Source organism: Arachis ipaensis, chromosome B3, assembly GCF_059453495.1.
Source record: "Arachis ipaensis isolate K30076 ecotype BB chromosome B3, ASM5945349v1, whole genome shotgun sequence".
In the NCBI taxonomy this organism is placed as follows: domain Eukaryota; kingdom Viridiplantae; phylum Streptophyta; class Magnoliopsida; order Fabales; family Fabaceae; genus Arachis; species Arachis ipaensis.
In genome coordinates this window covers 143,391,538-143,515,226 of record NC_142438.1, presented here as the reverse complement: position 1 = coordinate 143,515,226, position 123,689 = coordinate 143,391,538, and the positions used below count along the sequence as shown (strand labels likewise).

The 123,689-nt window shown below is 32.1% G+C and overlaps 16 protein-coding genes, 1 long non-coding RNA gene, 3 other non-coding genes and 1 pseudogene across 25 annotated transcripts; 7 read left to right on the top strand and 14 right to left on the bottom strand.

Moving 5' to 3' along the window:
- Positions 1–10,308: 10,308 nt before the first annotated feature.
- On the bottom strand, positions 10,309–13,451 carry LOC107634730 (bidirectional sugar transporter N3-like). Its single transcript, XM_016338152.3, has 6 exons — positions 13,238–13,451; positions 13,104–13,140; positions 12,090–12,300; positions 11,818–11,979; positions 11,586–11,705; positions 10,309–10,780 (listed from the first exon to the last, which is right to left on the bottom strand). Exons 1-6 carry the CDS (start codon positions 13,290–13,292, stop codon positions 10,484–10,486), a joined length of 882 nt encoding a protein of 293 aa, XP_016193638.1. The 5' UTR covers positions 13,293–13,451; the 3' UTR covers positions 10,309–10,483.
- Positions 13,452–33,891: 20,440 nt separating this feature from the next.
- Positions 33,892–41,304, top strand: LOC107631595 (uncharacterized). Of its 5 annotated transcripts, none has more exons than XM_088508223.1 (15): positions 33,892–34,800; positions 34,887–34,972; positions 35,671–35,825; positions 36,201–36,259; positions 36,420–36,614; positions 36,915–36,969; positions 37,095–37,289; positions 37,396–37,520; positions 37,887–38,070; positions 38,207–38,266; positions 38,356–38,598; positions 39,186–39,444; positions 39,556–39,761; positions 39,993–40,043; positions 40,515–41,304. In XM_088508223.1, the coding sequence occupies exons 1-15, from the start codon at positions 34,619–34,621 to the stop codon at positions 40,800–40,802; spliced, it is 2,343 nt and encodes a 780-aa protein (XP_088364349.1). In that variant the 5' UTR covers positions 33,892–34,618; the 3' UTR covers positions 40,803–41,304. The 5 variants fall into 5 exon arrangements, with proteins under 5 accessions (XP_088364349.1, XP_088364351.1, XP_088364350.1 ...); XM_088508225.1 differs by having other exon boundaries at positions 33,908–34,800; positions 38,356–38,457; XM_088508224.1 differs by having other exon boundaries at positions 33,908–34,800; positions 35,665–35,825; positions 38,356–38,457.
- An 845-nt stretch (positions 41,305–42,149) lies between these two features.
- Positions 42,150–44,428, bottom strand: LOC107631597 (protein BYPASS1-LIKE). The gene is made up of 2 exons (XR_015907188.1): positions 44,097–44,428; positions 42,150–43,638 (listed from the first exon to the last, which is right to left on the bottom strand). It is a non-coding gene; the product is annotated as a protein BYPASS1-LIKE (transcript).
- A 1,029-nt stretch (positions 44,429–45,457) lies between these two features.
- Positions 45,458–49,422, bottom strand: LOC107631596 (tubby-like F-box protein 8). Its single transcript, XM_016335087.3, has 7 exons — positions 49,295–49,422; positions 49,091–49,155; positions 48,846–48,894; positions 47,814–48,235; positions 47,593–47,680; positions 46,736–46,868; positions 45,458–46,435 (listed from the first exon to the last, which is right to left on the bottom strand). Exons 4-7 carry the CDS (start codon positions 48,159–48,161, stop codon positions 45,721–45,723), a joined length of 1,284 nt encoding a protein of 427 aa, XP_016190573.1. The 5' UTR covers positions 48,162–48,235; positions 48,846–48,894; positions 49,091–49,155; positions 49,295–49,422; the 3' UTR covers positions 45,458–45,720.
- A 1,801-nt stretch (positions 49,423–51,223) lies between these two features.
- Positions 51,224–51,297, bottom strand: TRNAV-CAC (transfer RNA valine (anticodon CAC)). Its single transcript has one exon. It is a non-coding gene; the product is annotated as a tRNA-Val (tRNA).
- Positions 51,298–51,813: 516 nt separating this feature from the next.
- LOC107634732 (WAT1-related protein At1g25270) lies at positions 51,814–53,809 on the bottom strand. The gene is made up of 5 exons (XM_021119892.2): positions 53,500–53,809; positions 53,112–53,228; positions 52,639–53,041; positions 52,393–52,544; positions 51,814–52,302 (listed from the first exon to the last, which is right to left on the bottom strand). Exons 1-5 carry the CDS (start codon positions 53,748–53,750, stop codon positions 52,107–52,109), a joined length of 1,119 nt encoding a protein of 372 aa, XP_020975551.2. The 5' UTR covers positions 53,751–53,809; the 3' UTR covers positions 51,814–52,106.
- Positions 53,810–57,512: 3,703 nt separating this feature from the next.
- LOC107631598 (WAT1-related protein At1g25270) lies at positions 57,513–60,316 on the bottom strand. The gene is made up of 7 exons (XM_016335090.3): positions 59,907–60,316; positions 59,708–59,824; positions 58,761–59,004; positions 58,530–58,691; positions 58,308–58,459; positions 57,757–58,223; positions 57,513–57,592 (listed from the first exon to the last, which is right to left on the bottom strand). The coding sequence occupies exons 1-6, from the start codon at positions 60,140–60,142 to the stop codon at positions 58,031–58,033; spliced, it is 1,104 nt and encodes a 367-aa protein (XP_016190576.1). The 5' UTR covers positions 60,143–60,316; the 3' UTR covers positions 57,513–57,592; positions 57,757–58,030.
- Positions 60,317–62,638: 2,322 nt separating this feature from the next.
- LOC107631600 (cytochrome b-c1 complex subunit 6-1, mitochondrial) lies at positions 62,639–63,710 on the bottom strand. Its single transcript, XM_016335092.3, has 4 exons — positions 63,565–63,710; positions 63,378–63,462; positions 63,001–63,090; positions 62,639–62,917 (listed from the first exon to the last, which is right to left on the bottom strand). Coding segments are annotated over exons 1-4 (210 nt in total). The 5' UTR covers positions 63,567–63,710; the 3' UTR covers positions 62,639–62,884.
- A 1,469-nt stretch (positions 63,711–65,179) lies between these two features.
- LOC107631599 (uncharacterized) lies at positions 65,180–66,272 on the top strand. The gene is made up of 2 exons (XM_016335091.3): positions 65,180–65,563; positions 65,796–66,272. Exons 1-2 carry the CDS (start codon positions 65,354–65,356, stop codon positions 65,925–65,927), a joined length of 342 nt encoding a protein of 113 aa, XP_016190577.1. The 5' UTR covers positions 65,180–65,353; the 3' UTR covers positions 65,928–66,272.
- Positions 66,273–70,303: 4,031 nt separating this feature from the next.
- Positions 70,304–72,200, bottom strand: LOC107631601 (serine decarboxylase). Its single transcript, XM_016335093.3, has 3 exons — positions 71,749–72,200; positions 71,106–71,668; positions 70,304–71,027 (listed from the first exon to the last, which is right to left on the bottom strand). Exons 1-3 carry the CDS (start codon positions 71,990–71,992, stop codon positions 70,461–70,463), a joined length of 1,374 nt encoding a protein of 457 aa, XP_016190579.1. The 5' UTR covers positions 71,993–72,200; the 3' UTR covers positions 70,304–70,460.
- An 8,713-nt stretch (positions 72,201–80,913) lies between these two features.
- On the top strand, positions 80,914–87,420 carry LOC107634733 (VIT-like transporter 1b). Of its 2 annotated transcripts, XM_021119887.2 has the most exons (3): positions 80,914–81,005; positions 85,762–85,884; positions 86,795–87,420. In XM_021119887.2, the coding sequence occupies exon 3, from the start codon at positions 86,818–86,820 to the stop codon at positions 87,418–87,420; it is 603 nt and encodes a 200-aa protein (XP_020975546.1). In that variant the 5' UTR covers positions 80,914–81,005; positions 85,762–85,884; positions 86,795–86,817. The 2 variants fall into 2 exon arrangements, with proteins under 2 accessions (XP_020975546.1, XP_016193640.1); XM_016338154.3 differs by lacking the exons at positions 80,914–81,005; positions 85,762–85,884 and having other exon boundaries at positions 86,755–87,420.
- LOC148572672 (uncharacterized) lies at positions 84,697–85,326 on the bottom strand. The gene has a single exon (XM_088507684.1). It carries the CDS (start codon positions 85,324–85,326, stop codon positions 84,697–84,699), a length of 630 nt encoding a protein of 209 aa, XP_088363810.1.
- A 578-nt stretch (positions 87,421–87,998) lies between the features above and the next one.
- LOC107631604 (vacuolar iron transporter homolog 4) lies at positions 87,999–88,897 on the bottom strand. The gene has a single exon (XM_016335096.3). The coding sequence runs from the start codon at positions 88,796–88,798 to the stop codon at positions 88,124–88,126; it is 675 nt and encodes a 224-aa protein (XP_016190582.3). The 5' UTR covers positions 88,799–88,897; the 3' UTR covers positions 87,999–88,123.
- A 2,734-nt stretch (positions 88,898–91,631) lies between these two features.
- LOC107631603 (vacuolar iron transporter homolog 4) lies at positions 91,632–92,711 on the top strand. Its single transcript, XM_016335095.3, has one exon. It carries the CDS (start codon positions 91,854–91,856, stop codon positions 92,547–92,549), a length of 696 nt encoding a protein of 231 aa, XP_016190581.1. The 5' UTR covers positions 91,632–91,853; the 3' UTR covers positions 92,550–92,711.
- A 1,011-nt stretch (positions 92,712–93,722) lies between these two features.
- Positions 93,723–96,470, bottom strand: ATRZ-1A (RNA-binding (RRM/RBD/RNP motifs) family protein with retrovirus zinc finger-like domain-containing protein). Its single transcript, XM_016335097.3, has 4 exons — positions 96,318–96,470; positions 95,209–95,320; positions 94,361–94,893; positions 93,723–94,282 (listed from the first exon to the last, which is right to left on the bottom strand). The coding sequence occupies exons 2-3, from the start codon at positions 95,317–95,319 to the stop codon at positions 94,384–94,386; spliced, it is 621 nt and encodes a 206-aa protein (XP_016190583.1). The 5' UTR covers position 95,320; positions 96,318–96,470; the 3' UTR covers positions 93,723–94,282; positions 94,361–94,383.
- An 882-nt stretch (positions 96,471–97,352) lies between these two features.
- TRM11 (tRNA modification 11 protein) lies at positions 97,353–100,266 on the top strand. The gene is made up of 6 exons (XM_016335094.3): positions 97,353–97,697; positions 97,810–98,021; positions 98,634–98,951; positions 99,080–99,154; positions 99,334–99,408; positions 99,570–100,266. Exons 1-6 carry the CDS (start codon positions 97,481–97,483, stop codon positions 100,122–100,124), a joined length of 1,452 nt encoding a protein of 483 aa, XP_016190580.1. The 5' UTR covers positions 97,353–97,480; the 3' UTR covers positions 100,125–100,266.
- Positions 100,267–102,276: 2,010 nt separating this feature from the next.
- Positions 102,277–104,231, bottom strand: LOC148572669 (uncharacterized). Its single transcript, XR_015907187.1, has 2 exons — positions 102,845–104,231; positions 102,277–102,563 (listed from the first exon to the last, which is right to left on the bottom strand). It is a non-coding gene; the product is annotated as an uncharacterized LOC148572669 (long non-coding RNA).
- On the bottom strand, positions 103,326–103,509 carry LOC148572671 (U2 spliceosomal RNA; annotated as a pseudogene).
- Positions 103,866–104,088, top strand: LOC148572670 (small nucleolar RNA U3). The gene has a single exon (XR_015880321.1). It is a non-coding gene; the product is annotated as a small nucleolar RNA U3 (small nucleolar RNA).
- Positions 104,232–110,554: 6,323 nt separating the features above from the next.
- Positions 110,555–112,641, top strand: LOC107633875 (putative clathrin assembly protein At1g03050). Its single transcript, XM_021119885.2, has 2 exons — positions 110,555–111,442; positions 111,527–112,641. Exons 1-2 carry the CDS (start codon positions 110,731–110,733, stop codon positions 112,639–112,641), a joined length of 1,827 nt encoding a protein of 608 aa, XP_020975544.1. The 5' UTR covers positions 110,555–110,730.
- Positions 112,642–113,263: 622 nt separating this feature from the next.
- On the bottom strand, positions 113,264–114,462 carry LOC107631609 (large ribosomal subunit protein eL42). Its single transcript, XM_016335098.3, has 4 exons — positions 114,256–114,462; positions 113,989–114,168; positions 113,614–113,688; positions 113,264–113,511 (listed from the first exon to the last, which is right to left on the bottom strand). The coding sequence occupies exons 1-4, from the start codon at positions 114,256–114,258 to the stop codon at positions 113,452–113,454; spliced, it is 318 nt and encodes a 105-aa protein (XP_016190584.1). The 5' UTR covers positions 114,259–114,462; the 3' UTR covers positions 113,264–113,451.
- Between the last annotated feature and the right edge of the window lie 9,227 nt (positions 114,463–123,689).

Genomic DNA, 123,689 nt, shown 5'->3' with positions numbered 1-123,689 from the left:
AAATATTTTCGCATGCTTATGTATCTTGCACATTAAATTTAAGCACATTTTGTATGGAGGATTCGAATCCCACCTTGTGCGTGCAGCAATTCATAAATCTTTGAATAGAGTTCAGTATTACGATAAATTAATCTTTATTATTGAATTGACAGATACCGTAAAAAATAAAAAATTTAAACACACTTGATAAAAATTAATCCTACATTAATTCATGACATGTATTAGTATTCACTTATTATTTTTTGGCCCCCACACATTTTTATCTACAAGTGTGCCTAATATATAATAAAATGTACCCTTTCGTTAGTCTTAAAAAAAGTATATAATATATATAATCATGTCCATTAGAAAAGGTCCAGCAGGACAGTCACTCGAATCTTAATATTACGGGGATCCATTTACATGAATTATTTACTAATTAAAAGTAGCACTATTAATTAAATACATAAAGTACTAAATTGGTCTTTTTATGTTTAAGCATAATTTTATTTTGGTCTTTAAAATTTAAAATGTTTTACTTAAATTTAAAAATTTTTATTTAATTTTAATATAATTCTACTGTAAAGTTAAAGTTAAATAATGAACGAAATGTCTTACGTGACAGCAGTACAAGAACAAGGTCGATAATCTGAAGAATAAGTACAAGTTTCAAAGACACAAAATCAACCATAGGAGCATCAATATATTTATTTATTATTTTTCTTACAATTTAAATAAAATATTTTTTTAGAACAAAGAAGAATGATAAATAAATGTATTGATTGATTCACAGTTAATTTTGTGTCTTTAGAACTTATATTTATTCTCTAAATTATTGACCTTGTTCTTGTATTGCTGTTATGTAGGACATTTTATTAATTATTTAGGTGAAACTATATTAAAGTTAAATAAAACTTTTTTGAATTCAAATAGAATGTTTTAAACTTTAAACAACGAAACAAAATTATAATCATACACGTAAGAACCAATTTAATACTTTATCCATATTAAATTGGTATCTCTCATCCAACCGAACATTACACTTGACAATTATATGTACCAGAGTAGTGAAAAAAGTGACAAAGGAGGTAGCAACAACATGCATTCACATATTTCTCTTTTGATATGTATTATTTTTGTTAGTATGAACCACTATAAATGAGGGTTACCGTTAGTTAAAAGAAATAAGGATAATACAAAAATTTGTATAAAATTAGAGAATAAAATAATAATTAAAAATTAAATATAATTTATTAAAATTATTTTAAAATATTATTTATTTATTAATTTATTAATTAATTTTAAAGAAATATTTTAATTTAAAATTAAAGATAATTTAATTATTTATTTTAGTTCATAAAATTAAACTACAAATTTTAATTTTTAAATTAAATTATCAAATCTTCATTATTTATTAATTATTAAAATTTATATGAATTCAAAATAATTTTAAATTCAAAGTATGATCAATTTGACTCAAATACTTTTAGTGAAATAATTTTTTAATATAAAATTTTAAATAAATATAATAAATTATAAATAACACATTATTTTAATTTTTAAAAATTCGGGATCTTACCTTTAGTATTTTGAAACAAAATTTCTTATTAATTACAAAAAATCACTACAAAAAAAATGTTGAATACCATCGGATTTATCATCAGATTCTTCAAATATATCCGACGGTAAATTGATTACTGCTAAAAAATATCAGCCGGTATAAATCTTGCTGGTAAACAGTTACTGTCAGATTTATTGCGTCTGACAGTAATTTTTTTTATGGAATATAGTAAAAACAAAAATGGATTCTTTGTCGATGTTACCGTCGCGCCACTTTGTACGATTTTTCGCCATATTACCGGAAGATTTATCCAACGCTAATACCAACGGAGATGTTATTTGAACTTTTTTTAAAAAATAATGGTACTGTCAAAATATTTTTTCTTAAGTTTAAATTATTTTTTCATGTCTTTCTAGTGTACCATGATAATTAACAATTAAAATAGTACTTTAAATCTGATGTGAAGTATGAAAAATTTAAATTATAAATACTGAATGATAGTAACTGTAATATCTGAAACAAAGCTAACTATATTACATTCACAGAACTATGTTTACATTCACTAAAATATATATTACAAATACACAAAGTTTCTTAAAGAAATACATATCACAAAACTATGTTTACATTTACTCTAATTAGATTCATCATCTTCTTCCTCTAGTTCACCATCCTCGTCTTCCGATGTAATTTTTTTTATTATTATCGAACTCGTCTTCCTTTTCTTCGTTGCCATCAATCCCGTCTTCTTCTTGAAGATCGTCGTCCTGTTGTAAGTGCGTCGGCATCTAGTCCAATGTCAATGATGTCATCATCCATAACAGTAGACCGAAGGGAGATCGACTAACCGGTATTAATCACCATTTTCGATTGCAATATTTATGAAGACTTATAAAATGCACATAAGGTAGGGTAAAACTTGGTCATAGTTAAGCAACACATGCGGATGTGTGGTATCGATCTCCTTCTGCTCTAACTAGTATTCACTGCACGTACCTATTGCGGCTCCTTCTGACAAAAAGATTGGGTATGTTATTCTACTTGACGAGGATTCTCCCTTCTCTTCATTCTTTGCAACCCTTGTTATGCGTGACTCAACATGAGACTGAAAATAGAAATAGCGAAATGCGAAATTTTTCTTAGCCAGAAATGCTTTACAGATGCTGTCCTCAATCTGAGCTCAGTTCTTCATGATGCGCTTAAATGAACTAATCATCCTCTCAAACGGGTACATCCATCAAAATTGGACTAGCCCACATAGTATTGCTTCGTATGGTAGGTGGACTGCTAAATGTTCTATGACGTCAAAAAAAGATGGAGGGAATATCCTCTCTAACTTACAAAGTATGATGGAAATTTTCTTGTCCGTCACTGTAAGGTCATTCATGCTCAGTTTCGTAGCACATAACTCCCTAAAGAACTTACTTATTTCTATAAGGGATTTCCAGATCTTGGTTAGAAGTTATCTGAACGTGACCGAAAGCAAAGACTCTATGAATACATGACAATCATGACTCTTCAACCCAACAAGCCTACTTTGTGACACGTTTGCACACCTGACCAAGTTAGAGGCGTAACCACCAGGAAACCTTAATTCTCTAATCCACTTACAAACGTTTTGCCTCTGCTCTTTCGTTAGAGAGAACACCGCCTTTGGTTTAGCCCATCGCCTGTTCTCAAGTCTTTTTAAGTTCAGATTTGGCCGCCTTCAAATATCTATCAAGTCAAATATAGCCTTATCGTTGTCCTTTGTTCACTCATCATCTATTAATGTGTGCATGACGTTATCAAACACGTTTTTTCAATGTGCATCACAACAAAACAATGTCGAACCAAGTTGTCTTTTCAATAAGGCAACTCCTAAAATATATTTTGTTTAGTTCAATTATGCTCCCTGCCATATCTCGGATGTCTCACCCCTACCCCGTTATCGACAATTTTTAGGATTCTTCTGACACACATGGGTGTTCATAAATCAGATTCGATTCGCATATCCGTGCAATTTATCCGAATCCGATTCAAAAATTGTAGATATAGTTCTATCCGCAAGGCTATCAGATTGGATCGGATCCGTACACTAATAAGATCGGATTGCAGATTTTGTGCAGGTATTCACATATCCGATCTGCATATCCGCGTATCCACAAAAATAAAGAAATAAATAAGTAAATGTTCTTTTATGTTTTATTTCAACTAATAATTATCATATATGTTGTATTATTTTAATTTATTATTTAAGAAAAGTATGTTCAATATTATTTTAGGAGTAAACATACTAAAAAAAATAGAAAAAATGAATTTTATTGATTTTTTATAATAAAAATAAACTTTTAAAAATATTTTTGTGTTTTGCAGATATATCCGATATCTGATCTGTTCCGCAAATGTGCGGATCGGATCAGATCAGATCCAAGATTAAGAACTGCAGATATTGGATCTGATCCGATGATTTTAATGTAGATCGAATCGAAATTTTGCCCATATCCGATCCGATCCTCGTTCATCCCTAGACACACTGCCAAACTTGCCTACCACCAAACCTCTCGGGTGCCTCTTTGTGTTCAACCTTACTCTTTTTAAATGAGTCCTCATTGCGCCAAAAAGGATGATCCATGTCGAGAAATCTTCGATGGCAATCAAACCATGAATTCTTACCACCATCTGTCAACCAAAATGCGTTTGTATCCTCCATACAAATGGGACATGCCATTCTGCTCTGCGTGAACCAACTGAACAACATGCTGTATGCAGGAAAGTCATTAAAGGACCACATTAACGTAGCCCGTAGTTGGAAGTTTGTCTTTGTCGAAATATCATACGTTTGTATACCATGGATCCATAACTCTTGGAACTCATCCACTAAAGGCTGCAAGAAGATATCTATTTTGGCTTTTGGATTGCTGGGACCAGATATAATGCAAGTTAGAAACATGTATGAGTCTTTCGTGCACATTTTGAGACTCATGTTATAAGATGTTACGACTACAGGCCAACAAGAGGGCATGTTAACGAAATTGGAATTGGGTGTGAACCCGTCAGAGCACAAAGCTAGTCTAACATTTCTGGTCTCGCTCGCAAATGTAGGATAGATCCGGTCAAAGTGCTTCCAAGCTAATCTGTGTGATGGATGCATCATGATCCCATTATCTCTCTTGTTGCTACTATGACATTTCATGTGAGGGGCCGAACTTATTGAGGCATACAATCGTTTCAACTTCGGAATTAAGGGCAAGTAGTGCATCTGTTTCACAGAAATTCTCTTTAACCAATGTTTAGCAATATGTTCTCTCTCGACTTAAAACATTGGTGATCTACAAAATCTGCATTCATTAAGGTCTGCATCCATCTTGTAGTACATCATACAACCATTTAAACAACAATCAATTTTCATAGACCCAATTTTGAAACTAGCTTCTTTACTTCATAGTGGTTTCAGGGGAAGCTAGATGACCCTATAGGTACCAGTTCACTGTAAAGGGTGGCCCACTTATCAAAAGACTCTTGGATATGATTTGACTCGGACTTAATACTCATCATATGCAGACAACTCCGAATGAACGGACCCATCGTACAAATGTTTCGCAAAAGCTTCTAACAGATAATAAAACCTTTTTGCTTCTGGGTTAGACTCTTCCAATTCATTAACACCTGTTGCATTACACACCATCTTGTTGTATTTCTCTTGGTTAGTCTCCCAAGTCATTTCATTCATATTTAGGTCTCTCACCATCCAAATCCTCGTTGTTTGACAACCGAACCTATTCAAATTAAAGGTAAACCAGTTTATTCCCTGCTTGTCCACTTCTTTTTGTTCTGTCCACATCTAATACCCATTCTTGAACCCGTTACGGTAGAGGTGAAGCATTATGTCTGCAGGTCCTAACCATTTAGTCAAAAGCCGACACTTTTGATACGGACATCTATAAACCTCTTTGGACATAAATGGTTCTACATGTTGAAAACATGCGTGACAAACGTGTCAACACCCTCAAAGAATTCGTGTTTTACACCCTCCTGGCCATCGTTATCCTTCTCAGACATCCGTAGATGATGGCTTGGAATCATATCGAGACATACACACTAAAATTCAATGAATAACAGTAGTTATTTAAGTTTCTAGAGAAATCAGTAGAGTAATCCCTGTAATTAGAAGCTCCCGCCGCATACAATAATTATTTTCTGACAAACCAAACATGTTTTAAACAATTTAAATGATAATTCGGCAAAACTTCTGTTTAATTCAACGACATCCATGAAATAAATACAACGGTTTTCATCATATAGGAAACAATTGCAGGCATAAATCATTAATATACAGGCATTCAATAAAACATTAAATCCTAACTGTTGAGTTAAGAAATTATCTAATATAATTAATGATGACAAACATTAGATTATTGGGCTAATTGCTCAATTAGTTGTTAATCATTTTGGTTGAGTGATGCAGGCCAAAACCAATATACAACAGCAGCCCAATTGGATAAAATTAAAACAAGGCTGGTGGGCTACAAATAAATAAGAAGCCCAAAGAAAATCAAAGCAAGGAATCAGACGGGCCAAGCAAATCAAGACCCGATCCAAGCCCGATAGCAAGTAATTCCATCTCATATGCTTTCACCAAAAGCAACGTTAACTTTTTTCCTCTTGGTCAGAAATCACATAAGTGAGAAAGAGTGCTTAGCTCCTAAACTATTCAAAGAAGAAGAAAGAAAGAGAAGGTTAAGCAAGAAAGGCTGAGGTCAAATAAACAAAACCAAACCAAATCAAGCTAAGGCAAAGGTCAAAGGTAACACATTTCCTATTGCATGCTTAGTGCTTTCTTCTCCTCTTCCCAACTCTCTGCCAGTCCGAAATAGGATACATGGAAAAGATAATTTCTATTCTTCACTGCGGTGCATCTACGGCCACAAGAGTGTCTTGGGGACCAAGTAGTTGTTCAATGGCCAAGATCTGGGCTTACCATTAAAAAAATATTTGTTTGCTGTCCTGTGGCTTTGGGTCAACAAGAGAAGGTTAGAACCAAAGTTTCTCTTTTGAGAATTAATGGGAAAAAGTGAGAAGCTGTGTGGGTGAAGCACAAAGCTCGAGAGTTGACCTATGGAGAGCAACTCAGCAACATGCAAGGAGATACAAAAGAAGTTTGTTCACCATTTAGAAGCAAAGGAGAGATAACCAGTGTTCTTGAGGTGTATGTTCTGAGAAGAGCTCTCTGAAGAAGTTCATCTACTTGGACAGTGCTTCCTAGTCAAAGGAGCATTCCGCCAAAATGAAGAACTGAATCAGAGGCTTGCAAATCTGGTTTATCACATAGCATAGAGGCTGTTGAAGAGTCAATCTCCTTCATGTTTTATAGATTGTAATTTTCTTTTTAATATTTATCTTTCTGTAATTTCTTGAGGTAAAAGGCTGAAATAAGAGAGTCATTGAAAAAGCCTAAGAGAGAAAAAGCAGGGAGATACACATGAGTGAAAAGCCTAGAGTTGTTTCAGATTTCTTTAGGTAAGTCTGTGTCTTGTATCTTTTACTTGTGAGGTACCCCTTTCTTAGTTGGGTTAGCACTAAGAGGAAGAGTTATGTATTAGCATAACCAAGTCAAGTTAGGTTAAAACTTGAGTGTGAAAGGGTTGTGTCAATCCTGTGGAATTGGTGTATGTAATACTTTAACTATAGTGAAAATTTCACCACTGTTGTGGTGGAGACTAGACGTAGGTTGTATTACACAAGGCAACCGAACCAGGATACATGATGGTGTCAGCTTCTCTCTTCCCTACTCTGTTCTGTTTTCTGATATTTATGAGAAAAAATAAAATTGTCTCATAAATTTTTCGCTGCTGAGTTCAAACAGATTCAGATTGCAAGTTAGTTTTAAAAGAGTGATTTCAGTAACTTAAAACAAGGTCATAGATTCAATCCCCCCTTCTCTAAGCCTTCTACAACCTTCACTAACTGTTCTAAAGCGCAACCCCTTATAACTCCACAAATTTTCAACAAACAAGGGTTTTGAGAAGGCGCCATCACGCGGCCTTCTCCCACTTTTGTCCTAAAAGTCTATCATAGGAAAAGTAAGTCCAATATAAAATTTAAACAATTCATCATATTCAGAAATAGAAAATCAACCTCAAATAGCATAGACAATAAAAGAAGGAAGCTCCAATTGAGCTTAGAGAAAATAACACTATCCTAATAAAAAAGATTACTTATTAAATTCACAAACTGAACCTAATTCGAAACTAACTTAAAAGAATAGGTAAAACTCATTACTCTAATTAATTAAATTATAATTCTTAATTCAACCAACCAAACAAGAGGTATCATAAATTTAATTTTTACTTATATTAAAGTAACACAACAATTCCTAATAGCATATTTCATTAAGCAAATTTAACCACTGATTAAGCAACAACTTTAACAAAATGTTAAACTCACAAGAAAAACTAATTTAAAAGAATAAGTAAAACCCATTACTCTAATTAATTAAAACTTAATTCTTAATTCAACCAAACTAACAAGATTTAATAACAACTCTAACAAAATATTGAACTCACAAAATAATATGACCAAACCAACAAACGAATTTGATGATAGTAGTAGTGGCTTGTGGTGACAGAGGCGGCGGTAATGACGACGTGAACAGAAATTGCAGCGGAAGATGCAACGGCGGCAGCAGCAGATTCGACGAGCACGTGCAGCGATGGTGACAGCGGATGCTCCAGGCACGGTGGTGACGTCGGCGGGAAGTTCCGGCGGCAGCTACGGTGACTGTGGCCGTCAGAGGAGTGACCAAACGTGGAGAGAGACAAAGAGCAGCAAGGAGAGAGAGAGAATGGCGTCGGATTTGTGAGGGGGGAAGGGCTTCGTGTTTGAATTTAGCCCAATTTTACCGTTGGATCCATCTGACGGTAACGACTTTGCATGCCCAAAACACCGTGTTTCACTAAATAACGGTACCATCGGATTACTCCGACTCTAAATTCGACGGTACTGAGCGCACCAAATTTTTTTTTTCCTCAAAATATTACCATCGTTGTCACTGTCGGAATTTGTGTTCTGGCAGTTATATTTTAGGGTTACGAATTTATTGTCTAATCTGACGGTAAATCCGACAAAATTCCACCACTATCTTCCGACGGTAACTTCAACGGTACTCAACGTTTTTTTTTATAGTACATTTCTGAATTTTATGACAAATAAATAACTTGTTATAAAAATATTGTATTTTATGAAAAAATAATTTTTTGTTACAAAATATTTTAAATTCTTACAACAATATAATCTTTTGTTATAAAATATTATAACATTTTGCAACAAAACAACAGTATAAAAGTCAATATAATTTATAATAATTTTTTTTATTGTACAAAATATTCTTATTCTGTAATAATAACTAATTATTGTTAAAAAAATTATAATTTATAATAATTTTAAATTTGATACAATTTTTTTGTTACAATTTTTTCATTTTCTTGTAGTGACGACCAGATATCAACTTCAATTTTTACCATAGTTATCAAATTCAGTCCAACTTAATCGGTAAATCCAATCATCAATTTAGATTGGGTCATTATTAGAACCAGTCAAATAATTAATCTGGTAAAATTTAATTAAACACAATAAAAATTTTGTCAAACTTAATTAAAACCGGTTAAAATTGATTCGGTCAAACTCGATCAAATTAAAAAATATTATTTTTTATACATGATACTTTTTATTGAATATATTACATAAATAAAATTAATTATATTTATAAATTTTTAAAAATAATATTTTATTAATTATAATATATTTTCTATTTTTATAATTATTATTTTATTATAAATATTCTAAGAGTATAATAAATATAAATTTTATCAATACTTGAAAAATATAATAAATATAAACTAGCTAATTGATAAATTATTAAAATTTAAAAATAATAATTAATTTAATATAAAATAAAATAAAATAAAATTTTATAAAATTATATATTTAATTATCACTAAATCAATCAATTTAACTTATAACTCTAGTTAAATCAATAACTCAATAAGCTAATAATTTAACCAGTTTAATTCTAATAACTGTGACTCTTATCACTCAACCATCAGATCAGTAGTATATCTAATGCAGCCACTACTTAATAATAACAATAATAATTAGAGATAAAGTATTTGTTATTATTATTATGAAATATATTATGATTTTTCATTAGGATGACTTTTATGATATCAATTTAAATTTTATATTATTATTTAATATTTTATTAGTATAAATTTATTAATGTTATTTTTTTACAGTAATATTATTCATAACATATATTTTTATATTTAGTATATTTTTTTATTAATTTAAATTTTCCATTATCGTTTAATATTTTATTATTATAAATTTATGATTTTTTTTTACAAGAATACTATTCATAAATTATCTTTTTATGTTTTGTTTTATTTTCACTTGATAAAATTTGATGCGTAAGGTTCCTAATTATTTGTATATAAATTATGTGGTAGGGTGTTAAGTGTTTACTTTTCTGTACATAAATCATGGAAGATTAGTAGTGTATTTTATATATGTACAATTTTAAAAGCTCATCACTACGAGGGTTAGGATTATATGTTAATGAACAATATTAAATTTTGAGTAAATCATGATAAGGGTATTATAACTCTCGACACTTATTTAAGCGAATTAGTGAAATAACCACTAGATCAACCTAATTTATTTATGATTTTATGTATTTGATTTAGGTTAAAAAGCCTAAAACTATAACAAGATAGATAAGAGGAGAGAAATTGAAAATCTAATTATTATTAAATTATAGCAAGAAAGTCGCATACTACAAGCAAGGATGATAAACACCAAGAAATCATCACTGGCCTTAGGAGAATTAGTATGTAAATAAACCCATGGCCTTGGACACTTGCTCCATGAAAACAATAATCACTCACCACATACTTTCATCCATCATCACACTATGGTTTCGATGTCACGCACATTTTTCTCATCATCATCTTCATGATTATTATTATTATTGTTATTCTTTTTCATGACTCTATGATCCTTTGTAATTGGTGATGGAATTGGAACTATAATCTCATTAGTCCCCTTTGGGCTCAATTCTATAACAACGTTTGTGACCAAATCTAATGCTTTATGCTCCTTCTTAGTATATCCCTTATTGTTACCACCATTATTATTATTCCTGTAAATTCCATATAACACCATCTGTACTACTCCCAGCGCAAAACCCACCACATTTGGTATCTGCACAAATTACATACATTAATTAACCAATAATAATAATAATAATAATAATAATAATAATAATAATAATAATAAAGCTAGCATTATTCATTATTGAAACATATATTTATTTATCTAATACACGCACTCAAATCATCATTATATGAAAAAAAAAAAAATCTTAAATTCTTATTGTAAGAATATATAATTAATCCACACACTACGTACACATTATGTTGTCATTTTTTGGTCAAAAAGACTTTAATTAATATATTATGTTAATATATGTGTATAAGTTGGCGGGTTCATAATAATAAATCAAACCTATATATATAAATCTAGGAATTTTTATATATATAATACACGCTACGATACTTGTTATTATGAAGATTATAATGATTATATAATTTTAATAATATTTTTTTTAAAAGATAGAAAGACTCCGTGACCTCTTAATGAGTATAGAAAAATTATATCATTTGAGATATAATTTTAATAATATTTAAAAATTATTGTTAAAATTAAAATAATATTTTTTTATTATTAACAGTGTTATTTAATTTAAAAAATAAAAATAAAAATACTACTAAAACATAAAAAAGAATATGATCTTAATTTTAAATATTGTTAAAATTGTATAATTTTATATAATCATTATAATCATAATTAAAAAATAATTTAAAACAAAAATTTTGCCAATGAGTTATAGCTCAAATGGCATAGTCTTCCCATACTCAATTAAAAGGTTGCGGGTTCGAGTCTCCTATCTTTGGTAAAAAAAAAAAAAATAGTTTTATTGAACAAGAGGATGTTAATAGATACTTACAGCAATGCATATGTCCTTAATAAATGCGCCATAACCAAACCACATAATAGCACTAAGTGTTAGGAACAATGAGAGATTGAAGGGCATAAACTCCACACTCTTTGTACGAATAACTTGTGCCTGCATATATATATATAGCAAGGAATTTAATTATATATATTAATATATATAGAAAACGAAGTAATTAGTTAATTAAACAAAGGAATGATTATATATTGTAATTTGGACTCACCATAATGCTTAGGGGTGCTGCAAATACAGACACTGAAATAGATACACATATCCATCCAAGCACTTTGACACGAAGGGAACCGTGTAGTGCAAAGTTGGTAACACAAAATATCAATGCAAACAAGCCCACATTCATTGCCATAAATAGTTTTATGGTCAACCACTGCAATCAGTAATCAACTTAATTAATTGGTGCTCTTTTCATAATTGATCAATAATTATTAGAAACTATATATATATATATATATATATATATATATGAATATATATTACCCTAGCATCCTTGTTTGCATAGATTATGTACATTAAAATGTAAATAATCTCTATGCCACATCCAAATGAGTTAATGGTGATGAGAAGAATAACATCCTTTTTAAGTGAGGCATAGTATAGCCATAAAACACAGCTGAATAATGCCACAAGGTAAGGCAGTGATTGGAACTCTTCCGTGGATTTCTTTTTGAATATTCTGTAAAATGTTGGCCTGAAATTTTCCCGAGAAAAAAAAAAACTTAATTTTCGTTAATAATAACAATGTATGTGTATATACGATTGAAAAAATATAGGTAGATCATGAAAATACTAAATAATGTGAATAATAGATATATTGAATATTCAATTCATTAGGTGTGCAGATGGTTATTCTAATATTAAGATTTAGAATTTATTATTCATATTGTTCACAAAAATTATTGTCTACCTAACAAAGTCCTATATGATTTTGCCACTTTCTAATTATTAACATTACTAATTTATTATATATTATTTTCAAATTAATAATGTTATATTATTAATAAATATTATATTTTCGACCAACGTTTAACGTTTAGTTAACAATAATTTACATACATATATTTTGGATCAGTATTTGATTAGTAATAATTTATAGTTTACACTTACATTATATTAATAAGGGTTTTTTTCGGTGATATAATTTTTTTGGTGACTATATTAATAAAGATTTACACATATTTATTAAAATTTATACATATAAATTAATAAAATTTATTTATTAAAAATAATTTAGTATTTGTGTTCGCTCAATTCTAACCAAAATTCTTAAAAGTTGATGGCCGCAAGATTTGATGGTCTCAAAATACTTTTAATAAAGATAATTTAATGAAAAGTAAAATAACAAAAATAAAAAATAATTTAAAAATCACACAAAAAAAAAAATAAGTGTCATTAATTATGAGAGGCAAAATCATTATCGTTTGTATATATGTTTAAAAGAGATGTCGAATTTATTGATATGTAGAAGAAGATAATAGATAGGTATATACTTACAGGGGTGCCAAAAACACCATGAAGGAAATTACGTTACCTAGCATCATCAAAATAACAAAGGAGGAAATGTTAATTCCTTTAATTTGCTTAATTAGCTTTATTATAGCCAATAAAAAGGGGGTAAATATATTTACCTAGTATGCCAAAAATAAGAGCCAAATTATCGTGGGTGGACACAGAAGAAGCCATGCTCTTATCTCTCTCTTTGAGAAAATTTTATAAACAAGGTGAGGGGTTGCTACAATAATAATTGCTAATAAGAAAACTTGAACGAGTAGTTTGGTTAGTACTTAGTAGCTAACTTCAATTCCTACTACTCAACCCCTCAACTAATGTATGTAGCCACTACTAATTAAAGCTGGTGAGAATTATTGAGCAAACCATGCCCTATATATACCCAAAGAAAATAGAGAGAATAATAATAATAACACTAACAAAGAAGAAGGAGCGATAAAGTGTTTGTTATTATTAAAATATATATTATTAATGATTAATGATGTAAGATGAGGATTGCATATAATGTGTAATGAGAAGTCATACATGTTTCATGAGGGGGTTGATAGATATGATCCTTTTAGTAGGTGGCGTCGCAGAAAAAGAGAACCATTTAATTCGCATAATATTGCCACCTTAGGAAATGTCCACGTGTGCCGCCTTATAGTATATATTAAGCAATACGTAATGCATTTAATTAATTTGCTAATAACAAGGCAAGAAAGCACTCAAATTGGTGTGATGATTTTTGTTACAAGGAACCAGACACGCGGCTAGAGTGAAAAACGTGACACAAGTAGCAACAGTCACGATTTCAATCATAGATATTTATTTGGAGCTTTTTTTACGTTACTTAAACATAGGGAAGGTGTCGTCTATTGCTTATTAAAAGGTCTAATTAATCTATCTTTCGTTAATTAATACATAATTCACGTGACACTTATTAGCTTCCCCTGAATAATGCCCTCTAATGTTGCATATATACATATCTATCTCTCACGTTTTGCCTCGTCATCAAATCAAATCAACTAATCATTCTTATTCTTATTCTCAAAATTCTTGTTACTTGACCTGGCTATCTATCTAGGTAGCTCTTTTTGTGTGATCGATTAATTAAGGTTACGTTTTTCGTCTATATTCTTCTTTCAGTTAGTGTGTTATGCAAAAGGAATAATATATATAACAATAATGCTAGGAACCAAGATGGTTCAGCCAAATATTTTTAGATGAATCTAAAATTTTTACATGGATGGTGTTTATACTAGACATTAGGATGTTTCTTTTCTTTGTAAATTGAATGGTTCTGAATTTATTTTTTTATTTATAATGTTTTAGGCATTTAGAGAGATAAAGAGGGTGAAGAGACAGAAACTAATTGAATCAGTTTCCGTAATTCACGTTGTAATGATACATTCCTCCTAATTTAAATGTTGTGAAACATTTAATAACCAATATTTTAAATTATAAATAAATAAAATTAATTACTATATTTATAATTAATTAAGTTGTTCCATTTTTGGCTGATTTAGAATTGGTTCCTATACTTTTCCTATATATAACAACCCCCATCAACTACTTTAATAATATTGTTTACTTTTTGCAATTTTGTTGCTTTTAGTTTGTGGTAATTACTTAGTTTCTTCCATCCTGAACGGTATCAGTGAACACAAGATGAAAATGATTCTTGATGTGTGAGTCTTTGAGCAGAGAAACTGAAAATGAATTGTATTGAGTTATGAAAATATTGTGTTACATCACACTCTTATATATAGGCACTACATTTATACACTGCTATAAGAAAGCAGTTATAATATATATATATATATATATTCTCATCATTTTTTGTTATATTAATTATTGAATTAATATACGAGAAAAACTAAAAGACTAACAGAACTTGTTGTTTTTGGTCCGTATTTATCTAATAATTCAATAATATATTTTTAAATATTAATAATTAATTACAGATAAAAATTATAAATTCTGTTGGTTCTCTAGTATTTTGTTAATGTATTATATATAAATTATATTTAGATATATTAGTTATTTTTGTATCTAAATAGTAAATGAATTAATTAAGAATAACTAAAAAATAACAATGACAACAAAAAAATAAAAGAAAAGGAAAGAGTAACATACATATAGCATTTGACTATCATTGTACATGTTTATAGCTTGGGTATGTAGTGTCCTCATATATTTCGTGCTGTTCAGCATGGTGCATTCACCTAGACTTGCGTACATTTTCATTTTTATTATCCAGCACAATTTTCAATACTTGGTAATATATTTAGGTCGGTTAATTAATTACTTGAGTTCGTATTATATACCTCCAATTTAATAAGTAAAATGTTCTAAACATTCAGAAGAGAAATATATACTATATATGAAGGGAAAATTTTTTTTCCCAATTATTATTAGCATGTAAGGTACTAGAGGTAAAACAGAAGAAAGGTAAAGAGTAGAATTAAGAGAAAAACTGAGAGTGAATGTTTTGTTGTTGATTGCAAAAAAGAAGATTAATTGTACAGTGTGTTTCAGGATTACAATTTATAGTGGCAAGTGAGGTGTGAGAAGTGTGACTATAATTGGTTAGAGAGAGTAATTAGTTAACTAACTTGTTGAACTGTTATAATATAATTGCTTGCTAATTTAGGAAGGTTCACATAATTAATAGTTTAATACTAACCTACATGTCCCCTCAAACCAGCGGTCATTTAAGGTTTTGTTTTGAAGACTCTGAGTAGATTTTTAAACTTGAAGAAGGATAAAAAGAGGTTTGGTCAGTGTATCTGCCAGTCCTAGGTTGGGATGTGTTGAACATAATTTTTTTTTGTTACATAATCTCTAACAAATGGCTGATCAAGGGAGAAATATTTTGATTTTGTTGTATAAAATCAGATTAGCTGCGAAAAGAATTGCACTTTGGTTGCCACAATAAACAATTGGTTTTGTTGCACAAAATACTTTAATTTCTGTCAGTAGATTTTGAAGCCAAATAATTTCAGTTATTGCATCAGAGATACCTCAAAACTCTTCTTTAGTGCTGCTCTTGGATACTGTAGCCTATTTGTGACTTGCCCAAGACACCAGATTCGGGCCAAGATAGATCCCATATCCATTGGTTGATTTTCTGTCATCAACGTCACTAACCCAATATGAGTCATAGAAGTCATAAATTTTGAAGTTTGTGAATTTGCTGAACCTTAAGCCATGATGTGTTGTGCCTGCTAGATACCAGAGGATCCATTTTATAGCTTTCAGTGAGAATTGAGGGAATTGTGAAGAAATGGTTTTACCTTGTTGATTGAGAAAGAGATTTCTAGTCGGGTAATAGTAGCATATTGCAATCCACCAACAACAGATATGTACAGTGTAGGATTGGAGAAGGCTTCATCACCTGAGGCAGAGAGTTTGAGAGAGGAGGTATGGGAGTGGGGACTGACTTTGCGTTGCTCATCTCAGCTTTCTTTAGCAAATCCTTGATGTATTTTATTTGTTTAAGAGTTATTGTGTCATTCAAGCTCTTTGCTACTTCAATGCCAAGAAAATAATTCATTTGAAGGTTTTGGTAGGCTTAGAGAAGGGGGGTTGAATCTATGCCTTTCTTTTAAGTTGCTGTTATGACCCTTTAAAACAAACTTTCAATTCTGATTCTGTTTGAACTCAGCAGCGGAAATTTATGAGACAATTTATTTTTGTCTCATGAATATCAGAAAACAGAACTGTGCAGAGAAGAGAAAAGCTAACACCAGCATATATCCTGGTTCGGTTGCCTTGTGTTATGCAACCTACATTCGGTCTCCTCCACAACAATGGAAGAATTTTCACTATAGTTAACAGTATTACATACACCAATTTCACAGGATTGACCCAATCCTTTCACACTCAAGTTCTAACCTAATTTGACATTGGCTGTGCTAATACCTAACTATTCACTCTTAGTGCTAACCCAACTAAGAAAGGGATACCTCACAGGTACAAGATACAAGACACTTAACCAACCTAAAGAAATCTGAAAATAACTCTAGGCTTTTCTCTCAAGTGTTTCTCTCAGCCTTTTTCCACTCATGGCTTTTTCTTAAGCTTTCTCACAATACCTTTTCTCACAAGAAATTACAGAAAGATAAACTTAGAAAAGTACATTACAATCAGTAAAACATGAAGGAGATTGATTTCATCAACAGCCTCTGTGCTATGCAAAAAACCAGATTAGCAAGCCTCTAATTCAGTTCTTCATACTGGCGGAATGCACCTTTTGATTAGGTTACACTGTCCAGTTAGTTGAACTTCTTCAAAGAGCTCTCTCAGAACAAAACCTCTATTCACTGATTTTCTCTCCTTGGTTTCTGAATGAACAACAAACCTCTTTTATCTCCTTGCATGTTGCTGGGTTCTTCTTCCAAGGTCAACACCTTGAGCCTTGAGCTTCACCAACCCACAGATTCACTTTTTCACCTTATTTCCCAGAGTAGAAACTCTTCTTCTGACTTCCTCACCTTGATCGAAAGCCATAAAACAGCAACCATAGAAATCTTCCAATGGTCAACTTGATCTGAGCCCTTGAAAACCAACTTGGTCCCCAAGTCATGTTTAAGATCGTGGATACACAGCAGAGAAGAATAGAAATCCTCTTTCCCTTGTATCCCATTTCGGATAGAACAGAGAGTTGGGAAGAAGAGAAGAAACTGATTTGCATGTATGAGGAAATGGTTTACCTTTGATCTCTTCTTAAGCTTGATTTGGCTTGAACTTGTTGATTTGACATTCTGTCTTGCAAGCTTAAAACTTCTCTCTCTTGCTTCTTTGGTTACTAGCTTAGGGAAGAAGTTCTTTCTCTCTTTCTTACTTTTCTGAGTTTCTGACTTGACTGAGATAGAGAAGAAAGGAACGTTGATTTGGTGAAAGCAAGTGAGAGGGAATTGAAATTCAATTCGGGCTTGGATCGGGTAGTGATATGCTTGGCCCGTTTTTTATTTCTTTGGCTTCTTTCTTTGCTTTTCCTTGGGCTCTTAATTTTGCTTTCAGCCCACCATCCTTGCTGATTGCTTTTCATTCCATTTGGGCTATGGAATTTTGGCCTGCAATAATAAACAATTAGTAATAAGTAAATATAATTAATCAACACTAATTATTTATTTTGCCCAAAAATAATGTTTGTCATCACTAATTAATTTGGTTAATTTCTTAACTCAACATCATTTCACCAAGTTCTTTTAATGAAAAGGTGTCATTTAGCTAGGCCATGAGACTCTTAATTTCTGCTTCTGAACTGCCAGTGACTAGTATGTCATCTACATACACTAGGAGTCTAGGATATAGATGGATGAGGCGTGAGTGAACCTGGTGAAGAGAGATACATCGGATTTGGTGCTAGAAAAATCAAATTGTTGAAGGGTAAGAGCTTAGTTTTGTGAACCAAGCACGAGGGGCTTGCTTGAGTCCATAGAGTGATTTTTGAAGCTTGCACACTTGTTGAGGGTTGGATGACACAAATCTCTCTAGCTACTACATGTAGACATTCTCAAAGAGATCCCCATTTAAAAATGCGTTGTTAAAATCGAATTGGTGAATTTTCCATCCTCTTGTAAGAGCCACATTGAGCATGATTCGATTTGTTGCAAGTCTGACTATAGGGCTGAAAATCTTATCGTAATCAACTCCTTGCCTCTGGTGGAAACCTTTTTCCATGAGCCTCGCTTTATACTTTTGAATGGTTCCATCAGAGTTATTTTTTACTCTAAAAATCCATCTATAGCCTATTGGCTCTGAATGAGCAGGTGGATCAACTAGCTTATAGGTTTGGTTCTTTATGAGGGCTAAGTATTCTTTATTCATTGCCTCCCTCCAGTTTGGAATTGCAAGTACCTGAGTAATTGAGTGTGGAAGGCTATGGCTGGTGTGTTCTTCAGTGACTAGAGTGGCAGCGAACACTTTGAATTTAAAAATTTCACTCTTGCTTTGAGTTTGCATAGTAGGAGTGTTTTGAGCAGTAAGGGAGGCACGATTGAGTTGATCATGCTGAATGTTTGGTCCAATGACAACCTGTAAAGGTACAATTTTGAAAAACTCTGCATTTTCATCAAGTACATTAGCAGAATTATTAGCAGACTCAGTATTAGTTACATAAACAGATGTTGTTGATAATGAATTAGATATGGAATTGGTAAAATTGGAAGGAGTATCATGAATGCCTATGCATTCTGGTTGAATTGTATAGGTAGATGGTGGTGTGGTTTCTTGTTTTTCAGGATTGGGTGTGGTGTGATATTCACTGAAAAGGGATGGAAAAGGAAATTCATGTTCACAAAATAGCACGTGGCGGGTGATATACACCCTGCTTGATAGATACAAACACTTGTAGCCTCTGTGGTCAGAGCTATAACCAATAAAAATGCATTTGGTGGACTTGTGATCAAACTTATATTTATTGTATGGTCTTAGCCACGGATAACAGGTGCAGCCAAAAAGCTTTAACGAACTGTTATCAGGTGAGGTGTGGAAGAGAGTTTCTAGTGGTGTCTTGAGATTAAGAACTTAGGTGGGTAGTCAATTAATGAGGTAGGTATAGGTCAATATGGCTTCATTCCAGAAAGAGATAAGAAAGGTTGCTTGGAACAGTAGTGTCAGTAAGGTCTCTGTTAGGTGTCTGCATTTCCTTTCTATATAACCATTTTGCTGGTGTATTTGGGGACATGTAAGTCAATGTTGGATTTTTTGTTCTCTAAGATATTGAGTGAACACTTTGGACAGGTACTCTCCACCGTTATCTGTTTGGAGTGCTTTGATTTTGTGGTTTGTTTTGGACTCTATCATAGTTTTGAACTGACAGAAAGTTACGAAGGTTTGTGATTTGGTTTGGAGGAGGTAGGTGAATGTGTATTTGCTGAGGCATCAATGAAGCAAACTTAATACCTGAAGCCTAACCTACTAATGGTTAGTGTAGGTCCCCAGAGATTAGAATACACAAGTTCTAAGGGTGTGTTGTATTTGTTTTTTGACTGTGAGAAAGGGAGTTGATGGATTTTGTTGGTGAGACATGGTTCACAGTGTGTGTTGGAGCTACTGTGACTTTGACAAAAAAGAAATTTGGTTCTTGATGAGAACAATTTTGATAATTTTGTGTGAGGGGTGGCCTAGTATGTGGTGCCAGAGGTCAAATGTGCTGGTGTTGTTGGATTTTGGCTCTTGATTGCGTAAGGCAGCTGATTTCAAGTGTGTTAGTGATAATAATATCATTAGTGCTAGCAGTATTAATAGTAATAGAAGGAACAGAAGAAACAATATTGGCGACAGCTTTATTTATACTGGAAATGACATGATGAATTTGAACATTGTTGTTTGCATTTCTCTTGGTGCTAGTACACTTATTTTTTCTATCTAAGCTAAAATTTTCATTATTTGAGCTAAAATTATAGTTGCAGTGCAAAGTTGCAGCAATTTCAGTTTCAGTTTTGTTCTAAACTATATTATTTTGACTACTACTATTACAGTTACTAATTTCTTTTTCTTTTTCTTTTGTTAAATTGTTGCTATTCTTTTTCTTTTCTTTTTCTTTTTCTTTTTTCAAACTATCAGCAACGATCATACTATCAGCAACATTAGCACAAAATTTCTTTTCCTTTTCAACAAAAAAATCTTGAACTTTATCAATTTTTCAGATTGGCCTTTGTATCTGGATATAATGAAACCAATATAATCCATTTCTAAGTCTGTCTTGTAGCAGAATCTTCTTGGATTCTTGGTATTTTACAGCACACAAGTAAGGCTAGAATTCAAAGAATATTCCATTATCAAGTGCAAATTTGGAGACACTCACTAAATTTTTTGAAATTGATGGGACATGAAGCAAATTCTGGAGTTTAAAAAACTTATTTGACATAGATGCATGCATGATAGACCTTCCAATGTTAATAATGCTCATACCTTTTTCATTACCTCCAAACACTTGCTCAGGTTCCTCGTATTCTGAACTATTGATCATGTTCATTTGGTCAAAAATGATGTGGTGAGATGCTCCAGAGTCAGGACACCATCCTGTGTCACTGCTGCTTGCTGGAACTATTAGCAATGCTTGAAGAGCTTGGTTAGGCTTGCTTGGTTGCTGAGTGTATTGGAAGTAGGGCTGAGTTTGGTTGTTCTGTTGATGAAAAGTACCATTTGGTGGTGGAAGCGCCTGATTGAAATGTTAAAGTTGTGGATTTGGGTAATTCTAGTTGAATTTATAGTAACATTGCCAGACAGTGTGGCCAATTCTTTCACAAAACTGACATTAAGGTCTATTCCTTTGCCACCACAATTTACCTCCTCTGAAGCTCCTTCCTTTACTTCTTCTGCTGTTTTGGCCTTTGTATGAGTCTCTTGTGTAGTTCTCATATGAGTCTGGTATTGTGTAGTCATTGAATTCTTTACCTGCATCTGATTTTTTGTGCACTCAATTTACATGAGCCATGGTCAGAACTACTTTTCTAAATCTGTCATTCACTTTCTCTTGTGCCAGAAACTGTAACTTGAACTTACTAATAATCATGTGATCCATTCTTCAATTAACCATGGTGATAAAAGCACTAAACTCTTCCTCCAATTCTCCTAAAGTACATTCAAAATGTTCCTCTTTTGAGAGAGGAGCTCAAAGAGCTGAAAGTGAGTTGATTACCTTGTTTATCTTGTTGATATATTTAAAAACCGTTGATCCATATCTCTTGATTGTCTTCAGCTACACTTTTATGACCTTATCCTTGATTTGAGTCTTGCTGCGAAGTAGTCTTCTAGAGCATTCCAGGTCTCATACGCATAGTCATATTCTACAATTTTATTAACAAAAATTTCGTTCATGGAAGAGAGCATCTAGCCACCAAGCACTTATTTCGTTGTTTCCATTCTTCAAATTTTGGAGAGATTCTATTTTCTGCTTGATCTTGATTAGTGTTGAATTTTCTTGGAATAGACGATATTGCTACGATGTGATTCTGCCACCTATTTGTCTTGAGGCACGCTAGTGCTTGCCGTTTTTATACCTTAAAGTTATCTTTATCTAATTTTATTATTGTTAGAAAGTTGGCAATCGAAGCCATTGTTGTTGTTGTTATTGTTGACGGAAGCTGTGAAGCTTAAACAATTGAGTGTTGATTTGTAGAAGGTGTGAAATCCTCCTTAAATCAGAATCGTAAAGCTCTGATATCATATAAAGTACTAGAGATAAAAGAAAAAAAATAAAGAGTAGAATTAAGAGAGAAACTGAGAGTGAATATATTATTGTTGATTGTAAAAAATAAAAATTAATTATACAATAAATTTTTTAATTACAATTTATAGTGGCAAGTGAGGTGTGAGAGGTGTGGCTGTAGTTAGTTAAAAAAAAAAGTAACTAACTTACTAAGCTGTTATAACAAAATAACTGCTTGCTAATTTAGAAAGGTTCACTTAACTAACACTAACAAACATAACTTTTAGTCTTTTATATATATTATGACGCTCAAAATTTATCTTCATAAATTAAGGTTTAACTTTTTAATTAAGACTTTCCTGGATTAATAAATTGGAAAAATGTTAGATGAATGATATTTTTTTAAAAGGTAAGAGTTAATTAGTTAATATCGATTCAAAATATAGAAAGAAAAATTTCAATAACCTAACATTTGAGTTAAATTTAAAATTAAGCAAGAGAAATGTGTGTTTGAACACGTAATATTGTGTATTTCATGTTGACATCTGGATTTTAGTGTAGTAGTAGCAATTTTAATAACTATAATATAATTTTATATTATGTATATCCACAATTAACTACTTAATGAATTATTATATATTTGTATATAAATATTTGTATTATTTAATTTATTTTTAATATATATTTTATATTAATAATTAATTTAATAATTAATTTTAATATACATCTAATAATATAATTAAAAGATTATAATGCATGATAACATTTCATGTGATATATCATATATGTTATGCACTGTGCAGTGCTAGCTTTATAGTAGAATAAATGATTAAATTCGTTTTTAAAAGAGAATTTATTTTTTAAATTAGTTTTTAAAATTTTTTTTAATTAAATTTATTTTTTAAAATTTTTAATTAATTGTGTTTGTTTTTTATTAATTTTTTATTGACAGTGTTAAAATTTATTAATGGGACATATTAAGTAATACTATAATACACACATAAAGTTTTAATTAACTATTAACATAATAAATTTATAAAATTAGATCAAGTCAAAATCTAATTGAGAAAAAAATTTGAGAGATTGAAAATTTTTAATTTAAAATTTATTTAATTTAATTTTATAAACTTATGATTTTTTATGGTGTCACTTAACGTATTATCACATACATCAACAAATTTTAACGCCGTTAATAACGTAAATTATGAAATAATTAAAATGACTAACTTAAAATTTTTAATAGACAAATTTAATTAAAAATAATATTTTAATAACTAATTTAAAAAATAAATAATATTTTATAAACTAATTTAATAATTTACTCCTTTATAGTATTTTGTGGTCGAAATATGGATGACCAGTCAAAACATGGTACTTTAGTTTAATGTATATAGAACAAAATATAAGATAAGATATAAGATACGGGGTTACCAATTAAAAGTTCTCTTAATTGTAAAGTGCCATAAAAAAATTGAAAAGCTTTAGCTTTCAGGAACGAATTTTGCATTGAGCACTGTCCATTGCGTCGCATTTGCTATTAATATATATACACATTCTTTTGTGTATAAGATAAGATGTTACATGATACGTATTCCTTCACCCCCAATTATATTTGGTTGCAATAAGAATTTTCGCACTAAATAAAGGTAGCTGATTGATATTGCTATAATTAATTAATTTTGGTATTTTGGGTTTAAAGCGTCTAGCAATAGCTACAAGTCTAGAACCATGTATATAATTATATATAGTACTAACAATCTGCGCAAGTTATGAAATTTGTATGCGTAAAAGAACATTTTATATTATTTATAATCTAATCATTTGATGAGAATGGAAACTCGGTGGGTTTATTGGTTCTTTGTTTTGATTAGATGGTGGTCTCTAATTGTTTTTTTATTTCATTTTTCTCTTCTCTTTTTTCTTTGCTTTATTCTCTCTGTAAATCTAATTTATTTTGGAAAATTACTCTAGAAGGCTATTATAGAGAATTAATTATTAAAAATGACAGTTTGGAATGAAATTATTTAAAGAGGTTGATTTATGTAATATTTTAAAAAATGACTAAATTTTATTTTCGTGTTAACAATAATACCTTTGATCATCTTCAATCTTAATGTAATTGAATATATCAGTTTATCTCTGCACTGCATTGGCTTGGGTTGCTGAAATTCTTATCCCTTTTATAAGTACAACAATGTTTATAGAGCAACAATGAAATTTTTTATCAGTGGACAACTTAAACGATACTCGAGAAATTTTGTTGACAAAAAAATATTTAGTTGGCTAATAGAAAAAATAATATGGCAAATTAAATTAAGAGTAAGATAATAATTAGGTTTTTAAAGATTTTGATTTTGGGTAAATTAGTCAATTAAAAAAAAGTATTAATTTGGTCTTTCAGGATAGTAAACGATAGACGCATGATCTTCTTCTATCAATTTATCAACTAAAATCTAACGGTGATACTTATATATACTATCAATTACTATGACATGTCTATCTATGAAACATAGTCATATAGATATAACAATTTTTGGAGCAAAATTTTACTTATTTTAACAGGATTTGTGATAATTAGAGAGTAATTGATAAATGATATATAAAAACTCAAAAGATAATAAATGCTTTACTGTCCAAAATTATATCATTTTTCTGCTCACATGATAGTAACGAAATATGCACCACGGTAAATAACGAAATACATGGACAATTCAATTTCGTTTCGCATTATTTATTGACAGATCACAGAAAGACATACATATCTATTGTTTGCTATCTTAGAGGACCTAATTGATTTTTTTTCTTCGAGGATAAATTATCACTTTACTCTTAAATTAAAAGATTATCTCGCATTATCTTTATTTTTAATTTTGAAAAATTCAAATTTAAATTTTTATACTATAATGCAAAATTATATTTTATATTAATTTTTTTAATATTAAAAATTTTAGTAGTAATTCTTTATTTGATGTTAATGAGCTAAAAAATATTTTAATGAATTTTTAAAAAAATTAATCGTTTTATTTTATCTTTATTTTTTAACTAAAGATAGAAAATTCGAACCCTTAACCTCTTAGGCGAGTATGAAAAAATTATGTCATTTGGGTTATAATTTATTAGTTTAATTATTTTATTTTAAATTCATAAATATGTAAAAATATAAATTTTATGAAATTTTAATTAAAATATAAAATTTTTATTTTTATTTTTATTTATATTTATTTTGATATTTTATTTTAATTTAAATAAAAATATGTTTTTATTAATATTTATATTTTAAAATTATGTCAGTAAGACGTTGAAAATAGTAAAAACTATATAGAGTAAGTAGCTGTTTTATTTTTTCGTTTTTAATTTCGTTGATAGTACTAGCTGAATTACATTATTAGCTATTTTTGCAACAAAGCCAACAAAATCGTATTGGCTACGAAATTGAGAAATACTATTTATAGAGGTAAATAATTTGATATTTGTGTAAAATGATAAATATGAATTTTTTAAATTAAAAAAAAAAACCAACAAGACCATTTGTTTGTGTTGATGATAATTAACTTTTAAAAAGTTACAAATGTTTAAAAATATCTAAAAAAATACTTTTTGATATTAGACTGTACTTATTAAAATTAAAATACTTCATATAATTTTATATATTAATAATTTAAAATTTTTTATATTTATTTTTATTATAATATTTTTTAATTTTAAATTTTATTTCATCAAACAAAATTATTATTATTTGTATTTATTAAAAATTATTTATAATTTAATTTATCAAATATATATACTATAATTTTAAAAAAAATTACTTTCAAAAATAAAAGTTTTACGAATGGACAAAGATAAAAATGTTATTGAATATTTGAATCTCTTCTCATAGTCATACGGTCATACCCGCTAGCAAGCATTATTACAGATGTTAGAAGCTGCAATAAACTAATAATTGATGAATAATTTAGCCGCTAAACTAAAAAATGTTAATAAAATTTGAAAATTAGATATATAACTAATATAAGTGGCTCTACTTACAATGAGACGTTATTATAAATGGATCGTTAAGAAAAAGATATGCATGGTTGAAGCTAAGGTAGCTAAAGGGTGAAATTGCTCTAGGGTTCATCGAGCACATGTGGTTGCCATAAGACAGCTGGGTTTGAAGCAAACATTCCTTTCATTTTGAATAAATAAAAATAATTGTGTCATTCTTTGTTTCATTATTAGCTACAACTTATCGTCATTTGTGAAATCTTCCTTTCATTAAAATATTTATATATTTTTTAATGGTGATTAATAAAACGAAAATGGAGACACACACGATTTACAATTAATATTCTTTAGGAAATTTTTTTATATATATGCTATAAAGAGCAATAATATATATAGGGGATTGTTTTCTGCATAAAACAATCTTCTCTTCAATATTCTTTTGGAGTGAGATATATACTTACATGAAAAAAGAAAAAATTTCTTTACCTATATTTTTGTGGTAGATTTAGTTATTATTAGAATTAGAATTATGGAATATTTTTTCTTTGAGCAATGGCAGTGAAGGTTGACATCTTGACAATGAGCTAAAAATTTATTTTTTTTCGGTGAGCAACCAAGAAAAGGAAAAAAAGACGGAACAAAAGAGCAAAAAAGAAAAATAAAAGAAAGAAGTAAAAGAAATAAGGTTCCTAACAGTAAAAGAGGACAAATTACTTCTGACGGTATCAAAGGTGAACCTCATCAGTACCGTTACTTCCACATTTCATCTTTACCAACCAATCTGCCACGATATTAGTTTTTTTTGGAATAAGTTCAAAACGAACATCCCAATCCCTTCTCAACTTCAATTATTCAAAGATCAGTTGTATCACTTCTTTATCAAGATGCCAAAGCAGAACTTGCCAATCACTCACCAGCTCAAAAGCTGCTGTGCAATCTATCTCACAGACAACAAGCTTAAGACCTGCCTCCCAAGTCCAAACCAATTCTTTCCATATACTCCACAATTCCATCCTGATGATACTAGATCCAAAGAAATTTTTTGAGCATCCCATTACCCATTGACTGGAGCTATTATGAATTACTCACGCAAAATCTGCACAATCATCTCTCAAGTTCACGCTCCCATCACAATTTAACTTCCAAGCACCAGGTTCTGCCAGAGACCAAGAAAGGAGTTTTAATTCCTAGACGCAACATACTCGATTCTGAGTTGTATATTTAAAATCAAACATCCACCTGTGAGTCTTGTAAGCAATTGACACAGAAGATCCAAAAATTCATTGAAAATTACCAATATTTATGTCTTGCCAAATCGACCATATTATAGCTGCATTTTTAATGTTATTTATTTATTTTTCCCCTTTTGATTCGAAACTAACTGCATTTTTGGACTAATTTTTTATATAAATTTTTTTTATTTAACACTTAATTATTAATTTTATAGTATTTTTTAAAACTTTCAAAAAAAAAAACTCCCGCATATTGTATATCTCAAAAAAAAAAAAAAAACTCATAAAATTCAATAACTAAGTGTTTGATAGAGAAAAGACCAAGTCAATAATCAAGATTGACCAAGATTTTAATTTGGCTGCCAAGTAAGTTAGCAAAATAGAATGCATTTACATAAGCTAGTCTAATAATATAGTGTTCCCTCTTGTATAAATACTGATTGAGCTTGTTTTAAAAAGCGGACTTTTAATGATCATTCATTCAATATAAACATATACATAGTTTTATGATTAATTAGGAACATAATTTCATATCTTCTTTTTTACTTTTTCTCATAGTATCAAAGCTCATTAAGATATATGGGAGAAATAGTTTCAATTTTCACCACTTTATTCAATGCGAAAAATTTTCTTTCTCAACCAATCCTTGATAAACTTGATAAATCTTCCTTCAAAATATGGGAGTAACTTGCTCTTTACACTATTGGTTCCAACAGTCTCGAAGATCATCTAATCAAAGAAAAAATTTCTCCAAAATTCTCCACTGTTTGCAAATTTTATAAAGCTATATATGGATTAAAAACAAGCACCTCGTACTTGGTACATTACATTATCTGCAGCTTTAGGCAAGTTTGGCTTCACTATAATAAGGTCAGACCCTTCTTTATTTATTAAAAGAACTTTTTTTTTCTATGATTTTTATTTTAGTTTATGTTAATGATATACTGGTGACTAGTAATAATCAAAATGAAATCATTGCATTGATGCAGAAATTACATGGCATGTTTGCTTTGAAATCTCTTGGCATTTTCAATTATTTTTTAGGAATTGAGGCCACTAAACTAAAATCTGGTGCATATCATTTATCTCAAACTAAATATATAAAAGATGTGTTACGCAAATCAGGCATGATTGATGCTAAGTCAGTCCCAACACTTATGATTACTTCAGAAAAGCTTTCTAAACATGATTCTGAACATTATTTTGATCCTATTTATTATCATTCTATAGTAGGGGATCTGCAATACTACACTCTCACTAGACCTAAGATAGCATTCTCAGTAAATAAGGTAAGCCAATTTATGCAAAGACCTTTGCTCAACCACTAGAAATCACTAAAAATGATCCTTCGATATCTAGCTGGTATAACTGAGCAAGGTCTTCTTTTTCATCCATCTACTAATCTTCGAATCTTTGGTTTTGCAGATGCTGATTGGGCCTCTGATGTTGATGATAGGAGATCCATTTCAGGCTATTGTATCTTCTTAGGCATTAATCTAGTCATACCCGCGGTACAGTCATCGACTTTCAACTTCATTATGTTTTTGAGCTAAAACTTTCCAATCCTATTGCCTACAAATCTTTCTATGATGATTTTTCTAAAGAGTCCTTTGATCGTCGTCGATATAATTCCCTCATGAACTACCTATTTTTCTGCAAGGATATTTACAAGCGTACTTTCTGCCCTTTCAAACTTGTAAATCTAGACAAATTCCGCAGGAAAGGTCTGAACTTTACACCCTTGTTTGCATGTCAGGAATGGATTCCAATCCTATCCATCCGTGAGAAAATCTATCCTGATCTAGTAAAACAGTTCTATAGCAACATGCCATATAAGGAAGGAAGGATTGCATCCTTTATCAAAGGTCGCACAATCATTCTCGGCAAATACCACTTAGGCAAAGCTCTAGATTACCAGGACAGGGGACTTGATGTGTTCACCTCTGGCAAGTGGGATGAAACTCTTAATGTGTCATATTTTGAAGCCCTAAGTATTGTGTGCGTCAACATTCCTCTCCTAGAAGATACCACTCCTACTCATCAGTCTCTTGGTCCAGTCCGTGCCCAGTTGCACAGGATTGTGAATCATATAATCCTGCCTCAGAGTGGCTCTTTTCAGCGAGTCTTCTTTTGTGACACACTGGTTCTGTTAGCCCTTCTCTCTAAAATTCCAATTTCTTTTACTTACTTGTTAGTGAGACACATACATATTTGTGTTAGTACTAAAAATGCTTTACCTTATACAATGCTACTCACAAAAAATTTTTAATATTATAATATTAATTTTGGAGTTGAGATTTCTAGAGACTGTAACTCATACATCAAAGGGGTGGTGCAGTAAAGAGAACAACACCTAGGCGCTGCAACACTGATGAAGGCACAGAAGCTCCATCTCATGATGAAGATCCACTGATTCCCACATCCAATTCCTCCAAAATCAGAGTTTTGATAGGTATAATGAAAAATGTGCTTCAAGAGTTCGTTAATCTCACCGACCTCCTAATCACTTATGGAGCCAAGCGCAAGAGGAATGAAGTTATGTAAGAGAATGCACTCAAGAAAACCAAAGGAATGATTAGGATTCTGAGGGATTTTGTGGAGGACATCGAGGCTGGCCTTACAACCACAGACAATGAGGATGATGATGATGAAGTCTCCGATGATTTTAACTCTGATGCCTAGAATATTTCATCTCTTCTGTGAATTGGACTATTTTACTTGAACTTTTTCTTCTTTTGGATGACTGTAACACCTAACTACTTTACTACTTAATGACTTTTTTGAATAGCCACTAACAATTTTTGCAGAGTCTTTTCCCATCTTAATGACAAAAGGGAGAGAAAAGAAAAGAAAAGTTAACATGTTAGCATTGGCTTAGGACATGAACAATGATGCTTAAACTTTTACTTTAATTGCTCTGTTTGGTGTTATTGTTATGAAAACTACTCTGTACTGGGTGTTATTGGTATTGTGATATATTGCTTGAAAAATGTTCTTGGTTGTGTTTTTTAGTTTCATCCATCTGAGGAGGAAAGCCATGATTAAAGGGGAGAAATGCTAACATTAAGGGGGATCACCACACATTCCAAATGTCATCAAAGGGAAGTGCTCTCAACTTACTTAAATTAATTCTAAATTACCCTCTTTTATCATGTTTGTCATCAAGAGAGAGATTGTTGAGCTAAGGCTGATTTTGGATTTTACAAATGATGACAAACATTTCTTGGGTTAAAGCCTAAATGTGTTTAATGTGTGTGCTAAGTGTTGCAGGCCCACTTGTATGATTGCTTCAGCCCAAGTTAGCTTTCCTTCAGAAGCTTAATATGCTAAAGCTCTAACACTTAAGTCCATAGTGCATCAACCCTCTTTATTTGAATGAGCAACCAAATGAGCCAAGGGAGAGAGCACCAAATACAAGTGGTTGGAACATAAAGAAAAGGAAGGACATCTGTCAACAATTTGGGATAGCTGTAACACCAAGACAAAAACAAGGACAGCTGGATCAGTAAAGCACAATTCTGATTATGGGAGAGAAAAACACAAACTTGCAAGAAGAGCAGAAGTAGTGTTATAGCTCCTCGGACAGCAGGGGTAATGGAGTAAAAGAAAAAAGGAATGCATGCCAAGGAAGAAAGCAAGTCCAAGGACAACAGAGGTGGTGGAATGGTTCCTCAACATGGCGTGTTGGTGGAGCAGTATGGAAAAGGTCTGCATGCCTTCATTGACAGCTCCAACGGGTAGCTGAGACAAGAAAACCGAAAAGGCAAATTGGAAAGCAAGCAGAAGACATATAAGAAGCCTCACTTCAACATTTAAAGGCAAGAAAAAGAGAGCACATTCAAGAGCATCATCTAAACTATTGAGCTGAATTCTTTTTCTTCTACTCAAGCTTCATTTCTGATTCTTTATTATGACTATCTTGAGTCATCTTTTGAATTGAGAAAAATGCTGAATATATGAGTGAAAAAATCATGAGAGAAAAGAACAAAGAAGCAAGAAAGAGCCACTGAATTTTTGTGTATTTGAGTTGTTGAACTAAGATTAGTTTCCCTTGTCAAATTGGGTTAGCACTTGGTGAGTTTGAATCTGTTTAGATTCCCCTTCCAAGTTGGAACAACACTTTGGGTAGCAGAGCTTTGGTTAAAAAAGCTTAGTAGTAGATACTAGTTGAATTAGGTTGTAATTCAATAATATTGGTGATTGTAATAAGTTGATTATAGTGAAAACTCCACCATGATTATGGTGGAGACTGGACGTATGATTCATGACACTTAGAATTCGAACCAGGATACATGTTGGTCTCCTTTCTTTTCTTTCCTTCTCTGTTTTTTTTTTCTATACATGAGACAAAACAAAAAAAATCTCTTGCATTTTTAGCTTCCACAAAAATAAAACTTAAAATATCAAATTTTGAGCTAACTTAATTCAACCTCCTTCAATTAGTACCATCACAGTGTTATACTAAAATTTTACCAATATCTACAAAAATAAGGAACACTTTTCATCTTATTTGCATGTACCATATAGTACTTTGAGAAGAAGTCAAATTCCACCTAACTGTTTGAATGCAATGGCAGATTGGAGTGAAGGCAGTAATTTTAAAGGGCACTATATTTTCTTAAACGAATTTTTATTAATTTGATGTCAAATCTTTTCGTGGTGGATATTAAAATGTCAAAACTACAATAGGGTATAGATAATAGGCCACATGAGCACATGTCAAATTTCAAGAAACCAGACATTGCTAATTGCTACTCTAGTATTGTTCACATTCTACTTTTATTACACAATATCATGTGCTGCATTCGTGCATTTCCCCTAAAGGATACATTCTTTTATGTGGATATTTTTTTTTTGGAAAATGTTAGGTGATAAATACTTAAATTTTGTTTTTATTTTATATTGGATTAATATTATTTTTTATACTAAAAATGTTGTCTCAATTTTTTATTCTCATTTTTTAAAGGTACTTTACATATAAAGATAAAATGATGAATTAAATGAGTGAAATACCCTTTAAATTCAACTACAATCCTCCTCTTTAATGGATACTTTCCCTTCCCATTTAATGAAACCACCCTTCCCTTTAATGGATACCACCAACTCATAAGTCATAACCACCAAGAGTGCAATAAACTTTACTCTCCTCATCTCCACACCACACACTAAAATATAAAAAAAAAAAATTACTAAACACATAAATATAATAAAATATAGAATAAAATATATTTTTTATCTTTAAAATTTGTCAAAAATTTTAAAAATATCTCTAAATTTTATTTTATTTCAATTTTGTTTCAAATTTTTTTTATTTACATCAAATATATATATGACAACTAAATTTAAAAAAAAAAAATTAGACTAATCCAATAATAATACATAACAACTATCTCTGGTTTGTTTGTGTTGATAATTATTCTTGTAAAAATATTGCTGAATTTGTCCTAAGTTTTTTGAAACATTAATTCTCAGGGATATATTTGATGCAGATCGAAAATTTTTTAAACAAAATTAAAATAAAATAAAATTTAGGTATATTTTTAAAATTTTTAACAAATTTTAAAAACAAAAAATATATTTTACTCTAAAATATCATTTTAAGGGATATTTACTAATTATAATATTACAATATATTCCCTCCACTATATAGAAAGATTTTACTAACAAGTGCTTTAAAAAAACTTTTATGAATATTATAATACAAAATATTAAATAATAAAAATTTGTACTTCTAATATATCAATTATTATTTTTAACTAAATTTATAATTTTGAGTTTAATTTAATGTACTAATAGTATAAAATATTTGTATAGAATTATCAAATTAAATTTATGTATTTAAATAATATTTTAAGTAATATATTTAAAAATTAATCTTTTTATTAATATAACAGAGGCTATTTTTTAATATTGGTAAAAAATATGTATTACACTAAATTATTTAGCTTCAGGTGAGTTTTACTCTATTATGAATATGATTTTTTCTTTTTTACTTTTCAAAAGACAGAAAATGTTATTTTGTCTAAATTTTTTTAATTTATTAAAAAAATGTCATTGACATTTTCATTAAAAATATATTTTTTTATTTTTTAAAAAATTTCGAAAACATGATGTTTTATTATTTAAAAAAAATAATAAAATTGTGACATCCTTATTCCTTACAGTTTAATATAACATACATAATGAATTATTTTGGGGATAGCACTTGTCTAAATCTAATATTAAAAAAAAAAGTCTATAACAAACACCATTGATTGTTTGTATAAAATTCTTTTATGGTAAAACTTAATCTTGATTAATTAATAGGATAAGATTTTGTAACAGAATCATATTTAAACTTTCTCTTGTTAATTTTTTTTTCTCTAAAAAGAATTCAAATAAATCCCACAATTTTCAACTTGCACAATTGGAAAAAAAAAGGGTATAGTAGACTAGACAAGTAGTCTAATAGAGTAGTGAAGGAAGCTTCAATCATTTTTTCCTCGGATCTAAACACTAAACAGAGACACTGCTACTACTCCTACCTTCTTTCTTCCTACTTTTCACGTTTTGCAGTGAAAGTGATACCACATTCAGCATAGCGTACTGGACCCATCATTTACGATCTACGCCTTTCACCGACGCCACCATAACCCCATTCTTTCTCTCAAACAAAGGTCTTTTTTTTTTTTTACTTTCATCTTTTTCTGCTCTGCAAAAGTTACAGCAAAACCCCCCCTTTGTTGAAAAAGGGTTGACAAAAAATTATTCTGTCCACTGAATAATGAATTTGTGAATTACCATCAATCATGGCATGACTAAAGTTTGTACTTTTGTTCTTACCTCTGATTCATTCATTCATTCATTCATTTACCTTTTACTACCTCTTTTGTTCTTTTCAATCTTGGTCCCCAATTTTTCCAACCTTCAACCAGCACATAAAGTTTTGACATTATTCAGATTGATGGGTAGCTCAAATGGGTGTGGGTTGGGTTGAAACCGAGGTGGGTGAGAGAAAGTTGGATCCTTTTTTGGGTTCTGTTGCAGTAGTGGGGTTTTGATCCAGTTCAATTGAAAGGTTAGAAGGATAACGGATGAATGATCATCGGTCTTGTAATTGAGCACATTACTGTATCTGTTGCTGTTGCTAGTGACTACATATGTTTCGGAGACTGAGATGGTTTGTGGGTCTGAATCAGAAGAATTTGTCAACAAAGAGGTTGGGCAATGTTGAGCACCAACCTGGACCTGAAAGGCCAAGCCAGCTCCCTGTGTTAGATGCTGTTCATGAAGTTGCTGTTTACATTCATAGGTTTCATAATCTTGACCTTTTTGAACAAGGGTAAGCTCCAATTTCTTGCAGCCTCATTATTTATTTATTCAGGTTTATGATGAATCTGACCTTTGATTCTTATTTCTATCATGCAGATGGTACAAAATCAAGGTTACCGTGAGATGGGAGGTGGGTGAAGATTCCTATCCTGGGATTCCAGCACGGGTTGTTCAATATGAAGGTGACATATGTTCCTAAGCTGTTTTTTGTAGTTTGTGATAATTCATCCAGTACTAGACTAACTTTATTGAAGCATAAGTTTCTGATTCACTGAGATCTTGTGGTTGTCTCATCAAGGTTGTGCGGTGTGTGTGTGTGATCCACGCACTCACATGTTCATATGTATAAATTTCGGTTTATTTCCCAGCGCAATCTGTCTTTCTTTTAATGCAGTAAGTTGTAATCAGAATGTAAATAAAATTTTCCAAAATCTGAAATGTTTAACATCCAATCCAAGCACAGACTATAGTCAACTTACGCGTGAGTTCTACATGAAACAAGTAGTTGTTGATAGTTTATATCCCACATAGATATTCAAAACAATGGGGTTCCATATATATTGAAATTCATATATGCTAACAGCCTGTATTAGAGATATAACCATTAATGTTGTCTTTTCCCATCGGCTTAAGCTTTTGGGATGAGTGGTTTCATAACATGGTATCAGAGCTCTATGTCCGAAAGGTCAAGAGTTTGATCCTTGGTGGACCCCAAAAGTGAAAAAATAGCATTCTGATTTAGATTTCTTAACATGCAAGCTGCTGACAAGAGCTATGCCGAGCAACTACTGTTTTTTGTTGAGTTATGTTGCTATGTTATATGATATTTGTTTTTAGCTAGAATAACAGTCTTAGAATCCAACTTTTCTTCAAGCTGCAGCTCCTGAAGTGGGTTCTGACAATTTATGTAGAGTTTGGATGATCGATGATGCTGACAACAGTTTTTCAACCCCACCATTCCGAATTAAATATGCTAGGCAGGATGTACTTCTTTCTATCATGGTTTCATTCTACCTATCTTTTGGTGCATGTGAGGTCAGTTTTTCTCTTTCATGATCTTTTTATATAACTATAATATATAGACAACAGCGGATAAAACTGTTTTGTTCAAATAAACAAATTAGGTGTATGATGCCAAAAGTTTAAGATATTAGACATGGTGTTCGCAGGTGTTAAGCCTGATCTTCTGTTATGTAGCAATATTGAACATTTTGTTGCATTTTTTAGTTATGATTCTTTCTTTCTACTCATTTTCCCTCTCGGATCATCGAAGTTCTTTTTTCTTTATGATGATATCTTTTGCTCTTTATGATAATAGCTTTTGCATAGTTGCACACATATTGATGTATAATTTTCATTTCTTCCCTTATCATAAATACCTTTACCTTGGCTAATATTGTTTATGTGCAGGATCAATCTTCTGTTATCTTGAAGTTTGAGCTCTTACATGCCCCTATGAGCGGAACAGGGTTAGTTCATAGGATTCTATTTCCCTTATCGAGTGTAATGGTGTATTAAACTAGCAAAAGCTGTATATAACTAAATTGATTCAGCATGAGTTTGATTTTGTTTTCATGGTTATATGAAGTTAGGGTTGCAAACATTGAAAATGCTTGCATAATTGTGTAGGTATGAGTTCCAAGGTTCACCAGATGCATTCTCTGCTTCAGTTCATGAATATAAAATACCCCCTAAAGGGCTTCTGGGATTGCATTCATATTGTCCTGTCAATTTTGATGCTTTCCATGCTGTCCTTGTTGATACAAGTGTTCACATCAGTCTACTAAAAGCTAGTCATCACACCTCTCGACCGAAGGTATCCAGGTTTGTCAACGTTCCAGTTTTTGAAGTTCAAATAGATACTCTCTTATAAATGTTGTATCACCAATATATCGATAGATTGTTTTCAGAATATCACAAATATATTTTAGGATCAACTAGTTCTCTAATTGATGAGAAATCTTAGTTGACTTGTTTCCTTATTTGATTCAGGTTATGAGTTTGTATGAGCAGGCTTAGGTTTGGATTAATTGTTCTTCACCAGTGCTTTCATTTTATGCATGTTAGTGCTTGACCTACATTTTCTTTTAACCTTTGAATGACCTGGATTTTGAATTGTATCAGTGATTCTAGAGGCTCAGAAGGCACTTATGTTGAAGATTATGTTGGGTCAAACAAGGTATATAGATATATTTTGTTGCTTTAAATTTTGTGCACTCATAAATGTAGTTGTTGTAATCTCTCTCTCTCTCATTTTTTTTTTTACCGTCGTAACTTATTTCCTTACTGATGATCAACAATCAGGTTACGCTTATCAAAGCATTGATGGCTGCCCATGATATCCTGCTTGAGGATTTGAAAAGAATAAGCACAGGCATTGACCAAGCTGTTGATTTGACTGAAATTACTTCTGCATCAGATGTTACGGAATGGTTTCGTTCTACTTCACCAGCAAATGTCAATGGTGATTCATCACCTCTACTGTCTGACAGGCCACACGTAAGTTCTGAGGTCCTCTATCATTACAAAGTGAGTGTTTTGTTATTTGTTTTGTTTCTGTCTCAGACAATTTGCTGATGCAATATGTTAATTTTTCTCTCGACAGAAAGCTGCTCATTCTATCAATAAACTTACCGACCCTTTCTCTTGGGACGACCATCTGTTGATCTCTCTCCAATCTCTAGGGAATCAGCTGCTAAGTCTTTGGAATATTTTTCTGAAATTCCACAGGTTTGTTCAGATAGATTCTACAAGTAATTTCTTATCAAAATTATTCTACTTTGGCAACTGCCTAGGTTTTGGCAACCCTTTTCTCAATAAAGTAATGCTACAATTGTGCATCCATTCTAATGGTTATGGCATCTAAAATATTATTTTGCTGCCCCCGTTATTTTTGGTTTTGGGTTTATATATTTTTTCAGTGTAGTTAGCCAAGCGTGAGCCTGAATGACAAGCTAACTGAACTGAGATTTGGAAAACTTTTTTTCTTTTTATATATATTTTTAATACATCTTGTTTAAGGCATATCTATTAGTATTTTAGCACCACATCAAGTTGATAATATAATCTCCTTTTTAATATTACCACTTCACACAGGGAAAACAAAACAAAGATAATGGAATTCTTACGTAATTCCTGGGCTAATGAACGGAGAACTGAATGGTCAATATGGATGGTGTACTCAAAGGTTGCAATGCCTCATCAACCTAAGATTAATGGAGTTGAAAGGACACTATTGCACCATGGTGCACGCGGAAATACAAGGAGGTTAACTGATGATGTAATTATCTTTATATGTTGTACAGGATTCAATAAGTTCACCATTGTCCACCATGTTTGAAATTAATTGTTACATTGTCTTCATATAGTTCACATAATCATTTTCTTCAAATACGTTACCTTTTTTTTCTGTTCAGCCTATTCAAATTGCAACAATGCGTGCAGAACTTCATAGGCGTGGTATAGCACAAATGAGGGTGAGTGATACTATTGTTTGACTGGAATGCTTTGTAATATCTTGTATTCCTGCTCACTGGAATTTATGAAATATATGAATTCCATGCAGATCAACAATCGGTCACTTCAAGACATGTATATATTTGGAGATCCTTTGCATATTCCAATTATTATTGTTGAACGCTTGACAAACATATACCATTCAACCAGTGTGAGTTCAGATTTCATTCCTCTGAAGGAAGAAGCAAGGCATAAACTAGAAAATGGATATAGAGCCACAAATAAGAGTGGGAATAGCCGGCGACAAAATGAACACGTTTTGAGAGTAGTAGTTTTTGTACATGGGTTTCAGGCATGTTTCATATTCTTGCAGTTGCTTTGATCTTCTTCATCTTTTTTGTTTTTCTCCCATTCTTCCTGTGATTTTGTGGCTTCAATTGTTTGAGTCTAAATAATACATGTGATTCGTTTGTTAGAGTACTATTATTCTAGTTATTTACTTTCCGTGATCTTGTTGTGGAGTTCACTTTGTGGTACCTTCTGTAATAGTGAATTACTGGATTAATAGTCTACAAGTGTTAAATAATCTAGTCTCATAGCTTGGTTGAAGGTTCTACCCATTATTAGAATGTGCCTACAATTGGATGTATCCATGATTCTTCCTTTAAGAAATTTCACTTGCCTTCGGTGACTGCCCTATAAAAGTTGTTCTAATAAAAGTTATATTTATCTTTGTATATGTATTACTTTTGTTAGTTCGTTGATTTTTGTTTTATTTTTGCATAATTTGGTTTATTTCTGATGATTTTGACATAAATTTCGTACATAAGTTATTGGGATTCTTGCTTTAATACATAGGTGTTTACTCAGCAGTTTATTGTTTTCCATCTTGTTCCATCATTGTGACTAAGCATGCACTTTGTTACTCAAATATTGCAGGGAAATCATTTGGATTTACGGCTTGTTCGGAACCAGTGGCTTTTAATAGATCCCAAAATACATTTTCTCATGTCAGAGGCAAATGAAGACAAAACATCTGGAGACTTCAGAGAAATGGGGTCAAGGCTTGCCCATGAAGTGATCACCTTCCTTAAAAAGAAGATGGATAAAGTTTCAAGAAATGCCATCTTAACTGATATCAAGCTTAGCTTTGTTGGTCATTCTATTGGAAACCTCATTATCCGAACTGCCCTCGCTGGTATTTATTGTCAATTTTAAAAGATACTACTAATGAAATTTAAAAGTGGTGAAACTGACTTCTTTCTTTCTCCCCCCCCCCCCCCCCCCCCCAAAAAAAAAAAAAAAACAGAAAGCATCATGGAGCCATATCTGATGTACTTACATACATATGTCTCCATATCCGGTCCACACTTGGGTTATATGTATAGTTCAAACTCTTTATTCAATTCAGGACTATGGCTATTGAAGAAGCTGAAGGGTACACAATGCATTCATCAACTAACTTTTACAGATGACCCTGATCTTGAGAATACTTTCATATACAATCTTTCCAAGGTATTAGGTGCCAAATTTACTCTTCTTATATGTTGTCCTACTCCTACACCTATCCCTCTATCCAGATCACCTTTCCCGCAGTCTTAGCATTTAGAAGTAACGATAACACGGTGTTTGCTATATGTTTTTGTTGAATGTCATTGATGTATTTTAATGAAGGGAACATAGGAAAGTAAGTTCTATGTTTTACCTTTGGCTGCAAATGTAAAATATTGTCATTCTTGTCTACAGGAGAAGACACTGGAAAACTTCCAGAATGTAATTCTTTTCTCCTCTCCTCAGGTAACCTCCCTTATAAGCTTATGATCAGAATTATCATATATGTTGACAGATCTTAACTTTCCTAACATTAGTTTGAATTACCTTGTATTAACAATTTACATACTGGGCTATCCCTGAAGAGTGAAGATATGGTTTAAGATTGTAAGTTTGTGTAACTTATTGTCATAGAAAAATGGATAAATAGAGATGTACTTGATGTAAAACATAAATTGTTTGGGATTCATTCTAATATTGATAACATGACTATTTTGCCGCTCCATCCGCTTTTCTGCATGAGCATGCTTTCTATTTTGGGTGTTTTTCTTGATTCATGTCCCATGGAAATGATAGGATTTGTTTGAGAGTTTAACGTTCAAAATTAAGTTTTCTACTCTGCATATCCTTAATGTTTAGTGTCTAGTATTATATCTACCTACTCTTTTCTTTTACCATTTCAAATGATATATAATTCCCATGCTCATTGCATTTCAGGATGGTTATGTTCCGTATCATTCTGCCAGAATTGAACCGAGTTCAGCGGCTTCCTTGGATTCCTCTAAAAGAGGGAAAATCTTCCATGAGATGCTAAATAATTTGTTGGGCCAAATCCAAAATGACTCTGACCATCGTGTGGTAATCCGATGTGATGTCAACTTCAACACGGCTTGCTATGGCAGAAACTTAAACACACTTATTGGACGCACTGCACATATTGAGTTCTTGGAGTCCGACATTTTCGCCAAGTTCATAATGTGGTCTTTCCCAGAGCTGTTCAGATAGTAAACAACTGAATTTCCATAATTCAGGCCATTTTGTCAGTTTAGCAAAACAGATAGGTCGACCGAAGGCTTTCGGAGCAGTGTAAAGAGAGATGCTGAATTCAAGTCCGTCAAATGTCAAAACTCCATGGCATCCGGCTTGATTCTCGCGGTCTGAATCGTAATCCTCCAAAAAATGTGCCCACATTTTGCTTACAAGGGGAATCTTGTGGCATATGTGGAGCAACAGGCCTTGCATGGAAGGGGAATATAGCCTTTTTTGCTAACTAGTGTTCCCTGTGTTCTGCTAAAGAACCTGAGCTTTTGCATTTATGCAAGGGCAGAATAATGTAAATTAACTCAGGCATGTACAATTACAAAGAACAAAAACAATGTGCATTGTATCATATCTGACAAGTATATATAATATTGTTAGATCTTCTGCAGGCTTAGAAAACTAGAGATAATGTTGTACACACAAAGTTTATTAACCCTTCCTTGTTAAGCAGTGTTATTTTTGTTAATTGTTCTGGTGGCAGTTGTTATGATCTTGTCTATGGTTTGGTTCTGTTGTCTCTTCTTTATACATGTATATCTGAAGCGGCTAATGCGTTTTGTTGCTTTGTGTACTGAGTTTTCCAATGAGCCAAATGAAGTTGTCTCCATTATTAGACAATGCTAGAAATCTAGTATTTCTGGCATAGTTGTAATAGTAACACAAACTTAATATAGAAATATACATAGTAACAAAAAATGTTCATGAGTCTAGACAAGATTAGAACAAATCATGAACACAAGCAATTTATTTAAATAATAAGAATTTAAAATTTAATGCACTGTGCATCTAATTATGTAACACCATATTACTAAAAATAATTATTTTTTATATTAACTACTTAAATGACCATCCAATAAAACAGACATGATTGGATGAATGTGTAAATGTACTAATACATCAAAATTAAACTCATAATAAATTGTCAGTTTGTTATACGTTTCAGGTGTTTGGACAAATGATAATAACATTTTGTTGAAAGAAATTTTCTTCTGAAAACAAATTATTAAATCTGAACACATTGCACAATGCACATGTGTCATGCCTCAATGGAACACAGAATAAATTCTATTTAATCTATCGGCTGTCTCCATTTTCACAAACACGAGCTGATGTTAGTTTAAGGCATCATACATTCTTCTTATGAATAAGCAACACATTCAGTTCATTGAGAATAGAAACATAACATGCAACTTACATAATACAGGCATTCAAATGAAAATTTTAAACTCTATTTAATAACTTCAACCTAAACCTTAGCAACAGGAAATCATTCAGACAGAACCTTCGGCATTAGAAATTTACTCACATAAGTGTCAGAAAATACTTGCTATATATAAATATATCTTTTAAGCCACGGAACCATAAAATATTTATGAAGTGATTATGTTTTCTTATATATAAATACAATGCAAAACAAGGAAGCTAAATGATTTATCAACTAAGCTCGTCTACTCATTCTTCCTCCTCCCCAAAAAGCTGGCAAGATGTAAAAATATACATGTTCCGCAAATTTGTACATCTGGTAAGCTCAACAATCCAACATTTTCATTGATCTGCATAGCTTGATGAGCCAAGGTAATCAAGACCCTCAGTTCGGCACGTCATAATCTTCCGGAATCCCTCCCTCACTTGGCGCTCCAGTGGATCCAGTCCAGCACTAAAAGCTTCACAAACATGAGTGAGCTCCTTCATGTCCTGTTCAATTTCCATTTCCTGATCCTCTGTCAAGGGAAACTGAGGTGAATCCACCAAGTCTGTCAAGTGACGGGTACATAGCTCAACTCGATATATCTCCTTCAACAATCCATTTGAGTTCCGGCGATCCCGCTTCTTTGACTCCTCCATGATCCGTTCATAGAGGGAGTTAACCGGCACACTCCAGGAAAATTGCCGCGAGACTGAAAAGTGAATGTTTAGACCCCTGTCCTGGCAGGGAATTGCCGCAACAAGGGTCCACAAAACAAACAAGAGAATACAATTCATTGTATAAACAGGAACTGCAAGTCCTCTTGTAGCAGAAATCTCATTCCCACGAGGTGGAACAAGGTTGCTTGCAATGGACTGGAGTTGCTTAGCAGCAGACCATGATCGAGAGACACTCCATGACTGCGATCGTGAATGCCCTGCCGAGTGTTGATCCTTGCTCGAGTTATGACGCCCAAAAGATCTATTACGTTGCGAAAAAACTGATCCAGAGTCTTTCTCCTCGAGCATTGCCAATGCTAAATCCATCAGTGCCTTTCTTGCCCTCCGGAACTGGCCTTCATTCAATGCTCTCTTATTCGAACCCAAGGCAGAAAGCACAATATCCAGATGCTTTTGCCATGTACGAATCTTCTCAACCCCATCACGGCTTGCATTACAAATATCAAGCGCCTTCACTGACTTCTCAAAGAATTCAGAAATCAAACGATCTAAGGGGGGTTTTGAAACCTGCTCTTTATTATTCAACAGAATAGTCCTGAATTCCTCATGGCAGCAGATGAATACACCCAATAGCTTCTGAACCCAATCAATTGAGAGCAATTCATCATTACTCGCCCCAGAGAGGTCCTGAAATCGATCTGTAACCCGCCTTTGGAATGATCCAAGCTCTAAATTACAGGAGTCGGATTCGTGGCCTGCATCAACAGAATGAACCTGTTCCTGCCTGACACCAAATATTGAGCGGCCAAACGAGGAGAATGACGATGAGGGGCTCTGATTATCTGTTGAAGGCATAGTTGCTGACTAGATTTCAGAGGGAAACCTCTGAAACACCTCAATACACTGGACCAGAACCAAAGAGATCACATATAACCTATCAAAAACAACTGCATTAACGTTTGTATCCCGAAAGGAACTAGACTCAAAGAATGTAAGTTGTTCAACAGTCTAACACAATTCTCCCTCAATCCAATCAAAATCGTTACACTTATCAAAACATCGATCCGAATAAACAGATCAACCAAATTCCAATCATGGAATTCAAACCCCAAAAAAGAAAAGACCTCAGCTTTCAATCACATGACACTAATCACCTCCAAACACCAACTCAAATTCAATAGCTACCAAAACCCAACTAGAAAAACAGACTTTTATATCTGACCCAGTGCCCAAAAAATCAAAATTTTTATATACCCACATAACCCATATTCAGACAATCTTCAATAAGAGAAAGATTTCATAGAATATCATCCAGTTAGGTTAAAAAGAAGAAAAGTGCATGAACTGCATGTAAGAAAGCTTTTCAAAAAACATGCGGAATAAAGGAAGTACCTTTGCAGTTGAAAAGCGTAGACCGGAAGCAAAGAAGATCATGGGAGGCTTGTGGATTGAAAAGGGTGATCATAGGAAGCGTAGAATTGCAGAAAAGGGAAAATGGCGAATTCCAAAACCCTAGCGAAGGACCAAAGCCCCTCGCTTTGGTTCAGTTCACGCCAGTTGAAGGGAAGAGAAGGACAGACAAGAGGGCAATGTAAAATCAGAATATTATTGGCGAGACAACTGACATGACAACATTTTTTTAAGGTATAATTTTTTTAAAAAAATGTGTGTAAGAAACTAAGAATAAAAGAGGATTTTTGTTTGGCAACGTGCTATTTATTTGTGTTTTTTCAGGTTACTTACGGCTGTGTTTTTTTATTTATTTTTATTTTGTTGGGTTATATACTTATGATATTTTGTTTATATTTTTATGCTTTGCAGAATTTTTGTACTCTGTTTGGAATTTTTTTAAATATTATTGTTGTATTTTTATTAAAAATAACCAATAATAAACTCAAGTACTTTTTTGGATATAAAAAATTTTAATTGAATGTTGTAGTTTGAAACTTTGAACGTTTTGTGTACTGGAAGTTCCAAGATTTTTAATTGGGTCATGTAACGTTTGACAATTTAGTTAATTCAGAAATTCAATTATTATTTAATTCTATTTTTTTTCTAACTTAATTAGTCCATGTTATTGTTCATAGCTTCTTGCCAACTATAGTTTCACATCACATTCATGAAATTTAATTTAAGTAAATGACGAATAACCCTAATTTATCATTCCAAAATATCAAATGTACGATGAGAATGAAATTTGCAAGCATTGATCAAATATCTCTTTTCCTTTAGTGTGGTAACTTTCCATCTAATTTATTCCGTGAAAAATTCATATGAATGAATTAATAGTTTTCTAAAGAGGCCATTAGAAAATAATAACACTTAATTGACACAGATCACTACTTGTTACCTTGAATATCACGTGAACCAAAATTAAAGGAGAAATGTTCATTGAATATCTAATAAAGAAAAGTGTAGATGGTGAAGTCCTTTGGTAATAAAGAAGTCCAGCCACAAATTTGTCACAAAATTTCAGCCTTATATATATATATTTTAAATAAATATAAATTATCAGCTGAACCTTTAATAAACTCAATATAAACATAAAATTATAATACCAACTGTGCTTAGAAAGGATTATATATGATTTCAGTTGATTAAATTTGAGAGCTGATAATAGCCACATATATCCACAACCTGTTCCAACTCATCTTAGCAGCAAATCATAATTGAATTGAATTGAATTGATAGCTGCAACTGCAACCAACATGGCCAGAAAATGACTCAGCAGAGTTCCGGTACTAATAATTTGCTTTGTGGGGTACTAATAAGTAATAACCTCTTAAAAAACACAATTGAGCACCTAAAATCTGTTACATGATACATTGCTGGAACTGAGTAAGGATACATAGAACAACATTAAAAGTTAAAAATGTTCTTAAACATTGTTACATCAAGGACTTGCTACAGTTAAAATGATTAATACAATAGTAATTGCCTATTCTGATGAAGCTGGTAACAAATGAAATTGACAAATACAAAGAGATGGTAGGATCACTGTTCTCTGCTCCAAGATTTATTCACAAGCCAATTTGGTGTCAAAGCTGCTCAAGCATATTGCAAAAGCCTGGAATGCAGATAGTGGATACCTATAATCCATTGTGAACATATCTTTTCCGACTTTGCCGAACTGCAGAATTACCTTGTCATGCTCCGGGGGAGCCGGCTGAGATGGCGTTGGCACACTGGCAGGTGGCGGCATTGCAGCAATGAGCTGAAAGTTTTTTACAGATGCAACTGTTACCCTTCCCCGGAAATTAAGACACCAACATTGTAATTGTTCATGCCATCTTGGAGGCTTGTTTTTCAGGACCAAGGGCCTTGTCTTGTCATCTAAGTCTTCGTTGGAGGATCCCCCAATCTCAGAGAATCGAGCACTGCTGAACTCGATAGAGCGATCTAGGGACTTCGAAAAGGAGATGCTTCGGAATGAGTCCTCTAAGGCGCGAGGAAGAAGCTCTGGTTGACCAGGAACGCTGCCACCCACATCAAGTGCTGACATTGGTATTGAATGCATAACACAATGCATCTTCCTGGGGCCTCTTGTGCCAAGCACATTCAATTCATATGTCACCTGAGCTATGTTGTAACTCCCAGATGGGACCTTGGGTGAAACCTTCTTGGAATAAAATCTCCGGCTTGTTCTCCCAACCCCTGGAGCTGCTACATGGGCACCAGTGTATGGAGGCTGTGTATCATATATGATGAATTTTGTGCCAAGAAAGTTCGATCTGGTGTTGCAAATTAAAAGAAGTGAGAATACAAAGTCATGAAATAGAACAGATATTTCTAGTGACATCTCCTTAAAAATAAAACAATGGGAGGCAAGAAGAGCCCAAAATGGTGATATTTGCTTATACATTATGATCAATTTAAGCTTACAGATTGTATGATCATGAATTTCAACTTATACTTCTGGGAGTTAGAAGTTGTCATGCTTCTCTTAAAGCATAGTACTTTTAATAGTTATAAACTTATAATATCGAAGATGATGGACAAGAATAATAAAGATTTTCAAGCAGTAAACCCACCTCAGCTTCCCAATGTAAGTGCTACTTGATCTAGATATGTTGCCAGCATCCATTGAAATGACATACTCTGTGTAAGTTGTTCTCCTCGTCCTCTTGGCAGAAAGGAGGAATTTCCCATTTTCAACTAGCAAAGCTGCAAAAATCATGGGACAAGGTTAGAAATATCACATTCTGATTTATTACCATATATTATGCAGTGACAGACAGATTGATGATAGCAACTAATGATAGAGAGAAACAATTTATACCATACTCTAACAGAATAATCTAACTCCACAAAGTATTTAATAACTTCAAAAAAGTTTCACATGCAATTTGTAGAAAAGATCGTTTTTATAATCCCAGCTGGTCAACAACCCAATGAAACTTGTAGTACTTCATAAAAAATAATATAGGCATAAAATAATGTAACTAATAGGTGCTATCAAACTAGCTAGCTGGTTATTAGAGATATAATCATTCATGTTGTCTCCTCCTATCAGCTTAAGCTCATGGGATGAGTGGTATCATGACAGCAAAATCATGACTATCGATACATGCATAAATTAGCATTTAACACCATTAATAAGCATTAACAAACACCTAATTCCTAGCTAAGTAGATAATAACATCCATAACTTGAAATTTGAATACATAACATAAAATTCCTAAGTTGCAAAATATCAACTGCACATACAATAGTATTACATACTTCCCCCTTTTATCGATGCAAAATATGAACATAGACAACGGGTATCAACATTTGCAGAGTCACATTTATATCAAGTAAGGATCATTCTTTAAGTTATATCTATATCAATCACATCAACTGTTTGACCTAAATAGTCATAGATAGCACTATACAGAAGAAGGCTTACCAGGGCTGAGACAAAGGAATAGGCGGTACGTTAAACTTGATTTATCTCTTTTGATAAAACATTGAACCATTCCATCACGTGGTCCTGGCTGAAAGATCAATGAAGAAGGGAAAACAAGAAAAATTATTATGGTGCTTCAAACAAATATATCATGGATGAGTGATAGATTAGTTCACCAAAGTGAGACAATCTGCTATAGAAAAACAAACAACAAAACTAACCTGCTTCAAGGACACAGGAAACGTGAGTTTGCCACAGAACTCTGGACTCTTCACAATTTCCTTGCACATACTCCTCCAGGACCTGCATACTGCAGCACATGCAACAACATGCTTTCGAGCAGGCCATGTGCTCTCGCTCTCCTCGAGTCTTTTAATGACATCATATAATAATTCCGGGGGCAAGCTAGCCCAGCAACTACTTTGAACAACAAAAGGCTGGTCATGCAAATCTTGTACAGACCCATGAGATTTTCCTCTATGATGGCCAGTGAGCCTAACATCAAAACTCCTCATAGACAAGCTCCCGAAACTACCCCTCACATCTCGAACTATGCTTCGGAACGACATTCTTCGCTCGTACCCCAAATATAGAATTATATATATATAGTGATGGACTATATCTGACCACTGTGAGCATATACCTGTCAAACCCATAAAAGGAAAGTTTCGGTTCAACAGTGACACTGCCATGTATCAACATTGTTGTTATTCTTCATCTTTTCCATATACCAATTACTCACTAAATACAAAGTCTTGTTCCACTGAGTGAGGTTGACTATATATTAAGCATCCACACAATCATAAGTTCATAATGATAAATCAAAACACACAGGTATCCAAAATTTGTGAAGTCGGTTTAGTTAACAAGGGAATCAAGGTTTGTTATTTGATGAGTAGCAGACATTGTAAAGGATAATCCAAGAGGGCATTATCATTAACAAGATGATAAAATGGCTGCACATAGAGCAACAAAAGTGCTACAAAACTTGTGCCATTTAGAAGTTTATTTATATATTCTAATTCAGTTCCGAAATGCATTTTACACAGGATAAAATACTAAGCAGAAAAGATCAATTATTCAGGAAAGGTCTAATGCAGGACTTTAAAATGTTAAAAATAAAAATTAATGAGAACCTTTCATCTTAATTTTCCTCTTCTCTACTTACCTAAGCTCAAAGCACAAGCAGTTTCTAAATCAGGAAGAGGCAGAAGAAAAGGGCATGTGAAACAAAGAAGGGAAAAGAGACTCACTTTCAAAACTTAACAACTAATCCAAGCTAGACCACAAGCCACCCTTTAACTGCAAAACCATAAGAAAATGTCAGAAATTGGGTACTTAAAATAGGGGGAAAACCTAAAAAAAACCACAATCTTGTTTAAGATTGTACCCATTTTCATGCCCTTCATTTTACTTCAAAACCCAAACCCAGCAAACTTGTACAAGATCAACAAAAACAAGATGACAAAACAAAGTTGCAACTCAAAGGAGAACATACCCAAATTGGAGAGATCTGGAGGAGCTGAAGCACAAGCACTACTTAACAAGAGATGAAATCTACAGCTGAATACAAATAAAGAAAAAAAAAAAAAAAGTGTCCCCTTTATGCATCAGAGAGATTCAATAAAGCAAAAAGACTCAACCTTTTATGTGTGTGTTTGGTGTTAAAAAGAAGGCTAAGATTAAATTAATAAGATGCTACAGCTAAAGTCTTCTTCTCAAGACTCTTTGCTCTGTGTCTCTGAGATACCCGGACTCCAAAGCTGCATTAAATCTACTTCACCAACCAAAAGGGTTTTCAATAATTTATGTTTAATCAAAACCTCTTCTCAATTTTCCTTTTCTTTCTTTTCCTAGATTTGCCTTTGTTAAAGTATGTAATGTAAAAAAATTTATTGAAAAATATATCTTTGGGCTTTACATTACATGAATTTATCATAAATTTTATTTTATGTAACTTTTTCTAGTGAGCATGAAATTTTATTTTTCCTTGAAATATAAAAATACATATTTATTTATGGATTACAACTGTGAACTGTAAAGAGAATATAGTAGAACATATTATTTTGGACATAACTAGTTGGTGTCCAGCATTAAATGCCATTTGACTTTTCTCTTGTCTTCCTTCGGATGAATCATCTGCAATTCTTTTTTAGAACAAATCATAGAACTGCTATGCATGATTGTCAACTAATCACTTATTTTCTTTTAATTGTGTATTCATCATAGTAGTGAGTGCAAATTTTCAATATTGTAGTAATCTAAAAATTTAAGTTCTAAAGTACATGCTTGCTTAGAGGGCAAGATGAGGTGTTCTCCAACGGGTTTTGGATTTGTTATTATTTTATTTCAGTGAAACTTTGCTTAATAGTTACATTTTTGAGTTGTGAACAATATAATATCGATCTGTAACAAAAAGAATATATAAATATAAACATGTATAATTATTTATTTAATTACTTGAAACTTACGCAATCTATCCAAAAAAGAGCAAATAAACCAGGATCCCTTGCTAAAATGGTCAAACTGATTACTGTTATTGCACCATTTTTTCAGTGCAATTAATTAGTCTAGAAAATATCCTGATAGTAAATAATGTATACAATTTTTTATGATTGATCTATATACTAAAATTAGTGGTACTTGTACACTAAAATTTATTGTTCATTATTATTCACAGATGACACCTAGTAAGCATGGAGAATTTAAGTGGGATATATGGTAGATACTGTTAATCTAAATTTACTATAAACTAGTAGTGAGGGAATGAAGCATAAATTGTAGAGAATAATTTTGTTGAATAATTAAAATAAATATGTGTATGTTAATATGTATGTGGTGTGGTGATGGGGAAAGGATCTTCTCCAATTTTTTTAATAATTGATAGAATACAGTGTAATTTCTCATCTTTGATTTTATGAGTGGACCAGAAATAAATAAGAGAGAGCAATAAATGATTAGATTGAACACTAGATACTATCCAATTTTTTTTTCATTGGAGAGGATCCACTCCTTTGGTGACACGAGGGTCATGATTTTTTTTTTCAAAGCCAAAGGGTCAAAGGGATGGTTTGTATTATGATTTATGAGTATTAGTTTTTTTTTTTTTTTATCAAAGATATGAGACTCGAACCCGCAACTTCTTAATTGAGTATGGAGAGACTATACTATTTGAACTATTACTCATTGAGACTATACTATTTGAGTTATTACTCATTCAGTACTTATGAGTATTAGTTAATTACCTGAGAGTCTGACTTTGACACCGCCCTATCCCGTATCTGTATTCGTATACGTATCGTATGTGCTGATTTCTGGTCATAACTCATTCACACCTTTCTTGAATCTTCCCAGAAACTGCACAACAATGTACGTACGTGTGTTCCTTTGGTCCCCTCCCTCATTCATATTATAATATGTGCTATACAATGTTATCTTTGTTCTTTCTTTCTTGTGCATATGCATTGACATGAAAGATGATGTTTGAAGATGGAGCATAGTAGATTAATTTCAATATTTTTATCTATACAACATGATTAAAGGCCACTCTTGTATACAAATGGTATATATTCATTTCAAACAAAAGAAACCTCCCAAGAAAAAGAGAAACAAAAATCTTCAACAAGAAAGATGTCTGAGCCCGGGTTCGAACCAGGGACCTCTAGTGTGTGAGACTAGCGTGATAACCAACTACACCACCCAGACTTTGTTATTGTTGCATTTTGTTTTAATATATTATAATCATATCTGTTTTAGTTATAAATACATGATTTCTCATATATTTTTACACAAGCTAGCTGATACAGAGTAACAGTGTACAATAATGTTCTCCTTACTAGTTACTATGACTCTATGAGTGAGAGTTGGATTAAACCCCCTACTTTGGTTTTTAAGATTAGCGAGTTGCATTAATTTAATTTTTTACTTTTTAATTGATAATTTGATTCCTCATATTTAAAAAAATGCACTAATATAGTTGTTCGTATATTTTCTATCACTATAACTCAATATTGTTAATGACGTAGTTTAAACCTTATCACATTGAATATATTAAAACAATATCTATGTATTTTGACGTTAAAAAAATGCATTAAACGACGTAATATGAGGATTTGAACAATCTTGTCATAATTAAGTTCTTTGTCATAACCCTCGACATCGTTCAATGGCTTTTTTAGTGTCAAAACACATACAACGTTGTTTTAATGTGTATAGCGTAGCAAGGTTTGAACCACGTCATCAATAGCGTTGAGCTTCGATAACAAAAAATACACGAGAGATTACATTAGTGCATTTTTTTAAATTTAAAATACCAAATTATAACCATTGAAAAGTCAATAATTAAATTAGTGGAACTGGCCAAAGAAATCAAAGTGGGATCATTAGTTGCAATATATTTGAAACACCAAAACCATGAACCAAAAAAAAAGTGTAAAAGGATTATCCAGTTAAAAGGGGAATACAAAAACACAACCTATACTACTAAAGAGTAACGCGTTTTATTTCCCCCATTATTATGAGGAGGGCAATTCTGAATTTGATGATGAGTTTTGTTGTTGTTTCTGCGGGGACATAACAATAACTTGAAGAGGATCTCTTGTGATTTCTTCTGATAACTGAGTGTGAATCTGAATCTTGTGTTTGGTTTCTCTGCTGTTCCCCCAAAGCACTGTGTATAGCCCAATCACTATCAACACTCCTCCAATCACACTATGAGTAAGTGTCAAAGTTACAATTAAATTAGTAAACTTAGGTAACAATAAAATCATGAAATAGCATATATTAATTCATAGTATGTACCTTCCTAAATATAAATTCTCATTCAACAAGAAGGAAGCAGCTATGGCCACAAGCACAAGCTGCAGAGGATTGAAAACAGAGCAAAATAGAGGGCCTCTCATATGCACGCACCATGCAATAATATTAACCACAATTCCAGACGTCACAATTCCCTGCAATTCCAGTACGAAACAAAAAGAATCAACAAAAAAAAAAAACAATTAATGAATTTTAAATAAGACAAATTTTGAGGAAGGCAGAAGGTACCGAATAAGCGACAGTGAGGAGCCTGATATTCCAAGCAAGCTTCCATTGGGAGGCCCAATCCCTATCAAGAGAGAGAGCAAAGAGAGTGGATTGTAATGCGGCCATAGTGCACATAAGAGCTGTGCCTGTGTGGTGCCTGGGGAATTCTTGATTCAACTTAGCCTGAATGTTGAGCCACAATGCAAAAGAGCAGCAGCTTGCAGTTGCATATGAAAAACCCAAGAATTTGTTACCATAATCACGGCCATGTACATGATGCAAGAGGTTGATACGGGAAGAAGAAGACCATGTATCAATTTGTTTGCCTTTGTAAAACGTCAACACCATTGCACCACTGATTCCGGTTATTGTTCCTATTACTTTGGCCTTCCCTGCTGCTGCTCCCAAATTCAACTTTTCCAAACTATGTATAAATAAAAATCAATAAGATGATGCATATTGCATGGAGTATATATAGTAGCTAGCGTACGTACCCTGAGGTTATGGCCATGATGAAGGTGACAGCTGGACAAAGATTAAGGATGGCCAACACAAACGTTGCTGGCATCAAAGCCAATGCCGCGAAGTAAAAGTTCAGAAATAAAGTTCCCCTGCGGCAAGCAACATTGTACGTTACATGTAAAATTGGCGTCTAATATGAGAACTGATAGGTAAACAATGAACATCTTGGACAACATGAATAACCACCAATCAAATAAAAATACACTACATCCTAATTTAATGCTACTAAATAAATTTAAGATTAATTTACTCTTTTAACCCTATTAATTCACATTGTTCACAAATTGTTCAAAAATATTGTTGGTTATATATACTTAAAGGTGAATGAAAAATGAGAGATGATAGGATGAAGATGCATACCCAAATAATCCACAAAGAAATTCCAAAAGAAGCACCCTTGGAGTAATCTTGGGTTTATTGTTGTTGTTGGTATCAAAAATGAGAGCAACGGGGAGAGTGAAGGCGGAAGCAAAGATGAGGCGATAAGCAGTAGCAACTCTCATGCTCATTCCATCATTAATGGCCATCTTGTACAACACATTCACCACCACAAATGTTATCTGCACCAACACCATGAGCATTATTGGCTTCAACCCTTGCAACAACACCATCCTGCAACTCAACAATTAATTATTAATTCACTTGATTATTACTTATTAGCGCGCTGTTAGTATGTATGGATATTTATATGCGGATTTAACGGCCACGGTTTCTATATACTATATGCTGCACTACTATACTTGTACATAAATAATAATAATTAATGTGTTGTGCGTATATGCTAACATTATTATTGGAGATACACTCATTTGGGGGCTGAAATCAAAGTTTCCTCAAAATGACTTCACATTTTAAACATTCATGTAATTCTAGTGACTTAATTTATTTTATTTCTAATTTATGTACCACCACTCATGAATCATGAACTAACTTCGCCAATAAGTCCTTCCCCGGTGGGCGAGGCTATGCTTTAGTACTACTGCTTCATCATTTCATTTGCCATCCTACTACTGTCACTAGTATATTTGACAAAAAGAGATTGGTTAAAATGATACATATTTTATTAAATTAAAATTTGTTACATTTTTTTAGAAATGAAAAAAATTATGTGTTTATATCATGGTTAATTGGTGTGTTTTTTTTTTAATATAGATTTATTTTATTTTTTTCTTTTAAATAACAAATCAGACCAGTCAAATTTTATATTATACAAATTGATCGATGAAATAATTTTTTTCCCCTGTAAAGTAAATAAGAGAATTCAATTAGTATGTTTAAAAAAAAATTAATATTAGAATATAAATTTGAGGGTCATATTTGTATATTTAAAAATTTTTAAAATAATAAAAAACAAGTTTGATCCTCAGATTTGTGGTATATAAAAAAATGCACCAAATTTTTACATTATTAAAAAATACCACTAAAATTAAAAAACGGACTTTTGTTTTTTTTTCCGTAGTAGTTCAACAAAATCCTATTTACTTAATCAAACATTTAATAATTAGACTATTAAAAAAGTAGTAGTTAAATGAAAATAGTAGAAATATAAAAAAAATAAAATATGAAAATTTAAGTACAATTTTTATATAAAGTTAATAGTTGAAAACTGATAAATAATAATTTAGTCAAACTTATTAAATTATTTAACAATTTTCAAAACTATTAAGTTTGCAGTGCACTTAAATTTTCACATTAATTTGTTATTTGAATTTGTCCGTTGTCCCACAGAAAGCAGACACTTCACATCAGATTATGATGGTTTGTTGATTGAGAGCAATAGAGCATATATCCCATTCTTCAAATGATCTTGTCATCAGTCATCACCCACCATATATATATACAAGACATACAGAATTTATTAGTGCTTATTATTAGAGAGCAGATATCATATTCTCCATAGATTCCCACACATACATACGTGAGAGAATAGAAATTGTGCATAAATAAGAAATCTTCGATCTTAATAAACTACCTAATTAAACCAATGGTTTAATTTTGCCACTTATCTTGTTGCCCATTATTATACATTATGCATTACGCAATGCAAAGTCTTAACTTCATTTATTTCAATGATGTATAGCGGCTAGTGGATACGTCTACAGAATACTTGCACTTTCGTATTATTAGAGTTTCTTTGAGGAAATTAAACAACGCTCAAAATTATTATACTTTTATTATTCCTTCCTTCATTTCTTTTTTCACTTACCTTGGGGGAGGATAATTAAATTAATAAGTACTTTTATTTTTATAATTCTCTCATCTTAAATTTATTTTACCCATCTCTCATCTCTCTAATAGACATAATTCGAAGATCTTAGTCTTTACTAGCAAATATAATTTAAAGAAATGTTACGTGAATAGCACTGGCACTAGCACATAGATAGAACTCTCAAGTCCCAACAATGTAATTGACTGGCAGAATTAATAATCAGCTTCATGCGGTTCTGATGTGGATGCAAATTCAAGGTTGATGGGAAATAAAATAATGGAAAAATATCAATTTGTAGAAAGTCAACACCATTGCCCCCACCAATTACACTTGTAGTTCCTAACACTTTGGCCTTTCCTAGTGTTGCTCCCAGATTCAATTTTTTCCAAGCTCTATAACAATGATCGTGAATTAAATACAATATTATAATTTGCAGTGCAAAAAGTAACTTTAATTTCCACTCATTTTTATCATTTAAATGTGTATTGTCGTATGTGTGGCCTGACTAAGCATAGCTTTGACGAAATATGATTTTATTCATTTACATTTTATATTTTTTAAATAAAAAATATTATAAACATACTAAAAATTTTATTATTATATATTTGTATATAAATATATATAATATTAATTTATTTTAATATATATTTTATTTTTAATATTTTTATAAAAATAACTGATTTAATAATTAATTTTTTGTTTATATCTGACATGATTGTTATTATGTGTACATAAAAAATTAATTATTATATTAATAATTAATATAAAATATATATTAAAATATAAAATATACATAAAATATAAGTTGAACAATAAATATACATACATACATTATAATTAATTTAATATTTAATTTTACCAATAAATTATAATTTAAATGACATAATTATTTTATATTCATCATCTAAGAGATTATGATTATTTTAAGATTTTTTATCTTTAGTAAAAAAAATAATATTTAATTTCGTGTGTATATATCATTTTTTATTTAATATATAGATCTTGATTATATAATCATATTGGTGCATAATTATAGTAGTAAATATAAAGAGAATATAGTTAATATGTATTTTTATGGTACATCATAAGTTTATTATTAATAAAAAAATTTAAATATTTTTATTTAAAATATAAAATAAATATATTAAAATTTTTAATTTTTTATATTTTTAATAAAAAAAATTTTTAATTTGTAAATTTAATATGTGCCATAAGGACATGGTAACTAAATTCATATAAAGAAAACCCGTGTCCTATATATAGAGATAGATGTGCATGCAACTTGCAAGATCGATGAACAAGAGATAATAGGCAACTTAATTAATTAATTAGTAAATGCTGAGTTTGATCATTTTTTTGAAGAACTATGAAGCTGTTAATAAAAATAATATTTATTTTAATTTTTGATATTTAATTTTGTGAGACTAATTAATTTTTTTAATAATAATTTTGTTCTAAAATATATTTATATGATACATTAATCATTAATACATTTTCTATTTAATTTCTATAAATAAAAACAATTTAAAATTATTAATATTTTTTAGTTTTACATAATAAATTTAGTTAATATATTTTTTAAAAAATAATAAAAAATAAAAACTAAATGACCCTAATAATTATTCTTAAAAAATAATAATTTTTTTTAAAAAAATTGTTAATTCTAATTAACTTTTAATTTAACAGATAAATTAATAATTAAACTTGCTATAAGTTAATTTCATTAATATAAAAAAAAATATAATAAAGAAATGAACCAATTTTAACGTTTACGTACAGTGCAGTATCGCCAAAGAAACATAATGCACACTTTTATATTTCTCATACACATGACACATACATATTCGGCTGTTCCATTAAATGTAAGATTTTCAATCTAAAAGTATGATGAATTTAACTAATGTATTCTTTACTTATCTACGTGGAGTGCATCTATTCAATATTTAATCAACTACTCTGTATAAATAAAAAATTAACTCTATTACTTTCTCTTTTTTTATATGATGAAGTAAATGTACTGTAGAACTTTAATATGTACAAATACTAAGATTCACAAATATTAAGTGGTCATTTACTTATATTTTAATATGTTTAACTAAATTATTTAATATAATATATATTTACACCTAAATTATTATTTTTAAGTAAATATATTTTTACGTCATCCTACAAATAATATTATTTAGATGCATTAATAAAATATGAATACTATGGCACCGAATATAAGACAATGTGATGTATGTCCTTACCAGTTAGGGAAAAGTTTAGGGGTTAACAACTTTATTAAATTTTGGCTAGTATGTAACCATAAAAAAAATTGAGTCATTAGATGAAATTTTACACTATTAAAATCATCATTAATGATTATTTGATGGCTACAAATTACAAAAACTGCTAATCCCTAACACTTCTCTAGCAGCTAGCTAGTAAAATATGACGTGTCACATTAGACTACAGAAAATACAAAAATATAAAAATTTACATTATTAAGTTCAGATAAAAATAACTGTAAATAAATATTCCGTATTCAGCAATTCTTGTGTGTTGGGATGATGAGATGACATGACTTTTGTGTTGAATAATTGTGTGTTTCCATACGAATTATGGAAACAGCATTGTCCTTACGTAGTAGTAGTGGTAGTTTGATATGACGATGAAGTGATGAACATCCACTACCAGTCACTATATATTGTTGTGTTGTTCACTTTGATGATCATCTATTTGCGGAGACCTAACAACAACATCAACATCAACAACTTGGGACCCTTTATTATTATTCATTAACTCATCCATCCTCTGCTTCTCTTCAATTTCTTTGCTCTTTCCCCATAGCACCGTGTACAAGCCAATCACAATCACCACTCCTCCAACCACACTACATATAAATTATTAATTAATTCGTGAATAATGAGAAATGCGAAGAAATATAATGTGTGATGAGTTTGATATATATATGTACCTTCCTAAATATAAATTCTCATTGAGAATCAAAGAAGCAACAATAGCCACAAGCAGAAGCTGTAGAGGATTGAAAATAGACGCAAATAGAGGGCCTCTCACTTTTATGCACCACGCAGTAATAATAATCACTATACCTGATGCTACGATTCCCTGACAATTAATTATATGTTAATGAACATATATAATTCGTTATTAATCCTAATAGATGTTAAATACGTACCGCGTAAGCCACAGTGAGAAGCCTTATGTTCCAACCAAGGCGCCATTGGGTCCAATCCCTATCAACACAAAGAGCAAAAACAGTCGCCTGTATTGCGCCCATTGTGGACATCAATGCTGTCCCTGTGTGATGCCTTGGGTATTCTTTACCATTCATTTTACCCTGCAAAATGTTTGAGTGGACGAGTGAGCTGACCACTTGAGCAATTCAAATTGGTTCAATTATTCGTACCTGAATGTTGAGCCAGAGAGAAAAGGAGCAGCAGCTTGCTATGGCATATGTGAGACCCAAGAGTTTGTTGGCATATTCACCATGTGGTGGAGGATGATTACGATGCAAGAGATCTATGTGTGTGGACCAAATATCAATTTCAACACCTCTGAAAAAGCTTAACACCATTGCCCCTGTAATTCCAGTTACTGTTCCTAGTACCTTCGCTTTTCCCGCTGCGGATCCCAAGTTCAGTTTTTCCAAACTACAAAAACCAACTACTTTATTATTACGAGGAGTGTTAAGGAGCCAGTAATTTTTGTGATTTGTAGCCATTAAATAGCCGTCAATGATGATTTTAATGGTATGAGATTGGTGTAAGATTTTATCCAATGGTTCACTTTTCTTTACTGGTTACATGCTGGCTAGAATTTTCTAAAGTTGCTGGTCCCTAGACTTTTCCTATTATTATTACTATTATATACTTGCTAAGGTAAAAACTCAGGTAAAGTTGACTTCACGTGAAGTTGATACTTGAGAACCGTTAAATGATTTGACTGATTTGACTAAATTTTCATCTAACGGCTCTTAGATATCAACTTTACGTGAAGTCGACTTCACTTGAGTTTTCACCACTTGGTAAACTACTTTTAAATTATTAAAATGATGTTATCAATTCCGAAAGTAGCTTTAGTTTCCAATAAATTCTAATTAAATTTCCGAAATATAAATTTGAGTTTTCAATTTATCAGTACAATTTGTCTAATAATAATATGCAAAATTAAATGTGTTGACAACACTAAAAAATAAATAAATAAAGTGTATGGCAACCAACTATAATTTAAATGGCATAGTTATTTTCGTACTCACTTAGAAATTGCGAATTGGACACTCCTATTTTTTATAAATTAAAAAATAATAAAATAAATAAATAAGGTGTGTATATATATATAAAGCATACTACACACCGGAAAATTATGGCCATAACAAAGGTGACAGCCGGAGCAAGGTTGTTGATGGCCAACATGAACGTCGCGGGCAACAGAGACAGGGCGGCAAAATAAAGGTTGAGAAATAAACTTCCGCTGCAGATGATTTAAATAAGCATAATATATAATGCAGCATATAATAAGAAAAGAGTGTAGGTAGGTAGAAGCATATATATACCCGAAAAATCCACAAAGACATTCCATAAAAAGCACCTTGCTGGTAATTCTTGGTGGGTTGTTCCTATCAAAGAAGAGAGCAAGTGGGAGAGTAAAAGCAGATGCAAAGATGAGACGGTAAGCAGAAGCCACTCTCATGCTCATTCCATCAAATATAGCGAGCTTATACAACACGTTCAGCGCTGCATATAATATCTGTAGTAACACCATTAGTATCACTGGTTTCAACCCTTCCATCTCCCAACCACCTGAACTTGCTCGTTAATTATAATTAGGTTTTGAATGATAGTGGCTACCTCTTTCAATTGAGTTACTTAGTTAGGCCAAGATCAGAGAGGTGTTAGTTTCAGTAAATAATTAAACATTTGATTCATTATGCGCCTTTCCAATTACATCTTAACCTTTGCACTTGATTAGTGGGATTACACAGTGGACTACACTAACATATATACTTTAAAGGAATTCAATTTATTTAGTAATATAATAGTAAACTCCAACCCCCAATAGTTCAGATAAAATATATATAGAATAAATGATCAGTAAGGTTAGAAAGACAATATCTAAAATTATTTTATAAATATAATATTTAAAATTATACAATTATTCTAATGATAATTAATAAATATTGAATAAAATAATTTGTTAAATTGTTTAAATTAATTTTTTATTATTTCTCAAATATTATTGGTAAAAAAATGATAGGGGCAGGCAGTATCTATTGAAAAATAAAATAAAAAATAGATATCTCTTTTATTCCTTGGAACTAAATGAGAAGCACATCTTTTTTTTTTTTAATCAAAGATAGAAAGAGTCGAACTTACGACTTCTTACAGGTACCAAACAAAAAAAAAGAATAACATGAGAAATAAGAATCATTAATGACATACCATTAAATTCTTTGTTTGACCTTAAATTATATATAAGGTTATAAAAATTAAACTTGTTTTATATATATTTGGAAAGAATAAAAACTAATGATCAACGCTTAAATGCTTGTCATTAATGTACCTTCAGAAAGTGTATGTTTATGTGCATCATGTGAGTGGGCTTGGCTTGGTTACCAAATTGGATGCTGATGCCTATGGAATTAGAATACATATTACGGAAAGAAAAATGTGAATTGTCAACTTTTCAATATGATTTAATTTAACGTGTATAATGGATGTAAAAGTAATAATGGTTCCAATTGTCTGATTGTCTATACAGAACTGATGCTGTTTTAAATTAAATTTGGAGTTTTGTTACGAGAGTCAAGAGTAATACTATATGATTAATAACATTTATTATTTTTATCAAACATTTGGCCAATTAAAAAATTTAAATATTAAATTTTAAATCCTAAATTTTAAATTATAATAATATAAAAATAAGTTTTTGAACTAAAATATTGATTAATATTAATAAAAATATAGATTCTCTAACATTTATCTTGTTACAATTATGTCAACGGAAGCAACTTTCCTTCGTTTTATTTGTTTCTCTGTATGACTGTATTGTTCCAACTGATGATTGGAGGAGTGAAAACATATTAGAATCTTTTATAAAATCAGGTGATAGAGCGTGGTTGAGTGGAAGAAATGTATCCTTCCTTAATCAAGTGTGGATAATTTGTATGCACCGGCACCATTGTTACGGTTCGTTGTTTGCAACATGAAGTTTCGTGTAACCGGAGTAGTGCTGATTGTGTGCGGCTTACAGTGAAATTTGAATTTTTTAAATTTTAAATTTTTATTTTAGAAAATAAAGTGTAATTTTTTATTATTAAATAATTTTTTTTTCATATCTTTTTTTAGTCTCATCTATAAAATAAATGATGAGGTTCTTTTGGAGACATCCGATAAAAAAAACAAAATAAATGATGAGAAATGATATTTTACCCTCTAAAGTAAAATTTAAAATTTAGAGGATCAAAATTCATTAAGTCTAATACTCAAAGTCTTGTTTGACAGATGAGACATAGATAGAGACATTGTGTCCAAAGACACTGAACTAATATATTATCTTGACAAGAAGGACACAGAGACACTACCAAGGAATACAACTTAATTTTTATTTTTTCTTTCATTATTCTTGTTAATTTTTTATAATTATATTTTTCTATTATTATATTTTTCTTCTCAAATTTTTTGAATGAAAAAAAAAATGAAAAAGTAAAAACTCAGGTACAGTCGACTTCACATGAGCGAAAATTTAGTCAAATCAGTTAAATCATCTAGCTGCACTTCACGGAAGTCACCCATCCAACCCACTTCCAGTGAAAGTGAATCGTTAAAAAAATAAAATATTGTTGTATGGGAACAGAGACGCTGTAGTATCAAACTGGTTTCACTATAAAATTAAACTAAATTCAGCGCACGATCGTAATGTAATGTGAGTAGGATTAAAAGTTTAAAACTAAGCCAACTGATTTGCTTTGACAAATTGTAATGCCCTTCTACGATGAGACAAAGATGCTTACATTTCAGAACCACTTTGTATTGAATTACGTTGAACTTGAATCATATAGTTAGCAACAACTTTCCTTTACCTTTTAGCTTCGGATCTTGCTGCAACAAACACTTAATAATGGCGTGGACGTGGCTAGTTCCCACGTCAGACTCAGACCTCAGTAGTCATATATTTTCTGTCATAATATTCCTTGGAGAACAGCAAATGGATCACTCAAGAAATATGGGCAAGGTAAATTTTTCCTATTCAAATGTGCGTGTCGGACAGTAAATCAATCCAACAATATAAGCTCTTCAATCAACACCCTACTTATTAACAAATAATTCAAGACAGAATACATCCTTCAGAATCTAAAAGGTATAATAATTTCGCATAATGTTCTTATTAATCACAGTCTAAGCTCAACATGATTTCAAAATTTCACACTAAACACAATGATAACTGTAGGGGAATAAAGTCCGGGTAGTTTTGTTATTTGTGAATGATGTAAACAGGAGGTATTTGATAAAACAACTGAAAAAATTTCCCTCATTACTTCAGTTTGGGGAATAGCTTTGGCGCAACCTGCATTGCAACATGATGATTTATTACTGGTATTCAGAGAGAACAAAATGGTTGTTGTTTGCTTTATAAACTGTAATACTTACACATTTATCAATACATGACCAGTAATCAAAATATTGCCCAGTGCAGTGTTTGTGACCGGAATCATCACCATCAATCCTCTTGATACATGCCTGTAGCAAGTTGGAGAATTACTTTTTCTCTACTAAGCAATAATACAATTGAAGAACAGAATGAAAGAATGGTAGCATCTCTTGTTTGTTTCTAGATTATACGGTTCAGTAAAAATTTATAACCAACTCACATCATCCATATGACCATATAAGATTGCAGTAAAAAATATAAGCATTTCATTTCCTAGTAGTGTTTTACCATTTTGTCCTAAATCTTTGAATCTATCTATTCTGCCATTCCAGAAGCCATCTTGTAGAAAAAGCAAAAAAAATAAAGGAATCCATACCTGATATTCAAGTAATGGTTTGACACACTTTGGTTTGCAAGAGTCTTCGAGATATCTCTTTTGATCAACGGGTTCGTCGTCAGCCCTAAGTGCAGGTCAATAAATAAGAAAACAACAAATTAACATAGGATCAGATCCATGGGAGGAATCAAGTACAAAGAGAACAGATCTGATTGAGGAGACTTACATTGCAGTTAGCGTTGGGAGCAGAGAGAGAGAGAGCGTGGTTAGTGCGATGCGATGCGATGGAAAGGAGGGAGGGAGAGAAAGGAGAGGGTTGCTTCTTGGGTTTTGGGGGGTGCTTGGGTTTCGGATCCAACTCCTTTCAAGTTTGAACCTGTCAACGTTCTTTTTTTTTTTTGGGTCATAATGTCAACGTTCTTTGATCTGCCTCCCTTTTTGGCACTCCTTACTAGTTACTACCTTTTTTGTTGTTTCCAGAAAAGCTTAGTGGGCTTTCTGTCCAAAAAGAAACTAAGAACGAGATTTTGCCTTGCCCAAAAAAAAAAACACATTATATTTGTATGAAATAATTAAGATGTAAATGTATGTTTTATTAAATACTTCAGTCAAATATATTAAATTATTCAACAATTTTCATCAGATATCATCTTCAATATCTTCATATGAAAAATTAATTTAATAAAAACTAGGGGTGAACATGGGTAGCGGGTACCCAATTATCCGTTCGAATCCGAACCGAACCAATTAAATTGGTTCTAAAACTAACGGGTAATCGGGTCCAACTCGAACTAAATCGATGGTCTTTGTTAGTGATTGGTTCGAGTATCGGTTCTGGGGTGCGGAACCCGAACCAACCCGCGAACTCGATCATATATTAATTAAATAAAAAATATATATATGACTTTTTCATTAGACAAAGATTATTCACTACTAATATGTTTGAATTTTAATGAGTTTAGTTTTTAATGTATTTAGTATTTAACATGTTTGGATTATTTCTATTGATATTACATGTTTATTGTACTTGTTGAATTTTTAAGATAAAAATTTGGTTTTTTTTTTATGAATTTCAAAGTCATTAGGTATCCAATTACCCGAGTCGAACCAATCCGTTCTTAATCGTTTTGGTTTAATTTGGATACATTTACAAAAAAACACAAATTCGAACCAATTATATTTTGATCGGTTCGATTCTAATTTTACTATGAACCCGAACTAAACCGACCGGTACTCACCCATAATAAAAACTTTAAAATAAAGATTGCTAAAATGTTAGAAATTATTTATTCAGACAAAAAAAATATATAACTTTACCAGCCAAGTTTGCCGCCACTTCAATGACTTCAATCCACCACCATTTTTGTTGATATGAAATCTACCTCCTCTTCAAAATGAAAAGCTAGAGTTAGCTTCCAATAAATCAAATAATTATACATAGAATTATTTATTTAAAGTTTATGATTGTGCAATTTCATTTAGAAAAAAAATACTATTAATAATTGATATAATTTAATAAATATAGGACTTTAATTTTCCATTTTTTAATAAAAACAAAAATGATTAAAATCGTAATTTACTTTGATTCTTAAAAGTATAACATAACCAAATTGAACCAAACAACATGTTTGGATTAGCTTTTTAATGATTGGTTAATTGAAAAGACTCACAGCCCATGGTTTTAAAAAGTTGTAATTGTGTTGATAGAGTAAGAAGAAAGGCTATTTAAGAAAAGGAATAAAAAAGCAAGGGCAACCGTTGGCCTCCTCAAAATATTGCTGGCTATTAGGAACAAAACAATCCAAAACCCACCCTTTATAAACTACTTTGGGATATCAACTATTATTTTATTCTTTTTTGGCACTTTCCCTATTGCCTTCTTAGTGTTCTTTCTCTCATAATTAACCAAGGGGGAGAACCACCAAGAAGGTATAGTAATAATTAACTTTCTTTGTTTCTTCATTATATTCTCTCAACCAAAAACAACAATTTGAGTCTAGCAATAATAATTGAACATGGGTAACTGTGGTGCCAAGCCTAAGACTAAGGAAGGTCTTGAGCCAATTGAAGAGGAGCCCGTGATGAACCAGAATGAGCTCAAGCATAAGGAAAAGAATGAAGATGAACAAGAAAATAATGTTGATACCATTAATTATAATAAGTTAGAGGAGATACCCTATAATAATGCTTCTGATCAGAAGTCCCTTCATAACTTGCTCAATGAGGTACTTGCATATTTAATTTAGTATTTTTCTCTACAATTTAAATTTTATTATTATATTGTTAGTAGTATGAAATTTCTTTACATACAATGCTTCTAAAGTAGTTTTCAGTATTCAGTATTCACCCCTGCATCAAGAATGTTACATCATTATATACTCTTGTTTATTGTAGTAAAATCTGAAAACTATGAAATTATCATCTTAAGAATAATATGTGGATATTGTATATTGGCAGAAGGAGGAGGAGGCACCAAAATCGGAGGCGGCAGAGGCGGAGGCGTCCGGCGTGGCGGAGGTGGTAAAGTTAGAGGTAGTAGAGCCCAAGGAGTTAAAGGTCATTCAAGAAGAGGCAAAGATTGAGGCCTAGATATAATAGCTAAGAACATGCACACCCTTTAAAAACATTAACTATAGAGATGGTTGTGATGCATGCTTTTAGCTAATAATAATAATAGTTATTATTATTTATTATTATTATTAATGATAATAATTAATAGCTATATATGATAACTTTTAGCTTTTCAGTTTTGAGCTTCAACAAGACTTTGATGACTTTGTTTGGGTTTAGGATTTGTTGATTTGATTTAGTAGCTGGGGGAAGGATGATTTTCCTCTCATACTAAAAGCAAGTGTGTTGTATGAATAATTATGTAATGTGAAACTTTATTAATTAATGCATGGCCAGGGTTAATTAAATAACGCCATTGGCATGTTTCCAAAGATTACAATTGAGGTGGCATTACATTTTTTTTTTAATTTATATTATTTGGTATTGCTCCAAATACAAGTATTTCTGTAATTAATTCTAACCAATAATTATTCAATAAAATAATTAACTTTTTTATCTCAATAATTATTCAATAAAATAATGAAGAAAAATAAAAAAGAACTGTTGAATGAGAGTTAACCGAAAAAAAAATAGTTTTCAATTTTTTCCATTTGCTAGATAGCATATATTACAAAATAAAACTTAACTAGAACTAAAATCAATCAACTTTTATTTTCTTTATTTTTAATTATTTTTTAAAACCTTTGTTTTTAATTATTTTTTTAAATCTTTGTCCATCTACTGGTATTGATTGATGGATTATTGTTGGTTAAGAAAAAAAAAAGTGTTGATTAATTACGTGCTAAAACCATATAACAGTGATAAGAGTAGTTATGGTTAATTGATGTCGGAGATAACCATAATCCAACAAGGAATTGAAGCGCGGTAGAGGAAGAAACATTCGGTGGAGGTAGGCAGAAAAATGTCTTAGTTTTCTTTATTTTAATTTAGAGTATTTATACTGAAATCAACTACTAAGTTAATTATTATAAATATATATATTAGAATACAAATATACATTAAAATTAAAATAAATTAAATTATACGTATATTTATATATAAATATATTGGTGGTTAATTTTATTAATTAATTTTGGTGTACCAATTATATATATATATATATATATATATATATATATATATATATATAGGGTTAAGTATTTTTTTCGTCCTTAAGGTCTTAGATCAAAATCAAAATCGTTCCCAATTTTTTTTTTTTTGTATTAGAATCATTCTCAACGTTATAAAACGTTATAAAATCATCCTTTTGTCCATAAATAATATTTTTATCACAATTTTACCCTTAAAAAAAAACCCTTCACCCCCCACCCCCAGCTAAATCTCTTCATCAATCATCATCATCGTCGAGTCTCTTTCCCTCTTTCTTTTCCCCAGACTTTCCCTCTCTTTCACCAAATTATTTATAATTGAAAAAAATTATAAAATAAAAAAATAAAAGAGACAGAGAATATTTAAAGGGGTGAAAGAGAAGTGGAATCGGAGTGGGAAGCATTTAAAAGGATGAAGGGGGAAGTGGAATCGGAGTGGGAAGTATTGAGATCGCAGGAGGGATGTTCGATGGGGAGGCCTTCCAATTCATCCTCGTCCAGAAATCGAAGGTGGTGCGCAGCAGTTTCGAGAGATCGGAAGTGGGTTTGGGATCAGGTTGGGGATCGATGGGAGTAGAAAGAGTGAGGTCAGTTGTGAGAGGTTGGAAAAGTGGAGAGCGAAGAGTGGTTGGATCAATAAAAGCGTCTTCAAGTTCGTCGTCTTCAGCTTCGAATCCCTCGACATGGTGGCGCTGTGACGTGTTCTGGAAAGGGAGAGACGGCGCTTGTAGTTGCTGTTAGCTTTCGATAGACGGTGACAGTAGGTGGCAGTTGAAAGGAAGAGGAAGAAGAAAAGAAGGGGAAGAAGAAGGAGGGTAGAACCGGTGCACTGAGGGTGGCAGCGGTCAGAGGTTGATGACAATAGGTTTCTGCATCGTCACTTCCTTCTTCCTCCTTTTGTTCTTTTTTTTTTGTTTGAAGAACATTAAACATCATTCCTTTTTATTTTTTAATTTTTTTTCCTGATTTTGGATCTAAAGTTTAGGTTGATGATTGCTGAATTGTTGTTAAATCTAAAATTTCTATTAATTTATTTTGGGAATGTTGTTGTTGTTGTTGCTATTGATTCATTTTGATTTTGTTGTTGCTGAAAATATGTTGCTGTTGCTAAATTTATTGAAATTGCTGAATTTGTTATTGAATTTGTTGTTACTGCTACTGAATTTAGTTTGTGAGTGAGTGATAATGAAAAAGGTGTAATGGTAAAGAAGGTGTAATGATGGTAGTAGTGATGGCTATGAAAAAATAAAGAGGGAGAGGGAGAGAGATGTAGCGACGATGATGATTATGCAGAATTGTCCGAAAGGAAGAGGGAAAGGGTAAGGGTAAAGAGGGTTTTTTTATTTGGGAGTCATTTAAATAAAAATGTTTTTTAAAAATTAAAATTAAATACATAAAATAAATTAAATTATATTATTTTTATTAAAATTAGACCGGACAAATTAATTTAGCAAAAAAATTAATAAATTAAATTTTGAACCGGTATAAATTAATATTTTTTATAAAAAATTACTACAATATCCCTATTATAAAACACAACTAAAATATCCCTATTTTATATATATATATATATATATATATATATATATATATATATAACCCTATAACGATAGAGAAGAAAATGCTAGAATTTAGGATTATCAAAATTAATATATATAATAAAAGTATTTTAGTCATTTTATATAATAGAGATATTGTAGTCATTTTTTATAAAAAATAATATTAATTTAGACGGATTCAAAATTTGATTCACTATTTTTCGATCAAATTAATTTGCCTGACCTAATTTTGACAAAAATAATATAATTTAAGTGATTATATATGTTAAATTTTAATTATTAAAAAATATCTTAAAAAAATATTTTTTGCGTCTTTATGGGAACATTCTTTTTTATTTTTGTTTAAGAATAAAATTGTCCAAAAAATATTGTTTAACGTTTTATAACGTTGAGCATAATTTTAATACGTAAAAAAAAGCCAAAAACGATTTTGATTTTGACCTCTTACATTTGGGACGAAAAATACTTAACCTATATATATATATATCAACTTGCTATTTCTCTCACAGATCTATCTCTTTCCCATGGCAAAACACACCACTACTTCTCCAGCATATTCCTCTAATAATGAGGAATCTAATTCTAACCATAACGTTCCTCACACAAGAATGTTGAACTTATTAGATGCGGAAAAACCACAGAAAGAAGAAGAAAAAGTGTGTGACTATTGCAAGCGAGCACAGTGGGTGAGAGAAGCAGTTTTGGGGGCCAATGATGGGTTGCTCTCAACAGCATCACTGATGATGATGGGCGTTGGAGACTTGGAGCCGTTAGAGAAGACAATAAGCTGATGGTGCTAACGGGTGTTGCAGGCTTGGTAGCTGTGTTAGACATTGAACTCGCACACTTCACAAGGCAAGAAGAAAAGGTAGCCACTAAGTCATGCAAGCAGCGCTGGCCTCAGGGTTTTCGTTTGCGCTGGCCTTTCATATATGGTGGTATTATTATTGGTTTAATGTTGTTTGACTTGTTTCTTTCCCATACTAGTAAACTGTGAAACAAAGTATAACTATACGGTAAAAACATTTACTCATGAGTATTTTTTGCAAATTCTTATGTGATTCTCATTTTAGAAGAAACATCTTTTTATGCAACCGATTTACATCATATGCCAACGATATCACAATCGTTGTTATATGCAAGGAAAATTATTTTAATTTTGTTATTGCAAAAATAATTTGATTGATTGAAAATATTTTTGGTTAGATACATTTTATGCAATTAAATGATGAGTTAGGTTACGATATACATTAAAATCAGCTACTAAAGTCAGCCATCAGTATAAAATACATACTGAAATATAAATACATATTGAAAATAAATTAAACTACACATGTATTTATACATAAATACATTGATGGCTGATTTTGGTGTACAAATAATATTTTTGTTAAATGATTAATATGCCAATGAATTATAGCTCAAATGATATAATCTTCTCATACTCACTTAAGAAGTTAGGAATTTGAGTTCCCTATCTTTGGTAAAAAAAAATTAAATAATTAATATGTTGTAACTTTTTAATTTTTAAATTAGATTTTTTTGAACCCTTACTTATACTTTTTTTTCATTTCTTCTTTATAGTTTGTTTTCTTAGAAAAATTATATCTATAAACCAAAAAAATATTTCTTATTCTAACATAGACATCAATTTGATTACTAATAGATAATTAATTGTGGAGCACATGTCATTGTAAAAATAATGTAAATTATAGACCAAATTAGAAGAGAAGGAAAAGAGTCTATCTGAAAATTAAAACAAGTCTGGTATTAAACAATCTTCAATTCATCCATTCCAGTGTAGCTACATTTGCTTTGAATACCACAAACATTAAGAAACATAAATCATACATACAAGCGTTTACACACAACAACAACTCTATAAATATCCGAGTGACAGTTTCTCACCTATGCAAAGCACAAAGGCAATTGTGTATGCCAACATCAGAAGCTATACAAGGAGGCTGAGATTTCCCTTCTCCGAACCATGCATCACGCTTTTGCACAAGCTCGTCAAGAAAATCATCCAGCTTGTGTATGGTGACGTTTGGCATGACCACAACATGTGCTATGTTCCCCTGGCACGCCAACTGCCACTTGCGCACGAACTCCTCGTCGTGAGGGCGCTCAAACACGACGGTGCTGCTGAGCTCGTTCAGCATTGCTCCGATCCCCGCGTGGACGAGGCGGTCCTTGAAGTAGTGTGCGTTCCTCAAGCATTTCTGAACCTCTTTCCGGAATCCCCTGTATCCTTTTCTGTTTAGAGTGTACCATAGGAAGAGTGGCGCGTGGCCGTTACGGCTACCCATGATTGTTGCATCTCTCGAGGCAAGGTACTCTACGTTCCTTGACAGCACCTTCACGTGTTCCAATCTTGTTATCAGCACCCCACATGGCATTGGACACCCAACGAATTTGTGCCCTGACACACTCACGCTTCCAATTGCCTTCTTGAAACTCACTTTCGGAGCCTGATGAATTAGTTAAACATGTCAAATCATTTAACAGTTAACAATTGATGAATGAAATTGGAAGGGTTGATTAATTACTCGTTTGACAAAAGGTAACATGAGACCAAACAAAGCCCCATCACAATGGATATAGAATCTGTCATGGGAGAATCCTGCTTCCTGAAGCTTGTTAATAACCAAATCAAGATCATCAACAGCTCCTTTGACAGTTGTACCTATGTTAACATTAACAATTGCAGGCTTATCCTTGTTACAAAGAAGCTTGGACTTAAAATCATGGCAATCAATCTCGCCAGAGGAAAGAGTGTTGACTTTGACACAGTCCATTCTGTACATGCGAGCAGCCTTGAAAACGGAGTAGTGTGATTCCTGAGAGGCATACAAGATTCCATCTGGAAACACCTCTCTGCCAACAAGGATTCCATGGAGATTCCCTTCTGTGCCACAGTTTGTTATGTATCCCCAGTACTGGTTCTTGTCAAGTTCCCACAACCTTGCAAACCAGTCCAAAACACCAACCTCGAACTGCCTCGAGTGCACCCCGTAGTTGCTCTCAATAAACGGATCCCCCAGGTTGTTTATGGAGAAGTGCTGAAGCTGACACAGCGCATCGTAGTCGAAATCCAGATTGTACGGATAGCCTGAAACAAGTCATCATAAATTTGTTAGTTTTGAATTGCAACGCCATGCATACTAGTGGATCAATACTATATATATATACCTAGATGGAACTTGGTTTTTTCTGTCAGGGATTTTTTGTACTTGGATAAAACACTAGCCATATAAGCTTCTCTTTCTCCTGTAACGTCATCATCCAGATCTGGTTCAGTGATTTCAAACGACACCGTATGCATATCTCTTCCCAGAACTATCTTCTCCCTTTCGCCATCATGATGGACTAGTTCTTTGATCAAACATCCCCCTACACCTCCTCCATTCATGCTTGAATCAACACTTCCCACCATTTTTAAAGAATAATTGAAATTAAGTACCAAGAATGGAATGAAGCATGTAGCATGATGCCTCTGATTTATATAGTAGCTAGTATCACAAGCAGATATTATTGTATGAACGCAACGTAATACATAATTAAATGTTTTGGAATCAATTATTGACACCTTATTAGGTTGTTGGGAGTTTCAGACCATACATATTTTTAAATCTGCCAGCACCAACTTTTTACTTTTATTTTATTTCATTAAAAATTTAGATACAGTCAACTTTATGTATGGAATTGATAGTTAAAAAATATTAAATAATTTAATTGATTTACTAAATTTTTATTTAACAGTTTTTAATTATCAATTTCACATCAAATTGATTATAGATTAGTTTTTATCTTATTTAATTTCAGTTATGAGAATGCAACAAAACCAGAGAATCAGTTCTATTTACATAATGATCATTTATTCTGTTTTGCCTCATGAAGATGATGTAGTAGTAGTAAAGAAATTCTCTTGACATCATATGATGATGATGCCTTATCCACAGTACATACAATGATACAAGAGTGTTGTAATAATTGAGTTCATATAATTACGAGTCGTGGGGGCACCCATGTGATTCTCATGCATGCTGGAATGTAGAATCTGCATGTGGGCTCCACTATCATCTATCACAATATCTTCTAACGGAAATGTTTGGAAAACGATAAAAATTAGTTAAAATTAGCTTAAAATTATTTTATTTTATATTTATTAATTATTTTTAAAATAAATTATTCTTCATATCCAAACAATTTTAGCATTCAAATTAGAGGCACATAATACTACTACTTCTTCTTCTTCTTCTTTTCAAATTCACGTACGCGTGGAGTTTCTTTTTCATCATCGCATTTCTCATCCTCCTCATTCTCCTATTTCTTTTTTGCGTTCCTTTTTCTTCACGTGTTTTCTCCTTATCGTCATTTAGTCTATGCTTGTTTTAAAACGAATTTATATTCTGAATTTAATTTTCGGTTCATTCTAAATATAATTTCAGTTCATTTCTAAATATAATTTTGGTTCATTTCTATTCTGCACAATTCAAAACTCTTCTTCCTCACCTTCTATTGCTTCTTCAATAGGGAGAGAAGGAAGAAAAAAAATAAAGCAACAACAACAAAAGAAAGACGATAAAGAAAAAACACGTGAAGAAAAATAAACACAAAAAAGAAGGAGGAAGAGGAGGAGGAACACAAAGAAAAATGAGAAAAAGAAAAAGTTTCGTGCGTAAACGAGCGTGAGAAGAAGAAGCACGTGTTGTAAAAGCTACCTCATCAAGTTCAATCCTTTTCAATCATTTTCTTTTTGATCTCCAATACGAATTTCATGTCCCTATCTTTGCAATATTCATCTATTAGTGTTGTAAACGTGATTTTGTTAGATTTTAAACCTCTCTCACTCATCTCATTCATAACTTTCCTAACTTCCTTCAAATCACAGATCTTGCAAAGGCTATTGATCAGCGCATTGTACGTGATTAAGTCCGGCCTAATGGCTTGATTGATCATTACTTGAAAATTTTTTCAGACTAAATCAATTTTTCATATTTGCATTGTCCATCAATCAAAGTGGTAAAAGTAATACTATTCGAGACTAACCCTTTCTTACACATGTCATCAAACAAAATCTCTGCAACATAAGAAGAAGAAGAAACAGCAGTAGCAATGACAAGGAACTAAGGTTATTACCAACCAAGGCTAACAACTAATATAATAGCAGGTACAATGACTTGTTAAAATTTAGAAATACTTGTTCTATTTCATGATTTATTATAAGTTTATGTTTAAATTAGTTAGAAATTTAATTGTCTTATAAAATTTTTTTAAAAATTTAATGGTCCTATTTTATTACAACATATTGGTGATATGGTAGAAAATATTTTGTTCTTTAAAATGATTCTTTATGATTTCTTGATACTTCATCAGCTAATGTAATATATAGATAATATTCATTAGCTTTGGATGAAGAGGGTAGAATGTCCGACAAACTTAATTATTAGAAATCACAATATTATTTTTCAATTAATAAAAAATAAAATGAGAGTTAGAAAAATAATTAGAAGTGGGACGTGGGAGTGAGATTTTACTTTATATATATATATATATCAGATAGTGAAGAGAAGGTTATTATAAGGAAGTAACTACTAAGGAGGACAAGGTGTAGTGTGGTCCGCTATACTAACTAAGATGCTTTGAATCTTTCGTAGTACATAAATGTATTTGGGCCTCTACATTGTCACATCTGTAGTACATAAATGTATTTGGGCCTCTACATTGTCACATCTCTAGTTAAAAGAAATCTAAATTTTATGTGAAATTGAAAAAATAGATTTGTCAAAGAGCCTTAGCTCAGATGGTGTTTCACTCTTTTTTCATTATTAATGTCTAGAGTTCAAACTCTAGAGAATGCATTTGAAAAAAAAATATGATAAATGTGTGAGAAGTATATGGGTGTATTATGTACTTAAAATTTGGGGTTGTCCAATCTATTAAAATACCTAGAATTGGGAGTTGTTTAATTCATTGACAAAAAAAAAAAAAAAAAAAGATTTAGTATATAAAATATGAAATCCTAAAAAGGAATATGGTTACATCATCATCATCATCAATCAATAGTTCAATACTACCTGCCTCTGAAGCCACTATAATTTCTGTGAACCCCAGTTCTATATAAATTTCCAAGGGATGAAAATAAAGGAACATTTGGGTATAAGCATAAATTCTAGTTATAGCAATATCCAATTGTTCTTGTGAAGTGAGTGTTGTGAACTTGTGATGTATATAATTCGTCCTGTTCAAGACTAAGTTCATCTTCGCCTGAAATAGATGAGTTATTATACGTTAATTTCAAGAAAATTGAAGACATTAAACACTTATAAAAATATTCTGACACTCAAATAAAAATAAATAAATATAATATATATTCATAATAAATAGCGTTTTTTTTTTTAAACTATCATTCTTATAAAATGAATTAAATTTAAATATTGTATAATAGAATTACTTTTTTTGACCTAATCTTTTGATAATCATGTAAAATTTATCTTCTGAGTAATATACGCTATATATATTGGCAATCATATGAAACGTGCTCTTTGTTATTAAGTGATGAGATTTTCAGTTAACTTTAATTTTATTAAATATGTCAATTTATATGGATTTTTTGATCGAATTATAATGGACAAATTATCAACTATTCATTATATATCTGAATGAAGATGAAATTAAATAAAAAATGAAAACTAAATAAGATTGACTAATTTTTTAATTATCAAATATTTTTATTATAATAATTAGATTTTGTATAATCGTTTCATAGGGATCATTTAAAATCTAATTATTTTAATTTTTAAATGAAGCCACGTGAGTTCAATTCTACTTATAATAACTCAAGTCAAAAGCGCAAATTATGCTAAAGTCTTTCTAAAAAGAAAAAAATCATTGGTGATAGATATGCACGCACGTGGTGGGATATATATTTATATAATGATGATAACATCGAAAATAAAATTATTCTTCAATGAAAATATATTATTATTCTTTTTTCACTTCTTTATTTAGTGCCGGGGAAAAAAGAATACTCTTTTTTCATAACAGTATTCCTTTTCTATTCTTTTGTGTGAATTCCTTAAACTGTTAATATTCTTGCAGAAATCTTCACATTACTTTGAAGAACACTATTCTTTTGCAGTTTTGTGTATATACTTGCTTCCGTATTAAGTGTTAATTTTCTTTTGTTATTTTGCTAATAGCAATCTAATTAAAAGGTCATATATCGTTCTTAGATTATTTTTTTATCTTTCAAACAATTTACACACATTATATTGTACCATTGTTTCATCCCTGTCCAGGAACGGATCTACTTGATGGTATGTGAGGGTAAATATTCTCATTGAGTTTTATAAAATTTTTAAGTAGTATATAATATTAAATTTTAGTTGTTCTTATTATATAAATAATTTTAATCCCACTCTTTACAATTACAATGTTATTGAAAGATATTTAATTAAATTTGATTTTATAAATATATAAAATTTGATTTTAACTATTTAATAAAAAAGTAATTAAATAAATAATAATAAAACAATGAGAAGTCAAAATAAGCAACTTTAATCTTAATTATTTTCAAAACCAACTTTTTTACTGCTATCTTTCTTTATTTTTTTTCCAATTTTTTATTTTTCCATTTTCTTTATTCTATTTTTAATTTCTTTTGGTTTAATTAAATATTTATTTTATTAAATTATACTGCATTTGTTTTGTAATTATATTATTGTACAATAAAATTTTATTAGTATTTTTTTTATGATTGATTTGCTGAGTATTTTATATTCATATTATATTTTTAATTTTTTTTTGTGAAATTATAAATTGTATTTCTATAATATTTATATTTATTAATAATTAATTTAAGTTTATAAATTTATTTTTTAGTAATGAAGAAATATTAAAAAAAAATATTACCATTAGAGTTTGGATCTCAAAATAATTTATCAACCTCTTCTAATAAAAAGACGTTTTTAAAATTCAAAGTATAAAATTTTATAGCAGATTTGGACAATGACTAAAAATTTTAAATTATGTTTTATAATAATAAAATATAATTATAAAAATTAGGATAAAATATATTTGTTATCTTAATGTTTACATTTTTTTAAAATATTTTCAACGTTTAATTTCATTCAATTTTTTCTCTAACATTTTATATTCATTTAATTTTGTTCTTAACATTTTTTATTTATGTCAAAATTATTTTTAAAAATTTTTAATTTATTCTTAATATTTTATATAAATTGACATTTAAAAATAATTTTGACACAAATAAAAAATATTAGAGATAAAATTAAATATAACTAAACATTAGATATATTTTTAAAAATTTAAAATATTAAGAAAATACAATTTACTCTAAAAATTATTATCTTATTATATATAATTTATCTCCACTAACAAAATATTTTGATCCGTCATCTCTTTATCTACTAGTCAAAACTCAGCGTGCAGCCTCCATGATTGAAAGAGTGTACACGTGTCTAACCATGGGAATAATAATATGAGGCACAAGATATTTTGTCATGGATCGGGTGAATGAGTATAGAATCTTATACCCTTCTTCCGATCCCCCACGTTTTTTGGAAACTATAATAAATAAAAATAAAAAAGATGCCGTGCTTCCTTTTGTGTATTTGTCATCTAGCAAACAAACATAGCCATCACGGTATTGGTTTAGCCATTATAAAAAAAGTTTGAAAAATAATAAAAACTAGTTAAAATTAATCTAAAATTATGGTATTTGATATTTATTAATTATTTTTAAAATAAATATATAAAATTATAGATCTTAAATTAAATAAAATAATTTTAAATTATTATTTTTTAATATTACTAAATTATTGTATATTATTGTATATGACTAATTTTTTGTTGTTGGTGTCGAAATTATTAAATTTATCTTTTAAAATAAATATGGAATATTAAAAAATATTTATTTTTATATTGTCAATATTTTTTCAACGCAATTATTGCACCTAGGTAGCATTTGATCATGTGTTAAATTATCAATTTTTTTTATTCTATATTTACTGGTGGCGGATGAATGAAGACAAAAAATGCTTAATGTATCTTTGTATGTAAGAGAGACGCTGTTGTCAATAATTTTCATCGCTTAACTTAAACACTATTTAATTTGGTATTATTTCATCTTTATATATAATAATGCACGTGCATGGTACTATTTAATTGTATAATTGATGTAGCCACAGGCCTACAGCTAATAGCTAGGGTTGCACGGCACACGCTTTGCCACATAAAAGTTTGGGAAGAGTTTTAAGTATACAGGAAACACCGATATTTGAATTGTTTTAACCGTTGATCTGAATTATAAAAATATATATATAATATATATTAATTAAAATTAACGGTTAAAATAACTAGAACACTGATGTTCCCTATACACTAGAAATTTTTCCAAAAATTTGTATCTTAAAAGATCAGAATAAGAAGATAGGATCTGTTCGGATAAAAATGTTAAAAAAAAGATATTTTTTAATAATTAAAATTTAATACATATAATTGATTAAATTGTGTTATTTTTATTAAAATTATATCAGATAAATTAGTTTAGTAAAAAAATTAATAAATTAAATTTTAAATCAGTCTAAATTAATATTTTTTTTATAAAATATGATTACAATATTACTATTATAAAACATTCTAAATCTTAACCCTATCACGCCAGAAATGAAGATGGTTAGAATTTAGATTTTCAAAATTAATATATATAATGAAATTATTTTAGTCATTTTTTATAATAAAAATATTGTAATTATTTTCTATAAAAAATAATATTAATTTAGATTAATTTAAAATTTGATTTATTATTTTTTTGTTTAAATTAATTTATCTAATTTAATTTTGATAATAAAAATATAATTTAATTAATTATATGTATTAAATTTTAATTATTAAAAAACGTGTTAAAAAAATGTTTTAAACGTTTTTATTTAAATGATTTTCTAAAAGAAAAGATACCTAGCTAAATATTCCCCACTCGTTTTAGGTGGATAATTCAGTTGCTGATTAATTAAGAATATGTTAATTTTATGGCTGCTATTTATTTTTACACAATTTTTATATTTTGTGTTAATGACCCACAAGAATGACAAATTAAAATTTGTAAAGTATTAAATATCCAAAGTGACTCCAGTCCTCAATGACTCATTTCTCTCCTGCATTCACTAACAATGACGACATGCAACTTTTATGCTCAAAACTAAAATTTGTAAACCATCTAAATTGTTGTAGAGAGTTCTGATTTGTCATTCACGAGCTATGTGAATATGAAAAAAGTGACCATGAAAGACGAATTGGACTTGGGGGAAGCAGCAAAGAAAGAGTAGAAGAGAAGAGGGTAGTATTCAATTAAATTTTTGATATTACAAATTTACTCTTTTATTTTTTTTTTTTTATAATTTCAAAAAATATCCGGAAACTTGATACTTTCCTCACCAAAGAAACCATTGCCTGGATTAATAAAACGACTTGTACCCAGTGATTCATGTTTCATAAATTATTATATCAAGGTAGTTTAATGTATAACTAACCCGTTAATTAAGAAAATCTGAAACATATGTATGAAAAGAATCTGGCAGTTCTTAATATTTGATAAAGAAGGTTAATATCATTCATTCATTCATTTAAGGATTAGAAAATAATGTATTGCTTACACAAAATGTTTTAAATAAGAAGAAAGTTAACAATAGTCGTAACATGAATAATGTGCCTAAGCACTATACTCTGAAGAAATCTAAATTATATAGATTTGTTGTGTCTGGAAGATATGAAATTAAGAAACGTTCCAAAATAAATAAAAAAAAAGGGAACAATTTTCGCTTTCGTTGCATCGGGCTGAGATTTTCCTGGACGGAAATGCTTAATTCATAAAAACAAATTAACAAAGACTTCAGTATGATTTATAAGAAGGTAATAATTATAATTAATAAGTCTAACAGTACGATAACACAAAGCAACAATGTAAAATAATTGTCATAAACCAAGCATGCCTTTCAACTTTTTTTTTTGGTGTAGTGAACCGGGCTAAACCTAGGAAAAAGATTACACATTAATTATACGAGGTAGAGATGTTTTTTGTTTATCATTTATTAGTAGTTGGACTACTTCTCTAGGAGAAATATCACAAAAGTGGAATTCTAATTCTAAATTTACACTTTTTCGTGTTAGGCAATCAGCACATCGATTGTCTTCTTTAAAAATATTCACAAAATGAATATTTAAATTTTTGTCTTTCCATCTGTTGATGTCTCTAATTAAGCCATTTGAATGGTTATTGAGGTTTCTTTTGCTATTAAGCACTTCTATCACTGCTTTAGAGTCACATTCCATAATAATATTCTTCATTCCTATTGTCGTAACTATTTCAAGTCCTTTTTTGATTCCTCAAATTTCAGCATTGAAGGCTAAGCATCTTCCAATATGATAAGAAAAACCAGCAACCCACTTGCCAGCCTCATTTCTTATGACCCCTCCACACCCAACTTGTTTGGTACTTCCCTTTATAGCACCATCTGGATTAAGAGTCACCCAACCTTGTGGTGGATAATTCCATTTGATATTTATCTCTTCCTTTTTCTTGAAACACTGTTTCTTCTGACTGCGCTCAAAAGCCTCCCTCATATCATTGACACTTTTTAAAACTTCCATATGTAAGTTCGGTGGTCTTCTATAGCCCGCTTCATGAATTTTTTTTGTTTCTCCATACCCATAATTTCATGCAACTTGTGAAGAATACGTCCTTCCAGCTTTGATTGGGGTGCTTGCTTAGATTTTCTATCATGTTCATCTCCAACCAATCCCTCAAATTAAATCCGAAAAAATCTTGTATCCTCTCTGGTTTGATGAGTTGTGTCTAGATCATGGATGCGCTCGGGCAGTCTCTTAGGACATGAATGGTGTCTTCTTGGTATTCCCCGCAAAGTTGGCACGTTCCTCCCCCTCCGAAGATTCTGGATTTCCTTTGATTTGTGAAGAGTCTGTTGTGCAAAACTCTCCACATGAAGACTTTCGATTTCTGCCGCCTTTGCCACTTCCAGATCCTGATCCAGTTTGTTGTCGACGATGGGCTCAAATTTGCTAAGGCTTTGTAAGTAGAGGTAACCGAGAAGTCACCGTCCTGTGTGCCTCCAACCCAATCTATCCTCCCCATTCTCTACTTTCGGTGGTGGGAGAGTAAAGATTTTCATGGAAATTTCTTCAGGTAGGCTGCTCCTAATCTTGTCTCTGTTCCAATCTCTATTTTCATTTTCCCATTCCCAGACCAGATTGTTTAAATCGGGTCTGCTCTGTGTTGTGTGCTCTAACAGATTGTTCACTCCTTCAACCCATTGGTCTGTCTAGAATAACGTTGAGAGGCCATCCCCAATGTACTTGATGGTGTGCTTCAAGAATTCTGGCCACATTTTTACCAGCTCCTTTTAGAGGTGAGAGTCTCCTTTTCTTTCTGTTGGTGTGTTGATAAGTTGATTTCTATTACAATATTTCTGGTAGAATACCTTTGCCCAAAGAGTGTTAGGGTGTTCCTTTAGTTGGCATAGTATCTTTAGAAGGAATGCATCATTCATAAGGTGTAATTTTCTAAAACCCAATCCTCCTTCGTGTTTTGGGGAGCAGATAGTTTTCCAACTCACTGCATGTAATCATCTTCTATTTTCCTTGTCCCCCCATATGAAGCCTCGTTGAATTTTTTCTATGTCTTCGCAAATAGTTTTAAGGATTCTTTCATGTTGCATGTCAAAGTTGATGAAGGGCTAATAACAGATTGTGCTAGGGTTATTCTTCCAGCTAGTGATAGATACTTGCTCTTCCAATCCTTCAGCTTGCATTGAACCCTTTCCATAACAGCTCTGAAGTTTTCTTTTCCTACTCTGTTGTTGTTTATCATGACTCCAAGATATCTTCCTAGTGCATTGTTTTTCTTAAAATCGCATCTGCTGGTAATTCTCTGTCTGATATCCTTTGGGGTATTTTTGGAAAATACTATAGAGGAATTGTTGGAGTTCACTTTGAGTCCTGCTGCTCTACAAAAATTATTTAGCACTTCTTTGACTAATTCCAATTGTTGAGTTGTTGCCTCTGTAAAAATAAGTAAATCATCAGCGAACATTAAGTGAGAAATACCCAAAATATCTCTTCCTATTTTCATAGGCTGCCACGCTCCTCTTTCCACTTCTTGTTTAATGTATTGTGAAAGTTTATCCATACAAATAACAAAAAGGTAAGGGAATATGGGATCCCCTTGTCTAATTCCTTTGGTAGGAGTGAAGCTGTCGGTTTTACTCCCATTCCAAAGAATGTTATAGCTCACTGATTCTACTCCTTCCATAATTAGCTTAACTATTTTTGTGGGGAGTTTGAAATCCTGTAGCCTTTCTTTCATAAACTTCAAATTTATTCTATCGTAAACCTTTTCAAAGTCAATCTTCTTTGCCATGTAGCTCTTTTTCCCTCTTAGCTTCTTCATTGAGTGCATGAGCTCTTTTGCAATTAGGATGTTGTCCTTAATTTTTCTGCCGGAAATGAAACTTGATTGATGTGGGCTGATTTTAGTGTCAAGATGTGGTTTGATTCTTTGCACAGTGATTTTGGTTAGGATCTTGAGCCTGACGTTGCAAAGAGCGATGGGTCTGAATTGAGAAACAAACTCTGGGTGTTTTGTTTTTGGTATAAGAATAATGATGGTAGAATTAGACGCTTTTATGTTTTGTGTGTTACTCCAGCAATCCTTAATGTAATCGCAAACTAAATATTTGAGGGTTTCCCAGTTGTTTTTGAAGAAAAAGGTTGGGTATCCATCCTCTCCTGGTGCTTTGATTGACCCAATGCTGAAAAGCGTATTCTTAATCTCTTGATTTGTTGGGACTCTTTCCATAGCCCTGCAATCAATAGGATCTAAGTCAGGTAGTATGTTATTTTCAAGGATCAAAGGATATGTATTTACCTCTTCTTGATATAGGTTTTGAAAGAAGCATGTGATGTGGTCTTTGAGTTGTTGTTCATCTTCCATCCAGTTACCATTGTTGTCCCTCAGCTTTATAATTTTATTTTTTCTTCTTCTAATAACCGTCTTGGTGTGATAAAACTTCATGTTTTTATCCCCCTCAACCGTCCATTGTTCTCTTGATTTTTGTAACCAAAATGCCTCCTCTTTGTCTAGGATGTCATTTAACTCCTTGTTCAGAGAGTCTTCTAAGTTGTCTAGAAAAGGATTTCTTCCATAACTTTGGCATCACTGAATCCCTGAAAGTCTATTGAGAATTCTCCTCTTGTTTCTGAAGATGTTACCGAAAGTGTCTTTATTCCACTTGACAAGCATTTCTTTAAGATTGTTGAGGTTCTTCAGTAGCCTTTCTTCTGCTTTCTAATTATGCTCCATTAAGGGTTTGAAGTCTGGATGCCACATCATTTCAAATCCAAAAGGCCTTCCGTCTTTGTTAGTGGGGTTCCCTTCATCAGTTATTAAGAGTGGGTGATGGTCAGAGTTTGTTCTTAGTAGGATCTTAACCAAAGCTTCATGAAATTTAGTTCTCCATGGTGGATTTGAGAGATCTCTATCAAGCATTTTGAAAACTCTATCATATCCATTCCAAATGGGACATCTCCACGTGAATCTGGACCCAACGAACCCCAGATCTATTAATCCATATCTATTTATCCAGGAATTAAAGGATCTGCAGGCTCTTTGGTCAATGGGGCTCCCTCCTTTCTTTTCTGAATCTTCCTTGATTTTGTTGAAATCCCCAGTCAAAAGCCAAGGTGATGTCATGTTGTTAGCTATTCCCTTGAGAATAGGCCATATGAGTCTTCTTACTGGAGGTTGGGGACTTGCATACACCGCAGTTAAGAACCAAGAGTCCCTACTGTTGGTTTCAATTTTTGTGTGAATATATTGGTTGTTGGATTCCACAACCGTTATATTGATGTCACTTCTATTCCATCCAATCCAAATACCACCTGCATAGCCTTGTGCTTCCTCAATGATGAAGTTGTTGAAACCTAATTTTCTAATTATACTTTTGGCTTTGTCCCCACTGGTATTAGTTTCCATAAGAATAGTTATATCTGGTCTATTCTGCCTCATAAGCTCTTTGAAGGTGCTAGCCGCACCTCTGACGTTCCAAGATAATATAATCATTAAGAAAGGTTGGTTCTTAGTTTAACTGCATTTCTATAGCCTCCATCTCCTCTGGCTCCTTTAGATTCGGAGTACTAAAATCCACATCCTTTACCAGGTCGGTGATTTCTCTTTGCATATCTATTTCCATTTGGTCGATTTGAGTTTCTCTTAGTTCTCCGGGGTCTGGTGGCTTTGCCTCTTTGGGTTGAGCTCGGTCTTGGATCTCCATGATGTCTTCTTGGTTTTCTGAAGATTGAGAATCATTATTTTCTATATTCCAGTTTTCTCTGTTTGTGCTTCCTTTAGTTTTTTGAAACTGTGACCTGCTATTCTCTTGAGTGTTGCTTATCTTTTTTGTGTTCTGATGCATGCCTTCTTGGATGCTCTTTAGTTGTTGTATCTGCTCTTTTTCTATCTTTTTTGTTTTCTCTTTGCTATTTTTCTCTATGTATGTGGCTGATTGTTGTGCTGTGTTTTTGCTTTTGTGGTTCCTTCCTTATTTTGAAGTAGTTACTGTATTATGGTCTCTTTGTGTGTTTTCCTCCTCCTGTGCTTCCTTGTCATTCTCTGTTTCTTCTACTTCAAGTGCACTGAATCTGGATTTATTCATTTTTAAAATCTCCTTTTCTTTGCTATTACTGGTTCCAGCTCCATGTTTTCCTTCTTCTTTCTTGTTTCTTTTTGCCTTTGGATGACCATCCATGGTCCACAGTTATTGTTATCTTGTTCAAGTACCCCAAAGAGCCAGCTATATTCGAGTAATTATGTTGGAATTGAGTCGTATAGCTTCTCACCTATTATGGCTGGGACCTTTTATGGCGGATATTGGTGCACAAACCCCTTTCTTCTATATTTTTAGAGAAAGAGAATTAATATATGATCTATTCGAAGCTGCGACAGGTATGAGAATGATGCATAATTTTTTCCGTATCGGGGGAGTCGCGGGTGATCTACCTCATGGTTGGATAGATAAATGTTTGGGTTTCTGCGATTATTTTTTAACAGGGATTGTTTTCCTTCCCTTTTTTGGAAGTCTCTGGCTCATCTTTCCTTTGCTCAAGCCTAATGGTCTTCTCTGCCACTATATTTTCTTCTTGGTTAGCCTTATCTCCTTCTTGGTTTTGTTCTTTGGCCTCTTGCTCCTTTAAGCTTTTCCATATTTGACAAATTTTTTGCTCATGATCAATTCTTCCGCAAATAAAGCAGATTTGATGGATTCCTTCATATTCTACTTGATACATTTTGCCATTGACCATGTATTTTCCCATCAAAGGCTTAGTTAGTTCAACCTCCATACAAAGTCTAGCAAATTTACCTCTACATAAGTGTGATGTGTTATAATCAACTTTGCAAGTTCTTCCAATGAGATCCCCTATTTTTCTTAAAATTTTATCATTGTAGAGCTCTATAGGAAGTCCTGGTAATCTGATCCATGCGGTAATTTTGTCTATAGATGTCACGAGGGGATTAAAATTGGGTTCCGAGAGTCTGACCGCGAGGTAATGGTTGTAGATCTTCCATGGTCCCTCCAATAGAGCATGATCTAAATCCTCTTCTGCATAGAACTTGACCAAGTAGAACTCATTACCCAGGTCTATAACGTCTAGGTCTCCAAATCTAACCCACATTGTCTGTATTCTCCTTTTCATGACAGCATAGCTAATTTTCCTTCCCAAAAGTTTCACAATCAAAGATTTCCACCAAGGCTTCCATAGTTATTTCTTTGCACTTTCATTGATCACGATGTTGAAAAGACCGTCCCACATATTGACTACTTCTATCTCTGGTTTTCCAGCTTTCTTTTGAATTTCCTCTCCTTCATTTTCTTCTTTTGTTTCTAGGACAGTATCCTAGATATTGCCCATATCCTTCTCTTCAGATTTTCCATAATTTTCCATCGAATTTGGAGCGTGTACCGCCTCCGTTACCATGTCTGAATAAGTTCTGGTTCTTCCTGTTTCTTCAATCTGTTCCATCCAATCTTCAACTCGCGGCACAAGAATTGTTGTCCTTGAGAAGCCTTCTTCTCCTTTTTTAACTTTCTTGTTGTTTCCTTGTTGCAGGTCTCGGTCTTGGGGCTGTGGGTCATGCTCATTTGGAGCCCTTTCCGGCTGTTCATTGCCGGCCATGAGCCTCTGGTTGCAGGCAAAAGACACGATTGTACGGAGAGAGAAATGTGTAAAAGTGTAAGGGCTCTTTTTATGAAATTTTTAAAAAATGTATTCCTTGATAGCATGCCTAATCTCATGGGCCTAAATCAGGTGGGTGAATCGGAATGGGTCTGGCAAATTTGGCCCAATCCAAAATGACAGCCAAAATTTAAGTAACAAGTAACAGACTAACAGGTCTCTTTTACCATGTCTAATTTTTAAGTTACATGATATAAATATAAAAGTGAAATCTATATTTTCTCCTCTCACCTTTTAGATAAATAATAAATTAGACACCATACAATTTTTCTAAGTAATAACAACTCGGTATGGGTTTATGATGAAGTTACTTATAACTATTCCTAGGGCAAAATTCTAATTTAAAAAGTATCACGGCTTTTCTAACAACAAAAGGTTCAGGGGATAAAAATAGTGGTGTTTGGACTTCAATTATATATAAAAAAAATAAGCTACTACATATAAAAAGTATATAATAATTTTAACTGTTAATTTTAATTATAAAAAAATATATATTAATTAAAATCAATTGTTAAGATTATTGAAATAATGATGTTTTGAGTATATTTGATAATTAATATATTACATATTTAGTTATTTTAATAGCTAATTATTTAATTAAAAAAATACATAAATTAATATGTATAAACATACTGAGATATATGAATTTCGATTTTTATTAACAAATTATAATGATTGGATTTTGATCCTTAAAATATAGAGAGATTCTGAATAATGACCCTGCCTCAGAATAGACATTATACCTCTGCAATATTCCAGCTGCAAATAATTTTGGCTTTTGGAGTGCTGTTGTATCTAAATTCGGAATTATATATATTATTCAGCTGGCAACAATCTATGTATAACAGTTGTTGAATTTTCCTAGCTATGGCTTCTAATGCAGCTTGTGTTAATAATTTGGTAGCAGGAGAAGTAGTTGTTGCAGCTAAGATGAGCGAAGAAGATGGCAATAATAACGTTGACTACTCACAAAGGGGTCAATGGCTTCGAGCAGCAGTTCTAGGAGCCAATGATGGGTTGGTCTCAGTTGCATCATTGATGATGGGTGTAGGAGCTGTTAAGAGAGACTCCAAAGCCATGTTACTTGCTGGCTTAGTGGGATGCATTGCAGGAGCATGTAGCATGGCACTGGGTGAATATGTTTCGGTTTCAACTCAGTATGAAGTTGAAGTTGCTCAAATCAAAAGGGACATGATGATGATGATGGAGAACAAGAATGAGATGGAGAAAAAGAGGAGGTCATTGCTCCCTAACCCTTTGCATGCTGCTTTGGCATCAGCATTGTCATTTACTGTAGGTGCAGTCATTCCTTTGGTTTTCACTGCATTTGTGAGAGACTACAGGTTAAGGCTTGGGTTGTGTGTGGTGGTGTCTAGCTTGTTTTTGGTGGGGTTTGGATGCTTGGGTGCTGAGTTGGGACACACACATAAGGTTAAGTCCTCTATCAGGATCCTTATTGGGGGCTTGTTGGCTATGGCTATCACTTTTGGGTTAACCAAATTAGTAGGCTTTAGTGCTAATTTGGAATTGTGAATCTATCTTTGAAGAATCAACCATGATATGCTGTTGTTGTTGTTCCTCCTTGTCTTTATTCAATAATAAGGTATGCATTATTGGAGAATGAAATGTTTCAATTAGGTTAATTACTTTGCCTTATTCACTTTTCTAGCTACAAGCTTCTACTTTTACATTTGTTGTTTTCAGAAAGAGGACTCAAGTCAAGGCTAAGCGAATATACTTGTCATTTTCACTTCTTCTAGTTATTACTTGTTAACATGTTATGATGTTGTAAAAGTAATTTATTTTATTGATATATTAATGAGGGTATGACAATCAACATTATATGTTTTATAACGTTTATATATAAAGAGAAACAAGAAAACATGGTGATAATAAACACTTTAATTAAAAACCTTGGCAAACGGCTAAAGATGCAGGCACCTATAGCTTATTAAGGGTAATAATATCACACCCTTCTCCCAACACACACATCCCACTCATTTATATAAAAAGACCAAGGTGAAAACTCAGGTCCAGTCAATTTCACGTAAAGTTGATAGTTGAGAGCCGTTAAATAATTTGTCTAATTTAATTAAATTTTTATCTAACGACTCTCAGTTATCAACTTCAGGTGAAGTTGACTGCATCCGAGTTTCCACCAAAGACTAATAATAAAGAAGTATGCATTAGTTTAATATAGGAGATAAAATGAGTACACATAACAAGGAATGATATTCTAAAGTGAAACAGAGCCAAGCAACTTGGTGAAGCCAAAAGTGATAGCCATAGCCATCCAACCTCCAATGAGAACCCTGAGACAGGATCTTGTGACAGGAGTTCTACCAAGAATGGCTCCAAAAATTCCAAACACCAACAATGCTAAGCTAACAGCAACAGCAACAACACCCATTCTAACCTTATGGTTCCTTATGAACAAAGCTGCTAGCATTGGCACCACACCACCCACAGAAAATGCCACTGCTGATGCTGCTGCTGCTTGAAATGGATTTGGCAGCTTTTCCCTCTCATGATCCGCTACTTCTTCTTCTTCATTTGGTTCTCTTTCTCTCTTTATCTGAGCCTTCTCTATGTCATACTGAGTGTACACAGAGACAAACTCTCCGATTGCCATGCTGCATGCTCCGGCTACTAGGCCGGCGAAGCCTGCTAGAACCATGGCTGTGATGTCATGCTTAACAGCTCCAACACCCATCATGAGTGATGCAACAGAGACTAGTCCGTCATTGGCTCCGAGCACTGCTGCTCGGAGCCACTGAGCCCTTTGAGTGTAGTTAGTATTGCTCTCTTGGTCAACCACTTGGTTTGGTTTTGGCTGCACCACAAGAGCAGCACCATTTGCATGCATGGGAATTTCAATGTGGTTAGGTGAAGTTCCATTAGTGGAAGCCATGAAGGAGAAGGGAAATAATGGTAATAGAGAGTTGTTAAATATAGTAAGGTAGAGAGGGAGAAAGGAATTTGAAGAGCTTGTGGAGAACACACGCTTGTAGTGAAGAGTATTTATAGACAGAGAGATCATAAAGATTATTGGATAGTGTTAATCGACCTAAATATTGGACACTAGACTCAACTTGGTTACTTCTTTAACTAAATGAATCTGATACTCTTTTTAAAAGTGCATAAATATAAAAGGAGGATCCAATCATCAGATATTAAATTTCTTCACTGTAATTTGAATCATTTATATACTTCAATCATGAGTATTTTAGTTTCATTTTGTTTAAGTTTAGCATGAAAGTTACCAGATGATTGAGTATGCATGACTCAACAATAACTTAGCAGAATGTGCATATTTTTCGCAAATTATTTTTTATATTGGCATGGAATGATGTTTTTGTATTTTGTTGTTGTTATTGTTGTTGTTGTTGTTGGGAATGGTGTTTTTCATGATCGTCGATTCTAAGGTGTTAATATCAAATGTAGCGCTGTTTGATTCAAAGTATAGAAATCGAACTCTCTAATTTTTTAGAGAACAAAAATCGACCTCTCCAATTTTACATTAAAATTTTTCAAAAATATCCTTGCAAAGTAATCGGACCTACCAATTACACATTCTCATATAGAAAAACACATACAAAGCCAATAGAATTGGATTGCATAATAAAAAAATTTATCCCATATTTTTTACATTTGATAGTGTGTGTAATCCAAAGGATAATGGGAACTAAAGTAGTCTGTAATTTAATAATTTGAAGAGAGTGTGCATTCCACACCAAAGTCACACGCTGCTCAATATTTTGAAGAGCAAACAACCAATACCTACCACTTTATGATCAATATGGCTTAACTTTTACGGTTCTTTTTATTTAAGAAACTCTTCCCTGATGAGAAAGATCTACTACCATTACTGCTTTCTTGATTTTTCTTTAGGTGCCACAATTATATTTTATGGCAACTACTCCTATGAAGATGCCAAAAATATCTTCTCATGATGATCCTTGTTTAAAAAGTGTAACTTATTTGTTTAGCAACACTTTAAATAAAGGTAACACTTTTACTTCAAATAAAAATCAAACTCTACAATCTATCATCCAATGGTCAAAATGAAATATCTTCACATGATGACAATCATAAAATCTTCATTGGAGTAGCCACCATATTTTATTATCACCATGTCCATATTTATCTGCCTTTGGTCTGTACATCTCACATCTCTTGCAATTGTTATTGTTATACTAGTAGAGATAATTGCTTTTATCTTGCTCTTTTCCATTGTTTGATAAGGATATTTTGTGTCTAATTGGTGTTAGTGAGTACCATTTTTGTTACTTTTTGCTTTGTTTTGTCTGATAAAACCTATCTTTTGCAAGCAATAGTAACAGAATAGAAATTACTGTCTTACATCCCTTAATTTAAGTAACCATGCTAGTAATATTGCCATGCCAGCCAATTAAGAATCCTTTAACTCCATTAGAACACACTTAAGTTCTTGACAACATACAACATACAACATACTTCATTCATGGTAATTTTGAATTGTGAACATTTTTCTAAATAGATTAGACACTTTTCATCTTACAAAGGTAAGCACAATTTGTCAATCTCCAATTTTTACATCAAAATTATTAGCCTAACAATTGAGTTATCACATCGATAATGGGAATTAAACTTGCATCTTTGTAGAATATGATCTCGTTCTGCATCAATAATCACCTTTTAACAGCAGAAATCTGCAAAACATAGCAACTAACATCAACTGTCTTTATTAAAAGGTTCATATTAAAATTCTGTTTCTTCAATTCCAAATATTCAGCATACTCATCCTTGAATTAACTTGAAGGGTTGGAGTATTTATCAGTTTCTTTTGGGCCTCATACTTTGTTCCAAAGAACTTTATGCTCTGGCAGAACAGAAATCGAAGTCAAACATGTCGATTCACTATTAAATTTCTTTTGCAAATTAATGATGCATGCTGAACAGAGTAAGATAAAAGGACCAAATGAAATCTTTAAAAGAAGAAATAGTAGAAGTGCAATATGAGATCACTATATGGCCTAACAGTAAAGTATGAGAGTACATTCAGACAAATCCACTAAAGGGAAAAACTAACAATAACAAAGCGATAATGCATGTCTCCACTTCCAAATTAGAAGGAATTACAATAAGAAAATACTAACTTTAGATTTCTTTTCTTCCTCATATTCAAAGTGGCATGTGGCTTGCTTGTGGAATTCACACTCTACTTAAATATTTAATCATGTACTCTAATCCACCCACCTACAAAGTTATGTATTATTAAACCATAGGGTGGCTGCCACTAACTTAGTCTTGTGGAATGCCACACTCTTACCAATTTAATAATCCCATCATATCCCCATAATAATTGACTTATCAATCTCCAAGATTCTATCATTGAGAATTTGAGTTTGCTTGCTGCTTAGGATAATATTATACTTGATTAATTCATATTCAATTAAGCTGAGTTTTAAGTAAGTTATGAGTCTTACACTGAAAAAAAAAGATATGATACTTAACCCATGGAGCTGTCTCTTCCTACAAGCTAGCCATATAAGTTTAAGCACACTCAGGAAGTTTCAATGACATGACTTATTATGGGAAACTAAAAGCTAAACAGATTCAAAATGGTGTTATGCAAATAGACACTATTCAGATAGTTTGAATCATCTCAGATAACCATCATGGTGTTGATAAAGCTACTTCATTGATTTAGTGGATTAAGAATAATTAATGTACACATTTAGATGATCACTATATTTAATATATGAACATGTGGCCGCCCCTCCATAGTGCTATCCACACTATCAGCACTTGTTTATAACCATTTGAGGCGCATTATCATCACTATACCTAACAAGTAACAACATGGAAATCCTTTCTATATAATAACTTCTACGAGGAGAGTGTGCCCTCCACAAGCAATCTTTTCCCCTTCTCTTTATATCATAAGTCTTAACTTAACACCTTTGTCCTTTGTGCTTCAATCAATGGCTGCTTCACTTGACACTCAGAACAAAAATGAAATGCCACTTAAACATGTTGTGATCCACATGCATGGTACTAGTGATGCAGAAGCAGAAAAGGTAACTCAAGGAACTGAAGGAAACAATAACACTACTGACTACTCTCAAAGAGCACAGTGGCTCCGAGCAGCAGTGCTGGGAGCCAATGATGGACTTGTGTCAGTGGCATCACTCATGATGGGTGTTGGAGCTGTGAACAAGGACATTGGAGCCATGCTCCTAGCCGGATTCGCAGGGCTAATAGCCGGAGCATGCAGCATGGCAATTGGAGAATTTGTCTCTGTCTACACGCAACTAGACATAGAAGTAGCTCAAATAAAAAGAGAAAGGGAACTCAACAATGAATTAGAGACAAGAGAAGGTGGTAGTGAAGAGGAGAAGCTGCCGAATCCTTTTCAAGCTGCGATAGCGTCTGCAGTCGCATTTTCTGTTGGTGCAGCAGTGCCACTGATAGCAGCAGTGTTTATAAGAGAGTATAAGATCAGGGTTGGAGTTGTTGCTGCTGTGTCTAGCTTGGCATTGTTGGTATTTGGAGGGGTAGGAGCAGTGCTTGGAAAAACTCCAGTGAGAAGGTCTTGTATCAGAGTTCTGATTGGAGGTTGGTTGGCTATGGCTATTACTTTTGGCCTCACCAAGTTAATAAGCTTAAAGGGAATGTAATTTCAGTGATTACTAGACCTCTATAAATAGTGAAGAAAGAGGTGTAGTAGGATGTGGTAACTGGTAAGCTCATGTATTCACTAGGGAACTCAAAAGGAGGCAAACTAGGCTTTATAAGCAATTTATTTGACATGATATCTTGTCGCTATTGAGAAAAATAAATATCATAGTCTTGATTTTAAAGAATAAGAATCTATCTGACCAAAAAAGAAAAAAAACACCATAAGAATTTTATTCTTGTGTTGATCACTTATCAGTATCAAAATGATGCATACAACTTTGAATATCTTAATTATGTTGGAATCCATATCGTTATGATTAAAATGTTGGTTATACTGTAACAAGATAAAGGTTCCGTACACAAAATCCGGACATATACTACACGTGCAACAAAAAAGATGTTGGATTCTGCATCTAACAAATTATTAAATGAATTACTGCATAACGATAATGAGTCATGAAAGCCAGAGCACCGGCATAAACTTATTTTGGATATGCCATAGCTCATGAACTTTCCAGGGAACACTTGACCGGATACTCTTGTTCATTCATGTTTTGTGATTGTGTTTAATTTTAAACCATGTGTTTCATTTTAGGCATTCATACAGCTATTACAAATCACACAAATTTCATGACAGACCATAACAATAATATATATAAATAATAGAATTCAGAATTGTAGGGATAAAGCTGACAATATACAATCATTATCACAATGCAGAAGTTTAGGAAGCAAATATCATATCTGATATCAGTTAGCAGAATTGTGTGGTGAAAGAACAAAAATTTGGGACAATTAATTTAATTTGACAATAGCAAGATTAATAACTGGATCTCAGCAAACAAAACCAACATCACATGCAAGCAGGTTAAAATTTTGGACAAGAGCAATATTCCACCAAAATAGAGAAATAACGTGTAAAAAAACAGTGGTATCGCAGTTGCTCAAGTCATCAAGATCTTCCAAAACGTGCCACAACCATAGAAAATAGAACCCCCTTCCATCAGTGCCCCATGAAGAAAACAAGGGTCATGCATATAGCATGTTGGTTCAATTGCTGATGGCCTGTTGCAGCTGAAAAGAATTTTAGTTTAAAAAACCCATGCACTATCCCATTAGCAACAAAGGATCCCAATGATGAATCCAAAAAGACCACATTTAGCCAAAGATCCTGCCAAAATGTCAATTACTATATTAATAAAGCACAGACCAAATCGAAAATCTGGCAAGTAAGAAAGTAGGTTGTTTGGATTGATATTCAACAATTTACCCGCTTGACTACTTTTTACTCAAAGATCCAGAAACAGGATAGCCCAATGAGAATTCTACTTCTAAAACTTCCCCCAAATTAGATACAGCAAACTGCACATTTGAACCTCTACCATTTCCAAAACCCAGCCATCAAAACACTTTCCAATAGAAACAGGTAATCCGGCTGCAAATATGTCATATGCAACTCCCCATGTACGAAAGTCACAATTCACAAGATATTCCAGCAGCAATTATAGATAGCATAGAGCACATCATCATCAAATTTGACCATAAGTCAAGCATGTATAAGATTTCAACAGATCAAAAGGTCGGCTTTAGGAACATAAAAAGAGTTTGAAATATGAGCTGAGTATTGCATCTCAAAACACTGGTATCATCCATCCATCCAAACAACAATCCCAGAACATTGTGAACTAAAAAGAAACTTGAAGCAGTAACAGCAACCCCTCCAATTTCAAAGCTGAAAAAGAAGCACAACAATGCCATTCAGAATCAAGAAGATAAAGAGATAAGAGGACATATCAATAAAGTAGCTTACCTCAATGAGAAGACAATGGTAGATTAACGAGCACCTCCTGATCCTCGTCGTTCATATGGTCCAGCACGATCACGATAGTATCGATCATTTCCTGAATCTCCATCCCTGCCAGCATCCCTGCTGCGTCCGCCGGAAGAACGATCTGCATTTCTATCAGGACCATAACCACTTCCACCATGTCTACCACCTTCCCTGCCACCATACCTTCCTCCTCTTCCCCCTTCACTAGGGCACTCCCTAGCAAAATGACCAGGTTTACCACACTTAAAGCATTCACCACCGTTAGATCCTCGACCGCCTCCATAATCTCTGTTACGATCGCGATCACGGTCACGATCTCGACCACGATCACGGTGGCGGTCACCATCATCTCTACCCGATCCTTGTTGAGGCTGAGCTTTATCCACAGTGATAGTTCGCCCATCTAAATCCATGCCATTCATAGCATCAATAGCATCTTCCATTGCTTTCTTTTCATCAAATGTGACAAATCCAAAACCACGAGAGCGCCCAGAGAATTTGTCAACAACCACCTGTAAAAAAAATATGGCGCATGACAATGTAAAAAATATCTTAATCATACATAATAGTATGAAAATCCAGTATTAAAGTATTTAACTACATTACAAGGTTGTCCTGATATTGTTTCCTTGATTTGTTAATTATATTAAAAAAAGGAAAAAAGAAAAAGTTAACTGATATTGCATATCCTTCCTGAATTAATGAAAAAAAAGAGAAGCATTTAAGACATCATCCAAAAGTACAGCATAAACCAACTTCGAAATATGAACATGAAATAAGAGACTGAACAATGATTGCATCAAGAAATAGAAGGTTAGATTGATTACCTTTGCTTCAACAAGCTTGCCAAACTTTTCAAATGTATCCTTTAACTTTCTATCAGATGTTGACCATGCAAGGCCACCAATGAAGCAGCGATATTCTTCGACGTCTGACATTCTAAGCCGCACATTTGCAACACAACAAGCATTAACACATGATGTTTTTGAACTGATTAAGCAAGGTGAGCCATCCCAGAGTCTCAATAAATAAGTGAAAGAAAACAGTTCCCATGAGCAAACCCAGTTTGCAGCTCACTTCAAACAAGATGTTAGAAAGGAATTTCTCATAAAAAGAAGCACATTATTATAATTAAATACATTCAATTCATTTGATGGGACTTGGGCTATATGCAGTGAACCATGTTATGGATACTATACGAGGCAGTCAATCAACCAGAAACTTAACTCATATTTTTAGCAGTTTGGCATAGTATATCATAACCCTGTTTATCGACAGATGGACATAAATGCATTAAAAAAAAAAAAAGAAGAAAAATTCCTGAGATTGTATTTGGTATCAAGTAGGAAATTCACTTTTACAGGATCCTATCAACAACAAAAAATGTGGACCGTTTGGTAACTGAGACTAGACCCTAAACCCTAAACCTGCCTCCACTCCAGTCCCATACATCTCTGTTTCGGTATGTGTATTCTCCCAATTAGTAAATATAAACATACATACAAAAATGTTAATAAGTACCACAAAACAATGAACTTCCTGGAATCTGCATAGCTCATAGTTTAACAAGAAAGACAAAAAGCTATGAATTCACACTGTGGATAAACAAAACTATATACTTTACCAAATTGAATATGATATGTAAAAAATCCCGTGCACTGTTTCTGCTGTTCCCATTAAGCATAAAAATTAAGCAACACAAAGCACATGTTCCATGATCGCACAAAAATTCAAAATTTCCCCAAATTAATTAAAAATTTGAAGATTTACCGTCCCCAAATTCTTAAGAAACCAGATGAAGGGCCAAGCCCCCCCAACCCTCCTCCACACAAAAAAGAAAGAACCTTTTTCTTAATTTTAGGGCGGAATCAAAGCAAAGAAAAGCGAATTACGTGAAAAGGGAAAAGAGTTAGAAAAAGGAATGGGGGAAGAATACCGTAGCGATGAGCGAGGCAGAGAGGGAGAGTGAGAGAAAACCTAACAGAGACGAGATACGAAAGACGTGAGATTCTGCTGCTACCCCTACACTCACCAAGTGTGTGTGTGTAAACCTCGTAACCTACCCTCCCATATTCCACGCGGATTTTCTATTAAACAAAACTACTAAAATAATATATAAAAAAGACTTTAATTTTATTTTAATATCAATAATTATTTTTATTAATGTGACCTTATATAATTTATTACAAATATAATTTTACTACAGCATTAAAATTAAATTTAAAAAATTAATTTTTTTATCATATTTTATGTAAAAAATAAATGATTAAAATAATATTTAAAAATTTATATTATTAACAAAAATAATTTTAAAAATACAATAGATAAATAAATTTTTACAATATTTTAAAGATTAATAAAAATAATTAAATATTAAATATATTTTAAAAAATTTAGATATAAAATTTTTATATATTTTTTTATAATTATTATTAAAATAAAAAGATATTTTAATTTTTAAAATCCAGTAATTTTATGTCAAACAATTCTTTTAAAAGATTCAAATGTTTTTAATGGTATAAAATTAAAATAATACACAAAAATATATACCACTAATTTAAAAAGGTAACAAATTTTTTTTATTTTGTATACTTTTAACAAATAAATATAAAAATTTAAAAATTAAAATTTAATTTGTAATTTCATTTTTTATATTTATTTTAATGTTTTATATTTTATAATTTTACAAAAAATGGCAACCGAATACAATAAAATTTGCTTTTTTATTTTTATATTCTTTTATAAAATCCTAAAAAATAGAAAATATTTGAAACAAAAATGTAAGTCAAACTTACCGTATTTTTTAAGGCAAATTATTATATTAGTAACACCCTTAAAAAATTCTTTAGACCAATGACCATATTTTAGATGAATGCTAAAATTAGTAAAATACATAACACGGGGGTTGAATTATAATTTGACATTTAAGGGTATTTACATTTTCGCCCTCGAAATCGCTGAATTTACAAATTTGCAACAACGAAAGAAAAGTTGAAGTCTGGAGGCAGCCAGGGTTTTGTGCTGGGTTTAGCATCACCATTCTTCTGCTTCTTTCTTTCTTCAACTCAGATTCATTCATTTTCAGCCCTGTGTCTAAAAATGTGGTATTTATGCGTTTTCTACCACAGGTTGTTGGATTACAGAAAACCCGAAGTGGAATCTCTGGCTCATCTCTTCGGTGCTTTTGAGGACGAACAAAACGGCGACGTTCCATCACAGTTGCAGTGGAAGCTCCCTATTCACCACCACCCCGATTCTCCTTTCCATTTTGTCAATCTCCCTTCAGAGCAAGTCGCTCGCAGCATTGCCAACCGAAGTAAAGTTCTCACTTTTCCTTTGACCCATTATGATTTTGGTGCTGATTTCTCTTTTTTGTGAAGTGGGTGTGTTTCAAGTTCTTAGCTTTTTAATTGGGGATTTTATTGTAGGCATACTTGTGAAGGGATTGTATGAGCTTTGGGGAGAAGGGGGCAGCTATGAGGAGTTGAAAGATTCTGTTTTGAGTTACCCTGATGAGAGGAAGCTGCCATACTTGGAAGCTGGTAGCACTTTCAAGATTACTGTTGACAGCTTTGGGAAGGTTATGAGTCTCGATGAACAGAAGGAACTCATTCAAGGGCTGGCTTATATCCCTTTCAAGGTGTGGTGTCCTCTAATTGGAATGATGCTATTTGTATTGTAAATTGAAGCTGCTTTTTGTAGGAAACTGACTTTGTTTCTGCCTCTTGACGACCTTTTCTGGTGTGTTTTGTAAGATTTGTAGGTTTATATAGGGTTGTTATAATATATTATTTGTTTTCAAAAATAGCATTGAATGATTACTGTTAACTGATATTCTCTAATTTGGTCTGCCTGTGATGAAAATGTCGTTTCAAAATTTGTTGGGAGCTTCCAGAATTATTTTTCAGATATTGGCTTATCAGAACTAATTTTCAAACTTAGCTAGTATTGTTTTAATGTAAAACACTGTAATATCGCTTAATCCATGCAGACCACCACATGTTATGGCAGGACACAGATTAGCTGCTCTGTTGTTTTACATTTTTTCCCTCAATGAATCTCTTATCTTTCCACCAGTTTTCATTTGAGCTTCTCATTGAGTCTTCTTGCCTTATATAGCTTATGAATGCTAATGCTAATATATTATGATGAGTCAAATTTCTCATTATTTACTATACTGCCTTTTTCTCAATGTTAATATATTACAAGAATGTATTTGGTTTTCGTCATTATTATGTCATTTTGTTTGCAGGGACAAGTAAAGTTGAAAAACCCTGATCACAACTTCTGGCTTATAGAAATTGATAATTATGGGCGTAACAATGGTCTTCCTCCAATTGTTCAAAGGAGAATCTTCTTTGGTCGTGAAGTTGGTGGTGCTGATAGGAAGCTTATACCAACATATCAGTTGAAAAGTCGTACCTATCTTGGTCCAACTGCCATGGACGCTGAAATGGCTTTTCTAATGGCCAACCAAGCACTTGCTACTTCAGGGAAACTAATATATGACCCTTTCGTTGGAACTGGAAGTATTCTTGTTGGAGCTGCTCACTTTGGAGCACTGACCATGGTGTGCTTTGGCTTTCTTCTTCTGTTTTGCTGCTTGTCCAGCTTCTCACTATTTGCAATAATTTCTTAGCATGTTCATATCAATATGCATGCCGAAGGTTTTGACAATAACTGATCTGAGTTGTTCAGGGTGCTGACATTGACATTAGGGTAGTGCGTGATGGACGTGGTCCTAACTGTAATGTATGGAGCAATTTTGAGCAGGTAATCTGCCAAACACTTACCATTGTTTTGTGATGTCTGGACTCTGGAACAAGTTGTGTATACTTGGGATTTAGCATCACTTTTTCCATACTGTTATAAAAGTCTGAATGTGCTAGAATAAATCATATTTTATAATGTTTATCTCCTTACCGTGCACTGATTATGCTGTACATTTGCAGTATGGATTGCCAATGCCAGTAGGTCTGTTAAGGGCTGATAACAATCGCCCTCCCTGGCGTTCTGGGCTGAAAGAGGTAATTTTTTGGAAATAAAATCTTGTACTTATGCTTCCAAGGCTCTTTCTGCTATATTGTTGTATGTCTCAACTCTCAAGTTGAGGATTTATTGCATGATTGCAAATTTACTCAAGCGATTTTGAATTCTAGTTTGTAGATGATTTTGCTGTTTATTGCAGATATTTGATGCCATAATATGTGATCCTCCTTATGGAGTGCGAGCTGGGGGACGCAAATCTGGTGGGCGGAAGCTGCTAAAGGGGGCTGTGGAACCGTATGTTGTCCCTGATGACAAGAGGACGGATCACATACCATCAACAGCGCCTTACAGTTTAGTAGAGTGTGTGCATGATTTGCTCGATCTTGCAGCCAAAATGCTCGCAATGAGGGGCAGGCTTGTGTTCTTCTATCCCGTATTGAGAGACGATGATTGTGCCGAAACCCATTTCCCAGAGCATCCATGTTTTAAACTGATTTCTTCTTCTGAGCAGATCCTTAGTTCGCGTTATAGCAGGGTATTACTGACGATGGTCAAGGTTGGCGCTTACACCAAAGAAATAGCCGAGGCTGCAAGGTTAAAACACCTCGAGTTTAGGGAGAACCATGTTAAGTGGTTGCAAGATGGTAATCTTCATTCAGCAGTTTTTAGTCCAATTGATGCTCAATTACCGGAGGCCGGCGATTCTAAGTTTATCAAGGATCCAAAGCCTAAATACAGAGGGAAGTATGTTTAGATTTCTCAGTTAGATGGTGCTGTCCCTCAGTTACTATACACAGCACTGTAGTTTTAGTCCATGAGGGAATTTTGTTTATCAATATGGAAGCACAATGTACCTTGTACTGTGTTTGGATTTTAGAAATTGATTTTTCCCACAAGTTTGTCTTATAACCAAGTGATTTATATTTGGAAAAAATGACTTAGACAAATAAATACCATTAACATTCATCGATCATCATGAAACTTATAAAGTGAAACGTAAAAAGCTAAACTCTGTCATTCATTTAAGGTTTGGTTACTATGTGGGTTTTAATAATTTTACTACTTTTAACAGTAAAACGTGAAATTTCATGCAAGCATTATGTTAGGTGCTTGCAGAAACGTGGAAGTAATTCAATTTGATGATATTATTCTGATATTTTGTCTCATTCAATCGATCTCTAGTTTGGATATGTAAACCATATGGTACAATAACATTTCGTAGGAGTAATCTCTCCGTCATAAAAAAAATCATTTATACCTTCTAAGAAATGAATTTATCTTTTTATTTCATTAGAAATTAATTTATTTAATATTCAAAAATCAATATATATGATTTTTTTTTGTTAAAAACTAATTTATCCAATCTAAACATTGGTTCGAAATCGATTTAAAATATTATTAAAAATTTATTCAGTATTAAATAAAGTTAATATTATTGGTCAATTGCATCCTTTCTTATTTATAGTAAAATTGAATAGTAGCACAATTGATTTTTTTTTTGTTTCTCACGATATCCTCCAATCCGGCATGTCAAAAACTAATTCGTTACGGATCAAAACTCTATTTAAGAGTCTGTCATTGGCCATAATCTATTCTTAATATATAAAAGTAGATAGATAATGTCAGCAATATCGTTTACTTGACAAAATTTTAGAATCAACCACTAAATTTTTGCCAAATCAACTATTATTTCTAAATCAGCAAAAAAATAAAATATACAAAAAAACATACAAGTAATAGAAATATATACAAATTAGACTACAAAATTACTAATGATAATAATTAGACATTAATAGTGTCTAACCAAATTTGTAACCTACAAGAATTTATATCTCTATATTTATTAATAGTGTCTAACCAAATTTGTAACCTACAAGAATTTATATCTCTATATTTATTATATTTTACCGTTATAAACAATACAATAAATTTATAACCCTAATAATTAATTTATTAATTTCTATAAATAACTCATCAAATGTAATAAACATACATATTACAAATGTCATAATTTATTAATCATAATAACAAATGTCATAATAATTTATTAATCATAATAAATTTTACGTTACAAATATTCAAATTTCATACTATTTGAACTACTTATGTAAGTCTCTTGTCACTATTGGGTCAATTCTAGAGCCTATTGTTCACATTGTCTACAAAAATCATTATCTACGTAGCAAAACCCTTCTTCAAATAACATCAAATTTAGTACAAGAAATTTATTTTTGCAATGCATAACATCTCAAACTTACTCAATGGAGCATCATTCTTTGGACAATATCACCAAACAAACAGACAATTGGTTTATCAAAATTCGCATAATTCATATATGAAAAACATTAATAACCCACAAATGAAGAAAAATTTCTTTTTTTAGAAATGATTATATTGGATGAAAAGGTACAAAACAAACATATTTATTATATTTTTAATTGTATTTTTAAATTGAACATTTTCTAACACTATTTTGAATTTGCATCAATTGAGACATTGTCTAAAAGAGTGAGTCAAAGAAAAATATTAAAAGGTAATTTCACTTTATACTATTTCAATTATTCTTATTAAAAATAACTTATTTAAAATAAATCTACACATTTTTGTTCTTTTTATTATAGATGTCATTGAAAAACTGTATGAACATCAAAAAATTAAGGAGAAAGAAAATCATACAAATTCAAGACACATTTTCAGAAGAATAACATACATGCAAAGATGGAACAAACAACACAATAGAAAGTGTATACAACTCAACAATTCATAAAGAATATGTCTTTACAGGAATCTACCACAGAAAGAAAAAAACAACTTTAACAATAACCAATAAAGAAAAAGGAGGACGAGCATCACATAAGAAGACTAAGTCTATCAACCAAAACAAATACAAAAATCAAACCACCAAATAAAAATATCACTTTGTACAACTCCAACATCCAAATCTTTTGTACTATAAATTATTTTAAAGAAAACACCTTTTAAATTTAACTTTAGTTTATACATATTTAATTTGATTCTACAAAACATAGTCAATTTTAATATTTATTATATACTATCATTAATTTACCGTCTGCGCATCCAGCGGGTTTTATTCTAGTTCATTAATAAATTCACTAGTATCTCGGGAACTCAGTTATGATCTCCTTCCACTTGTGCAAGTTGAGTGTATGGGGTTCACATCTTAATTCATGATCTGCCCACATGAAAAAGTCATAATCCTGTTATGAAGGGAATTAATAAGATAAAAATAAGAGATTATATATAAAAAATTGTGTATATATTACAATTCTTTTCAAGTAAGCCACTGAGTCTATGATTAGAGATAAATGTTGCTATGTAAGAAACATCTTACAGTCATGAAACCACTCTTACAACTTTATTAGAAAATCCAGAATGGTTACAAACATTTTACATATCATTCTTAATGAATGCAGCTAAATAAGTGTATATATACATGAACACAAAATTGTATACCTGGAAAAAAAGATCAGTTCTATATGCTCGTACCGCTTATCCTTGACTTGAACCAAAGACATGGTCGATGAGCCACGACCGTGTTATCAAAGTGTGATTAATGGCCCAGATTTCACTCGCTTTCAGGGTTTCCATCTGTTCCTGTTATAACAGTATAACAGTCTAGCTAATCAAGCATCAATATTCAAGATCAACCATAAAACTGAATTGAGCATTCAATTAATTTGTTTTGATATTTCAGATATATATATATGCCACCATTGTAAGCTTTAATTTTAGGTAGAATTTCATAACAGAATTGTTCATACATAAGATTGAAGACTGATCTTCTACTAAAGTACCTAATGTGAATGATAACAAAGCATCAATGGGTCACACTTTGTATTCTGCCACAACAGAACCCTATAATCCATCAACACCATTTTTTGAATTCTTAAATCCTAATCTAACATCGAAGAATAATTTGAACTGATTTGGGTGGGATGAATGTACCGAACTATGCTATAGTGCAAGACAAAGATGACACATGAGAGTCTTAGTAGCAAACTACCACTATGGACTCTCTGGTCTCTCCCTATAAAAACTGATTTAATTCAAATGGACTATTAGCCCATGTATCAGATATTAAACTGATAAGAACAGGAGACAAATAATGATTATGCAGTTCTCATAGGCTGGAACAATGCGGCAATTAAGGTTATTAATAATATGATAAGAGAAATGACGAGAAAGGTTTAGGACCACCAGTCAAGTTTCCTACAGCAATTTTAACTGGTGCACAGTCTTTCTCATGCTATTTACTTGATAATGTACCAAAAATACTACATCATTTTATAAAACATTACTATCACCATCATTTCATTATTGGCATATATATTGAGGGATCTTAAATCAATAAATACAATTCCAGAAAGAGAGAGAGTAACTGATGAGGTTAACAAGGGAAGCGAAGTTAGTCGCACATTGGTCGTTCTTAGCAAAACAAGAGCGTTTATATAATCAAAGAGCGAAACACATGGGCACGACCTTACTTGAACAGGATCTGTTCTATAGGCTCGTACAACTGTATCCTTGAGTTCTAAGGAGACAGGAACCGAAGTCTGGTTGATGAATCATGACCGTGTGATCAGAGCGTGATTAATGGTCCAGAGCGAATCCTCCTTGGAGGCTTCCATCTGTGGCAGTGGAGGATCGTTCTCACCGCAACGACTGCGGTGGGTGGTCACACGGTTGTCTGACAGACCACACAATTATTTTTTCAGTCGACAAATTTTTTTTTTTTTTTTGGAAAAAAGAAAAAACAATTAGACGTTTATTTTAGAGAAAGAAAAGGGGCTAAAAAGATATTATCCTTGGGGCTAAATATTTAGAGGAGGGATTGCACATTTTGATTTACCTGGCAACAGAAAAATAGAAACCCATTGGAATGGTGTTGAACTTGCATGGGGTCCACCATGGAAGCTTCGTTGCTGATGAGACCTCTTGTCGGAACGGTAGTACAAATGAAGCAGATTGCGGTGGCAACTGGCAAGTCGAAACAAAGAAGCAGTTCTTTGTTTTGCTTTTGATTTTGGACACACAAATGCTTTGGTTTCTCATCAAAAGTATCATAACTCATAAGTCACAGCACTGCACTACTCATCGAGGTGAGGGGACTTGCCACGTTCAATGAGTAAGAATGGAATTTCAATCCTCTTAATGGACACGTGGCAAGTGGCATGTTTCGCGGGTCCAGTCAGATAATTTCTTTGGGTTTTCGCCATGTCCAAACCCAAGATCAAATTCTTAGTTCATTAATCCTTTTTTAATATCCCAAATTGGTCCTAAAAATTTGGTAGTGCTATAGATTTGTTCTTCAAAAAAATTAATTAAGTCTTGCATCTTTAAAATTATTAGATATATGTTATATATCTTTTTAAATTAGATTGAATCGGTTAATACGACATTTTTTTATCTTACTTGAAAATTGTAGGTATAATGTGTCAGGTAAAATTTTGGATATGTGGCTAAAATAATGTCGTTTTGACACAACACTAAACGACGTTATTTTAAGAGGATAGATACGTCTCTACTTTTGTTTTCTGATTTTGAAAATTTTGACGTTTTAAAGCCAAATAAATCCCTTAAAATTTTTATTATAAGTTCAAGTGGGTACTTTATATAAAAAAAAAATTTTCTTTTTTTCTCTCTATAAAATTACAAGTATCCCAAAACTTCACCTAAATTTTACGAACTAATCCTTCATAGACAGCATGTTGTAGGTGTAGATTAAGTAAGAGTTGTGAAGTGGTTATGGATAGGTATTTAATAATAACAAAAATAATGTAAGTGTTTGAAATTTTTATTCTGTTGTGATGTTGTTGTATTGTGTTGGTTGCCTGGTTAACTTGTGACATAATTTTATGTTTTGGTATTTAGATGAGTGAAGACATAATATTTATATTTTATCATGTTAAAAGTTTTGTTAGAGACAACAAAGAAGTATTTGTGTATATTAATAGAGAAAGTAAAAAATTTTCTTCCATCCATTGACTTGATCTATTTCTTTGACCTATAAAATTTTTTTTGGACTTAAGTTACCATGATCAGTTGATCACAAGACAATGTATTAGTATGATTCCACTTCTGCTAATTTGAAATCTGGTATTCACCTAATTCATAGAAATAAAGAGATCAAAATTCTGCAAAAGAACAAAATGTTAAATGAAGATACTAACAAATTCTAATTATTTGATTATAATTGTAATTAAGATTTGTCATTTCAGATGCTTAGAACTGCATATTTTGACATATTTTATAACCAAATGATTTATGTTTGGAAAAAAATGACTTAGACAAATAAATACCATTAACATTCATCAATCATCATGAAACTTATAAAGTGAAACGTAAAAGCTAAATTCTGTCATTCATTTAAGGTTTAGTTACTATGTAGGTTTTAATAATTTTACTACTTTTAACAGTAAACTGTGAAATTTCATACAAGCATTATGTTAGGTGCTTGCAGAAACGTGGAAGTAATTCAATTTGATGATATTGTTCTGATATTTTGTCTCATTTAATCGATCTCTAGTTTGGATATGTAAACCATATGGTACAATAACATTTTGTAGGAGTAATCTCTCTCCGTCATAAAAAAAAAAAAATCATTTATACCTTCTAAGAAATGATAGTTAATTTATCTTTTTATTTCATTAGAAATTAATTTATTTAATATTCAAAAATCAATATATAAGTTTTTTTTTTGGTTAAAAACTAATTTATCCAATCTAAAAATTGTTCGAAATCGATTTAAAGGGTCCTTATACTGTACAGATGAAAATTTGTACAGATTTACAAAGTTTCTATTTTAATCATATTTTTTTTTGACATGTGTTCATCTTTTGTCTTGTAAATAAAAAGTTGGCTCATGGCTTGACTTTAAAGTTTGGAAATAAAACAAACCTATTTATTTAAAAATTTGTGTACAGTTCACCTACAAATATATTGAATTTTATACAAATGTCTCAATAATTGATAGCATTGTTTATTTTATTTTGTTAATCCAAATAACCCAATAATTTTTTTCTTAGTATTTTATAATAATTTTGATCTCACATTTAAATATATATTTGACATTTTTTTTACAAGCATATTAGTAAATTCAAAATTTATAATGCATGTTAGAATAAATAAAATTATGATATAACATAATATTTATTATTATAAATACTGATTTGGTAAAAATTATTTTAAATTATAATTTATATTATACAAAGTATTGGAATAACTTAAACTAGAGATTTTATATTTATAAATCTAAATGAATATAGTAAAAAGAAATTAAAAAATATTAGATGAATAAATTATTTTTATAATCAAATTCAAGAAGGTTTTTTTTTTTTACTTTTTCTTATGTGCCTCCTCCTTATTGTTAACTTAAGGTTGTTTATATTGTGTCACAAAATTATTAAACTAATTTGATTAAACTTAATTATCAAACTAACTTGGTGTAATTATGTAACATCATCATATAATTGTTTTCCAAAAAAAAAAAATGTAATACTCATATTACCATCCACTACAAATATTTTTGTTGAAGATGACCAACGCGATTTTTTTTAAGGTTTTTTAAGAACAACTAAAATTAAATAAATGGTCAAAATTAGTCTCTATAAAAGATTACACGTTCTTTAAATTGATCGTTGATTTTTTTTTTTTAATTAAATTCGTTCTTTAAAGATTTTAAATTAGTCATGTTAGTCCTTACATCACTTTGTTTATTGATGGTATCAAAATTTACTAATGTAATATGTTAAGTGACATTCTAACATACACATATGAGTCTTAATTAACTATTAACATGATTAGTTTATGAAATTAGATCAAATCAACTCCAAATTAAGGAATTTCAATACCTCAAGTACTGTCCTCAATTAAGTTTTGATTTGATCTAATTTCATAAACTAATAATGTTAATAGTCAATTAAGACTCCTAAATATATATTGGAACGCGCCTTAGATTATTCTATTTTTTTTTAGTAAAGCAAAGCAACCTTTCGCGCCAGGCGCTCACGTTTTTTGTCGTCTGGGTGGAAGCTGGCCGCAGTTTGTAAGTGTTAATCAGACATTACAAAGGAATCAACAATAGGTGGTTCCTCCGAGGAAGTGGCAGAGCCTATTGATAGATAGAATCAGCTCTCGATGGATTACCGCCGATTTCAGGTCACACAAGGCTAAACTTACCTCACTTTACTAGAAAAATAGCGGATAGAACATACCAGTTCATGCCATCAATCCTCCTTTGCTTTTTCTACTGATGACATTCTCTTACGAAATGAGGCGTTTTCAACTCTAGTTTCGAATGAGCTTCTCTCAATTATGAGTGTCACTTAATATGTTATATCAACAAACAAAATCACTTAATTTAATCTAATTAATGCAGTTGTTACAAAAAAAAAAAATTAAAGCTAATATAAAAAAAATTAAAACTAATAAAAAAAAAGGCCTAGGACAGTGCTTTTTTTATTCATAGTTGACAAGTGCTTCTTCGTAATTTATAGAAGGCCTAGTGCTACATTCTATCAAGGCATGCCACCAGAGTGTTTTGTTCCTTTGCTAGTTAATGTGCTCTTTATTATATATATTATATATATATACACAATTAAATTATTTTATATTTTTTTAATTTAATTTTAATTTTATATTCTTTTTTTAATTTATAATTCTTTAAGATTCATATAATTATTAAAATAAATATTAAATATTTTAATATTTATATTTACATATTAAAATATTAGTGAAGATATTTATTTTAAATTTTTTAGAATATTGAATCAAGTAATAGGTCTTCGAGAATTTCGATTTAGGACTAATTAATAGGACATATAATTATCACTATTAAATTTTATATGATAAATTGATAGAGGGACATAATGTGTCAATCGTTTATTATCATGGAGGATCAAATTGGTACTTTATTTTTTTTTAAGGGCTAATTAATCCAAAGTTGAAAACTCTAAGGACCTAACGATCACTTTACTCAACTTTTTACTATTTTATATTTTTTATTTATGTAAGACCGGTTCTACCAATTCAATCAGTAATTTATCGATTGAACCAATAAACTAATGAACCAATAACTTGATCGGTTTGATCACCAGTTCGGCTCTGACAACTATGGTTTCGGCAACTCTTTCCCTATCAGAGAAATTGCGATTCAGCCATTCTATTAGGAATACAGAAGGTTTTGGTTGAGGAAGATTGAGATAATTCTTACATTAATTTTTAATTTCTAATTTTTAATTTCTATGAGTAAAGGTACGTATTCACACTATAATATATATTTTTAATGATTTAATATGGATGATCTTGAGATTAAAAAATTCTAGAAAAATTATAATATATATATATATATATATATATATATATATATATATATATATATTAGAACAAATATAATTAAAGCGACTAATGTAATAATATAAATAACAAATAATAAATAAAATATATGAATTTTGTTCGTTATTATTTTAGTCAAATATAACAATAAAATCTAATAATTTTGGTTATTTTTAAAGAACATTATAAAAAAATTATGTTGATTATTTTTAATTATATTTCGACAAATATTTTTGTAATAAGTAGTACCGTGAATATTATTCTTTTTTTATATGCATCTAAATTTATAAATATAAAAAATATATTTTGATGTATTCTAATCTTCTATGTAAATATAAATTATAATTTAAAATAATTTTTACCAATTAAGTATTTGCAGAATAAAATTCACATTATATCATGATTTTTTAGTTTTAACAGTATAGATTTTGAATTTATTAATATACTTATAGAAAAAAAAGTGTAAAATGTATATTTAATTATGAGACTAAAATTATTGTAAAATATTGAAAAAAAAAGTTTATTGAATTATTTAAATTAACAGAATTAAATAAAAATAAGTGCTAGGGGCCAGTAATTTTGTGTTTTGTAGTCATCAATTGATCATTAATAATGTTTTTAATAGTGTAAAATTAAATCTAATAATATAAAATCATTCAATTTTTTTAATGGTTAAATGTTGACCAACATTTTAAAAAATTGCTAGTCTCCCAGATTTTTCCTTAAATAAATACTGCAATTGTTTTGAAAGACATGTATAAAAACCAAATTTAATATGTATTCATATTTTATGTGAACGTGAACAAGCTTCAAATATTAATACATAGACTTCCTTCGTCTTCAGACTCCAAAGCTAAGTTGAGAGCCAACTTTCATTCACAAAGAGATAGACACGTGTCAAAGAATGCATGAAGAAAAAAGAATCTCTTTACCTCTATACAAATTTACATCTGTATATTATAACTGTCCCGATTTAAAATATCATTAAAAATTAATTAAGTATTAAATAAAGTTAATATTATTGGTCAATTGCACCTTTTTTTATTTATAGTAAAATTGAATAGTAGCACCATTGATTTTTTTTTTCTCACAATATCCTCCAATCCGACATGTCAAAAACTAATTCGTCACATATTGAAGCTCTATTTAAGAATGTGTCATTGGCCATAATTGATAATAATGGCTAAATTCAAAATTATAACTTATGTTATTAAAGAGTTAAAGTAAAATTTCTTTTATCCCTAACATTATCCAAAATATTTTACTTTATCTTTAATGTTTAAGCTGTTCAAATTTTATACTTAACTGTTTAAATTATCTTAATTTTACTTTAATGTTTCTAATTTTGCCTTAATGATATAAGTGCTCAATTCTTAAGTTTGGCAATGTTGTCTTGTGTATGTTAATCTTTCTAATTTTGTTTCTTCAGTTTTTAATTTTTAATTAAAATTAATGTTTGGGACAAAAACAGCCAAGATATTGGTTGCATGCATGCATGCATTTTGCATATCAAGTTAAACTGCGAAAGCCAGTTCAGACTCTATATTAGGAAGGGAAAATATTTTAGTTAAAAATAGAAAACAGAAATATCAATATAGAATCATGAATAATATGTAATGCATTGCAGAACTAAAATTAAAATTAGAAGGCCTAAATAGGTGAAGGTGGCGTTGAAAAGGTCAACGGTGAAGAAAGGGAAATGCATATACATTATTATTTGGATTCCACATTTTGATGCTAACAAAACGGAGAAAGCTTTTCTAATTTGAGGCAAGTCCTGATGTTTGGACCCAAGCATGAACAGAGAGAGAGAGAGAGAGAGAGGCAAAGGGAAAGGAAAGGAAAGGAAAGGAAGAGGGAGAGGGTAGACTATCTTTGTTTCTATCCTCTTCTCTTTTCTTTTGTTCCCCTTGAGAGCTTAACAGTTTGAAGAAAAAGAAGCATCTTGTCCTGGTTCTCTCAACCTCCAGAAGCAGTTGGAGGTTGATGACAGATTAACCATCAGAATGGGTCCAAGCAAATTGAGAAGAGCCATTGGAGCAGTTAAGGATAAAACAAGCATAGGGCTAGCAAAGGTGGGAAGCAGCAGCTCACTGGGGGATCTTGAAGTGGCAATTGTGAAGGCAACAAGGCATGATGAGTACCCTGCTGAAGAGAAGCACGTTAGGGAGATCCTGAGCTTAACATGTTACTCGAGGGCCTACGTTAGCGCCTGCGTTAGCACCATCTCCAAGCGTCTAAGCAAGACAAAAAGTTGGACGGTTGCTTTGAAATCCCTCATTCTCATTCAAAGGCTACTATCAGATGGAGATCCTGCTTATGAGCAAGAAATATTCTTCTCAACTAGGCGCGGCACTCGCCTTCTCAACATGTCTGATTTCAGGGACAGGTCCTATTCTAGTTCTTGGGATTTCTCTGCATTTGTGCGCACCTACGCCCTGTATCTTGATGAAAGGCTTGAGTACAAGATGCAGAACAGGCGCGGAAAGCGCAGCAGGTTTGGTTTTGATGAAGATGATGAGCAAAGACAAAGAGATAAAGACAGAGACAGAGAAAGATATATATACAGAGATAAAGATAAAGATAAAGACAAGGATCTTGATATTGAAGTCAGTACAAAAGCCACACCTTTGAATGATTTTAGGACCGAGCTACTATTTTCCAAGATGCAGCATTTGCAGTTGCTTCTTGAACGCTTTATAGCTTGCCGTCCCACAGGTTTGTAGTAGCACAGAACAAACAAATTCACATTATCTTATTTATTCCCTTAGTTGATTCTTATTGTTGTTTTCAACATGGCAGGAGTGGCAAAGACCCATCGTATTGTGATAGTGGCTCTGTATCCTATTGTGAAGGAGAGCTTTCAAATATATCATGATATGACAGAGATCATGAGCATCTTAATCGATCGTTTCGCCGAAGAGATGGAGGTACAAGAATGCAGCAAAGTGTATGATGTTTTCTGCCGCGTTGGAAAGCAGTACGATGAGCTAGACATGTTCTATACCTGGTCCAAGTCCATAGGCATTGGGCGCGCATTCGAGTATCCGGATTTAGAGAAGGTAACAGCCAAGAAACTGGAGCTCATGGATAACTACATCAGAGAGAAGTCCAGAATAGCCAAATGTAGAAAACTAGAACAACAAGAACATCAAAGTGAAGATGAAAAAGCAGAGGAATCTGAACCACAGGAGGATATGAATGCAATTAAGGCGCTGCCGCCGCCAGAAGAAGTAAAGGAGGAGCCAGTAGAAGAAACAAAGGAAGCAGAGCCCAAGAATGAAGAGCCAGAGCAAACAGAGGGGGATCTATTGAATCTAGGAGATGATACAGTGACAAGTCATGAATATGGGGACAAACTAGCCTTGGCATTGTTTGATGGGGCTGCACCAGCAACAAATAGTGACACCAAAGCTCTTCCATGGCACGCTTTTGATGATTCAGCAGATTGGGAAACAGCATTGGTTCAATCAGCAAGCAACTTGTCCAACCAGAAGCCATCACTTGGGGGAGGCTTTGACACCTTGTTGTTGGATGGTATGTACCAACATGGAGCTGCATATTCAGCCATGCAAGGACCAGGTTATGGGGTAAGTGGCAGCAATAGTAGCCTCGCACTAGGCTCGGCTGGAAGACCTGCCATGCTAGCATTGCCAGCACCACCATCTCCGGCAGGTGGTTTGAGTTCGTTTGGTGCAGACCCTTTTGCAGCTTCATTGGCTGTGGCACCTCCACACTACGTTCAAATGTCAGAGATTGAAAAGAAACAGAGGTTGTTGATGGAGGAGCAACTAATGTGGCAGCAATATGCAAACCGTGGGATGCAGATGCAGGGACAAGTTGCATACCCAAATGTACAAGCTAACAATACGTACATGGGAGGGTATCAACAGAACTATTGGGGCTATTCTCATTAAAGAGAAATTTTTAAATCCTACAAAGGAAACCACATTCTTCCTCCACATGAATCTTATACAAATGATTCATTTTGAAAAAAAAAAATGTGAAAAGTAATAGAAATCCACTTGAATAAAAGATGGAAATGAAATGTCGAGTGAGAGTCTTTTGCTTCACGGAAGGTGAAATCATTAAATTAGAAACATTGCTTCATTAGTTTGGACATACCTCATCACTGTCCCTTTCTTCGTTGTTTCATTGTTAGTGTCTTGCAACTGGTTTAACCGCATGAGTGTATTGAGTTGTCTTAAGTACTCTTATAGAATGCTAACTAGAATCACAATCAACGATATTCAACCACTCGGAAATTATCAACTGTCCACACGATATACTTTTCTCCAAGGCCACGGTGGAGTGAATTGATTCTATGAAGCAGCATTTCTTTTTTTTATTTCGTTTTTCTCTTTTGGGAGTGGTTGTTGCTGTGTGTGATAGAAAGGAAGCAACATTTGTTACAGCCTTATATCAAATGAAACATTTATTCTCATCATTTAACTGCTAAGCACCTTATGCATTATGCAGATTTAAAAAGTATACCATCAAAATACGGCCATGCATCGCGTACCAGACAAAATACAAATGTACGGCCAAGAAAACAAAGGATACTAGTCATTGATATTAGAATACTTCTCAAACGCAACGTACAAAATTTAAGTATAGCTAACAGATCTTCAGACTTTTAAGAACTTAACACTGGCAAAAAGAAAATGCTGCAAATAGCAAAGGATAAAAAACAAAATAAGATGAAACAGCAAACTGGAGCAATGAAATTAGAAGAGGGAAGTTCCTTTTCCCTTCTTGTCACCACCAATCTCAAAGTGCTTGCATCTCTGCAAAAAAGAAACATGGAGGAACACCATTAGGTACTACTACTCTACGCAGCCCAAACCCAAGAAGACAATGGTGAAAGAAACAAGACCACATGTCAATACCTTAATAGGATGCTGGGAGACATGTTTGCAGCCCTGGCATTGAAGCCTCAACACAATTTTCTTGGTGGTCTTGGCCTATTTTTAACAGAACATAAATCAACAATCTAAGTAACAGCTCAATTACAAATCAACTTTAACGAGTATCACAACAATTGACCAATACCTAAGGAGATTAATAATCTATTCCTCTAAATTACATCACCTAACTGATATCTATCCTACAGAAAAAAAGGATCTGAAAAAGCATGATCTTTTAGGACTATTTAGACCACTAAACCCCCTTCCCTCCTCAATTTTTTCTCTAGGATTGAACCCTAAAGTCTAGGACAGGCTACCCTGCAAGTAATGAAAAAAGGTGATAAGGATTAGACTTACCTTTTTGTGGAAGACGGGCTTGGTCTGGCCACCATAACCGGATTGCTTGCGGTCATAACGGCGCTTACCCTGAGCGGCGATGCTATCCTTGCCCTTCTTGTATTGGGTAACCTTGTGAAGAGTGTGCTTCCTGCACTCCTTGCTCTTGCAGTACGTCTTCTTTGTCTTCGGAACGTTCACCTACACATATCGATCAATTCACTGAAATCAACGAAACCAATTCAAAATTGAACAATTTAAGGGCTCAGAAAGGAAGGAGAGGTCTACCATGGTAGCGGCGGTGGTGAAGCTGTTGCAGGGGATCGTAACACTCGTGTGGAGCTCTGCACCTGCGAAAATTGGAAGCGAAGAACGGTGCTTGGGTTTTATTGGCTTTGGGAATTAGGGTTAAAGGGTCCTATCGCAGGTTGGGCTTTAACTGGGTAAGAGAGATGGACTGTGGCCCATTAACAGGTTATTCATACCAATTGGATTCTTTTATTTTTCTACACTTCTCAATCCCTAAGAAATTTAAACTCCCAAATCGGTCTCTATCTACTTTGATATATGTACGTTTCAGTCCATGTCTATTATCCTTTTCGATCCCTAATCAGTAACTGAAACGTACATATATCAAAGTAAATAGAGACCAATTTGAGTGTTTAGATTTTTTAAGAGGTGGAAAGTCCATCGAACAAATGATTAAGAATCAGAAATGACATTTACTCTTTTTCTTTTAGGTGTCGTATCAGAGTGACTCTTTTTGAGGTGTGACTCTTTTCGAGGTACAATTTAAAAAGAAACATTTCTTGAACCAAAGACAAAACAAATAATAGCCATCTTTAATTATGGGTCTACCTCAAGTTTTAGTTGTTTTGGTTTTCTAAGTTTTATGGTGATAATATTGCAAGCTCCTCATTTTTTGGTTTTAGTTTCACAAGCGCATATATTTTCTATATAAATTTTGGCTAAGTACGTTAATTTATCACAAAAATATTAAAAAAGCAATGAAGTTATTAATTATTCAATATTATTTTATCGTTTTTCAAACCTCCAAAAAGTACTTTTTATTTTTGATATTGAATTAATAGTAATATTTTTTTAGATGGTAAATATTTAGGATATCAATCTCAAATATAAAATCGTTTAATTTAAGATACAAAAATTGGACTCTCTTATTTTTTGGTAAAAAATCGAATTCTTCAATTTGTATTAAATTAAAATTAAAAATATATTAATATTTAAATCAAACGGTCTGATTTCAACGCAATAAATTAAAAGATTAAAACATGCAATTCGGATTGTCCGACTTGCCTCTACCTCATGATTTTGTAGAATCCTGCTACACATCCATGTATCCATGTATTCAAGTCGGTCCAAACCCAAATCCATTCACCCGCATTAATGAAGCGTGAATACATGCGCCCGACACCACTCGTTAGTGATTCGCGCTCATTATGAAAAAACGTTACTTTTTCCTCAATATGAAACCATTACACAAAATCGCTCATTCTCTTCGAATCTCTCTCAAAATCACTCAAACTTCACTCACGTTCTCTGCGAAAACCACCAGTGGAAAAGAATCGCGAGAAGATTTCGCAAGGAACAAGCAAAACCAAATGAAAACAGCAACAGAGACGGACAAATGTATGAGAAAAACTACTGTTCATTTGAAATCTTGCAATATAGCGTTTCTCCTAGTTGCATTTTAGGTTTACTGGATTGATTTGCTTCTTTTAGTAGATCGACGTATTCTGATTGCATTTTTACAGTGTAAATAGGGCTTTGAATAAAATTTGTTCTTATTTTCATACAGTTAAGTGAATAGTGTAACTAGCGCTTTGAACTTGATTATTACTCTGTTCAGTTCTTCTTTTGCATAGAGAAATACTATTCTTGATGATTGAAAGCTTATAACGATTTATTGACCACATTAATTGTGTTCGGTTCGGTGGCTTTGTTGATTTTCATTTACTTGATATTTAGTGTATTCAGGGTTTAGGGTTTATTCTGATTGTATTTTTACAGTTTAACTAGAGCTTTGAATGAAATTTGTTCTTATTTTCATTCAGTTCAATGGATAGTGAATGTGTGTCCTCTCAATATTTGTTCTTATAACGATTTATTTACCACATTAATTGTGTTCGGTTCAGTGGCCTTGTTGATTTTTATTTACTTTATATTTAGTGTGTTCAGGGTTTAGGATTTATTCTGATTGCATTTTTACAGTTTAACTAGGGTTTTGAATGAAATTTGTTCTTATTTTCATTCAATTCAGTGAATAGTGTAACTAGGGCTTTGAACTTAATTGTTACTCTGTTGAGTTGACTTCTTTTGCATGGAGAAATAATATTCTTGATGATTGAAAGTTTATAACAATTTATTTACCACATGAATTGTGTTCGGTTCGGTGGGCTTGGTGATTCTCATTCACTTGATATTTAGTGTGTTCAGGATTTAGCATTATTCTGATTGCATTTTTACAATGTAACTAGGGCTTTGAATGAAATTTGTTCTTATTTTCATTTAGTTTAGTGGATAGTGTAACTAGGGCTTTGAACTTGATTGTTACTCTATTCAGTTGACTTCTTTTGCATGGAGAAATCCTATTCTTGATGATTGAAAGTTTATAATGATTTATTCACCACATGAACGTTGTTCGGTTCGGTGTGCTTGATGATTTTCATTCACTTGATATTTAGTGTGTTCAGAGTTTAGGATTATTCTGATTGCATTTTTACAGTATAACTAGGGTTTTGAATGAAATTTTTTCTTATTTTCATTTAGTTCAGTGGATAGTGTAACTAGGACTTTGAACTTGATTGTTAGTCTATTCAGTTGACTTCTTTTGCATAGAGAAATCCTATTCTTAATGATTGAAACTTTATAATGATATTTAGTGTATTCGGGGTTTAGAGTTATTCAGATTGCATGCAGTAATGCTTTTCTAGCTGTTTCATTATTTATCATGTTTTATTCAGTGCATCAAAGGGTTCGGTTCAGTGGGCTGGGACATTTTAATTGACTTGATTAAGATATGCATACTTGTGCTTGTCAGTGTATTGAGTGAAGTATTGACAAATTTTTTTCATTACAGCAAAACTCAAGAAGACAATGGTGACAAAGAACGAGAAGCCGCGCTATAACGTAATCACATTAAATATATTTATCTACTTTCATTCGAATAATATCTATTTTGTATTATAAATATATCATCACATTCTATTTCAAAACTTGCAGAAAATTCATTATTGCAGATGCCAAACAAAGGCAATAGCAACAGTGTTTGAGAATATGAGTCAGGAAAAGAGAGATATAATTGAAGAAATAGGATTTGGCCCTGGCGCATGTCCCGGAAATGAATGTCTCACACACCCTCTTGAGAGAATTGATTGATTGCTATGATGAGTATGATGGATTCCCGAAAACTCTCCAGGAAAAATATATATAACTCCTCACAAGGTAGCAGCTACACTAGGCATAACCAACGGCGGTAATACACTTTCCACTTCCTGCTTAATTTTGGTTCATTGATTCCTTTAATTTTGATTTATTAGGGTACAGAAAATTAAACTGAGCCTTTTTAGCTGATTTGTTGCTATTAAAATATTGTAGAGAATCATTTTGCTGAAAAGATTGATTATGGCAGACTGAATGAGGCAGACAAGGTCTGTGCTGGATATGAGTGTTGAATGGGAGGAGAACTGGCAAAAATTCAAGAGGAATTTTGTCGTATTCGTACAAAAGTGCTTCTTGCTGCCGACGACGGTAAGCGTGGCCTCCCCAATCCATAAGCCGCCTATCTTTCATGTGGATAACATCCAAGAGTGGGATTGGGCAAAACATGTGCTCAGCTTCTTGAGAAAAGGAATTGAAAACAAGTGAAAGGAAAATAAACAGTCCGTTGACGATTGTGTTTTCGTTTTGATGCTGATATACTTCCATGAAACCAAGTTTTCTCGTCTGTTCGGACTTGATGCTCCCCCGGCACCGTGGGTGGCCCATTGGACAAAGCAGATGATGCTCGATTGGATTTCGGAGGAAGCAATAGACACATTGGTAAATTAAACAAAAAACCCCCTAAAATTTCGTTTCAAATGCTTCTAAAATACTCTGTTAACTAAATAAGCGTGTGTTTTAGGTTATAATTAATTTATTTCTCCTAGTTGCAATTGTTAGTGTGTTCATTTGAATCCTTGTACATGCAGAAACGTTTTTCTTGATGATTAAAAGTTTGTCACGTTTTATTCACCATATGAATCTTGTTCAGTTCGGTGGGCTTGCTCCCTTTGGTTCACCTGATTGTTAGTGTGCTTATTTGAATCCTTGTGCATGCAAAAACGTTTTTTTTTTTATGTTTAAACGTTTGTCACGTTTTATTCACCATATGAATCTTGTTCGGTTCGGTGGGCTTGCTCCCTTTGGTTCACCTGATTGTTAGTGTGTTTAATTGAGTCCTTGTGCATGCAAAAATATTTTTTTTATGATTAAATAATTATCACGTTTTATGGTGTTTTATTCAGCACATTAGTATCGTTCGGTTCAGTGGTTTGCTCATGTTGATTCAGCTTATTGTTAGTGTATTTCTCATTAAATAAGTTTCTATTTTAGGGACTTCTGTATAGAAAGCAAATAAAGAAGGAAAAAACAAAAACAAAGAAATTAGAGAAGAAAGAAAAAGGAAATAAAGAAAAAAGAAAATTGTTTATCTGGATTCTTCTTCAGAAGAAGACAGATTTTCCAAATCTGAATCTGAATCTAAATTTGACAAAACACCACCAACAAAGAGAACAAGACAGCATAGGGTGGTTAAAAAACAAAAGCTTGTTGAGACAGATTCAGAAATAACAACACAAACTAAAAGCAATCCCACGGATTTAGAAAGCAAAGGTGAATCCAAAAACTAGTAAGTTTGATCTTCATATTGATTCATTTAACTTGTATTTGCTTAAAGTTGTTCTTATGCGCTTATTCTTATGTATTGCAGAGAAGAAGAAATTGAAAAAAGTGCCACAAAGAAAAGAAAACAACCACAGAATGTGGTTAAAAAATAAAGCAAAAAAAGGAAGCCTGTGCCAATAGATTCAGAGAGCACAAGCAAATCTGAAAGCCAGTAAGTATTATGTATGCTTGTTAAGTAAATTACAAATGTGATATTGTTCAATGGAGTTGCTCAAGTTGAGTTCTTTTTAATCTTAAAATATTTTTCTTGATGATTGAATGTTCATCACCATCTACTACCACCATCACTACCACTATCAGATTTAGCATCTTCATCATCATTTACAATGACCAAAAAATCACTAATAAATTTTTTAATAATCACCATTTATCTAAAAAAAAGACGGAAAAGGCAGAGGCAGTAATCACAGTAACCATAACCAAAATTAAAAAAAATCACAGGAGAACGAAAGAGATGAGGGAGACGGTGAGAGAAGGAGCAGAGGAAGGTGCTGCAATTTTTTTGGGTCACGAGCGTTAGATGGCGACATTAACTTGCTGTGTCGAGAGGATTGGACGGTGTTGCGACTCGCTGTGGGTTGGATGGTATTGTGACTCTGTGTCGCGAGCGATGTATGGCGAGGGCGACAGATCTGGACGAGTGGTGGCAGCGATGCAGAGGCGGCGCATATCCGAGAAAGGCGACGATAGAAGAGCGCACGAAGGAGACACAAATTTAAAAACGCAAGAAAGAAGAGTGTGGCGATGGAGAGAGAGTGGACCGTCGGAGGATGGAGGCATGGCGGTGGTGACAGGATCTATGGCTGAGGAGAAGAATCTGGAGAGAGGTAGAAGACTAACGAAGAAGGAAGAGGAAGTAGAGAAAGGAGTTAGGATAGGGTTGAGGTAGGGATAAGGCTGGAATTTTTAAAATTAACTAGGGATAAAAGTAGAAAAAAATTGTGTCTCATAAGTTGTGTCTCAATGTCTCAGCTTTAAGGAGAGACACTGAAAACATGTATTCTGCGTGTATCTGTGTACCACCGTGTCCTTCAAAATTCGTGTCTCAGCAAACAAACAGTGAACGCGTACCACCGTGTCTATGTACCACTGTCCATGTCTAAGCAAACAAACGCAGCCTAATGTACGCAATCAATAAATAGAATTACCTGTCATTCTTCTTATTCTCTCTTCTCCTTCCCTCGAACCGTAATCCTTATTTTCATAATACGTTATCAGCACGAGTTCTACTCTACGGCTAAATAATTATCTTTTCCTTACTACTCACTTTATTTTCTCCTATTTTTTCAAATATCATTGTCAATTTTTTATATATATACATTCACATTTTTTTTATATATATACCACACATAAATAACTATTTCATCATTTTTTTATAAATGCGTTTTTCTTTTTTTTCTTTGTTTTAATCCATATATGGAAATCATGTAATATCATGTACGTAATGCCATCTTTTTTTCTTTCCTCAGTTTTGTACGACATTTTTCCCTTTCTTTCTTTGATAGTTTTTCATTTTTTTCTTTAGTTTGTTATATTATTATTCTTATTTGATTTATTTATATTATTTATTTTTTTATATTAATATAATCATTTATAACTATTTAAATAATATAACTATTAAAATTATACAATCTTAAAAGGAATGATATATTTTATCAATTTTCTGAAACAAGTTGATTTATTTTTATTTATTTATTTATCTTTCTTTCTTTTTATATGTATTATTAACATTATTATTTTTAATTATTTATTTGTTTTTATTTATAGAGCTATATATCATGTCAAATTTGTAAAAACTTGAATTTGCCGCCCTTGATTTAACCGCAAAAATTATTTAGAATGGGCGGTTGATGCTGAAACTCACTTGGTATCTAAAAAGCTTGAAGATACCATAAAAAAAGAGGTACAATCGTCAAGCGAAGATAAGGTTAAGGCACTAATTTTTCTGCGTCATCATCTCCATGAGGGGTTGAAAGTAGAATACTTGACTGTTAAAGATTCACAAGAACTATGGACAAATTTGAAAGAGAGATATAAACACTAAACGGTTATATTATTGCCTAAAGCTCGTTATGAGTGGATACACTTAAGACTGCAAGATTTTAAAACAGTATGTCAATACAATTCTGAACTTATTAAAATAAGTTCTCAACTGAAATTGTGAGGCCAAAATGTCACAGATGATGACTTAATGGAAAAAACTTATTCCACATTTCACGCTTCTAACGTGCTGTTGCAACAACAGTACCTTGAAAAGGGTTTCAAAAGGTATTCTGATCTAATAGGTTGTCTCCTATTGGCAGAATAAAATAATGAATTATTGATGAAAAATCATGAAATCCCTCCTACTAGCTCAACCGCTTTCCCTGAAGTGAATGCGACATTTTTTTAACATAAAAGAAATCACGATCAAAATATTGGTCGAAATTGTGGCTGTGGACGTGGACGTGGACGTGGGCGTGGGCGTGGCAAATGGAACAATAGGGTTCCTACTCATAATCAAAAGTGGAATAAACATGAAAAGCGTGCTCCGGGCAACAATTCACAAAATGTAAAAAATTTGTGCAATAATTGATGCGGATTAAAAGGTCATTGGTCGCGTACATGTCATACTCCTGGGCATTTTGTCAAGTTATGGCAAGACTCTATCAAGAGAAAAGGGCAAAAACAAGAGACTAATTTGACTATTCAAAGAGATGAAGTTGAAGCTAACGGTGTTGAAACGAATTTAAAATCTACCGATAATATCTATGCAGACTTTGATGACTTCCTTGACCTTTGATTTTGGTGGCCCAAGCAATTACAGTTTTTTTTGGGATAATGCAATTTTCTTTTTAGAAGAATATTAATCAAGAAATCTTTTATTTTAGATAATTTTTTTAGCTAGTTTCTTTTTTGATTTCCTTTCTCCCTTTGATTGTAATTTCAAGTTATCTTTTAAATTTCTTTTGATTCTTTTTTCATTAATGGTAATTTTTATTTTTCGTAATGAAGATATGGATATTTCTCACGCTTTGCTCAAATTTAACAATGAAGAAGCATGTCTTGCTGACAGTACTTCAACACATACAATACTTAGAGACAAAAGATATTTTATCTCTCTTGTTACATAGAAAGCAAATGTAAGTACGATTGTAGATAGTGCAAAAACGATTGAAGGCTCTGGAAGAGCTACTATAGTATTACCTAAAGGAACTAAGTTCTTCATAAATAATGCACTACTATCAAGTAAGTCTCATAGAAACTTGCTATGTTTTAAAGATATCTGCCAAAATGGATACCATGTAGAAATTGCAAGAGAAGAAAACAACGAATATCTTTATATTACAACTATGTGATCAGAAAAAAATGCATGTTGGGAAAACTACATACTCTTTCTTCAGGTTTGTACTACACCACTATTAGCAATATGGAATCACATGCCATAGTAAATCAGAAGTTTACAAATACAAATATATTTACAATTTCGCATGACCGGTTAGGTCATCCGAGTTCAATTATGATGAGAAGAATCATCAAGAATTCATCTGGTCATCCTCTAAAAGAACATAAAATCATCCAATTTAATGAATTCTCATGTGCTGCATGTTCTCAAGGAAAGTTAATTACAAGACTTTCTCGAGAAAATATTGGGATCAAATCACCATCTTTTCTGGAATGCCTCCTGGTGATATATGTGGGCCTATTCACCACCATGTGGACCATTTAAATATTTCATAGTTTTAATAGATGCATTTTTACGATGGTCTCACATTTGTTTATTATCAACTCGCAACATCGCATTTGCGAGATTATTAGCTCAAATAATTAAATTTAAAACTCATTTTTCAGACTATGTTATAAAGGCAATACGCCTTGATAATGCTAGTGAATTTAGGTCACAATCATTTAATGATTATTGTGTGTCAACTAAAATTACTATAGAAGAGTCTGTTGCTCATGTACACACTCAGAATGATCTAGCAGAATCATTGATTAAACACCTTTAGTTAATAGTTAGACCATTACTTATGAGAACTAAACTGCCCATTTCAGCATGGGGGATGCTGTTTTGCATGCTGCAGCACTTATACGCTTAAAACCAACAAGTTACCTAGAATCCTCCCATTTACAACTAGCTTGCGGTCAGGAGCCAAATATTTCTCATCTTAGAATATTTGAATGTGCGGTTTATGTCTCAATTACTCCACCACAACGTATAAAGATGGGACCCCAAAGAAGATTGCGGATATATGTTAGTTATGAATCCCTGTAAATTATAAAATATCTTGAACCTACGACGGATGATTTATTTAAGGCAAGATTTTCTTATTGCCACTTTGATGGAACAAATTTTCTAAAATTAGGGGGAGAAAATAAGTAGTTGGAAAAGGAAACTACTTGGAATACATTGTTGTTATTACATTTAGATCCTCATACTAGACAATGTGAAATAGAAGTACAAAGGTTAATTCATATATAAAATATTACAAACCAATTGTCAAACACATTTGTTAACCTAAAGAGAGCAACAAAATCTCACATTCCAGCTACAAATGCACTAATAAAAACAAGTATTTCGGAAAGTCAAATTGTTAGTGCAAATGAAAGCAATCCGCGCCTAAAGCGTGGAAGGCCAATCGGTTCTAAGGATAAAAATCTCCGGAAAAGGAGAAAGATAATCAATCATGATGGTCACAATATGGAGGCAAATACTCAAAGGGGATCCGAAGACATAACTATTGATGAAACCTCTGAAAAGGTTTAGATACCTGGAAATG

Excerpts from the sequence above, each read along its gene's own strand:
- LOC107634730 (XM_016338152.3), bottom strand. The coding sequence starts at position 13,292 with ATGGCTTCTTCTGTGTCCACCCACGATAATTTGGCTCTTATTTTTGGC. Across the intron at positions 12,301-13,103 it reads ATGGTGTTTTTGGCACCCCT|GCCAACATTTTACAGAATAT; the intron begins GTAAGTATATAC and ends GGAAAATTTCAG. Across the intron at positions 11,980-12,089 it reads ATGCAAACAAGGATGCTAGG|TGGTTGACCATAAAACTATT; the intron begins GTAATATATATT and ends TACTGATTGCAG.
- LOC107631595 (XM_088508222.1), top strand. The coding sequence starts at position 34,619 with ATGTTTCGGAGACTGAGATGGTTTGTGGGTCTGAATCAGAAGAATTTG. Across the intron at positions 34,973-35,664 it reads ACGGGTTGTTCAATATGAAG|CTGCAGCTCCTGAAGTGGGT; the intron begins GTGACATATGTT and ends CTTTTCTTCAAG. Across the intron at positions 37,290-37,395 it reads TACTGTCTGACAGGCCACAC|AAAGCTGCTCATTCTATCAA; the intron begins GTAAGTTCTGAG and ends TTCTCTCGACAG.
- LOC107631596 (XM_016335087.3), bottom strand. The coding sequence starts at position 48,161 with ATGTCGTTCCGAAGCATAGTTCGAGATGTGAGGGGTAGTTTCGGGAGC. Across the intron at positions 47,681-47,813 it reads TTCCTGTGTCCTTGAAGCAG|CCAGGACCACGTGATGGAAT; the intron begins GTTAGTTTTGTT and ends TTGATCTTTCAG. Across the intron at positions 46,869-47,592 it reads ATTCCTTTGTCTCAGCCCTG|CTTTGCTAGTTGAAAATGGG; the intron begins GTAAGCCTTCTT and ends TGATTTTTGCAG.
- LOC107634732 (XM_021119892.2), bottom strand. The coding sequence starts at position 53,750 with ATGGTGTTGTTGCAAGGGTTGAAGCCAATAATGCTCATGGTGTTGGTG. Across the intron at positions 53,229-53,499 it reads TTTCTTTGTGGATTATTTGG|GGGAACTTTATTTCTGAACT; the intron begins GTATGCATCTTC and ends TGCTTGCCGCAG. Across the intron at positions 52,303-52,392 it reads GAGAATTTATATTTAGGAAG|TGTGATTGGAGGAGTGTTGA; the intron begins GTACATACTATG and ends ACTTACTCATAG.
- LOC107631598 (XM_016335090.3), bottom strand. The coding sequence starts at position 60,142 with ATGGAAGGGTTGAAACCAGTGATACTAATGGTGTTACTACAGATATTA. Across the intron at positions 59,825-59,906 it reads TGTCTTTGTGGATTTTTCGG|CGGAAGTTTATTTCTCAACC; the intron begins GTATATATATGC and ends AATCATCTGCAG. Across the intron at positions 58,460-58,529 it reads TTCTCACTGTGGCTTACGCG|GGAATCGTAGCATCAGGTAT; the intron begins GTACGTATTTAA and ends ATTAATTGTCAG.
- LOC107631600 (XM_016335092.3), bottom strand. Across the intron at positions 63,091-63,377 it reads AACCATTACTTGAATATCAG|GCATGTATCAAGAGGATTGA; the intron begins GTATGGATTCCT and ends AACTTGCTACAG. Across the intron at positions 62,918-63,000 it reads GGTCATGTATTGATAAATGT|GTTGCGCCAAAGCTATTCCC; the intron begins GTAAGTATTACA and ends GTTGCAATGCAG.
- LOC107631599 (XM_016335091.3), top strand. The coding sequence starts at position 65,354 with ATGGGTAACTGTGGTGCCAAGCCTAAGACTAAGGAAGGTCTTGAGCCA. Across the intron at positions 65,564-65,795 it reads TTCATAACTTGCTCAATGAG|AAGGAGGAGGAGGCACCAAA; the intron begins GTACTTGCATAT and ends GTATATTGGCAG.
- LOC107631601 (XM_016335093.3), bottom strand. The coding sequence starts at position 71,992 with ATGGTGGGAAGTGTTGATTCAAGCATGAATGGAGGAGGTGTAGGGGGA. Across the intron at positions 71,669-71,748 it reads AAAAACCAAGTTCCATCTAG|GCTATCCGTACAATCTGGAT; the intron begins GTATATATATAT and ends GACTTGTTTCAG. Across the intron at positions 71,028-71,105 it reads TGTTACCTTTTGTCAAACGA|GCTCCGAAAGTGAGTTTCAA; the intron begins GTAATTAATCAA and ends CTAATTCATCAG.
- LOC148572672 (XM_088507684.1), bottom strand. The coding sequence starts at position 85,326 with ATGTGGGTTAGATTTGGAGACCTAGACGTTATAGACCTGGGTAATGAG.
- LOC107634733 (XM_016338154.3), top strand. The coding sequence starts at position 86,755 with ATGGCTTCTAATGCAGCTTGTGTTAATAATTTGGTAGCAGGAGAAGTA.
- LOC107631604 (XM_016335096.3), bottom strand. The coding sequence starts at position 88,798 with ATGGCTTCCACTAATGGAACTTCACCTAACCACATTGAAATTCCCATG.
- LOC107631603 (XM_016335095.3), top strand. The coding sequence starts at position 91,854 with ATGGCTGCTTCACTTGACACTCAGAACAAAAATGAAATGCCACTTAAA.
- ATRZ-1A (XM_016335097.3), bottom strand. The coding sequence starts at position 95,319 with ATGTCAGACGTCGAAGAATATCGCTGCTTCATTGGTGGCCTTGCATGG. Across the intron at positions 94,894-95,208 it reads GCAAGCTTGTTGAAGCAAAG|GTGGTTGTTGACAAATTCTC; the intron begins GTAATCAATCTA and ends TTTTTTTTACAG.
- TRM11 (XM_016335094.3), top strand. The coding sequence starts at position 97,481 with ATGTGGTATTTATGCGTTTTCTACCACAGGTTGTTGGATTACAGAAAA. Across the intron at positions 98,022-98,633 it reads TGGCTTATATCCCTTTCAAG|GGACAAGTAAAGTTGAAAAA; the intron begins GTGTGGTGTCCT and ends TTTTGTTTGCAG. Across the intron at positions 98,952-99,079 it reads ACTTTGGAGCACTGACCATG|GGTGCTGACATTGACATTAG; the intron begins GTGTGCTTTGGC and ends TGAGTTGTTCAG.
- LOC107633875 (XM_021119885.2), top strand. The coding sequence starts at position 110,731 with ATGGGTCCAAGCAAATTGAGAAGAGCCATTGGAGCAGTTAAGGATAAA. Across the intron at positions 111,443-111,526 it reads TATAGCTTGCCGTCCCACAG|GAGTGGCAAAGACCCATCGT; the intron begins GTTTGTAGTAGC and ends TCAACATGGCAG.
- LOC107631609 (XM_016335098.3), bottom strand. Across the intron at positions 113,689-113,988 it reads AGCCCGTCTTCCACAAAAAG|GCCAAGACCACCAAGAAAAT; the intron begins GTAAGTCTAATC and ends TGTTAAAAATAG. Across the intron at positions 113,512-113,613 it reads TCTCCCAGCATCCTATTAAG|AGATGCAAGCACTTTGAGAT; the intron begins GTATTGACATGT and ends TCTTTTTTGCAG.